This window comes from Syngnathoides biaculeatus, chromosome 12 (assembly GCF_019802595.1).
Source record: "Syngnathoides biaculeatus isolate LvHL_M chromosome 12, ASM1980259v1, whole genome shotgun sequence".
Classification (NCBI taxonomy): Eukaryota; Metazoa; Chordata; class Actinopteri; order Syngnathiformes; family Syngnathidae; genus Syngnathoides; species Syngnathoides biaculeatus.
In genome coordinates, this window is record NC_084651.1 from 1125961 (window position 1) to 1236749 (window position 110789).

At 44.1% G+C, this 110789-nt stretch overlaps 2 protein-coding genes and 2 long non-coding RNA genes across 5 annotated transcripts; 1 reads left to right on the forward strand and 3 right to left on the reverse strand.

The window, feature by feature from the left end:
* Positions 1-484: 484 nt before the first annotated feature.
* LOC133509490 (uncharacterized) lies at positions 485-1332 on the reverse strand. The gene is made up of 4 exons (XR_009797354.1): positions 1178-1332; positions 742-908; positions 625-650; positions 485-533 (listed from the first exon to the last, which is right to left on the reverse strand). It is a non-coding gene; the product is annotated as an uncharacterized LOC133509490 (long non-coding RNA).
* A 2299-nt stretch (positions 1333-3631) lies between these two features.
* LOC133509778 (uncharacterized) lies at positions 3632-22360 on the forward strand. The gene is made up of 5 exons (XM_061837127.1): positions 3632-3896; positions 5284-5723; positions 8611-8714; positions 18685-18841; positions 18917-22360. The coding sequence occupies exons 1-5, from the start codon at positions 3889-3891 to the stop codon at positions 18940-18942; spliced, it is 735 nt and encodes a 244-aa protein (XP_061693111.1). The 5' UTR covers positions 3632-3888; the 3' UTR covers positions 18943-22360.
* A 799-nt stretch (positions 22361-23159) lies between these two features.
* LOC133509694 (uncharacterized) lies at positions 23160-70137 on the reverse strand. Of its 2 annotated transcripts, none has more exons than XR_009797423.1 (5): positions 69842-70136; positions 63183-63235; positions 35290-35493; positions 28476-28559; positions 23160-23594 (listed from the first exon to the last, which is right to left on the reverse strand). It is a non-coding gene; the product is annotated as an uncharacterized LOC133509694 (long non-coding RNA). The 2 variants fall into 2 exon arrangements; XR_009797424.1 differs by lacking the exon at positions 23160-23594 and adding an exon at positions 24184-26043 and having other exon boundaries at positions 69842-70137.
* A 6272-nt stretch (positions 70138-76409) lies between these two features.
* On the reverse strand, positions 76410-109480 carry anapc1 (anaphase promoting complex subunit 1). The gene is made up of 53 exons (XM_061837294.1): positions 109302-109480; positions 108402-108641; positions 107735-107899; positions 107612-107654; positions 107125-107222; positions 106969-107051; positions 106787-106860; positions 106557-106702; positions 106321-106460; positions 105060-105191; positions 104778-104993; positions 104429-104533; positions 104240-104330; positions 102671-102736; positions 102450-102584; positions 102062-102205; positions 101006-101066; positions 98746-98801; positions 98033-98164; positions 97861-97935; positions 96375-96491; positions 96104-96273; positions 93511-93602; positions 93295-93443; positions 92750-92828; positions 92295-92325; positions 91190-91266; positions 90921-91099; positions 90749-90835; positions 90513-90652; positions 90319-90437; positions 89401-89531; positions 89165-89305; positions 88900-89052; positions 88038-88119; positions 87851-87942; positions 86994-87128; positions 86771-86853; positions 86033-86111; positions 85872-85946; positions 84959-85014; positions 84311-84458; positions 84046-84242; positions 81962-82048; positions 81409-81526; positions 80735-80812; positions 80577-80644; positions 80346-80484; positions 79497-79583; positions 78884-78979; positions 78622-78811; positions 77526-77657; positions 76410-77047 (listed from the first exon to the last, which is right to left on the reverse strand). Exons 2-53 carry the CDS (start codon positions 108615-108617, stop codon positions 76905-76907), a joined length of 5928 nt encoding a protein of 1975 aa, XP_061693278.1. The 5' UTR covers positions 108618-108641; positions 109302-109480; the 3' UTR covers positions 76410-76904.
* Positions 109481-110789: the final 1309 nt, after the last annotated feature.

Below are 110789 nucleotides of genomic sequence, written 5' to 3' on the forward strand. Positions count from 1 at the left end.
TCACACAAAAGGGCATTTGAGAGAATAAATTGTGTGGATTATGTCACTCAGGAATTTCACACCTGATAAGGGATGATTTATGACCCTCCTGTCAGGTTCTGCTTTGAAGTCAAGTGATTTATGACCCTTATAAGCAAAGATTTATGACACTGATGTCATAAATTACCCTTTGAAGTCAAGTGATTTATGACCCCTATTGCTTTTTATCTTCCTTTGAAGTAAATTGATTTATGACCCGAATAAGGAAGGATTTATGACTCTGACGTCATATTAGCCTTTGAAGTCAAGTGATTTATGACCTGTGTCACGCACCTGTTGCTTTTATGGTCTTGACATGTCTTTGATTTCCAAGAGGTGAAAGGCTTCCTGTTAACAATGAAGGAAAAACAATGATAGTAATAAATGTTTTATGACACCTATTGTTTTTTTTTTTTCATCTTCCTTTGAAGTCAAGTGATTTATGACCTTCTGTCACCCACCTGTTGTTTTTATGGTCTTGGCGCTTCTTTGATGTCCAAGAGTTGAAAGGCTTCCTGTTAACAGTGATAGTAATAAACATTTTATGACATTTATGGCTTTTTATCTTCCTTTGAAGTCAAGTGATTAATGACCTGTGTCACGCACTTGTTGTTTTTATGGTCTTGACACTTCTTTGATGTCCAAGAGATGAAAGGCATCCTGTTAACAATTCAGGATAACCAAGTGATAGTAATAAAATTGAATAAATGACCCCGAGGTGACCTCGTGTCACGCAGCGGGTGTTGGCGCCATTATGGGGTCGAAGCAATTTCCTGTTCGCCCGTAGGGTCAGCTGATGTTGACTCCGGTGAGGAGGAGGAGGGGGTCCCCGAGATCATCTCGCGTCACGGATCCGGAATTCCATATATGGTCACTCCTCGGTGGTGGGTCTGTCAAAAAAAAAAAAAAAAATGGACTATGAGATATTAAGGTTTATTAAAATTGATGGAAAGGCTCAGAGGTCATAGCGTGACAGGCAGCCGGCGTCCGCGTGTTTGCGGGGTCACGTGTGAGGCGGTCTCCGGTGAGGAGAAGAAGAAGAAGAAGAAGAAGTTGGCGTCGCATCCGTTGAAAAAAAAGTGAGTTGCTCATGTTCAGAGTTTATCTCCTTGTGAAAATATTCGCTCGAGAAAAAAAAAAAAAAAAAAAATGACCATACCTGTTGTATCCTGTCCCTCTCCCTTCTGCGGTTGAGCGGAAGGCCTGGTCACCCAGAAGTAGTTGTGAGTCCAGCCGTGACTATGAGGAGGAGGATGGGGGTGCCGTGACCCTGGATCGGGGGTGCCCCCTTTTGTTTTTCAAGCTTTTTGATCTTCTCCCATCGTCCAACTTCCTTGGAAAAGAGGTGTCAACGTCACGTAACTCGAAGAAAAAATTTCATCTGCGTGCATGTTCCAATCAAGGGCCGTTAAAAACGGCGTTCGAGACTCAGATTTAGACTTCCCAGCGAAACATTCACACCAAATTCCACACAGATGCCAGAGTCAGGAGTTGAAATGTAAGTATTTTCTCATACAGGGAAGAAAACAAGTGTAATGAAACAATCATAAACAAAAATGAACAAAACAATACTGCAAGTTCTCCCACTTAGAAATCAAATCTGAAATTGTCATCGCAGGTGCATGTCCGCTGTGAGAGAGATCATCTCAAAAGAAAAATCCAGAAATGACAATGTATGATTTTTTTTAATGATTTATTTGTGTGATACTGAGCTGCAAATAAGTATTTGAACACCCGTCTATCGTCTGGAATTCAATCTTGATGGCTTAAAGGAACAACATGGTAATGTTTTCGGACTTCATCTTTTTAGCTGTGATAGCATTGTTTTATCTAATCCAAAAAAATGTGTTTTCACTTTTGAGGAATCCTCTCGCCTTCACGGTCAACAAATCTACAATGAATGAAGGTTCTGTCTTGGTTTTAGTTCAAAACTTCATTTACATGACTAACTCTGAATGTTCGCATTTCACTTTTGCTGTGTTTATAATGGAAAACGATGATTTTCAATCTGATGCACTTCATACTGAATTATAAATGTACAATGGAAGAGTACGCGCAGCTCTTTCAAATACTGACTGAAAACGAGGGTCCGTTCCGGGCAATTCGACACGTGGACTACTTCAGCGTTGAGATCTTTACAACCTTCCCACAACAAAATGTTCCAAAGCCGCTCTGTGAATTATCACCGCCATCACGGTGTGGATCTGAAATTTCAAAACATTAGTAGTTCAAAAAAAGACATTTGTTATTGCAAATATCTCTTTTCGGGGGGATATGCAATTACGTAGTTGTCAAGTTACACGATTTTATTGGGTGGGGAGGGTGTTACGTTTGACCAGAATTGTCATTTAACTGATTGTAAAAGAAACATTTTTGCAACATGATTTTATTTTCTCCAAATAAATTCATTATTCTTTTGCTTGGCATTAAATTAAGAAAAACATTTTCTGATCATTTTTATGGATTTTTTTTTTTCAAAAGAAAGGATAACCAAGTGTGAATGAAGTTGTTATAAATAAATTCCTTTTACCATAAGAAATGATCTCATTTCATGTCCTTTGGTTCTCTCGGCTCGTTGATGTCAGGCAAACGTTTACGTTCACGTTGCGAGTTGAACAGTGTTTACTTTTGTTTTTGTGATGTTTTTTTTTTTTTTTTTTTCTAAAATGAAGTATTTCCCGGAATAACTTGATCTGAGGTGTGCATACGAAGAAGCGCCTTCCGAGACGCGTTCCAGAAAAGGTTCCCACACTGAGGAATTAATCAGTATTGAGCGCATGTAAATTTTATTGATGAACTCGCTCGGCCTTTTGTCTGCCTGCACGGCGTGTGTGTGTGTGTGTGTGTGTGTGGTGTGTGTGTGTGCGTCTGCTTTTCAACTTGCAATTTGTTCAAATTGTCGTACTGCACGAATCCGTTGTTAAAAACATCTTTCACGATGCAGTCACTCATTAGAAGAAAGATTTTGTTTGCCACGTTTTCATCACATCGGACTCACAAATCGAGCTCCGAAAATTTCCCAATCGTCGGCTCGGCTGATGTTGCCCAAAATTAGCAGCCAAAAAGTTCCGACGGGCTGACCCGAGTCGACGACCCCAAGTGGGCAAAAGCGAAACTACAAGTGGCTTCGGCTGCATGTGGAAGGCTCACTGAGCTGAAGTCTTGCGGGAGGTGACGCGCGATTGATGAGGTCATTGTTGTTGGAATTGTTGCTCGGTGAAAAAGACAAACGGTGGCCTACGGGGGACAAACGCGTTGAACTCGTAATGCCGCTGCGAGTCAGAAGGCTGAAAATGATTTGGAGGGTTTTCAGTTGCTTGCAAGATGATTTTTTTTTTTCACCATTGTCTTCATGCATTTATGAGGATGCCTTTTAATTCATAAATTAGAACATTAATTACCAAAGCCTGTCCTCAGAACTGCTGCGCCACCGTGCTGCCATGTTGGGTGAGTTCGAAAACGCAGCAAAGGTCCAGGCGCTGCTTTTACCGCACTCGGCCTGCCAGGGGGCGCCAGGGCAGCGAGTACGGGAGTTTCCGCGAGGCCCCGCCCACCGGGGCCAGACCTTTAAAAGGGGCGCGAGGGCTCCGAAGCGCAAGACTCGACTGCAGAACTCAAAAAGGAAACCTTCGCTCTGACAAAAACACGCTGCTGGACTTTGTTTTGCTTCTTTTCAACGCGGATTGTTCGGGACCACTTTGAGGATTTATTTGGGGCCTCCCTCACTTCTTGGAAACTACTTTACTCGGACTCGCCAGTGGATTTTGTTGTTGTCGTTGGTTTTTTTTTGTTTTTTTGGGGTTTTTTTTTCATTTCAAGATTGATTTCGACTGTTGTTCTGCGAGCCGGCCGTCATGTGTCACCACTGACATGCGCAGGTGAGTCCCAACCGGCTCCCGTTGGCCCGTTTCTCCCCTTCCATCTGCTTATTCTAATTTTGTTGACGTTTTCGGGCCCCGACTGCCCCGACGGCCTCGGGGCTCGCCTCGCCGGCGAGTCAGCTGTCTCGCCGCGCGCTCCAAACGCGAGACGACGACAGGACTCAATAAGGAACTGCAAAAGTGCAAATTCATCCCACTTAGCTGCAATTCTTACTACGTTTGGCAAACAACAACAATTAAAAGTTTACGTGATGTAATGGTGCGTTCAAGGTCTTCAGGAAATGCTTCGAGTGGCACCTTTTAACAACAAATTTGATGATTTTATTTGGTGTAAAATTGCCTCATCTCACCGAGTTCAAGGGGTTCACATCCCCCCTCCCCCCCCGCTTTTTTTCTTCCGATTTGTGACGTCACATCGGAGACTGGTTCACCTGTATGTTTTTTCGGTGATAGGAATAAAAAACATCGAAGGAGTTTACAGGCTGACGCCGGTTTTCGGTACGGTGAGGGGGGCGGGGGGGGGGAAGTTGTGTGTGCGAGCATCAGCCTGCTGGGGGCGCGCACGACTTACTCTGCCTGTGCGAGCCGGGACGCGCGCACGCTCTAACAATAATAATAATAATAATGTCATGCAGCGTCAATAAAACAAGAAATAATAATAACGATGACGATGACAGGTTTACGATTGCGGATGCGTTCATTGAACACGTTTCACGTGTCCGCTGTTAAAATTGCGCCAAGCTGCTGTTTTGCCGGCGCAAGTTGGCAAAGTCCACAAAAAAGAAAGATATTAAAATGATCATTTTCAAGTGCGTTTAATGTCATTGTGGCCGCGCGCCGAGGAAACCGCTTCAGTCTGGACAAACAGGAAGAGATGCGCCCCCCGCGAGAGAGCGAGAAATAATGTCATTGAGTGGACCTTTCCGGTTACGGTTTGGCTCAAGCCGAAACGATGCAAAACAATCAATCGAAAGAGCGCCAACAGGTTGCCGGCGCGGCGGTGACCGTTAATAACGACGCGCGAGTGCTGCAGTAAAAGTTGTTTTTTCCGTGATCGGGTTGGCGTGTGACGCACTTTTTAAAGTTTGCTTCCTTCTCACGCGCCAGTCTCGACTTCATCCCGCAGGAAAACAAAACAAAACAAACCAAACCCACGGCAGCTTTTTTTTTTTTTTTTTTTGAAACGGCGCACCGGCGCCGGTTCGGACGAGGTGGGGCATCCCGGCTGGAATTCTGCACGGCGACAGCGAACGCGCTCGATTTCCATTCGGCGGGCGGTGAAAATAAATCCGATGGAGGGAGGGCGAGCCGGCGCACACGCCGCAGCCGAGGGAGAAGCGCGAGAAGCCGCGGTGCTTGGCTGACGGTGCCGTTGTGTTCGCAGGGCCCATGGAACCGCAGTGAGCACACAGGCCAGCCCAGGACGCCCGCGGCCGGAGCCGGAGCCGCAGTCGAACGACAGCCGCACGGAGGAGTCGGGCTCCGGAGCAGCCCGAGGAGGGGGCGCCCAGCGCTCGCCTCCCCGCCGCCGCCGCCGCCGCCGGAGCAGCAGCGGCGACAGCAGCAGCAGCAGCAGCGTCGTCACCCCCCTCCTCTCCCTGGAGCGCCGCGGCGTCTTCGAAACCAGAACCGTCTTCCACTTCCCGTACCGGCGCTCGTCCAGCGGCTACTTCTCCGGCGAGGGCGACTCGCAGCCGGGCTCGCCTGCGCCGCCGCGCGCCGTCGCCTGCACGCAGACGCCCAGCCCGTCCGCCCAGGCGCTGCTGCACGCATTGGGGCGCGTGGCCGAGGAGGCGCGTGACCGGGGAGCGCGCACGCTGCACGGTGAGCGCGCCGCCGCGCGACACTCTCACCACGTGAGCAGGCCGTCTGCGTGTGTAAACAATCTCCCGTGCGAGTGCAGCTGCGGCTTTGCGAGCGAATGACTCTCGCCGAAGGTCATCGCTGCGAGTGTGGGCACCGCAAATTGATTAAAAAAAAATAAATAAATACATACATATTACTTGGCGCAGAAAAGCAGCTGCCGCGTGCGGTGACGTTTCAACTGCAGTGTGGGTGTTCGACTCAAACACGAAAGTACAGCATGAGTCACTGCGGACGCCCGCCGGCTGCTTCGTTTATCTCGCTTCAAGGCGTCAAATCGTCGACTCGCAACGCAGAAAGGACAGGGAGAGATGGCAGGAACCGGACGGGCCCATACGGGTGGGGGTGGGGGTAATTTAATGAAGAAAAAAAAAATAATAATAATAAAAAACCGAAACAAAACAAGGAACATTGACTGAATTTTTTTAAAGCGGTGCTCGGTGTAAAATGCTTTACAAATTGTTTAAAGGCCACGATTGACAATGAGCTTAGCGCAAGCTGGAAGGGACAAAAATCCTGCCATTCTTATCAGAATTTGCAGGCGGTTTCCTGGGAAACTCGGAGCAGAGGCACCCTGTGCACCACACAGAAGAGGAACTTGATCACTCGTTGCTCGGCCCAATTTGCCTTCAAACTTTGATAAAAAAGCATTTTCATCATTACGATTTTGGCCAGCCGAAAGGTGTTGAAAATTGCTTGGGTTCTTTTTCTGGGTCATGTTTGGTGAAAAATTGCAGAGGGTTGGGAGAGCACAAAGAAATAATCTCAACATGGTCCACTGCAAAACATTTATGCATGATTAAAATGTTGCCGAGGATCGCAAAAGTCTTTTTTTTTTTTTTTTTTTTTATAGGCCGAAATTGTAGTTTTAAAAAATGGTGAGCTGACTGTATCAGTTGGTGTAAGCATGTCTAAATAGTTTCATTTGGTAAAGTTCAACAACCAAAACAGGTAAAAAAAAATAATAATCATCATTTTTTTTTATGCTGAACAGAACTTTGCTGTAGATTTGATAGTTTGTGCCAACGTCAGCTCTCGGCTATCTTCTCTAATATCGGCGCTAGACTTTTCCCAGAACTCCATTTCTCATCGTGATGCCCCCGTCTGCCGAAAGTTGCTTTCAGAGTCTTTTTTTTTTATCCTTTTCTCCGCTTTCTCCTCCAGCCATGGGACACAAAAGTGTTTGTTTTTCATTACGTAAGCGCCACTTTGAAACGATGTCGCCCAGTTTTAGCCACCGCACTGTTCCGAACGCTTGTTTTGCTAACAAACGACCAGCATCGCGGGACAAACCAAGCGCGGACGACCGGCGCTAATCCCCTCACAGTGTCGCTTCTGACGCATAAACAACAACGATGAGCTCGAGCCGCACAGAGTCCCATTTTGTCCTCAAATCTAATATTTTAGCTGACCTCATTTAGCCTCGTGGGATGGGAAACATGTTTGATGAGAGCAAACATTGCGTTAAATTCACATCTATTCTGCCAGGAGCAGTCACAATGAAGTACTGGAAAATTTGGGGAAGGTCATTTCAGAGTAAAAGGGGCGGATGCACAATGCTGCCATCTATAGGACTGGAGTGGAATTATAATGACTGAACCACAGAATTTTCAACAATATAACATTTATGACAATCCTGATATATATATTACAACTTTGCCAGCATATACATACATACATGGTTGACATTTAGCATTGCTAGAAAATGTACAACTAACAGGAGCTGAATTTTGTCTTGAACGTTAATGAGTAACACAGAAGTTGTACATTAGCCACTATGCTAGCTCAATTAGTGATTGTTGGAAAATTTGCAACTACCTTGAGCTGTTTTGTGTGTGTGTGTGTGTGTGTGTGTGTGTGTGTGTGTGTGTAAAATGTTTAATAATGCCAGGATTTGAAAATTGGACATATTACCGTATTGAACGAGCCGTTGAACTAGGTGTAAGTAATGTGGCACAATTCTGCTACTTTTGAGCAATGTCAAGTGCAATCAATGATGTTTTTGTTTTGTGTGTGTGTGTGTGTGTGTGTGTGTTTTGTAGCATTCACAATCATAAAGAGCTAGTTGTTTTGGAGTCCGCCTATATCTCGGGATAGTAAACTAGCTACTAAATTAGGAGGATATAATCTAACGGTACTAGCCACCACTGCCACCTACAGGACAGGAGTGGAGCAATGCAGAACTCAATTTAGGATCCTGAGCTGAGCTTTTGTCCTTTAGCATTTCTTCAAATCACGGATTTAAAATACATGTCGTGAGAGTCTGAAACTACACAGAGTGAGGAACGGAGCACTCCTCACCTGGCCTTGGAGGAGGTGTTTCGCAAAGCCAGATCGTTTGTATCGATTCAAATCGTACAGGTGTAGAGTCCAAATCTCAGCACTTGTGTCCTTCCACTCTGTATCAGCACAGGACAGCTTGTTGGAGTCTCAACAAGGTCCATTAAGAGCTGTGGGTTTTAACAGGCTTGATATTTGGTGTGCGTGTGGCAGTCAAAACAGTCGTGCTGGTCTTTTGTGAGGATATTCAGCGGCCACCATCAGATTGCACTCAAACCACAAAGTACTTCTAAAGATGGGTCGGCGGGTCGTCTGCGACTGGGTTAGGATCCGTTCGGCGCGACTTCCTTCCAGCCGGTCGGTCGGTCGGCTCCTCCTCGGCTTGCTTTGATTTAGGGAGACGACTTCAGTCGTGTAATTACTGGCCGGGGCCCGTCTGTCTTCCCCGCTTTTTTGATGAATGGCAGCGTCGTGGCGGGAAGGCACGGGGCTAAGCTCTCACGCTAATATTTCGCCAGCGCTTTTATGGTCGCATAAGGGGTGAAATGTTTTCTTCTTTTGGTCGCAGGAAGTTCTGCCGGAGCCGGAGACGTAGCCGAGGCCATGCAGGCCGTGGAGATCGGACAGGTGCTTCGACGCATCGGCGACGATTACAATGACTACATACTGAGGGTTAGTCTTCTTTTGCATTAATTCGACCTTTTAGCTACTCTGATTACATTCCAGACCGTAGGTGAAAATTACATTACATTCCACTCGTTTTGAATTTGATGCATGCAACACAGTCCAAAAAAGGTGCGACAGGAGCACCAAAAGATTGGGAAGGAGGCCAACAGGTTGAGTATCGTGATTGTGGACCAAAGGGGGCAACCCCGAAAGGCTCACTTGTAGACAAACGAGCATACTGGCGAGTTCACCACTTTGTCATCAATTGCGGGAGAAAAATGGGCCAGCAGTTTAAGAGCAACTTTTCTCAACATACTGGACATACAGTTCCAAGGAATTTCGGGATTTTGCTCCTCTATGCTCCAAAAGATCAGCAAAAGATTCAAAGAATGTAGAGAAATCGCTGCACGTAAATGGCAAGGCAAAAACCAGACCGAAAAAAAAAGAAAAAGGACGACTGGCGCTTGCACAGTTCTTAAAGTAAACCATGAAATTAGATTTAAGGAAACTGCCACTCTAACGCATGATGCCAAATGACGGGCCGACAGGAATTTGCGCAGATGTTATGGTAATTGTAAACCTTCAAATATTTGCTAAATTGACATAAACCGAGAAAATAGCAGGAACGCACACCCCCCCCAAAAAAAAAAAAAAAAACGTGCAACCAAACAATTTCACGACATCTATTGAAAGACCGCTAGCATAACATGGAATAGTTCAGCGTTATGGTAAAAAGCAACCTTCCAGCAATTGCTACTTTCCCCACAAAGAGCAGCAACACATAAAAAAACAGCACACACAACAGAACCGAGATAGCAGCGGAACACTGCAAAAAGTCTATTGCAGACTTTCTTGTAAAAGTCCCAATTTTGGCATCAATAAACCTGCAGACAGCCTGTTTGACCCCAGAGGACATTTTCGGACTGTAGGGTTATTTTTACCGACAGACGACGCAACATCTCATCAAGACATTGGATGGAGGGCAGCAGGAGAATGTTTTACGCGTGACTCCCGTTTCGGTTTTGGCATCATTTCTCTCCGTTGCATCATCGCCGCCGTTTAATCTCTTCCGTGTGTCACAAAGCTCCACTCGCCAGGCTCCTCCCGAGACGTTGCTTCTAAAGCCCGTCATTAGCGCAGCTTAGTAACACCCCCCCCCCCCCCCCCGGTCTTCACTGTTAGTCAATTACTGCGCTCGCGTGCGACCGCCGGTGCCTGCACATAAAAATGGATTTTAGCGATTAAAAGCAACATTTAGACGCGTTCAGATTGTGGACGGAACCGGGCCTCGCTCGCCGCAGAGGAAGCCGGCAGGAGGCCGGAGAAGAGTGCGATAATGTGATAAGTCGCCGCTGTGACTCAACACTTCTTCACGTGACTGGGGAAGTTACCGAGAGAAGAAGGTGTGTTGTGTGTCTTCGTAATCGCGAGCGCGGGCCTATAATTATTCCGAAAGCGTGCGTAGAACAATGAGCAGGCCCCGGAAAACAAAACAAAAACAAAGAAAAAAAAAAAAAGAGGAAGGCGGAGGCTGGTTCCTTCTTCTGGTGCCAGGCGGCACATGCAAGCAGTCAGGATTCCGATGACCTTCGCGACAGCAACAAGGGTCGCACGGAGAGCCGCTTTGGCCAATGAACCAGAAGTTGCTTTTCTTTTTAGGGTTAGACATACAAGGAAGACAACTTTTTTTTTCATTTTTTTTTTTTAAAGGAAAGTCCAATACCCACAGTTTTTCTCGTTTTTAGGAAAGTGTAAGTTCTTCTTTTAAGCACAAAACAACGACAAGTGTAACAAGTAACGTCTGAACTAGAACACTATTTTTGTTTGTTGGTTTTGGCAGCCACTACAGCCAACTTTCCATTCTAGCGTTTCTCTCTCTCTCTCTCTCTCTCTCTCTCAACTAAGCGCTAATCGCCACTTGTGAATATTCCTCAATTTAAGAACGTGACGGTCCCAATTCTCCATTTAGTCCCAGGCCCTCGTTAGCTTCCTTTGCCGGCCACTCGGACGACTGCGCTAATCACAGCTAACTTGTCCACAAATGCGCCAGCGATGCAAAAAAAAACAAAACGAGAAAAAAACTGTCGAGTGCGCTCGAACACATCAACACACGAGTCATCTGCACGTCTGCCCAGCGGTTATGTGGGATTGCTGCGTTGTGTGTTTGTTTTCCGTAAACGCTCTGCGGCGTCCGTGCGCGTGAGGGGCCGCTCTCCGTCGCCGTGTAGCTCGGTTATTTTTCACCCTGGCGGTCGAAGGGAACCTCGGTGAGCAAAGGCAAAAGGTCTAATTATCCTGCTGCAACACGCACAAACGCACGCTTCACTGCGTCGTCTTTGCGTGGGACAGAAATAACTCGGAGGAGCGTGTCAAAGACAAAAAGGGGCCGTTGCACAAAGTATTTGGCACCCTCACTAAACGCAAAGATGTACACTGCAACGTGGTACAGGATTGGTCTTAAATATTCACAGTTATTCAAATGCACACAAAGGAAGGCATTCGGGAAAAGTCATTTTTTCGGGATATTATCAAAGCCTTTTATGAGAAGAGTGAAGCTCCGGGGAGAGGAGACGGCGAGGGCGGACGACTTCAAACACAGTGCAACGGAGAGGGTGGCAAGGAAGTCAAGAAACGGGTCCAAGCGGGATGAAAGAGTTGGCGGAAGGTGTCTGGTGTTCTATGTGACCGAAGAGTCTCCGCTGGGATGAAGTGCAAAGTTTATAAAAGTTGGATGTTTTGGAGACAAGGTAAGAGAAAGAGGACTTTGACGGTTTGGACATGTCCAGAGGCGAGAGTGTCTGAGGATGTTGGTAGAAGGGTGCTGAGGATGGAGCAGCCGGGCAAAAGTGCGAGAGGAAGACCAAAGAGAAGGTTGATGGATGTTGTGAGGGAGGACATGAGGGCAGTCGGTGTTATCGAGGAAGATGCACGAGAAAAGATGACACGCTGTGCCGACCCCGTACGGGACAAGCCGAAAGGACGAGAAGACTTATGAGAGATATGCCCAACTGTATATGACATATTCTCATCATTGGTTCACAAAGGAAGCATAAGAGTACATGATCACTAAAGTATCGTTTTAAGAAGAGGATTCACGAGCTGGTCAAATACCCAAGGCAAAAAAATTCAAACGTTTGCCATAATACAGGGCGACCCAAAAAGATACGTACCCATGAAAATGTCAATTGTGGCTTTTGATTAAAAAGCTATTTCTTTCAAATTACAACCACACATTATTCAGTTTCTGGAAGGCCATTCGCCAGAGTTTCAGCTATTTCTGTCAATTTATGGCTTTCCCAAGATGTGTTCCAAATGTCCACCGTTTCGTTGCAAGCAAACGTGTACGCGTCTGGCAAAGTTTTGAATGACTTTTATACGCTCCTCTTTCGCAAACTAACAATCGTTGATTTTGATGGAAAGTTGCGACAATGGAAACGCTTCCGAAACTGAATCTGTACACGCTGGTATGATTTTGTCGCAAAATAGGTCTCCCTCCAGGGAGAATATCTTCCGCTGATTTGTCCAAGACATTTTCGGGGCAACTATAGCTGCAAATGATCATCCACAGGTTCACCTTTCACGTCCTGCGACAGAAAAGACATTCGTTAAAAAATGGATTTTTTTTTTTTTTTATCGAATGAAATATGGGTACGCATCTTTTTGGCTCACCCCGTATATAAGAATCAGGAATCACAAATAAATAATTATTAACCCTTTCCGGGCAGGGTTTGCAAATTTGCAACAGGGTTGATATAATCAAAAATTTGAAGTCCAGAGCATCATTTTCTGAAAGCGTCAGATTTTTCTCTCTGCAAAATTGGATTTGGTTCAGCCAAAGTGACCAACATGCAGATTAGGATACTGCATACTGTATCCTCACACCAACTGTTTACACACAAAAAAAAACATTGTAAACAAAAACATTTGCGTGCATGAAAAGCAACAATTCGCATGAAACGCAAGACTACAAAAGGGACATCAAAGTCTATCTAGACATTGATGCTCAGAAAGATTTAAACATTCCGTCACGATAGCGATAAAAAAATATGTGTGAACATCTTTTTTGGATTCTCATCATGATCATGCAGGTCTTGCTCATCTGCAAAAGGTTCAATCGAGGTAACGGGACTTTTCTCGCTTGGCGAATTTGTTGTTGTTTTGAAGACACTGAAATATGACTTGGGCAAATATGCCATTAGGATAACGATAACAAAAGCTGCGCCAGTTTGTGTTTGCCGTGCGTGTTGTTAAGTGTAGCCCTGTCGGAGGAGCTATTTTTGGGACGGCGGCATAGTAAGTCGCGGCGAGAAAACAAAATCACATGAGCTGCTCTGCAGCGGCTGACTGCGACCGTTGCAGCGAACGCGCAAAGAGGCAGAAAAACAAAAGATGCAATCGAAACTTCCAAGAGTTGAATGAACTGCTCGGTCGATATGAGCCGGAGGAGGGGAAAAAAAATGTACACACGAGGCGGGCGGCCAAGCTCACTCTTGTGTTTGCTTTGTCGATATCGACCAGTTTCTGCAGTTGCCCGTGAACGCAACGGCGCAATGTTTGATTTGCCCCCACCCGACCTCCGACCCCCGACCCCCGACCCCACACGCGCTGTGTGCGTCACCGTGATACCGTCCGGTTCAAGTTTGGACAGAGCCGATGAAAAACAAACACAATTGGCTCACTGGCCAATTGTTCACTCGCTTCATGGACCAGCAAAACAATCAAATTCAAATTTTGCATTTTGGCGAATGTCTTGGCTGACGTCACGGGTCAAATTTGATGACGCTAAATAATTTCACATTGCTTGATTAGCATTCAGCTTTGCTTTAACGTCCCACTCGTCAATTAAGGCACATGTGCATTTGATACACTTCCGAGGATTCATTACAATTGCAATATGACATCATTCATTCAAACGGAAACGATTCACTTCTTTAACAAAGCACTCAAATATGATTTATGACGTCATATTACGCTGTAAGTTGGTTGCCCCCAATTGCGATTCAAAAAGGTCCAATTACAAAGTCAAGTGACATGATTCACCCCAGTTGCGTTTTCTTATGACTGCAGTGGGACGATTCACTGCAATTACAACGTAACGATACAAAAGATTCCAATTATGATGTCGTACATTTCAATCCAATTACCAGAGAGAAACTGCGATGAGCTCCAGTTCCAATTCCCTCTGATAAAGGTACGATAAATGATTCACCTCAGAGTCGATCCAATGACGTTACGAAACATTTCACTCCATTTCCCGTCCAATGCAATATGCTTTAGTCCAATTATCATGCAAATCAATCCACGATCCAGATGAAGGCAACGCAGGCGCGACACAATTCATTCCAATTCCGATACGATTGCAGAGTTAATGATTCACTTGAATGATGATGCAAGTTTTGATTGGATCCCATTCAGCAGGTGAGCATGATGAGCAACAGCAATTGCAATACGATTCCCTCTAATTCTGATATGATATCATTTCACCCTCACTGCGATGCGTCGCATTCCAATTACGTTGCTACTTACGATAGGAGTCACCGCAATTCGGATCCAGTGTCATTTCGCATGTGAATAATGCAAATTATGATACAACTATGACGCAATTCCTGTTGCAGTGTGGTACGACTAGCCCCATAATCCTATTTTGATTCGATTCCGTTTTCCAGGAGATTCTGTCGGCTCCAATGACCATCATTTGATATAATATGAAATGGAATCAAATACGAGATTCGCCTTGACGGGATGTGGCCTTCGACAGCGCAAAGATGATTTGAAATGATCATAAATGACATTTTGCTATGTTTTTTTTTTTTTTTTTTTTAAGACAAAGGCTTTCTTTGCACGCGTGAACTCTTCCTAACCTTTGACCTAGTCGTCACGAGACAATTGAACGCTTTCCCCGGGTGTCAGAAAATTGCCGTGGCTTCTGACAGGAAAAGCCGGAAAAGCCTCTCGATTGTGGCGTCTGGCTTCTACGCTTGTGACTCAGGTCGTCAGCAGAATTACAAGACGATATGATTCATAACCGGGGAAACCAGTTTTTGCTCTCACCCGTTTCCTGTCCTGGCCTCGGCGGGCCCCGCGTGGGCTTCGGCTGACTTTTCCCTACGTCGCTTTGAATATCCTCCCTCTCTGGACGGTCTCGGTGCCACTCCGGCCGGGTCTTGTCGGTATTATACGAGCCATCCGGGCCAGGCCTCATGCGAAAGGCGTGAGGCCAAGGCAGGACGTCCTCCTGCCAACCCAAATAAAGCCTGATTTCCTACGCCGGGAAATAAGAGGTTGCAGACAGACTGCGACGGACGGCTCCGTCCTCAAACGTGCATTTAAGTCAGCGACTGGGGCGCAAGTTGAATGTCGCTGCAAAAAGTAAAGCGCAACGCCAAACGTTGTTGCTGCAAATGACGTCACCGTCCGATCAAGAGCGCGCATGTCCAATTTGGATGATTTATAGCAACAAGATGAAAAATAGATCATTAAAAAAGACATTTCAGCAAAGAAAAAATGGTAATGCTGCACACAAAGAGTGAAAATGGTGAAAATTTGTAGCTACTGCAACATGCTTTTCATCCACCGTCATTTTTGAATCACTAATTGACAGATTCTGTTGATTCATACATTTGTTGACTTAATAAGCTACTGTCATTATTGAAACTGGCTAAATGCGCTTGGTAGTGGCCAAAAAGTCAATTCTTCCTTAGCCGTTGGGTGTAACATCAGAGTTTTGACAAGAGTTGAGAAGCAGTTGGATTCCGGCCAAACGGTGAGTCCACGCTTATCACTGACAGCGTTATTAACGATTCGCTTTGGTTGCGCACGATTATATTTGTGGAGAAACCTCTCAAGTCCGCATGCATGTTGGCGCACCTTGCTGGAGTCCCGCCGGCGTTTTCTGGAGCGTATTTCCCCTCGACCGTCGCCAGCGTGAGGAAGGAATGACGACGCGGACGTGGGCCAAAGGAAAGAGCAGAGAGAAAAGCGAAAAAGTCAGGCCAGGCCAGAGCAAAACACGACACCTGCTCCGGTCGCAACCGCTGCCAAGTGGGTTAGACGCGCGGTCACGTTTGTCGGTCGTCAGGCCGAGGCCGAGGCCGAAAAATCCGCCTCGCTTTTGATGATATGGAGGTTTTGATATGCGCTGAAAGATTTTGGACCTCGCCGTGTCGGGATTTGGTTCCGGATTTTAGTAAATTGTGGCTGCGTAATGCAAAAACATGCATTGCCAATTTTCTTTTTTTTTTTAACAAATTTTAAAATATTTTTGTTATAAGTTGGATTCAAAGTAAAAATGATCTGGTTTCTTGAAGACATTTCACCGATGTCGATAAAAATGGCAAAATGTGGAGATAAATGCTTTTTATGGACAGCAATTATGAGAAGTGATCATTTGGGACCTTGAAAAAAATATAAGAACAAAATGTGTACATTTCTACGTACAGTATTTGCTACCTTTCAAATATGTAAAAATATTTTTCCAAAGTAGGTTGTCGTGTAAAAATGTACTTACAGTTTTCAATGTTACGTGCTTTTCGTTGGATGGTCATGATTTGCTATCTTACAAATACGTGAACAACTAAGAATAGTCCCTTTTTTGTTTGTGGGTTAAAGTAAAAGTTGAACATCTGGACATGCACGTTTTTTTTTTTTTTAATTTTTGGACACTTGCGAATTGTGTTACGGTGTAGATAGTGAGACCTGAAAAAGGCAGCACGTCACACCTGGAGAGACAAAAAAAAAAAAAAAAAAATCAAAAGAAATAGATGCTGATAAGTATACTTTACCTGCTTGCTTCCCGTGGACGTAAACATAGTGCAGCTCGCGTTTCCTCTTTGATTGGAACCCATCGTCAGTTGAGCAGCAGGCTAAAGTAGCAGCAACAGCATTTAATACTTTACATGAGCCTTTCCAAATCCGTGGAACAGTGGTTTTAATTTTCTACCACCAATTTTGAGCTAACATAACAAAAACCTGCATCTCTTGTCAAATAAAACTCCGGTTTAGCCAGAAAGCTGGGATTAGCAAGTGGCCTCTGGACAGACAGACAGACAGACAGACAGACAGACAGCATGCTATGATCACCGCAACAGGATTAAATTACTTTCTACCAGTGATTTTGACCTAAAGTAAGTAAAAACTGCTCAGTTTGTCAACAGGTCATGGCGCTAACAACACCTAAATCTAGCAGACTAAGATTAGCAAGTAGCACTTGGTTAACAGTAGCCGTCAGAAATGGTCATTATTCTGTAACGCCACAATGAATGTTTAACTAGCTTTCGAGGAGGATTTTTAACCCAACACGCGAGAAAAGACAGTTTGTCAGCAAAGTACTGTAGCTAACTAAGAAGCTAAGACTTGCAAGCAGTGTCCGGACAAAATCGACCATGGCCAGCACAAATAACAACAATTTTGCTTTAATAGCCATACTTTATGATTAACTAGCCTTCTACCAGCATTCCAAAGCGAAAACAAAAACCGTCTAAGCTTGAAAATCAGCGCCATACTATGTAGCTACCGTAACAACATTGATTTAAGGAGGAAGCTAAAAATATCAAGTAGCTTCTTGGCAAACTATAACAACTGTTGAAACAATCTTTACGAAATATTCAGAGCTCGTATTATTTACTTGTTTTCTATTAGCATTTCTAAACTAGTATGAATAGAAGGGGGGGGGCCTAAATTGTTAACTAACGGACATTAAACCGCTTTTGTTTAGGAAGCTAAGATTAGCATTTAGCCTCGAGCAGCTAGGTTTCCAGCGTGAATACTAATTATGCTATAATCACCGTGATGTATAATTTGCTCACTTTCTAACAGTATATACAAGGTGCCAAAAAAAAAAAAAAAAAAAAAAAAAAGCATGCCTACTTTGCCAATCATCTAATGGAGCCAACAAACACCTGATAGCTTGATATTCTAATGAACCAAGATTATTACCATCTTGCCACTTGAAACACTAATAATTTTCTGCAATCTCCAAATTCGATGATAAACCTACTTTGAGGTACCAATACAATATAAAAATCCCCAAACAACTTTCAAGGGAAGCTCGGAAGCTGAGATTAGCAAATGGCTTCTTGCCAAACTCAACAGTCGCTCGCTGGCAGAAACAGCAATTATGTTGTCATCGCAACAATGTATGGTTAACTTGCTTTCTATCAGCTATCTCAACCTAACAACAAACTTCCTAGTTTGTCAACCAGCTCCAGTGTCGTCACGAACACTTGTTATCTAAGACTCCAAGATTAGCACGTTGCAAGCAGTAACAGCAATGATTATGCTGACCGTGACAAAGTATGATTAACTTGCTCTATAAGATCCATTTTTAAGCCCAAATTTGGAAAGCTGCCTACTTTGTCAACTATTGTTGCAAACACACAAGCTAGGAATCTTAGATAAGCAAGTAGCGTCTTGTCAAACTCCTCAATCACCAGCAGAAACAGTAATTACGCGGTAAATACAGCAACGTATGATTATCTTGCTTTCAACCAACAATTCTGACCTGAAATAACGAAACACGCAGTCTGGTTTGTCAACAACTAATAGGGCGCTAACAACACCTGTTATCTCGGAGGCCAAGAATAGCGTTCACGCTACAGGGCAAAATCTTCACAAACAAGCAACAAGACATCTCTTCTGTCTTAAAACAAACGAGCGTCTGTCGAAAAAAAGAAGTAGAATGAGCAATTTGGTGGTACATAGCAACCGTCACCACAGTAAACTTCATTCCTGCAATGAAGCTAACACAAGCGTCGTTCTCCTGCGCCTGACATCATCACGCGCGGCGAATTGGGCCCTTCTATATTTGGATCCTTCGGTTTTACTTTATGCCTTTTTAATTATAGCAGTGAGTCTGGGATTTATTGTGTTATAAATTTGTGGCAGTAATTGTCATTTGTACTTGTTCCACAAACCTTTCCGTGCTCCCGTGCAGTGCCTTGAAATGCCTTGAAAACTTTGCCTTCTTGCGTTTATCCAGGGAGCCGAGCGCAGACGGGCGGCCGAGCGTCGCAACCAGCCGCCGCTGCCGCGCGTCCCCCAGGATCCCGCCTTCCTGATCTGCGTGGGCGTCCTGTTCGTGGTCCTCGTGTGGTACTTCGGCGCCGACCCCGACGGCCAGCCGGACCGCCCTCAGGGTTAGCGCACGGAGGGGGGAGCAAAAATAGAAACCCGGCAGACGTAGCATCCGACAAGTCTTCTTCTTATTTCAGGAATTGTGCCGCTTAAAACACTCTGATGGGGGACACTTTAAGGAACTCTAAAAATGTCCGGATCTCTGCTTTTTTTCTGAGCCTTTGCCGTGAAACCAAAGAGTTGGGAATTTGCACTCCCATCCGGAACACAATCGAGGCCCCCTCCCCGGAAGATGATGGATGCCTTTGGAAATCCAAGTGTGCCTTGTACATTCTCCTGTCAGTTCCTTCCCGTTTACTTGTGTGAGTTTTTTTCATTGTCGTTGTACAGAAATGTAACCGAGTCAACTCTGCGGACCCGGCCGGGGGTGTTAAATGACGTGCGGGTCGAATGAATTCCCAAGACCAAAGGGATCTTTTAAACGCCTTGTTGCAATCGCCGCGGTTTCTACGCCGTTCCTCCTCGGCTGATGTCCGTTTTCCCCCACCTTTGAAATGATCCAGATGATAATCTGTGTTGAACTATTGGTATTGTTTTTTTTTACTTCTAGGAACAGCCTTTCACATGGTTTGTTTGTTTGTTTGGTTTTTGAAAGTTGCCTTCCCCCTTGACGCCAACATGCCAAGCGTGTTGGTGCCACCCCATCAAGAAAGTCTGACAAAGTCTGACACTGCAGCTTTGCTGAAACCTTTTGGATCCCGTACCCCGGCTGAAAGGCTTCTCCGTCAAATCCATCCGCCCATTTTCTTCCTTTAATCCGAGGTTGGGTCGGGGGGTGGCGGTGGCAGTCGCTTTAGCAGCAAAGCCCAAACTTCCCTCTCCGGCTCTTCCGAGGAACGCCGAGAGACGGGGTCTCCCCGGCCTGTCCCGGAGCTCCCATGGGGTTTCCTCCCGGCGGGGGACGCTTCCAGCACCCTCCCAAAAAAAAACTTCTGAAATGCTTTTAGTGCATCATTTTCTACATTTCTCAAGCCATGACCAAATCAGTCCTGTAACAGCCTTTAAAAAAAAAAAAAAAAAAAGTTTTAAAGCAATTAGCACAGGCTTTCCCAAACATTTGAACTGTCAAATGTCAGTACAAGCGGTCGAAAAGTTCGTCACAATACCAGCACGTCAATAAAGTTGGTGCACCCCCTACACCCTTGGAAAAAAAAAAAAAAAACAGAATCGCCGTTCTACGCTGAACAAAGCAGGTCTTCCTTGGTGTGTCATTCTGAACTTCCCAATAAAGGATCTCAGCTCCTTTGCAAAACTCTATCACATCTCTGTGGGACGCCACGAGAACTGAATCAACAGACTACTTTTTGTTCCCGTTGGAGTCTGAGAGTGCTTTCTAGGACGCCACTTTCCTTCTCCGTTCTCGGTTTCAGCCTGTGGATGTAGCGTATCATCATCATCATCATCATCATCCGTTTGAAATCCGTCTCTATTTATTAGCGCGGCGGTTCACAGGTCTGCGCTTGCCCGCCGGCCGTTTAGGCGCTCCCAGAAGCACCAAATGAATGGTTAGCTAACACGCCTGCTAGCACGCTACACATACTGTACTTAGCTAAACAGTCGTAGTGAGAGTTCTTCTCAGATGCGCTTAACACATTTAAACGTAGCAAAACACACTTAGACCCACCGAAGAAGCACTTTTGAAAGTATTCCTTCGCACCTGTTCTCACTCTCCTGCTGTCATGATAAAAAGTCTAGCATCAATTTGCGGAAATGAAAAGAAGACCCGCTCACAAAGTTGTCCAAATAACTTGTTTGTCCCTCCTGATTGAAGTTTACCGCGTAACCGATGCCGTTATCAGTCGTGCGTACGAAGCAAAAGAGAATTAAATTAGCCAGCCAACGAAAAGGTCGCCGATTTAAAGCGATCGTATCACGGGAAACGCCATGGACGGGTTAACGGAATAGACACCTCCCTCGGTAATGGTAAACCTTCCAACATTTGTTGTTTTAACACACGGAGCAGCGACATACAAGCAGAGCGTACGGCAAAACTCCCGTTAATGAAGAGTTTTCTAAATAGCCAATCTTAAAAATACTCCATACATTCCAGCGTCATGTCAAACCAAACATACCTGCCATTTTCTCTTCCGTAAATCCCATTTTTTGGGAGGGGTGGGACTTTACTCTAATCATTTGAACGATCGAAAAGATGATAATGAACCCTAATAATCCTTAGTCATGGTTTCATAAGGGTTTGATCGCTACCCCCTCCCGTTCGGGTTTTTCAAACTCAGCTGAGTGTGTTTGTGCGGCGTCCGTGGGGGATGTTTGCACAGTTGTGTCAACACGCTCCGCATCACACATGAGGAGACTTTCACCACCGTCCCTGAACTCCCCGCCGTTATTTCACGATGTCGAGACCGGCTACAAGCGTTCGCGGGGACGAACGCGTGTGGGGTGAAATGTTTCATGTAGCCTGGAGGTATCGAAAACTTTTCTTCTCTTGGCTGACATTTATTTTGGACCAAGAGCCACGTCGCGCACTGCCCTTTGTGGAACATCACGGTACCAACCATCGATTCTACGCAATCAACAGAATACTTCAGGGCGAATAAAGCGATTGTTCTGCCAAACGTCCTCGGTCCAGAGTCGTGCGCGATTCAGTGAGAAAAGTTCACACACTGACCTTCCGTTTGGAGCCATACGAAAATCGACATCATTTGCATAACTTTCTAGCGACAAATTCATTCTTAAGGCTTCTTAATGATGGATTAAATGATTGTTATTTCTGTCCAGAATGGTGCGTTTTTCCATGAGAAATCCCTGTTTAACGGAATTCATATTAAAAAACGCAAAACGTATTTTCCAGGCTACGAGCAAACAATCGACAGAATTCTTAACGATGAATTGTTCTCCCTAAGTCACATGACCTCAGTCCAGAGTCATTCATTGGTCAGTGACAAAACATTCGTCGGCATGATTGGAAAACCTTTCAAATGAATAGCAAACGATGACCACAATTCTTAATCGTCAATAAAGTGATTGTTATGCGTCTCCCTCGTCAATTCGCTCGCACGTTTTTAACAAAATGCTAACCAAATTCGTTTTGTTTCTTTTCATCAAAAAGACCACCTAAAAAAATGCATTTTAGTATGCAACACCCCCCCCCAGGCAGGCCGCCCTAAAGGAAAACAGCAACAGCGCATAAACTTTGACTCTTTCCCGACTTCACAACCAACCGAGCAACTCAAAACTACGGCAGGAAGCAAAAAAAGCGCGTTTTGTGCGACTTTCAGGGTTTTGCTTTCAAAGTCAACGGCTGGGACATTTCTTCAAATGGGACTTTCATATGGGAAGGGGTGACTCGGAATGACCCAGTAAGACTGTAGCAGCAGCAGCACGTGTCTTCTTATTAATATTATTAATAGGCCTGTTTATACTGTTATGACACACTGAAGTTGTTGTAATTTTACTGTCTGTCTCTTTCAACCTGTAAATAAAACTTTTTTTTTTCCATCTTTCTACATGAACTCTTCAGCGTGGCTTGTTTGACAAACACACAAAATTGGACATTCATTTTCAAAAATGCATTGATGGAAATTTTTCTATATAAAAAAATCTACATAATACAATAAACTAAGCAATAATGGGAAAATAGACCTAAAAATGTTAAATATGCTTGAAAAAAAGCTTTTGCACCAATATTAAAAGTGCATTTTTTTTTTTGCAAATATACAATAGTAATCCAATAAAGAAAAGAAGAATATACAAATAAGACTTTTTAAAAAGATTTTTCTGCTTAGAAAAATTGAGAAATAAGGTAGAAAACGTGAGTGAAGTTTTTTTTAATTATTTAGAGAACGGCATACTTTGCAATAAATGTTTGCTAAAATTCAAGATAAAATATGTTAACTTAGTTTTTTGAGAAAGTAACTTCAGATTTTTTTATTGTATATTTTTTTCCATTTCTTTCGAGAAAGTTGTATTTCTCAACAATATATATAGTATTTGTTTCAAATATTTTTTTACATTATTTTAACCAAGATATATTTTTCCATTCAAAAAAATATTTGAAAAGAAAGTTTAAGAAATGTTTTTTTTCCAACATTGTTGAAAATGTCTTCTATGCTTTGAAAAATTCAATCAAATTGTATTGTTTGAGAAAAGAAAAATGTTTTTTTAAGCTATAAACATTTTGTATGACGCGCACGTCAACATTTGAGGATAAAAAGCGACACTGACTGAGCAATTTGTTCCAAACATTTTGGGTTGAAAATGATGATGAGTATAATGACAACTGGTATTGATGAGGAGAGAATAATAATCCTCCAAATGACATCTGAAAACATACACATTGTCAGAATGATGACTTTTTTGGAGCTTCTTTAATAGCATTTGTTACAAAAAAAAAAACCAGAACACATTGACCAGCGTGATTCGGGTCCAACGTTTGTTCATCAATATGAAATCCAATAAATAAAAACAATTAACAGCATGCATCACAGCAAACCAAAACGTCAGATGTCCGATTTTAAAAGTCACCCGCGAAAGGAAGCGGCTATAAAAGGGAAGCCGTAAAAACGACATTTCCAAAGCGGTTTGAGTCCGAGATGCTTTTCCGTCCGTTTAATCGTCGCACGTGTGTGTGTGTGTGTGTGAGAGTTGCGGCCTTGCTCATTTGCAGGAAAGTCCGCTGCCTGGCTTGCACCCTTGTGTCCAAATCACATGCCCCCCCCCCCCCCCCCCCGCATAATTGCATCTTTTTCCATTTGTGAGTCAGGTTGGCGGTCGAGCGGCATCGATTGCTCCATCCATCTGAGAAGAAAAGAGAGAAGTCGACGTTTAGCCATCTGCCTTTTTCGCAGAGAGCCTCACTCGCTCGCTCCCGAAGCTTCTCACAAAGAACAATTGCTCAACTTTTAGCTCTCTCTCTCTCTCTCTCTCTCTCTCTCTCTCGTCTTTCTCCCTCTCTTTTGCCGCGCTCATCACAACGCCGTGTCGCCGATCATTTCATTTGAAATACGAGTGCAGAGGAAAGGACCGTGCAAAAGCTCAAAATTCAGCGAGGGAGGTCAAGCGACCTCCACGAGGTCGAAAATGAATTGAAGAGAGAGAGAGAAAAAAACAACGAGAAGTTGCTCACATTGCAAGTAGTGTCAGTCCAGCGTCACCGCTTCTTTTTGCACTTGTGGCCTTCGTCGTTCCTTATTAAAGTTCAGGCAGTGGGTTTTTTTTTTTTTTTTGCCATAACAGAATTATTATTCTAGGGAGTTCCTCATATTGGTTCAAACTGACCTGGCAGTAGGACGTGAGGAAAATGACCTGGCCCTGACTTGCTACCTTGGGCTTCAGGAGCTTAGCTGGAAACTTATGGCGTCGTCATCATCCCAAAAAATGCAGCTGCAGAATTATTGGCCTTAAGTAAGTCACTCACTCTGTACTTTATTCAAATCTTGATATGATTTTTGAATAATGCAGTTTCTCCCTTTGTACACACGTAGGAGAGATTACGAATGTTCAGTGGTTACTAAAAACCATGTCGTTACATGAACACAATTTTTTTATGAAAGACGTGCTGGTGACCTTGGGAGTTCCATGCACTTTTTCATTTTACATTCATTTGAAGACCAAAGTGTGTACAGTCCAGAAGAGGTGGCTCGAAACGCGCTCCACTTAACTCAACAAGAAGCATTTGGAATAAATTGCAAAAAATTAAGTTTCAATACAGTATCGTATGGGCTTTTACTGGAGAATTTATGTTGAAAAGAAAAATGATTTTCACTCCCTTAAGATAACCGAAGTGCCGTATTTTGTGCGCGTTTCGATTCCAACTTCAACAAACGAACGCAGAGCGCAGTTTGCTCCAATCCCGTTTAAGCGCCCGTGACATTCAACTCCAGTTCACCAATCACACGACAGAAGGAAGTCACGTGACCAACACAACGGTTTCCCGGGCATCGGTATTAACGCCGCGTACGTCACCTCCGCTTACCGACGCGTCGGGTAGGTGTCGCCGCATATTAGCCCACATTAGCTCTATTTCATCACAGCTAAGTGGAAAAACATGCATCTGTTGAGCTACGTGGTAATCATATTCATACACACACACACACACGCAAAGATAAATCTCGCTCATACAGTGGTATTACACTGTAACGCGCATTTGTTTCTTTGTCTTCCACCCGCTCTGACTGCAATCGGGTGTGGACGCGATAGTCACGCCTGCGTAATTGGTGGCCCGCTCGCTAGTGGATGCCGCTCGCCGCCTTCCTTTACTTCCTGCTGAGTCACACGTCCGCCCACGCCGCGCCCGGCCTTCCAGTCACGTCCACTCCTTTCATCAGACGCTAAATGACCCGGGCTCGTAAAAAGCTTGGGGCTTTTTTGTTCTGTTCTGTTTTTAGCGACTGAGGCACACGAGCGCAGGGAAACCCCTCCGTGACCAGAACTGTTGAATTTGTCAATCCTACCGAGAGCCGTTCCTATTATTTTTTTTTTTTTTTTGGGCTACAAAGCTAACAGCGCGGTTGACCGCCGGTGCGTTTGCGTGTCTGGCTCAGAGTTTGCCGTCGGACGTTCCTGTGCGGCGTTTTGCATGTTCTCCTCACGCGTGTTTTTTTTTTTCAGATTTCCCGCCCACATTCTATAAACGGAAGTTTGGTTTTTTTTTTTTTGTTCTTGTTATTTGTTAATTGGAGACAAATGTGAGTGTGAACGCTCATGAGGTGTCCTGTGATTGACTAGAAATCTTTCCAGGGTGTGTTCCCCCCTTTGCCAGCACACCGTACTCGTGGTTAGGACATTCGCGTCGGCGTCAGGAGGTCCCGGTTTGAATCCATGTCCTCTCTGGCCTTCTCCGCGTGTATGTTTGAAACACATGCGTGTTGGCTTTATTCAAAACTCAAAATTGCCCATAAACGGGAACTCAAATGCCCCCCCCGCCTCCGGTTTGTGACCCGCTTTTATTCCGGCTATTGGGCTCGCTCCGAGGTTGGATGGGTTCCATGCGCAGTCGGGTGCGAAATGATGCAGTGTCGTTCTACAAGCACAATGAGAACAAGTGAGCGATTCTGCGGCGCAAACGCTGGGCGGGCGCAGGTGTCCCAAATGTTGCGTCTGGCGAGGCCGCCTGCAGCGCTTTGCACGTCTCTGCCTCAGAGTTGCATCATCCTGAGCCGCGCTGGCATGCAGCGCTGCACCCCCCCCCCCCCCGTCCCCCGCCCCCCACCCGTTTGCGCTGACTGACAGACGACACCTTTGGGCCCTGAAGAATAAAGAAAGAATCGAGGTCAAGGCCAAACTACTCGCGCTCGCTTGTGTGGCGGCCAGCAATGCAACGAAAGTGGTTTAGCCACTCAAAATAAGGAAAACGTCACAGATGACGGAAAAGTCAAATGAATAATTATGTGCAGTATTTGTTTACAACGACCGTAGTTGTTCCTTTGGGGTGCCTGTCCATCCTTTGAGTTTAACGTACAGTATTCATGAAAACACTCGAATGGTTAATCTTAGTCACATGAAAACATTTTTAAATGTTAGACATTTATACCATTTTACATAGCAATCTTTTTGATTGCTTACATAATCTTCTGTGGTAATCCTTCAACACAAAATCCATCACAAGGTATAAAGACGACATTGAACAACGTAAGAGGAAGCATCCAGCGCAAAATGCAGCAATCGACAAAGACAACAAGAACCGAGAAAATGGCCCCAAAACAAGATGGCTTCAAAATCGCCGTCACGCGCCTCTCAGGTCGAGTTGCTCAAGTTTCACAAACAAAGCCGAGCGGCTTTTTTTCCTGCCTCGTCACCCGCGGCGACCTGCGGGTCTGATCAAAGCGCTCGAAGGAGTCTTCGGTTCCGTTTCGATGCCTTTTGTGCCTTCGTCGATGCGTCGCATCGTGTATCGTTTTGTCTCGTTTAACTAGCGACTGGTCGCCGTTGTAAAACAAGCAAAGAAAAACTCTTGACTGGCTTACTTGGAGGAACAAAGTTTTAAAAGAAAAAGATCCTTTTGCTAAACACTATGTCACATTTGCTTCCTTTATTTATTCCTTTACTTGATGTGATGTTATTGGATGAAATGTTAGGTTATTTTGTTTGTTGTGTCTGGACTACGTTATTTTGTTTCTCTTTGTTCCATTAAATTGAAGTAGGTTTTTTTTTTTGTTTGTTTACTTAATTATTTAAAACCATAAAATACTTCCATGTGCAAAGTACAGAAAAAAAAAAAAAACAAGCTTCCACTAAAGAAGGTGAGCGAAATTTCCCCGGCGACTTCATTAGGGACAATTTTGCGTATCCATCGCAGAGCAATTTTACTTTCTTAAAATTAGAATGTCTATTACTGTATTACAGTATATCACACATGAATTTGATTACTGTGTATGTTTGCATGAAGAATGTAATGAGTCAGCGTGACTCAAAAGAGGAATTTTAACTTATGATCGAGAAAACTACACGCACATCGTTTCACAAAAGAAAAATCTGCCGTGTAAATTTTAGTGCGCCAAATTTGTGGTACATTCAGCTTTTAAAAACAATATTTTTCAATCGTATTATTTAGAAGTGGTGCTGATGCGTCGCTGGAATATGACTTTCACGATTTCCTTTTTACTGTGTTGGGTTCTTTGCCGATTGGCTGGGTCAGAATCACGTGGTTCCGCTTCGTTATTTGCCTTTTAGGAAATTGGAAATTGCTCCAGAAGGAACTGAAATGTTTTTAATATTAATGTATTTTGCAGAGCGCACTGATGATGATGATGATTGTGTGCTGTCGTGAGTTTATATTGGGATGAGAGACTTCTTTTTTTTTTTTAATACAATTTTGAGGAGAATGGGGGAAAAAAAAAAGAGAGAACCCCCCCCCTCCTCCTCCCCCTTCCCACAAAGTTCCAGTTCAGTTCCCAGAAACGAGAACCGCATCAAAGTTACAGGGAGGAAGTCGACGTTTATCCTCATGTCGGATGCTGTAAATCCAAAAACTTTGGTGGCTTTTTTGGTTTTTAACTTAAAATTCTCCTGAAGGCAACAAAAGGCAATCATCTTTCTTCAAATGGACACGACGAGATTGATGGCAAACGCTGACATCACCGCCGGAACTCTTTTTGAATTCAGAACCCGCCTGTTGGACCCCCCCCCCCCCCAATGGCGGCGATTGCTACATTCTAATTTTTTCCACACATGGATTTTAGGCAGGAGTCACCAACGGTGGAACACCCGCCTGCCTTCGAGGGATTCCCGCTCGCTGACGGTGTCGATACCTGCCCTGCTCAGACTGACCGGCGACCGGTTCAGGGCGTAGTCCGCCTTTCGCCCGAAGCTAGCTGGGATGGGCTCCCCCAACCCTTGTGAGGATAAGCAGCTTGGACAACGACATGGATTTTAGGCAGAGAATGCAATCTCCGTCGATTTTGCGCGTGGACGCCGACGACTTGAAGCCGAACGGAAACGCCGCGGAATCGTCGGACAAGAAATGTGTGGAAGGGCCGGCTCAAAACTGAAAGTGAAATATTTCAATTTGGGAGTGAAGATGAAAAGTACCAAAGTAAGGAATACTGCTCGTGATTGCAAAAGCAAACAATGGACCATCACAAATCTGCCCACTGGATGACTTTGTACATTTTCCGATGGCAATCAATTTCTGAACAATGAGCGATTGTCATTTTCACAGCCTCCAAAAGATATAATTACCCATGAGAAGGTGGTGGAGGGAGGGGCGGGGGCGGGGGCGCTCTCATCTCCTGTCAGCCTTCTCCTTGTTCAGCCCAAGTGCAGCTGTGAGGAGCGACAAAAGATGCGTCAGCAACTTTATCTGCCACAAGCTCAAACAGGCTCCGAAAAAAAAAAAAAAAAAAAAAAAAAGCGAAGCAGTCTTTCTAGATTTGCCACTGTCAAGCCAAATATTCTTTTGTCCAAACATTTGCTTTACTTCTTACCTTATAGATCGTGAACAATCATTAATGCTTTTAAAAATGGTGACTAATCTTTTCGAAAATGGAAAACTGGAATCCCTCAGGGATCAATTTTAGGACCATTATTCTTTTTAAATATATATGACTTGGGAGCTTGTCTCCAAATGGATGATACCTGCATGTATTTTGTTTTTATATAGTTTTGAAGGAGAACAATTCAAATTGAGTGAGATCTCAATCGCGAGTAAAAAACCTAAAAAGGTGAACGAAAGCATCCGTGTTTGTATGTTAGCGCTGGACAATCGCGATACAAAAACCAGACTATCAGTGTAATGAGCACTTCTTAGTCTGCGGCGATAAGAAATCATTTCACCTGGCTCAAAGTCCATATTTTCCACCTGTGGTGCCAAAAATAACAACAAAACAAAATCAACGCAAATGTTTAGGTACTTTCCACACGGCACACGTGACATCACGCCACATCTGAACAAGTCATCCCAACGTCAGCAATAAATGCAAAGAAAAGTCATTTTTCACGCCAACTCGTCCGCGTTTATCAATTGTCCTTGAGGCGAAAGTTGCGCTCAGCTTCTGCTTAAAAATAATAATAATAATTTTTTTAAAAAAGAGATTTGTTGCCTGTGAAGTTGTTTTTACAAGCTGTCAAAAAGAGCTCAAACGTGCGTCACGTTGGAAAGGTTTTTTTTTTTTTTTTTTTTTTTTCCCTCTTTCTCGTGAGCGCGGTGCAACGCCGTCGCTGAGGCTCAGCTGCTCTCTGGTTTGGGGGCTTTTTTTTTTTTGTTTGTTTGTTTGTTTCTTCCCACAAGAAGCGATGTCACCAGCTGCGAGGGTGGGGCCGACGTGACACATTCCCCCTGAAAAACCTCCGTGATGTCAGAGATGGGGGGGGGGGTTGTGTTTCCACTTTCTATACACATCAAGGATGCTTTAAAAGAGCAGACGCACCCCCAACAATTTCTTCAAAACTCACCAGATGAGAGAATTGCTTCACCCAAAACAAACAAAAAAAAATTGGTGTGGTATTTTTGGGAGATAATTTCATTTTTTAGATTACTTTTGATCATGAGAAAGTCTTAATTTATTTCAATTGGGGGGGGGTTATTTTCAAGGAAAAAAGTGAAATACAGCATTTCTTTTAAGTTTTTGAAGTCGTACATTTATGGGATTGACCTTTTAATTTTGTCAAGTTGAAAGTCCAACATGTCCAAATGAACCTGAAGTGCCCCCCGACCGGTTCCCACCCCCAGCCGAGACAATTCCAAAGTGCAGCCGCGGCCGTGATGTTGATAAAAGTTGAGTCAATTCCCGTTTTGGCCAAAAGTCTCGCCGAAAAAGAGAACCAACCAGTTTTTCAGATGCCAAACTTGATTAAACTTTTGCGCAGACGGGTTGATCACTTATCTACCGCGATATCATCTTCATGATCTCCGTCGCTACAGCATGTTATGATTATTGTTTTGTGAATCATCTAAATTATGAAATGAATCCAGATCTGCAATTCCCCGCGACTTCGGAGGAGGCGACAGTGAGGCAAAGTTGTGGGACTACAAGAAATCAAATGGAGTCTTTTTTTTTTCCTGCAGAGTAGGATTCCAGTTTAGGCATACTTTTATTTTATTTTATTTTTTTTAATAGAAAAAAAAAAAAAAAACGGCTTCATCAAGCCGTGCTCTCCAACGCTCACTGGAGCGGTTCGCAGCCGGGTGTGAAGCGGCTGGGATGAGAATCGGCACCTCCAAATCTGAGACCGTGGTCCTCAGTCGGAAAAGGGTGGCGTGCCCTCTCCGGGTCGGGGATGAGATCCTGCCCCAAGTGGAGGAGTTCAAGAATCGACAGGCGGATCGGTGCAGCGTCTGCAGCGATGCGGACTTTGTATGGGTCCGCTGTGGTAAAGAGCAAGCCAAGTCCAAAGGCCAAGTTCTCAATTTACCAGTCAATCTACGTTCCGAACCTCACCTACGGGCATGAGCTGTGGGTCGTGACGGGAAAAACAAGATCCCGGATCCAAGCGGCCCAAATGAGTTTCCTCCGCAGGGTGTCCGGGTTCTCCCTTAGAGAACGGCTGAGAAGCTCGGTCATCCGGGAGGGGCTCAGTGTTTTGGAACCCTCGTCCTCTGCATTGAGAGGATCCAGATGAGGTGGCTGGGGCATCTGATTCGGACGTCACCCTGGTGAGGTGTTCCGGGTCATCTCCCACGAGAAACAGACCCCGGGGACGACCCAGCGAGAGACTATGCCTCTCTTCGGGATCCCTCCGGAAGTGGCTGGGGGAAAGGGAAGACTGGGTATCCCCTGCTGAAGCTACTTCCCCCGCGACCCGATCCGGAGAAGCAGTAGAGGATGGATGGATGGATGGGAAAAAAGCATGTTTCAAAATTTCTTTTTTATGATTTAGAACAAGCATACAAAGTTTTGGGATAAAATATATATATATATATATATAAAATCACGTGACTAAGTTGAACGCATCCTGCGGTTGTTATTTATTTTTGGTTTGAATTCAGCGTAAACAATAGCTTGTTGGTTACAACAAGGCGGCGCTTGTTTGATGCAATTGCGACAACGGCTGTTAGCAATTAGTCACAACGGCGGCGCTCGCTGCATTGTGTGCGTTTGCCCTCTACAACTAACCCCCGACAACAAGACACCAGCCCCAACTTGTCGCGCCCGCTTTTGTTTTCATTGTCTCATCAAGTATCGAAAATGTCCAGGAGGCGTCGAAAGGGGACGTCACAGTGGGGGGGGGGGGGGATCAATATTTTGTGACACTGGTCAGACCTCAAAATAGGAAGAGCAAACTTTGGTCTCGTCATCACGCCACAGCTCACAAAATCATCATTTCTGACTTTTATGTGCGCTTTTAACAACACTCAAAGAAGCTTTGCAAACACACAGAATAAAAAAAAAAAATGAAAACAAAAATAAACAGATGAAACGGTTGATGGCTTCATGAAGTCGGGTTTGAACCGTTTATGTTTTTTGTTTTGTTTTTGAATGATTGTGCCGAGTCAGAAGCACAGATGTGCGGCTGCTGGAAAAAGTTCCGGAGAGCGGGGAGGGCGACGACGACGGCGACGGCGCGAGGGGCCCCGAGATGCCCCCCTCCCCACCCTCCCGGGGGGCACGGACGCCGCTTGTCAGTATTAATGTCGTAGGATTGATCATGAACATAACATGATGAAAACTGCGAGAGGACATTTTGGCAGACCGACGCGACGAGGATGCGCATTGGACAAGGTGACGCGTGCCACGTGTGGGCTTTTCAAACATGCCCGGACGTATTCCGAGCCCGTCTGCGGTGCGCAGCGCGACGAGAATGAAAATCGGGGGCAGTGAAGTCCAAGTGTGATCTCGCAGCCGCAACACAAAGAAAATCCCTTTGGAGCCATTTTGTGTTTGTCTCGATGATTTGTGCGCCAATGTGTCATTTCCCGTTTCTCTTTTGCCACGGATTCCCCAGACTCCCCCCCCCCCACCCCATTTTTGATTTTTATGTCTCTACTCGTGACAGTAGATGTTGCCATCATTGCTGTCATGTTGCCCAGTTCAACAAGCTTGAGGGGGCTAAATTGTCAAAATATTCAAATTTGTCTTTGAAGGACCCCCAGAAAATTGCCAAAATAACCCTGAAATTGCCACTTCGAAGCAAACTTGAAGACTTCCTGTCGGTGTTAGAATATTTGTTTGGGTGGTGGGGGAGGGGGGTGTTTATTTCAACTAACAAGTTGCAAAATGAAATTGGCTTCAGGGGGTGACTTCTTCTTGGAAGGACCCCTGAAAAGGGCAAAAATGGCCGCCTCAAGGCAAAATGGCAGACTGAGCGTTGGCTGGCTGCAGATTTTTGGCCGAGTCGACTTTTAATAGACACGTCTACCAAACTCCAGATCCCAGCGAGCTCAGCTTTCACACTTTTCCCGCCGTCGTGCACCGGAAAACCCGAAAGTTGTCACAGCCGCCACGGTTGTGTCGATTTATTCGTCGGGGGACATACAATTGGCTGAAATTGGACGGTTTATGTAAGCATGATGGAGATGGACGGAGACGAAAGCGAAAAATGAATTTTGGGATGGCGCAAGCAGATGGCAGCCGCACGTGAGTCGCGCCACGCATTTTTTTCCTCTTTGCCATTAATCTTTTTCATCATCATCTCGCCGTCGTCACATTGTCATGTAACAGTAAGTTGACCCGCGACTAACGCCCGTCTGGTTTCGACTTCCTTTCTACTTTCACACCTTCGCTTAGTCGGTGACACGTCGCGAGAAGTCCGATGAGGTTAATAATTAAACACGCTCGACGTAAACGTTTCGTTCCATAGCGAGCAGGAGACAAGACCGAATTATTCAAATGAGCACAACAAAAACAAAATGCACTTGAATGCCTTTTTTTTTTTTTTTTGGGTGGTGTCATAATTCAAAAGTATTTTAAATTCCTTTTTGTGCGTTTAGTCACTTTTGACTAATTGCACAAAATGAGATTTTTCAAAGTGACATCTTGTAAATAATATTTCCAGGTGATTCCCGGGCAGCTAGCTGCTAGCGTCTAACGCTGAGGAGCGAGCGGTGGATTCTATTATTTAATCAATTGCGGCCTCATAAAAGACTTTTTGGGGGTTAGTATATGATTGTAAGGTTTAAAAATAAATCAATCAATCAAAATAAAAGCCCAACAAGGCATTGATGTCCAATGCGTTGCCGGTGGCGCTTTTATTTTGACGGCAGACGTTATGAACAATCATTGTGGCGGCTGGCTTGACTGACTTTTTGGAACTTGTTGCAATATCGTCCCAACCACGGAGTTGCGCTACCTGTTGCATCACGCACGCCGAGCCCGACATCCTGATTTGCGGGTTGGGTCGCGTGACGTTCGCGAGGGCACAAATGTGACCTTGACGTCAGTGAACAGCAGAGGGCGACGTTGCCCGAAATGGCCGCACAGCGGAACAAGTGAAAATTGATGAATGAATCTGTTGACTTCGTATTGCACAAATCCATTTTCAGCAGAATATCACCGGGAGGCACGTGCAACATCTTTTTGGTCCCCAAAATGTTTCCCCTTCCGACTGAAACACAAACTCAAATCGAATCCCGCATATGTCCCGCGCAGTAGCTTTTGGCAGCTTTTGTTCGCGACTTTGTTGCGGCCGCCGGTCTTTTGGTTGCCAGTCGGAACTTGTGCCCGTTTCATGCTTGGCTTGGGCTTTACCGTCAACTTTAAAAAGGTGAACTTCAAGCTTCAAGTAGTAAACGCGACTCGTGGACTAACGGCTTGAACCTCTACTATGTCAACATGGCTGCCCGATGCCAGTAAACGGTAAACAGTAACATTAATGATAAACGTTGAAGAGGTCGCGTTTCCGTTTGTGACGTCAGTAATTTTACCCGGCCGTATTTTTCTTCTGTTCTTTATTTTCAAATGTTCCTAAATGATGGGCTGCAAATGCGCACAAGCGAGCGTACGCTAATACGGCGACGTTGAAATTAGCTGGAGATTTGCAGCCACTCGCTCACTTCTGCTAATGCGTCAAAACGAGAAGCGCGCTGAGCTTTATAGGCGGACAAATATAACTCAGCACCTTTCACACGCACACACTTTTTTTTTTTTTTTTTTACGACATTCCTACCCAACTGGTTGCGAAACAGCTGAAGTGCGTCAACATAATTAAATGGGGGGGGGGGGGCTCGAGAGTAATATCCCACATATTTTTTTCTTTGATAAATTTGTCTTTTTCATGTTTTTTCCATTTCATATGTAGACAATATGCGTTTTAATGTTAGAAATTGCATTTGTTTCCTTACCTTTCATCTACATTGTTAAATACTATGAAGTGTATAAAAAACAGTAAAACAGTAGTTACATTATGTCTGTTATGTGGATAAGAATATGACAACATATTTATTTTACAAATTGTGTTTTTACAGTTTTTATTTTAATGACATTATTGGATTATGTATGTGAAGTATATAAATGACAAAATGAAACTTTTACAATAACATAACAGGTGATGAAATGAAATGAATACATGTATTAAGTGTGATATTCATTTAAAATGTATACAAAGCAAATGAGTGCTTGTCAAAAGCAATAAATTCACAATCCGCAAGCTAGCTAATATAATATTTTGTCATCTGCAATTGGTTACTAGCATTCAAAGAATTTCACATTTCTATATTGTGTTATATTAATGTTTTAAATGTTTTAATTTTTTTCCACATTAAAGTGTGTTTTGGTTGTTGTTGTTGTGAAGATAAAAAGCCCTTAAAAAGTTGCCATTGTGCACACTTGAAGAGGCAAAGCAGATGTTCACATTTGGCTTTGCTCTCATGCGTTATTTTTAAAGCGGCCATCAAACGTCCACTCGCCCTCATCTGCCGGGCGGGTCATCGCACCATTTGCCGCAGAGGGGGGCGGAGGGCATTGCGCCACCGAGCCCGGAAAGAACGCGACTGAAACCTCAACACTTGCACGACCGCAACAGCAAATCTCCCTGCAGGTGTTTTACAGCCATGTGCTGCAATGTGGCAATATTTAACACCCCCCCCCCCCCCAAAAAAAAAAAAAAAAAACACACTCACTGCCCCTTCAAATGTCCTGGAGTGCTTGTTCCTTCCTTTTATGGCGGGAGAAAAGAGAGAGAGAGAGGGGTGGGGGCGGGGGGGCAGTGCCAAAAAGGAAGCCAAGCGGCAGCTGCAGAGCGTTTCCCGGGCCCGCGGCCGCGCCCTCCCTCCCTCCGCGTCGTCCCGTGATGCCGATGAAGTCATGAGTCTGACTCAGCACTCCTGCAGTACAAAAAGAAACGAAAATGCTTCAAAGTCACAATCTGCAAAACTTGTCGGACTCGCAAAAGACATTTGCCGATTTCTGGATGAAAATGAAGTGCGCTTAAAGCTTTCCTGCTGAATTGAAGGCCATTTTATTTATTTTTTTTTTTGGGGGGGGGACTATTGCTATTGTTCAACGTGAAGCCGGACGGCAAAACTTGCAACCGTTCCTTGTTTTGATCGATGAATCGTTGCAAAGTTGCCGACCGTTGCCGGCTGACGTTTTGGCCTCCTGGTGGCAAAACCTGAGCCGCATGTTGAAGACCGACTCGTCGTCGCGGCTCGTCATAGAAACGAGACCATTCGTGAATCCATGCGTGTCGGTGGATGGATGACTTTGGCAATTCTGTCACCACGTCAAACAACAACCATCAATGTTTGGTGTGACAGTGGGCCTCTTGGAAAACTCATTTTGGTCCTCCTTCACATTTGAGGACGACCGACACAGCAGACGATATTCAAAATTAAAGCCACGGTTCTTCGAGCGTTGCCTGGGCACTTCCGTTTAGCGTCAACGCGTGCTGATAACGACTCGGCCAAACATCTTCGAAGACAAACAGAAGAGTCCGCTCGCGATGCATTCACTGCCAAGGGAATGACAATATTCAAAAAGCCTCAAACACTTGGACAGTTAAAGAGGAAACGTCGCCCCATAGGTACATTTTGAAAGGATGAGATGCAATGATAAGATTCACCAACAGGTGGCAGACATCGTTTCCCATTGAAGAGCGGCGACGCCATGATGAAAATGAGCAAGACAAGAGAGTCACAGCACAATGGCGGAACGCGCCAGTAAGAGAAACCTCGACTGAAAAAAAAAAAAGTTGAAAATTGCGATCCGTGTGGCCATCGTTGAAGTTGTTTAACGCTGCTCTATTGTCGCGCTACGTGACAAGAAATGTGTAGAGAGACTCTCAGCCTCAGTAGGAGTTGCTGATTTGGTTAGCAACGAGTTTGAAAAGGGCTCAGCAGTCAACGCTGGCGTGTATTTGGTATTTTTGGGTGCGAAAAGCCCGGTGTCTACGGTCTAGATGTGGGCGGGGCTTCCGCTCGTCTTCTGAGCGCCGTTGCCAATAGTTGAAGCGATGAAATTGGTCTTCCTGTTCCAACACGCAGCAGCGCCAACTCATCTTCAACTCTTTTAGTCAGACGACTGCGTCACGTGCAGAAAATGCAAAAAGTCACACCGGCGAATGTCTTCAAACGTCAGGCCGGAATTTTCCAATGATTCTCCTCTGTACGGCAACGGACCACATTGACACCGATCGGTCAATATGGGTCAAGGTGTTTCTTCTGCCCCCACCCCCCAAAAAAAAAAAAAAAAAACTATTCCGGGCAAGTAATTCCTGACAACTGTGTCAGAGCACACTAAGAGAAATTAGCCAATTTTGCTTAATTGGTCCAGATTGCTCGAGACAAATGGGTGCCACTTAGTTGCAATGTCCCTCCCCCACCCCCCATAACAAAAATCAATCTCACAATTTAAAAACAAGAACACAAATTTCAAAAGTATCAAATTAAACAAGACAAGAATACGGGCCCAAGTATCGTTCTCTGTTGAACACCAAGGACCTGAAGAGCAAACGGGCTGGTCCGATGTGCCCCCGCAAGGTCATTTTGCAGTCTGGGACCAACGAAGCCCCCGCCCCCATCCGGGCTTCCGCTGAAGAGATTTGAAAACAAATGCGGTCGGATGCGCACAGCCAGCCGGCAGAGGCGAGCCGGAACGGAAGTTTTGTGTTCCAGTTTGAGGAGGCGGACTGGCTGACTCCAAAGAAAAGTGAGAGAGGCCGGCCGGAATTCAGCAGAGAGGCGATGAAAGAAAAGAGGAATTTGTTTCAAATTGCCGCTTCAAATGGCCGTTTCATTCAAAGGGAAACCTTCTCATTGGTGCAATTCCGAGTCAGCAGGAGCAATCTAGCTAACGACTGGCTAGTGATACGAAAACCTGCCTTTGGAGTTGAAATCCTCGTTTCCGCCGAGTTTATCAGGCGACGTGGAGGGCGGTCGGACAACGTCACCGACTAGCTTTCAACAGCCACGGCGGATTTTCGGACAGAAGAGGACACGCGCTTCATCTCGGAAGAAGATAAAGCGCCGAGTCATCCATCACGACCCCGACTTGATGGATTCACTTCGTCACGTCGAGTGTCCGCGGACTCGCTCGGCTTAAAAGCCCCTCTCTTTTTTTTTTCTTCTTCTTAATTTCTGTCGGTTTTGCTCAATGTCAACACGAAGTTTGCGCTCCGAACGGGTCGAAAGGAAGGCGGGACTGACAAGTGGCCCCGCCCCCGACGTATTAAAAAGCACAATGATTAACGACGTCACCCGGGGTGACGGATTGCGGGTTCTAAATGGGCGCCTGCCTGTATTTTATCTCCGCACACTTCTTACGAGGTCTTCTTTCGCGTTTTCATCACCGGATTGCAGTAGAGGCGTTTTTTTTTTTTTTGTTGTTGTTGTTGCACGTTGATTATTTCAGACTGTACACTCGTGTATACTGTACACCATTAGGAACGTGAATAAAAGTGCGGCTCAGCACTTACTTTACAATGATTTGAAGGCGATGCTTCATCTCGGTTGGAAATGAAGAAAATTCAGAACATTGACGAGCTTTTCTTTTGTGTAAAGACGTGGAAAATCAAACATGGCGGGGGGTAAATTCTCCCCCCCCCCCCCAAAAAAAAAAAGGATTCTCAAACTCATCACAAAATATGGTACGATAAAAAAATACATTTACTTTGCTTTTCCTTTTAGAAAAATATCATCTGAATTGTCTTCTTATGAGGAAAAGAATAATGCATAAAGATCATTTAGAATTGTCAATAATCGAAAGTCTAATCTGATCCACTCGAGTGTCCATTTGAACTGTTGTTGTGTTAATTAGTTGATTGATCGATGTCGATCGTTTAGGCTTTGTTGTCGTTGTGGCGAAAGGACATTTAGGGCGACATTTGTTTAAAAAAATGAAAAAAATGTGTGATCTAACTGGTGTTGTTTTGACACACCAAAAAAAAAAAAAAAAAAAAAAAAAAAACCTTCCACAGGAATCAGAACAAAGCAGCTTCTTGTCACATCTGACTTTTTATTTTTTGTTTCCCCCCCCCCCCCCATCCAGGGCATGAACGACACTGCGGGCAGAGAGGACGGCCTGAAAATAAATTAGGGATTGAGCGCACGGCACAAACAAGTCGAATCAGGTCAAACGCACCCACGTTGTCAGAACTGCGCTGACACACATTTCGGAAATTTCTTTGGACCCATCTTTCTGCTCCCTTACAAAGACGATAAATCCAATTCGCACGGCTCTCTATTGATCACGGGAGGACGGCAAATATCGGTCAGAGCTCCACTGGTGCACCCCCCAATAGGGGAAGTGCCCCCCTGTGTGGGGGCAAACATTTTTCATTTTCCATCTGCTGCTTCAGCACAACAAAGATGGCAGATTTCATTGATTTGGACACTTCAGGGAGCCTTCGATATTCTTTGCATTAGCGTTGCCTTTTTATCTTAAAATGGATTCATTTATTTTTATTTAAAATCATTGAAAAAAAAAGTTACCTTTAAAATGTCACTGTACATAAACTTGTTTATAATAAAGCAAAAATTATAAAATAAGGATGAATTCTTTCTCGACATTTTGGATTATGGTTGTTCTTTATTATCTTTTCTTTTTATGATTACAATAAAAGACTGCCCACCCCCAGAATAATAATAATTAAAAAAACGCTGTGGTGTTGATTTGATTGGCCGCTAAAGAACATTTGTGTGTGTGTGTGCGTGTGTGTAACCTGCCACACGGGGACAAACGAGTGAGTCACGGAGTTGAGTTTGGGGCCAGTTTGACGGATGAGGCCACCCCTTCAGACTACTTCACTTAACGGCCCCCACCCGGCGGCGGGTCGAAGGGCGAACGCCGCGAACGACGACTCTTCCCACGGGAGCTTATCTCCCTTTTTCTAACCTACGTCCCCGAGATGTTTATCAGGCTCACCTAGCGAGAACGGCGCCAACGCTGCGGGCAGGACTTTGCTCCCAGCTGTGTGTTTTTTTTTTTTTTTTTTTTTGTTACTTAACTGCAGATGTTTGTTTGTGAGATAATATTAAACAATGTTATCAACGTGCTGCACTTACTGTCAAGAGTGATGTTACTACCTGCTAAGTGTCACCCAGGCAAAAACAAACAAAAAAAAAAAAAACATTTTTTGAGCCAGCGAAATCATCAGATCTTTTGACGTAAGTATGAATTGTTATGTTTTCCAATGGCTTAAGTCGTGAAGGCCACCAGGCAAGTGAATTTTTAACCACATCCTGCCTGTGGGGTTCACCACATTAAAACAAAAAAACAAAAAGGGGGGAGCGAAAGACAGCTTGAGTTCCTCAATCGGTGCTGCTGTTTTGGTTAGCAACCAACTCGCAATGGGCTCAACGCTCTAATTGACCTCAATTTACGATTCCAAAACTATAGTTCATGAATTGATGAGGCGATTTGAGATTTTGATGGTTTCACGGTCGTAACTGCGTCGTAACACCCGTGCGATATAATGAAGATGGGGCGGGGGGGGGGGTGTCCTTTCAGGGTGAAAGTTGCGAGTGACGTCCTGAAAATGATTTGAATCTGTCAGTAAATGTGGAATTTGAAGGTATGATGGTGTCGACTGGCTGGCGACCAGTTCGGGGTGTAGTCTGCCTTCCGCCCCAATTTAGCTGGGATAGGCTCCTCCAGTTTTCTCCCCGGATAAATGCAGATGGGTTGCATCAGGAAGGCCAGCCGGGGTAAAAACTGTGCCAAATAAATAGGAGATGACACACTGTGGAGAGCCCTAACGGGACAAACCCAAAGAAATACATCCATGAGTCAAATTTCAATCTCCCTCAAAGGAGCAAATTTGCCCGCCTGTGGAAACGCCGGAATTTGTCATCCGTTGCCCCCCCCCCCCCCCCCCCGCCAGATGTCACGCTGTTTTACGTAGCCCGACGCAGCTAGCGGGCCCTCGCGCTAACACGCCCACGCCAGATGTGAACTCCCGCCCGCAAAGTTCAACGTTACGCTCAGGCAGCCATGTGGCTTTCATTACCTCCGTGCCATCGTTGGGGTTCAAACGAGGACAGAAAAAAAAAATACAAAATAATGTGCGGCATGAAACAATTAAGAGCGAGCGACGCGCGCACTCACTGGACCCTTCGGCCGCCGTCCCGGTTTTTCTTTTGTTGGCAAAACGGTTTCGTTTCACAGGAGATCTGCTGACTCATCGGGCGGACGTGCGGATAAAAGACGCACAAGGAGAGGTGGAACCTTCCATACGTGTATCTTTTTTTTGTAATTACTTCACCGTTCTCACATTAAAAAACCTCTTGAAACATCCAAATGGATTTGAACAACAATAACAACAACAAAAACTCACAAAAATATTGTTAGTCACGCGCACGTGCTTTTGCCTTTAAAAGGCGGGGCCTGAGGGGGTGGCATGCGAGCGTCTGCACGTGAGCTGTGGCCCACAGCAGCGCCGCCTCCAACGAAACACCGGAGCCGCGCGACCCGTGAGAAATGCAGCAAATCCTCACGGTTGAAACAAAGGAGCAAAAACGGACAGTATCACAGTATCTCATCTCAGCTTGTACAATGATTTCAAAATAAATACAGATTATTGTTTCCCGGGACAAAGAACAAACAAGTAGCGCACAGCAGTACCTTGAGATGCAAGTTAAGAGTCAAAACACGCATCTCAAATCAGCTCTTGCAATTGAGATGAACAGAAACGCCATTAATTCGTTTCATCGACTGCGCACACCGTCAGAACACCCCAATTTTTGTGTTTGTATATGGAAAATATCACTATGAGGTTGTGCTTTGTAAAAGCATGCCTAATGACATCATTAAATCACATGTAAAGAACTAAAGCACAAAAGTTGAGCTGCTCCTTCTGGCCACAAAAAAAAGTCTTTCACAGTTGACTCGGTAAGATGCATTAATGTTCATTTTTCACAAGAAAGGATCAACAACCCTCGTCCGTGTATTTTTATATCGTAATCGATTTAGGGAAGAATAATGTTCGCTGTCGTTTTCCGTCTTATCTCATTTGGAGGCGTCTTCGGCAGATTCTATTTGCATTGTGATCATTTAATACAGGTATGAAATTTAAGAATTGCAAAGATTAGCATGTAGTCCATGAGAAGAAATTGCGTGCAAAAGCTATCAAAGTTTTTTTTTTTTTTTTTTTGGTTCGGTCTTGTTGATAAGAGACGAGAAGTTGGCCTTTGGAAGCTCAGGCGTCATATTCACAAACACTTGCTGAGGTATATTTACATAAAGATGAAATAGTTGATGGTAAAATTACAAAAAAAAAAATAAGTATGAAGTGAAACGGACTTTAATGAGGTATAGCTGTGTGTCCACGTCCTTTTCCAAGTCGCGGATTTCAAATACACTGCTCATAATTTTTGGTTTTGTGCTTAGTTTGACTGTAAAATTCACCCTTCAAGCCGCTTTTTTTTTTCTTCTAAAGAGTTGCTCAATATTTGCTCAACGGCTGCTTGTCATGGAGAAAAGATGAGTTTGCTGCAACCATACGGCACGCTTATCTTCAATTTTTGCTCTGAAGTCAAAGAAAAAAAAAAAAATGAAAACCCCCCAAAACTCGGCAGAGGACAACTCGTATCGCTCGTAAGTCAAGGTCGTCTGCCATCGTGACAAAGACTTATTGATCCATCTATCATCATGATGGACGAACGTTCCCCACTTTAGTTAATCGGTCTTGAAAGGGGGATGACGTGATGGGGGGGTGAAAATAAAAGGAAGGAAAGAAGAAGAAGAGGAGGAAAGCCCCCCCCCCCCCCCCAAGAGCCGCAATGCTTTGAATGACTCAATTCTGCGCAGGGGAGAATTTTTTTAATTTTTTTTCCCATTGAGTCGCATTCCAAGTATCACAAATGTGTGACGTGCACACGTGAGCGACATCACGAGCAAAAGAAAAAAAAAAAAATCATTTCTTAGCTGCACTACCACGGACTAAACATTAGGTACCACCTCCCACTGAAAAAAAGTGCCATCAAAAAAGCAAAATGGAACAAACGGACTCATCCGAGTGCTCTGGGGGGAGTAGTTGTAGCACAGGTGGGGGTGGTAGTAGTTATGGTGGGAGGAAGAGGAAGATACGAGCTTATAATGTCGGTACTGTACTCATAAAAGGAAGTAGCAGCACCAGGAGCTGTACGAACAGTAGGACTAGTTAAAAAAAATGAAAAAAAAGTTGAGCCAGTAGTAGGAGGGACAATTAGGTAGTAATACTATTACTAGCAGAAATGTATTTGGCAGAGGAGTACGAGTCAGGCAGTAGGAGGAGAACTTGTAATGGAAAGATGAGTTGAAGTAGTACAAAGTGGAGGAGGAGGAGCACTCGATGGCGGTGAGCGCAGTAATTGTGCTCAGAGGAGTACAAGTAGGGAAAGTCGTCGTCCTCGTCGGAGGTGACGTGGAGGAGTTGCACAGTGGAAAGATGACACAACTAGTAATAGTACACGCAGGCCTCGCTCGACGACTCGGATCCGTTCCTTAAGTCGGATTCCGCCATTCAAGTCAGAATTGACATCAAATACGTGGAAATAAACAAGATGATGTGCTTGAGGTGGATGGAGGAGAAGAAGAAAGGGAGGCTGTGCTTTGCTATTGCCGAGGAACCCGGTCCTCAGTCCTAAGTCCTCAGTCCTAAGTCCTCAGTCCTCAGTCCTCAGTCCTCAGTCCTCTCCATCTCCATCTCCATCTACACAAGTATCAAAGAACCTTGTTTTGCGATTAATGCGTCCGACCTAGGAATGGAAGCCTTCACGTGCGATAAAATACGGGCTGATCTTGAGCTTTGTTTTCGTGGTCATGGATTTTCTTTTGGCCGCAGAAGCATCGCTAAAAGACTTTGGGGCCAAAATGTCGAAAAAGGAGGGCGAACATTGCAAAGATACAAACACGGACATTAGCCAGACAAAATGGCGGACGGGGCACGGGCGTTGTAAAGTCGCAACGTCTTAGGACGAGACCGTCTTAACCCGAGGACTCTCCTGGAGTTACAATTGAAGTATTAGGAGGAGGAAGAGGAGGGGAAGAACCCAGAGTTGGAGTAATGGTAGTGCGTAGTAGTCGTAGCAGAAAATGTTGTAGTGATTGGAGGTGGAGTAGTATTAGTAGCAGGGTTAGGTAGCATTCGGGTACTGCAGTAGCATTCATGTATAAGGACCGCGGTGAGAAAGTAGGAGGGAATAGTGGGAACAGTATTATCGCTGGAGGAGAAGAGATAAGTTGGAGAGAGTGGTAGACCTAAGGAAGATGAAAAGTAGTAGTACTGGTGGCAGTAGCATAAAGTTCATGATTGATTTTTGAGCAGTTTCAAAGATAACAATAACAATAACCTGCGAGTCCGTCACGTGAGATGCATTCTGACAAATGAAGCGCTAACGTATGCTCGAAGTACGCGCTCGAGCCGAGATTTCGGGAATGTTCCAAAAGTTCCTCCGGGTGCAGTAAGCCATGAGCAACGCTTGGCGAAACGCCGGGCGCGTCGGAGGGGGAAGTGAGACGTTCAAGTGCGCTGACTCACCGGTGGTGGTGAGGGGGGGGTGGTGGAGGGGGTGGGGGTTTGCAGACAACAGGGGAAAAGCCCGGCAGCAAAGTCCCAACAGGCGTGAGAACCCGGAGGAGACCGAGCCGGTTGCGGAAGGTCCCCCCGAGGTCAAGAAGCCGACGGCTGCGACCGGGAGGCCGGCGTGACATCACGTGAAGCCGGATGATGTCACGTGACGCTCACCGTTCGTGACTCGCAGAAACTTTGGATTACACAACTGCACTGACTCGCACACATTCCCCAGAAATAGATTCACAAATGCTGGAAATCAAAATGATTTTGGACAGTTGGACGTTTGATCGTGCTTCATACATCACCCCAAAAAAAAGTAGCATCACAAAGTGTTTTTAACCTGTTCATTAATCCTTTACAAGCTGTTTATGAGGGTCGCCGATGAAGCCTTTTGAAACGGTTCATTAGGTGATACCTACTTTTTAAATACTATTTTTAAAATATGTAAATTCCACATTATTTTACTTTAACAGTGTGTATAACCAATTTATTACCCATTTATTAAGTGCTTGAGAGCGCACTTATGACGGATTTACAAATTATGAATTGTTGTTGTTTTTTTTTTATTTTTAGCCAAGACTTTGTAAAGATGTCATACAATGTTTGAATGTAGCCAATTTTAGAACGTGCTTATAAACTCTTTATGAATCATTTTGAAAGTCTACGCGTAGGACTGTTGTAGTTTCAATACTTTTTTTTTTTTTTTAAAGACAAATCATACATTGCTGTTGAAGAGCTGTTTATAAAGTATTTATTAATTTAAGAATCTTAATTAGGGTAAGAGTTAATTAACAAATGATTACCTGTGTTTAAGTAGTTTTTTTTTTTTTTTTTTTACTTTCCACTTGTCGGTTGAAATTTTATAGTGATGCAAGTCGTGGGCATGTTTTTAAACAGCTAATTCAATACCAATGAAGAAAATGCTTAGTCGAGATGAATCACTTCCACCCACACACTTCCTTGACACCGATGACTGTGCCGCTTTCCTATTAGACCGGGATTTGGTCGCACCTGGTGGCATTTTAGTGTGTTTCAGAAACAGCAGTTACTGCTCATATTATATTTAGAAGTCATTTTTGTATTTCATCAAGAGCCGCTCTGCCTGCCAAAAGCAAAAAGTAGTTCCCCCAGCGGGCGGCGCCGCCCAAGCGAGTCGAGCGGCGTGGAGTGGGCGCCCATCTGGGGAGATTATCGGCGAGCGGGCATCCAAATTCATCTTCTCACTTGCCTCAGACGGCTTCATTTGAATGTGTAAATGTCAGACGGTCGCGCTCATGCAAATCAAAACCAGACTGAATACGGCAAGTACGCAAGCGTGCTTGCGCCGTATTATATGAAATCAATATTTGGATGTGGCACGTTAGCAGTCGGGCGTGGAAAGTTTTGCTGCAGACCTCGTGGGGTCAATACGTCGAGTTCAAATATTGTACACACGTGAAAGTATGATTCATTGCACACAGTGTTCGGAGAATATGTCCACATTTTCAGACTGGAACATGTCTAGTCACCCAAAAACATATTTTTGTTTAAAAGACATTTCAATGTCGAACACAGGAAGTACACATCAATTCTATGTTGTAACACAATTATTTGTAGCTCAAATTTAAATGCACAGTCACTTTGTATTATGTCATACAATTAAACCCAACGCGATTAAATGTCTATTCAAAGTAGTAAAGCATTAAATAATAGTAATTCATAAGATGGCTAATAACTGTGTTATGAATACATTATCAAGCATGAAAGATTTTCAACATGAGGTACATTTTAGCTCGACCACCCTATCTAAATCCTACCATGTGACAGTATATGGTTTCTTGATAAAACATTTAAAAACTACTTGAAATTTATGAAGCATTCTAGGGGCCTTAAACACATATTTATATATAAATATATAAATTTATATCTGACATATTACACGATACTCAGAACATGACATACATAAATCTGCACAGCTATGTTGTGTATACACACACACACACAAGCAGATGTCCAAAATATACTGTTAGTCATGTTAAAAAAAAAAAAAAATTGAAAAAAAAAAAAGTACATGTAACAAATTGCAGAAGTGTGCACGCACACACACGCACAAAAATAAACAACCGCCAGTACCATGGGAAGCGCTTTTATGTGTATGCTCTCACATTATGGAGTGGAATGATATTATCGATTTACATTTGAAAGCTGTTGCCACTCCAATTATAATTTTTATTTATGTATTTATTTTTAAATTGGTGTGTGTGTGTGTGTGTGTGAGTGATTACACCCACGATGAAACTTCATGTGCACGGGAGGCCCCGAGAGACTGAATATCACGTACGTGTACTGGAATTAAAATAATAAACCGGCGTGTGCACGCACCACAATGACGGGCTCACTTTGGACTTGAGAAATTGTAAAACTCCAAAGCGACGTACGTGATATCATCAATTTCATATTAGCTGCGTATTGTCAATATTGCACTCGGCTGTCATTTTGAAAGTGCGGCGAGTGCTAAAAGGAGCTTTTGCAGCAGTTTGGCGGGTTTGGACTGCTGCAAAAAGGTTCAAGTGAGTTGTTGTTTTGTTTTGTTTTGTTTTTTTTTTTTCTTCTTCTTCTTCTTCTTCTTCTTTCCAGTCGAAAGTGAGTGGGTTGTCGGAATAAAGAACCCCCCAGGAGGGAAATTTCCCCTGTTGTCGTTGCTCGCCCTGACGGCTCCTCGTCAACATCACGCACGCACTTTCACTTTGACTCGCGCGCGTTTATATTTATTGAGTGGAAAAACATCCCACGACGACCACTCGGGAGCAAAAATTGCTCGTTTGGAGCAAAAATTACTCGTTTGGAGGCCGCATTTTACATATATGGTCCTTTAAAAACAAACAAACAGGGGGAAAAAAAGCATGTAATGTGTTTTTTTTTTTTTTTTTAAGGATTGTGATTACAAATTGTTTTGTGTGCGTGTAAACTAATCAAGAAAAAGCAATTCTTGGCGAGCATTTGAATGATATCAGGCGTGTTAAATATTGATACATTCTAGAAATGCTCATTTTGACCTACAATTGAAGTTTTAGGGGAATACAAAGTGAGCTTTTTTGTCCACTGAAAGCAAAATGTTTTGCTGTTGCAATTATTAAGCATTTACTCATACACATGTCTGGAATTGTATACATTTCTAAAGTTTAAAATTATGAGAATTTTATTTTTTTTTTTTTTTTTTTTTTTGGGTGGTGGGGTAAAAGCAAAGCGTGTGTGAAAGCAGATGAAGTATCTTGTGGGCCGACGGCATTTCCAGCCTTTGTTCCTCTTCCAAAACAGCTTCATTTTTAAAACTAATTACTCACTCATTTTTCTAAAAGCAAAGTGTGGGAAATTACATTAAGCATCAAATGTCATTTATACATTTTATCAATATTTCTTGGGAGATTTAAAAAAAAATGGACTATTGTGTTTGGGAGCAACAATCACAGTTTTGTTTTCTTTTTTTAGAATTTTACCATCAAATGTGATTTGGACAATTATCCATTCACAATGGTTCATTCTCATGTAAAGATACATTTTATTGGATGTGAATTGAAATACAATCTAGAAAATGTATTATCAAATGTTTGGTGGCCATTTTTAATTTGTCCTAAAGATTTTTAAGTGGGATTTTTTTGCTCTGAGCATTTGTCTTAAATTGTAGATCAAATTTACACAAATGTTACATATGTTAAAAATGGATGAAACCATGAAAAGAAAAATGAAGAGAAAGACGAAAGACGTCCTTCCCCCAAGTCACGACCGAGGCTCCATTTTTGTAAGATCATCTTTCAGTCTGACTCATACTTTCAAGATTAGCGGGGGATTGTATTTTAATTTGATTCTTGTTGTCCTTTCGGCACAACAGCAGCAAACAAATGCAAGCATTTCAAGGACTTGTTTCTTTTTTTTTCATTTTGCTTTTTTGTTTTCCAGCGGCCGGCGGGACACTTTTTGTTTTTCACACGCACACACCACAAAATTAGTCACGTCGCAGCCGAGCGGGAAGACGAGACCAAACACGAGCACAGAAAGAAAAGTTTCATCGAGAGAGACGGATGGCAGGGAAGTGGCGAGGAGGATGCGGGAATCGTACCGGCGGGCGGCCGCTTCCACGCCAAAAAGGACCCGAAAAGGAGGATGCCGACGGCGTCGCCTTTCAGAAAGCTACAAAAAGGAAGCCCGCAAAGGCTCAGAGCGACTTTTTCCTTTTATCTCGCCCTTCATGGGGGAATAATGACTAAAAACAAAATATAATATGACACCTAATAAGGGACTGCCCTTATTAAAAACAGATGGAACCCAATTGAAACCTGCACAAAGACCGGAACACAATCTCACTGAAGCGTGTGATAAAAATGCTTTTCATGATATGACTTGTCAATATTCGCATTATTCAAATGACCCAAAAAAAAAAAAAACTGAAATGCCTTCAAAAAATGTCAACTTTATGAAATCTGGAAACTGTCATTTGAAAATGCAGCGTGACTTCATTTATGAATCCCTCGTGAATTTCTGAGTCTTGCCCAAGAATCGTACGCTCATCCCTTCTTGAAAATATTTCACAATTTTCATGAAATATGCACGCGTTGACGCCGCCGCGCACCCACGTGCCGTCTCGTGTGCGGTTTTGGAAATTAGCGCAAACGCTTTTTGAGTCACCCAAAAAAAGAAAAAACGGCTTTCATTACTTTCACATTAGACAGCGGAATACATTTTTTTTTTTTCCTGAAAGCGAAAAGAAGAAATTTTACTACTACGAGTAGGTAGAAAGGATGCGCAGGCTCGGATGGTCTTCACCCGTTGACATTCAAACGTGCACCAGGAACAAATTGTTACGACTTGTAAACGTTTTCAATGCGCTGCTGCGTCAAATTCTTCGTCATCCGGCAAATTCTAATTGTGTCCTTCAATGCGTCGGGACGTGACCACAATATCGCAATTCCGCCACCCCAAGGGAAAAAAAAAAAAAAAAAAAAAAAAGATATCCGCAGCCCGTTTAGGCAGCTAACTGGTCAGGCCCGAATCAATTGCGCCCCCTGCTGATCACCGAGGAGGTGGCGACAATATGAGGAAATTCCCTAAATATAAAGAGGCGATGCGTATTTCTCCCCCGAGAAGCGCCGCGGCCCATTTAGGCGGCAAACTCATCGAGAAGGATTCGATTGCCCGCGTGGCGCAAAACGCAAGAAAATGGAGGCCGCATTCGGCGTCGGTGCAACCTCGCGGCTCGGCTCGGCTCGTTTAGGCAGCTCGCAGATCGCGACCGCATGACTTTGGCACAGGAGAACCACCGAAAGGGCAAGACGGACGCTGGCCGTCGACATCTGCAGCCCGCGAAGGCAGAAAAAAATTGAACAAACTGCTTTCCGACTATGGCGGCGACATTCCGGCTCTCAACCAATACAAAAACGAGATGGCTGATTATTGACTCTGGTGCACTTTTCGCAGCCCTTTTCGGCAGCAAAGCGCTCGGGTCAATCTCATCCCCGTAAAACGACAACACCACCGACGAGCTCATCGCCGCCGCTGCGTGGCCTCAATTAAGCCAGCAGCGGCGTGAGCGCGTCAACCCGACGCTCGTGACGTTTGCCGCCTTTCAATGCGTGTGTTGTTTATTTTATGCTTTGAGGGGGGACGCTGGCAGGAAACTGTTTCCGGTTTGCGACCGGTCACACGACCGCAGCCACGTTCCTGAAAACCAAACAAAAGTCGTCGTGGAGGAAGCCCACAAATCATTGTGGCCTCTGAGCAACACAATTGTGCTGAAAAACAAACAATAAAACAAAATAAAATCTACTGGCAGATTATTTTGGAGGGGAATGAGTTGAGCAAACTAATTGGGGCATCATCATGACGGTTTATTTGAACACAAACGGTGGAACTACACCGACTGTCTGGAAATATGCGAATATTAGAGCGCCGGAGTTCATTTTGAAATGTGTCTCTGTGTACTTATACTGCCCCCACGTGGCCAAGGCATGCAAACCATAAGGAGCAAAACCATGTCCACTGAATTCATTCATCCATCCAGCCATTTTCTTAGCCGCTTATCCTCAGAAAAGGATGGCGGGAGCACCGGGAAACAATCCCGGCCATCATTGGGCAGGGTACGCCTTGAACTGGTCGCCAGCCAATCGCAGGCCACATCGAGACAAACAGCCGCACTCACAATCGCACCTAGGGGCAATTTAGAGTGTCCAATTAACGTTGCGTGTTTTTGGCATGTGGGAGGAAACCAGAGTGGCCACCCGCAGAAAACCCACAAAGGCACGCGGGAGAACATGCTAACTCCACACAGGCGAGGCCGGGATCGAACCCGGGTCCTCAGAAATGTGAGGCGAGCGCCTTACCAGCTGATCCACTGTTCCGCCTGTCCATCGAATTGAAGCAAAAACAACAAAAACAAAAAAAAAAACAAATATATATATATATACATATACACAGACACACGTTGATTTCCCTCCATAATTACAATATCATAGAACGCTAATGTTCGCAGTGAAAATTAAAGAGAATTTTTTTGGGTGGGTTGGAGTGGAATATTTATTTCTATATATATATATATTTCAATAGGGATACATCATTTGTCTCTTGAATGTTCTGTGCTCCCGTTTCCACGCCGATATTTATGAACAGCGCCTTTGGGGGTTGCCATCTTGTTGGTGGATGCAAACTAAGTAGTGTGCTTTTTTTTTTTTTTGGCTTGCTCAAAACTGGTCACATTGATGTCAAGAAAGAGGGGGTAAAAAAATTATTATTATGATTATTTAAAATTACACTGAACCAGGTTTGTCCATCTTCAGAATCTTTTGGGGGGTTTTTTTCCCCCCCCAACGCCGATCCTGAAACTTTTCTGACGCCGTTTTGGTCAATTCCATGGATCAAAGTGCAGCTAAAATTGTTGCCAGGAGCTTTTTTTTTTTTTTTTTTTTTTTTTTTTTTTGGTGCCAGTTGCCTCAGCGCCAAGTCACTACATTTGTAAATAATTTCAAAATACTATCATTGGGCATCCAGTTTGGTATTAAGCGCAAGTGTGTGTTTTTCCCCAATGTAAAATGACACACGTGTAACAAGTACGTCTCGTTAGTGTGGGAGGCGAACCAAGCGCCTTGTGTTTTTTTCTTTGGTTTTTTTGTGCGTGTGTGTGTGTGTGTGTGGTGTGTGTGTGTGTGTGTGGGAGTGTTGCAGCAAACAAGTACAATGTGGTCCTCCTCCACTCTCAGACTTTTAAAAGTATCGCATGAAGTCAACCTCGGATATCATGTAAACATAACATTAAAAAAAACAAAAAAAAAAAAACGCACTTGACAAATCGAGCGGTCGGCAACAGGTGACCCGACTTGAAAGTTGCCGTCTGTCTCACACAAAAAAAAAAAAAAAAGCGGTCAGGACGTGTTCTGACCCAACGGAGGCCGTCAACAGGAAACAAAGCAAAGTGGACAAAATCATGAAAGTCACACAGAGGATTGTTTTGTCTTGGCGTGCAGCTCGATTGTACTAAACAGGGGAAAAACATTTTTCTTTTTTTTTTTTTTGGGGTTGGGGGGGGAAATCCTGTCCAATTTTATTTCTTCAAATGGTTAAACCCCCAAAAAGATTTCCCCTGATTTTCTCATCATCAGGAGAAAAATGAGTTAGCTCGGAGGTAAGTAGGAGCATTTTTTTCCGCACGGACGGACATTAACTCAGAAGTGACTCGCTCACCAAAACGGCGGCACCTACTGAAGCAGTTCCCCAAAAGGGAATTTGGGTCTGCACGGAATGGCTTCTTGTATCGTGCTTTCGGGTTAGTGTTCGCGTTCAGGATTAGGATAAAAATTGGGGGGGGGGGGGGGTTAGTTGGGGTTAGGAAGATGGGACTTTAGGGTCAGGGTGGGAGTTAGAATCAGCCATTAGGTTCGGTTCAGAATTTAGGATTAGATTTGTAGGGTTGGGGTGGGGGCGAGGGTTGCGCGTTAGGGTGAGGGAGAAGGTAGGGTTAGGGTTAGGAGTGTTCAGGTTTGAGGTTAGGGATCCTAGGGGAAAGGTTATTGTTGTTAGGGTCCAGGGTTTTAACGCTTTGGATGGGGTTTTGACTGTCATTGGTTTAAGCGTCACGATTGAGCCTTCACTTGGTTTTGAAAGACGAGGTCAGGATTAGCGTTGCGCCGTTCACGTCACGTGAATATCATTTCAAAAATGTCTCTCAGCCCACCGTCCTGAGCTGCTGTTTAACGTAATTTAGTTAATGGCACATTCAGATCTGACATTGGGAATTATTAAAGCAACAAAAACTAAACGCGACACAACCGAGAATGCGAACTGATCTTCTCATTTGAACAAAATTGACCACATGCAGCAACTTGATGAGTCCGAATGTCGTGAGGAAGACGAGGATGTTGAGGAAGGGCAAAAAAAAAAAGCTTTTTGTGGCATTTTTGGGGGCGGGGTTGATGCACGATTTTGGCAGTCGCCGTCGGCGATGATGCAGCGGATGACGTGCGCGGCGTCCCGATGGAGCAGCTGCGCCTTCTTCTCGCCAACACTCGCAAACGTTGCCAAGGAATTTTTTTTTTTTTTGGGGGGGCAGGAAGTGCAAGCGGACCATCTTTAATTGGGACCAGCCTCCCCCCACCCCCCGTCACCTCATGATGCCTCAGACAACTTCTCTTCACGTTCAACAAAGCAAGCGAGGCGACGGTTACGTGACGCAACCGCGCGCGAGGTTCTAAGTTTATTTCCGACCTCGGCGCCGTCTTTTCCGCTAACGGTCAACGATCGTTTATCGTGGCGGACACGACCCAGACGAAACCGCAATAGGTGCACATTTGAGATATTGCAAGACCGTATTAAAAAAAAATATATATCTCCTGGTCGCACTTTTGTCAGAAATCGTCACTTCGAAGACGCGAAAAGAAAACCTCACGCTTACGCAGAACTCCATGTAAGAGGCAAAGTGTGTTTGCTTCAAGCTGTTTTTCTCCTTTCCAGCGAAACTGGAGAGAATGCAACGTCGTCGCATATTTAAAGACCAAAATGCTTCACTTAACCCAACAGAGGTCTGCTTGCTTCATGCAAAACATCAGACAGAAATTGGTTGAGCCGCTACAGGAATTCAAATCTTCACACAACTGCTACCTCGAAAACTTACACGGAGGAGCAACACATACAACTGAGCATTAAGCATTGTCGGTTTTTTTTTTGGTTTTGTTTTTAAACACCCAAACATTCAACAAAAGTCGCCAAGATGAATGTCAGCATACAACATGAAACGCCATAGGCGGGCTAACGGAAAATTAGCATAAATCTTCCGGTAATTCCGATCCAACAAACAACCGCTTCGTGGACAAACAAATTGACGGGCATAAATTCTCAAAAACGACGATGACGGGACCTTCTCTGCCGCTTGCATTCCGGTAGGCTTCAGCACCGCCCGGCCGGCCGCACCACGCTGAAGGTGCCTGGCTCTAAATTGCGACTTGCCTGGATTCGGTTTTAAAAAAAGAAATAAATAAAAATTTGGCTTACATAAAAAAAATAAATAAATAAATAAAACCCGACCTGCATGGTCTGCGCTCTCCTTTAAACTCCTCCGGGGCACACAACAAAAACGACTGATTAATGACTCATAAAAAAAGATGAGTCGCGCCAAGCCGCTCGCATTTGCGGCGGCCTTCTTTTGTCCGCACGACGTCAAGCGGAGTCGACGCCGCAGCCTGCTCTTCGAATCATCTTGGCGGAACGCAAATGGATCTGCACACAATTTCAATTTATACTTCTTCCTTGAATTGAGAAGAAGAAAAAGAGGGGTTTATATATATATATATATAAATTGTGCATAAGCACAATGCGCCGGGGTCAAAGTAGTAAAAATGATGTTTTCAAGAGATAAAACGTGGAGCTTTGAAGTCAATTTCAAATAGCAGCCCGTGTAAAGACCGCAATGAAAAAGAAAGAGTAGAAAAGCTCAACAGGAGAACGAGGAGAAAGTAAAACTGCTAAATGACCCGTTTGAGTCGTTCAAGACTCGCTGCAAAAGTTAGCTGGAGCTCACTTGCTTGGATGGCGGCGTCAACGTCACCTCGACGCTCGTTTTGATTCAGTCGCGGCGCAACAGGGACACGTTTGTGGTGAATTCAACGCAACATCATTTGAATTTCTTTAGTTTGCGCCACAAAAAAAAAAAAGGCAGGAGACCTAAAAATGACCGGCACCGTTCGAGGTGTGACAAGACCGTTTGAGTCCAGTAACGAATCCACACGCTACTTGTGGCAGGTTCAAGATTCCACCGTGCTTAAGAAAAAAAAAATAATTTAAAAATCCAGTTCTCATTGGAAACAAAGCCGCTTTTTGATCTGCAATGTTTTCATGTTGTGTATTTTGGGTCACTTTGAAAAAGTCATCAAATTTCAGGCTGATATATATATATATATATTATATATATTTTTTTTTGTTGTTTTGTTTTTTTTCCAGTCGCTGTCAAATATCAAAACAGTTCAGATTTGACCTGGAAATTATGCAATGTTGCTTAGCCAGGCCGTTTCGTGACTTTGAACCCAAACTTTTGCGCGTCACGCGCGCTCGTCAGCCCGAGTGCGTCGTTTGTCCATCGCCGTGGCAACCGCCGCAGCTGATATCGCTTATCTCCTCGATCAAAAGGTCATCGGAGCACAAACGCGCTAATCTGCAGGCGCTGCGCTAAAAATACATACGGCAAAGCGGATGATTTGGACGCAATTGAGGAAGGAGGAGACGTTCAAAAGGGATTTGAACAATCCCACAAAATACTCATTTGGATAACTTGGCACAGATGAAAAACTTTCACGTGTATACTCCTCGTACTAAGGGAAAAAAATGACTGAAGACGCTAAGAAAACAAAATTGTTTCCGTGGTTTTGCTACATTAGCTAATGAGAAGTGATGCAAAATGGAAAAGTCGGCATACACACACGCACACATACATCCGGCAATCCCGTACATGCACATACGGGATACTTCTACGTACATCTTTCGCAAAACGACTAAAAAACGGCAAAGGGGAGCGCTTAAAATCACCCGGAGGAACCTTAAACGTCTACAACGTCTTTTATAAACATCACGTTAGCACAGAAAACGCCGGCAAAAATGACGCCATTCACTCACGCTGCAGATCTCTTCACGCAACATCATATTTCTCGAGCTAAATCATATTTTCTCGGTCTTGAACTTTTCTCCAAAGACACCAGCCATAAAGAAAGCAACGTTCTTGCAGGTTCGGCTTTAAAAACAAAAAGAATCATGTCGCCAATCCTAATACTGCTGGTTAGCGTAGCGTGAAGAGCTAGCCGGATAGCCCGTGGCCCGCGCTACTCACGCGACGCTCAGCATGAAGCCGATTGGGCCCCCCCCCCCGACATATGACAACTTGCCCCAGTTAGGGGGGGGCAGGGGGGCGACACGGGAGATTTTGACTGAAGCGCGAAGCCAGAAAAGTAATAAAGTATTTGTTCATCCTCACTTGCCAGTGCAGTTAAAAACAAGGCGCGCTCGATGACGATCGCTGATTTGCATGGTGTCCCCCCCCGACTGACTGCGTCGCGGCTTCCCTGCCTCGCTTCTTTACGTCAGGCCCGCCGCCGTGTCTGCCAAAACAAGATGGAAATAGTCACCGACGCCTGGCCAATGTTCGCAAAGTCAGACAACGGCAAGACTCGAAATTTGGTTGTTGGTTTTTTTGTTTTTTTTTTTTTTTGGGCGGCCTTTGGCATTTGCAAATTTGCCCGTTTGCAGATTTTAAAGGGGACTTTCTGTTATTCCTTGAAAACACACCTATTTGCTGTTTTTGTGCTCAGGCCAAATCCAAGTCCAATAAAAAAAAAAAAAAAAAAGACATCCTTTTTGGTGGCATCTTGGAGCAAGGGAACTACATAGAAGTGAGGAGAAGAGCTTCATTCAGTGGAGATGTCCTTTCCTGCCATCTACAGGAAATAAGATACCCTTTTGGGTGGGCGTCACTTTGGCGATGTGCAGCAGGGCTCCGTCTTGAGCCCCCTTGTCATTCATGTACACGCTCAAATGAAGTCCATTCAAAGGACTTTTGGTTTGCCCCCCCCCAGTGGTGGCGAAACTGCGGGTGCTGAAGTGCGAGTATCAACAGGTCCGCTGTCATCAAATGTGGGCCAAAACACCTGCAGGCCATCAACAGAAACTGAGTCCTGCACCAACTGTCCAAAAACTCCCTTCAGTGTTTTTATACGTTGAGCTCTTTGCCTTTTTTGTGGCAACGGTGACGGGGGCCTAGTGATTATCCCACGTGGCTCACAGTTGTGATGTTCTGGGTTCAAAGCCGGGATCATTCCAGCCTTCCTGTGTGGAGTTTGACAGCTTTTGTCAGGGTCCTCCACTTTTTTTTTGTTTGTTTTGTTTGCCTTCATTCTGGACTTGAAGTTGTCCATAAGCGTAAAGGCGAGTGCAGCGACTGCTTCGGTTAAAAATGACAACAAATCGGATCCTGAACTGAACCAAAAATGTCTGGAATATTTGGAGGCCTCACAAACGCCACTCGACACGTCTTCGAAGGTGTGCAAAAAAATGTCTTCACTCGTGGAAATAAAAAAAATTGCAAATGATGCTAATTCAAATCATGACAGCTTTTTTTTTTTTTTTAACTTGATCGGTAAAATACGTCGTGAAATATGACATAATTTGCACTCAAACGCCATATTGCCACCTCTTTTTCATCTTGGAACGCTTTTTTTTTTTTTTTTTTACTTTCTACAGATAGTCACAATATGCATCTTTAATACTGAAGGTGTTTTTTTTTAATGAGTTACCATCATGAAATAAAACTTGTTTGGTATACGTTTGATTTTTTTCAAGACCTTCAAGCGCCATTTTTTTAACAAGCAGCAGCACATAAACTGTATTTATAAAAGCCAACAAAACATCCCAATTCGCTAAAATGTGTTAATTGCTAAAATAACCCCCCCCCCAAAAAAAAAAAAAAGAAAACGTTTTGCTTTTTTTTTAAGTTGACAACATTTTTTCTGTTAACATTTGTGGTCGATTTTAGCCATCTTTTATCATATTATCATAATGATGATGACGATCTATTTTGTTAAAAGTCGAATCGTAAAAGCTCATTTCAGAAATCTGCGCACACGCACACACACACACACACACACACACACACGGAAAAGTCGAAAAATTGACCAGCTCCGATAAGAATATTGCGTAAGCGTTCTTTATTCCATATATAATGTATGTATGCATGTATTTGTGACTTTTTTGGGACAGATGCGCTTCTTTACGTAGGGAGCAGCTTGCTTTTCTATCACTTCCGCACAAGTTCCAGGAACGCTGCCGGCACGGTCGGGTCGATATCGGATACCACGTGACGCCTGACGCACTTTGCAAATGCATAAATAATAATAATAATAATAATTGCAACTATCAAATATAATTCAAGTTAGTCTTCCTGACTCGACCTTATTAATGTTTGCTGAGGCTCTCAAAGAAAATGCCAAAATATGTCACGATTTGCACTTCAACGCAATTTCCACTTTTTTATTGCATCATGTTGGAACTTTTTTATTTCTAATTCTGTAGAGTAAAAATAAATTCGCGTTCATTTTAAAATAAAAATATAATCATGCGGATGCAACGTGTGTTTGGCAGCTATATGTTTGATTCTACCCTCTCACAAGTACCACATTTACGTTTTATTTGTTTTGAAGTAAATTTTAAAAAAAAATTAAAAAAGAAAAATTATATATATTGTAACAAGAAAAAACTTGTTGCTTTGAGGACTTTTTTCTGTCAGTTATGTTTCATAACCTGAAACTTTTTTTTAGCATTTGTAACACTAAACGTCTAAAATCTAAAGCTATAACTATATGAGAAGGCAAAAAAAAATAATACAGGAGAAAAAGTGAGGATGATGATGTTTGTGTTCTTTGCGTGCTGACTTAAACCGAAAAGCGAATATTAAAAGACATTTGAAAAGTCTCACATCATATTCATAATTGGATATGACGACACTCTCACAAGCTCCAACCTCGATAAGACCTTCTTTTTTTTTTTTTTTTGAAGTCCAACAAATATTTGAGCTGGAGTCGATATTATTGCTTATGTTGTGCAGTCAACGCCGTTTGAAAAAATTAATTGGAAGACGACATTTGGTGCTTGCTGCCTTTTAAAAGGAACTCCACGAGCAATCACGTGGGCGTGAATTAGAGGATACATATTTTCAAAAAGTTCCATTTAAAAAAAAAAAAAAAGAGAGAGAGAGAGAGAGAGAGAGAGAGAGAGAGAGGAGAGAGAGAGAGAGAGAGAGAGAAGAGAGAGAGAGAGAGAGAGAGAGAGAGAGCGAGAGAGCGAGAGAGAGAGAGAGAGAGAGAGAGAGAGAGAGAGAGAGAGAGAGAGAGAGAGGAGAGAGAGAGAGAGAGAGAGAGAGAGGAGAGAGAGAGAGAGAGAGATAGAGAGAGAGAGAGAGATAGAGAGAGAGAGAGAGAGAGAGAGAAGACAGCCCGTCCTTGTTTGTTTATTTGTTTTCCTGGATGAGAAAATGGAAAATTAAAGAGAATGTCGAAGCGGTTCCGTGAAATCGACATTGGCGGAAGTTTAGAACCTAGCACGTGACATTTTCTTGATGATGATGATGATGATGATGATGATGATGAAGGTTAACTTCTGGCTGTTTGTTACGAGAACAAATGGGCGATTTGCCGCTTGGGTTACACGTGTTTAATTTTTTTTTTAAACTCGTGATTATCACAAAAACACAAATATTTTTCAAAACACGATTTGTGAGCATTTCTAAAGCGATACTGTTAGTGAAAGGGTTTTTTTTTCATATTTTAAAACAGAAAATAACAGCGCAGGAGACTTAATTTAACGGCGTTACTAAATTGGCCTTTAAAAGGTTGGTTGTCACGTGGTTAAAGTGCAAAATGCAGTCGACGTCATCAATATTGAACTTTTTTCATTCGTTTCTGTGGAGATTTTTTTCACTATTTTTCTTGCGAATGCTTTTAAAAAAAGAGAAAAAAAGTCGGCCTACTTTTGTGTTAAAATGCAAGAGAAAAAAAAATACCGAAGTCATTTTGCTTCTTTTCCTGTCATGTGAGCATCCAAAAAATGGCGTTCATGAGCCAATCAAGTTCAATGAAATTACTTTTTATTTTAGATATTTTTCAGTTACACGCACCAAATGCACGTTATGGAACGTTTAAGATTTTCATTGGTTTGTAAATATAAATTTGCATTTCGACAGTCTTAAACGGTTTTTGAGCATTTATAATTTAAACCCGATTTCTTTGTGATGTTTTTTTTTTTTTTTATAAACATGCACAGCTGTTTTCTTTTACTTTCGGTACTTCACGTCTGATTTTTTTTTTGTGGTTGTTGTTAGATTTCTTTTTTTATTACTACTGATAAACATTTTCCATTTGTGTCTTATAATAACCACCGAGCATATTGGATTTTTTTTTCCCCCCTTTTATTTACCTTGCACTCTGAACATTTCAATTTGCTTGAAATAATTAATTTTGTTGCTGTTGTGGTTTCAAACGAGCTCACATTTTTCATTCGTGCGAGAAAGGAAAACAAGTTAAATAAATGATGGAATATAGAAACAACGGGGCGGGGGGGGGGGGGCAAATATACGCTGTAATGGCATCAATGAAGTTTTTAATCAAAGAAATGCTCGTAAAACACGGCCAATAAAGTTAGTACCTGAAATGAAAAAAAAAAAGTTGCAATCGTCCAATTATTTATATGAAAGCACATTTAAACCGAATTAATAAAACATTGGAAATAAATCATCTGCATCTGACCGAAAGGTGATTGATTCCTGTCAGGTGTTTCTTAATATTTAAAATATCTTTAAAACTCTCAGGAATTAATCATTTTTCGGTCAAATGAGTTGAGTTTTAACCACAAAAGCAAAGGGGGGGGGGGGTCATTGAAATGAAAATGGCCACCACTTGTACATGTAACATTTGAAAAAAAAAAAAAAAAAAAAAACCCTCTCAACTGGAGGACTGCCACAGTACGTGCTGAATTCTATGCTGGACGTCAAGTTGGGACGAGAAACTCGAGGGGGCGGCGGGGGGGGGGACTGGCTGTTGAAAACATGGGCGCGAGTCGCCATCTAGTGGAATGTGGAAGAACTACTACTACTACTGCTGCTCTGCAGTAACACACAAAAAACACACACGCGCGCCTAAAAGCACACACGCGCTTTCGTGACGTCACATTCCTGGCAGCCTCAGCGGCAGTTTTTTTTTTTTGGTTTGTTTTGTTTTTCCTCCTCCAAAACGAAACAAAATGTTGCTGCACCCAACAAACAAGCCTTAATTATCGTTTTTAATAACTTGATTGACGTCACGTGCTCACGTTTGTCATCAGCAAGGGCAACGGTCCCCCCCCCCCCCCCTTTGTGAGGACAACTTTGAATCACTCCAGTGGGGGCACTAGAAAATATTTAAGGGATACACAAATGCACAGCGCAATTAAAAAAAGAAAAAAAATCATGCATATTATATTGCTGGACAGAATCGGTAAGTAGGATTTTGTGCAAGTCATAATAATAGTACATACAGTTTTATATTTTCCGATATAAAAGTGGAGCATGACTTTCTATTAATTGGTGGAGAGCGGACAATCCCGAACGTGTGGGCTGCTGTTTTGGTGAGCAACAGAGTTGCAAGAGTTCAGAACATCACGTCAATTTTTTTTGCAATGAGGAAAATTGGAACAATGGCATTTTATTTCAGGAGATTATGAGTAATACTTTATGCCAGATTTGCTTTGTAACAAGTAATCTCTTTAGCGGATGAATCAAGTAATTTTTTTGTTTTTTTCATTTTTCTTGATGTTTCTCAAGGCGCTGTTGCCTCAGAAGTCAACGATGCAGGAAGCAGAAAAAAAGAAAAAAAGCAAAAAAAAAAAAAAAAAAAAAAAAAAAAAACAATTTGAACATCCAAAGGAACGCCGGTTAGCGCAAATTTGCAATACGTTCGGCATAGTCCACATTCCACGAAATTGTCACGTTCAATTTTAATTTGATAAAAAAAAAAAAACTTAAGAGGATAAACAGGAGCAGAGTTGCCCCCCCCCCAAAAAAAAAAAAAAAAAAAAAACAGTGATAAAGTTAGGTTTGCTTGAACAGCCTCAAGACATGACACAAAATTCATATTTGGTGCAAATATTTACCGGCCACCGACGCTGAAGGTTATTATTATCCATTCATTCATCCATTCATTCATCCATCCATCCAGTCATCCATTTTCTGAGCTGCTTATCCTCACAAGGGGGTCTACACCCTCAACCGGTTGTGACTCAGGTGAAAACTGCTGGTGAGGAGCGTTCAAGCGCCCTCGCGAGTATTTGGTCAAAATGTTGCGCGGGGGTGCGTTTGCTGCTGAAACCGCCCGCGACCTGCGGCAGGCCCGCTGAGTCATCCGGACCCGCCCACGCGCTGCTTTTCTCTTCTTTCTCTCTTAGAACCGACAGCAAACCACACCATCCGGACCCGCACAAAGTAGGAAAAAAAAACAACTATACAACAACAACAACAAAAAGATTTCAAACAGTTGTGCAAGTTCCTAGTCTGACCGATAGGGGGCGCCCTTACACCACACTCGACGTATTTCCCGGATGAACATTTGCACAATTTATAAGATTTAGTCAGAAAATTGCTGTGGATTAATTGGATACGTTTGCATATGAGTGAGTACATGATCTGTAAATAAACAATACTTGCATGAAAAGGATATCACTTCCAAACTATTTACACACTAAAAGGCCAAAGGTCAAAGATCACTTTTGTACTTCCGTGTGCGCCTTTTAAACATTGAAATAGCTTAAAATGATGTCATAAATTTCATATACATATTACGCGTATCGGGCAGAATGGTCACAAATGCGGATTATTTATCATCTTTCCTGAAATGTCGCTAGATTTGACGGCCGTTTGGACTTACGCCACAGCGGGGTTATCAAACTCAAAGCCCTGGGGCCAGATCCGGCCCACCGCATCACTTCACGTGGCCCGCAAGATCTAATTATGTCCATCTACTCTTTCATCGCTAAAAATCAGATCGAAAATTGGTTTCACTTTGGATCACGTTGAAATAAACAAAACACTTTTTAAAACTAAATCGAGCAATTGTTGAACGAATTGTTTTCCTTAACTTCGTACGTCAAAACCGCATTATGGATTTTAAAAAAAAAAAAAAAAAAAAAAATTGTGTATGGAATACAGCGATACATTTCTAAGGTTTCATATTCATAACGCCCCTCTCGGGGAAAGCAGAAGTACGGCAAGAAAACTGACTTTGACTAGCAGACACTGAAAAAAAAATACCTCACACGCGGAAGCAACATGAAAGATCTTATGAATCAGAGCAAAAGCACAAGTTTGATCACATGACATCCATCGACAAGCTAATGTCCTGCCCTAAAACTTGAAATCCTTCTCGTCCTGCAAAATGACAGAAAACCACACGAACTCTCACTGGTCCAAATATGGAATTGAAATATGAACACGAAACAGAACTGTGAACATAACGTTGAACAGGCGAGACGGGATTTAGAGTTATGCGCCTTCGGGTTGTAGTACCGCCTCGTGCCACAGTGGGCAGCACTGAGCTCTGCGGATCCAGATATATAAATAAAAGCAAGGACATGAAGAAAAATTTTGAAAATGCGCCTTTGTAGGTGTTGCAGCTCGGTGCGTGTAAAGTAGCGCATTGAAGATTTTAGAATTCCTGTTACATTGACGCATTTCGATAATTTTTAGCATTAGCATTAAGCTAGCTGACTTTCGACGTCAAAGGGCATCAAACAGCAGCCGTGATGATGTCACCAATCACGTGACTTCCCCCACCCCAAAAATGCAGTATCGCTTTTCTGTGTACATATTTCATAATCATCCTACCCCCCCCCCCCCCCAAAAAAAAATGCAAATGAGAACGCTGCAGCCGCTGCCAAACCGATCTGAGACGGACAAATTTGGCACAGAAAACAAAAATCATATCGGTGATGATTTTCACTCACCATTTGCGCCTCTTCATCGTCGGAGTCTTCAACGGCGGCTTCTCGCTTCATAACTGACGCAGTCGGAAAGACAAAAAGAGAAAAAGAATCTTTTAATCACGGCCCAGGGAGGGAAAAGGGAGGGGTGGCGTCTTCCCACGCGCGCACATATACAGGACATAAACACAGCGAGTCTCCCAGAGGATTGGAGTGCGTGGGAGTGGGAGTGGGGGGGGGGGTCAGATCGTGGCGAGAATGGAGAGAACCCGAAGATGAGAGGAGGAAAGAATGAAGCGAATGAGCAATGCGGTTCCAACTGAGTCATTTTTCAGTTTCCTCAGACGCTCTCCGCTTATGACTTGGGAGGGTGCGTGCGTGTCATGAGAACGAAAAGAAAAATGAAAAAGGACGAGCGCGTGACCGACTGCGCGAAGAGCGGGGAAAACGAGCGGCTTCCCTTTTCCCAGGCGTCCCGGGAGATTTTTTTTTTTTTTTTTTTTTTCATTTTGGTGAAATCTCTTGGGGTGAAGAGCGGCTTTCGGGGAGGGGAGACGACGCTTCTTTGCATTTCTCAACAGATGCAAAGAATCTCGTTCAGGGTGGCCAATCGCTGGCTCGGGGGTCGTTTGTGGCCCGCGGCAGGATTTTGTCGTAAAACAGTTCAAGAAAGAAAAATATTTGGAAGATGACACCACTTTTTATTTCAAAAAACGGAAACAGAATTTCTACATTTGTAAACATGGCTTTGACTTTAAAATTATTGAATGAAATCTGACAGTTTAATTAATTTTTTTTTTTTTACATAAAAAGGAGGAAGCACTGGGGATTTTTCCAAATATTTTAAGTTAAATGTTACAGCATATTGAACTGTTTTAAATGATGTTTTACTGTAAAAGCTGACAATCAAATTGTAAAGAAAATTCATGAGCTGTTGGATTTTATTTTCATTTTCTAGAATGTAAAAAGGGAATTTTTTCCACACTTTTTAACTGTACATAAAATGTAATGTGACAAAGATAAAGACAGCACACTTTTTAAACTACATTTTAAAAGTTAAAAAAAAAAAAAGACTTTTTTTTACATAAAATTGGAACCAAAATGAATGTTCTAAGATATCACTTTTCATTCAAAATAATTATTCGATGTCAATAAATTTTCAGGCACATTTTTTAGTTTTTAAATTTTAAGTTGTAAATAAAAATAAATGTGACTGTAAAGAGGAGTAATTGCATTAATCACAACATGTACTGTGTATTGCAAACGTGCTGCAAAAAAAAAAAAAAAAGGTTACCGTTTGTGCTTCATCAGAGGAACTTCAACCGGCAACCCACGCGAGCCGAGGCCCGTTGAAGAGGAGTTGAAATGTGAGCCGCTCGTTCTGAGCAAAAGCCACATGCCCGCTTCCAAAGGGGTGTGCACACTTGTGCAACCCTATTTTCTTTGCTATTTTTATATTTACACGTCCTGTTGAAAATCTTTAACTGAAAAAAAAAAAAAAAAAATGTTCACGAAATAGTGGCGGTCAGTCATTAATGGTGGAAGGGGTGTGTAGACTTTTCACAGCCACTGCACACTTTGATGCGTCCGTCCGTCGTTTTTCTTTTTTAAACGTGTGGATTCTTTCCCGCCATTGTGTTCATTTCTATTGTGCGAGGCGGTTGCTTGTCGTCGCAAATAACCGGTGTGACTTTCCATCCCATAATCATAAAACACATCCGCAGTGCAAAAATGGAGTCGGCCGGCCGCCGAGCGCTTTGTGGACTACTTTTGTTTTTTTCTTTTTAATTTCTACTGTCCATTTTTCTTTCTATTGTTCATGAAATCCCAGCTCACATCACGCCGGGTGTGTGTCAAATTAAAGCTGACGTTTTTTTTTTTTTTTTAAACGGGTACGCCGATTGATGACAGATTCTGACCGGGCCGAGTTCCGTCCGCCCGTTGCCGTTTTGCGCTGGCCGAGAAGAGGCCGACTCACCTCCTCGGCAGTCTAAACACTTTTTCGTCGTCGGCTTACTCGGAAACTGTTGTGCTCGTCGTTGGACCACACGCACGTACACGCGCTCGGGACTTTTGTCGTATTTGTGTGAGGTCCAACGGAATAACGTCTGAGCACTAAATTTACCGCTTTTGTCTTCTGATTCTGGCCACCAAGCCCGATGTTCAAAATCGAGAAATATTTTTGCGTGTTTTTTTTTTTTTTTTCCATATATATGTATATACACTACCAGGAAGTAGTCAGTAGTAATCTGTCATTTTTTTTGTTTGTTTGTTTTAATAAAAAGGAAGCGTTCAAAACTATGTCGCATTCCAAACTGCCGGGAAAGCTGAAATTCTTCCATCGGAGTTTAACATTCCGCACAAATGCCTTTTTTTTTTTTGTTTTGTTTTGTTTGTTCAAGCTTTAATTTTCCAGATAATGAATAAATGTTTTTTAAAAATGCTTTAAGATGATTAATGTCTCTCCTAGTTGAGGTTTTCTGTCAAAAAAAAAAAAAAAAAAAAAAAATTGGCTTGGGGTACGTTAGCCTAATGCACAATAGCATAAACGGGCTGGCGGACAGGATAAATGTGGTGGTGTTAAAATGTGATCGAACGGATATTTGAACACGGCATATATTCCTTATCCTCTGTGAAGAACGACTAGTGTTACTGCAGCCACCTGAGTCATAAGTAGGAGTAGTTCTAAAACTTGTTTCTCTTTGTGTCCGCATGACTGTGGTGCACTGCCCCCTGGTGGCCGTGTGACACACCAGAAGGAGCCACACAATGACTTGTTCACGGTGAACTTCTTTCCCTTTCGGCTTGTCCCGTGAGGGGTCGCCACAGCGTGTCAACTTGGACTGTTTCATTCGTGCTACATATGAGGTTTTATACAAAAAAAAAAAAAACAACATGCCATTTTAAATCTTAAAATAGCATGAAAAAAATGGTTGTTTTTTTTTCTTTTTTAGAGGAGGCTGGAATATGGATTTTGACGCGGAAAGGCAATTTGGGATACAAGAGCTCGAGTTACTTGTATCTCAAACCGCTGCTACATTTGTTTTACTTGTGAGCGGATGCAAATAAAAATTGTTTTCAAGGCAACCTGATGGGGACAAAAATCCCAATCAAAATGAGCCTGTTTGAGCTGTAATCCTATTAAAGTGTTGCGTAATAAAACGTTGAAAAACAAGCAGAAGCTGACAAATTGACTCAGCGACGGTGAACGCGCCGGTGACTTCTTCTGTTAAAGAGTCAACAAAGATGTGAACCCAACCCTGAAGAATTCTCACCGCTCGCGCATTTTCCCCACTTGACACATTTCAAGCAATCAATACGCGCGGCCGACGGCGCCCACCAATCAATGGCGACCGTTCCCAAAGGAGGGCAAGACTTCAAACGGTATCGGTCACGTGAGGTAAAAATAAAAATCCATACGATTGCAACTTTGCTCGGTCTCAATAAATGTTGTCCCATCGTCAACGGATATAAAATATAGAAATCACTTATACGAATGCACTCAATCGTAGTACAACTCTATCCATCCCTCCATTTGGCTTATCCTCACAAGGGTCACGGTAGTGCCATTTGTAACGATTTAATTTTTTTTATTTCATACATACGAGAGGGATGATCAAAATATAAGTGATGCTATATGACTTGATATGATCTGCTTCGATTTACGTGGATACAAAGTCTCGTTGAATGACATGTACTTCTCCACATTACCAGCAGACGGCGGCAGAGCTGCGCTGCAGTGTTCGGCTCCGCGAGGGTGTCATTTCTACTTTTGGACGCTGAGCGGTGCTACAGGACAGTTATGAAACCCGGAATGTCATTTCCTCCCACCGACATCGACGAAGGAAATAAGCGGTCACGTGTCATTTTCAACCCCTCACACTTACTATTGCATTCATTTTTGGAATATTATGTCAAAGGCTGACTTTTGAATGCAGGCGTGAAGTGGCATGCACGCATTAAAAAAAAAAAAAAAACAACGAGCTGTATCTAGGTGCAAATATTATACATCAGCGCAAACAGACTACCTTTGAAACATGATACGCGCGTGTGCTAAATGCAAATATTGACGCATGGCCTTTAGCATATCATGTCCTGTCCGGTGTCGTTTGACACGCCGAAGGCAAGATTGCACCCGTCAAATTGATGAAATCCCACCGGCTCGTCAACGCCGCGGTTAATTGTGGCCTCCTCGTTCCTAAATAAGTCAAGATGGCGAAGATAAGAAGTTACTGACACAAAGAAGTGCTTCCCGCTGGAACTCGCAAATTGTTCACTTTTGACTTCGCGGTTCGAGATGCAAAACAGTCGGCTGAGCTTCTCGAGGTGCTGAGTATCAGTTACAAACGGGGGGGGGGCAGAATACATACGTAGTGAGTTTGAATGGTGCGTCGCGGGGGGGGGGGGGGGCGCGCACACCTGCAGATTCTGCCTAGCAACAGGTGACATACACAAAAGAGGGCAAATGGCAGGTAACCAGGGTCGAATTATTAGGTACAGTCGACACAGACAGGAACAAGACATCAAGATCAAGTTCGAACTGGGTCGGGTCGCACAGCCGGGAAACTGCCGTCACACAATGACACGCGCGCGCGCACACAACACAATGCAATGTCAAACAACAATCCCGTTTAAATAAAGCCCATCTAAATAAAACATGAAAACACACCCATCTATTGTCCACGTATCTATGACACACACCTCACATCCTGCCACACACACGCACACTTTCCATCCGGCTGGCGTGTGCGCGTTGACCACATGAATGAAGCAAAGTGGGCCAGGGGAAGCCCACGTGACGCGTTGTGTCATTTTGAAAGCGCCGAGCGCTATGCTAACTTTTTTTTTTTTTTTATAGCCTGTCCGAAGGTTCGTGTTCGCTCGGAAACGGGAACCAACATAAAGAAATCAAACGTTCACCAGTCCCAGCTTCATTCCAAACACTTTGAACGCGTTTCGGGCAGCGAGGTGACGAACCCGTTTGGGATTAGCGTCGCGCAATGTCGCCAATGGGACTTAAATGTGTATTCAAAGCGCTTGCGAGGGGAGCTCCACAGATCACTTCAACCGTCCGCTTTCACACTCATGGACAATCTAGTCTTCAGTCAACCTAAGACTGTAAAGTATTCTTGTGTGCGGTGGGGGACCACTCGGAGAAAAGCCTCGAGGAATCCCAAATGCGAGGGAAGACGTGCAGTCCGACGCATCACTAACCGTCTGCCATTTCATTTTATTTTTTAAAAAGGAACATTTAATGGAATCGTTTGCTCAAGTTGTCACCGGACAGCTCTCTAACCGAAACCGCCTGTCTAAATCTGTGACACATCCTGCTTGGCTCAAGCGCAGGAAGCTCCGAAACTGGTTTTGCTTGCGAATAAAGAACAACATTCGTGCTGGGGTCGTCGCATTCCTCCGGGATTTTGGCACGCGAGAAAACAAACACCATGTCCTTGAAGAAAATCTTCTTCAAAGGGTCTCAAAAGCCCACATTGTCACAAAGTTTGTCCGAGCTCAAAGTGAAAATGAATAACGATACTTCAAGGAAAAATACGAATACGTTTCAATAGACGTTGATTTGGGGGGGAACAAAGTGCCTTTCAAACCACAACATAAGGAAAGTGTAGTTAACAAAAAAAAAAAAATAAGGGGGTACAACATGATCTACAATATTTTACTTGCATGTGTGATAGTCACGTAGGTGGGTGGAGGAGGGGCGGGGTCCAGAAAAAAATGATATATCCCATTAACTTTTTTTTGTTAAAAAATGTTACTTAAAGTGTATTCATTCAACTAATTAACTAGTTTATTGTAAATGTAGAAATAATGGGCAAATGCAGATTTCAGTTTAAACTTTTAAAAAGCTCAAAGTTTCATTGAAAAAAAAAAAAAAAACAATTGTTGAACTGAGAATACATCAATGCAACTGTATAAAAACCCACTACTTGAGTTTCACTTCCTTGAGAAAAAGTTTTCCCAGCAATGTATGATATGAATGTCATCGAAATGGACTCGCTGGCGAATCGTTCAATCTTATTTTCGAGCTCATCTGGCTCGCGTTCTCCGCGACTTCATCGACTTGTCGCTGGCCGTGGACCGGTTTTGGTTCTGCCATTTCGCACATTGCCTTCCCCCCAAAACACATTTGAGGACATTCCCTGCTAGCGTATTTCAACGAAACAAGTAGTCGTTCACTCGGATTGTGTAGTTTCCCCACAACGCCTGAACGCAGCAGAACTCGCAGCGACTTCCTGGCCGTGAAACTTTTTCCAACTTCTAAGTCGAACACTCCTGTTTTAACCACGCGCGAACCGAACCTCCCCACCGTGTATAAAAGTGGGCGCCAATAGCAAAAAAACAAAAAAAAAAAACCAAAACAAAAACAGACGCAAACAAAGAAAACATTCCCGGAATGTCACAAGATTCCAGAAGGTTTAGCGCAATGACGTCACTAAAAGAGCGGATCAGCTGTGGTGTCTTCACGGCTCATCCAGTTTACTCGGAAATGTGAACTTCGGTGAATTGAAACTTTCGAAGGGAGAAAAATGGAAAGAGGAAGGCTGTGCTCAGCTGTTTTACACGCACACACTTTCTTATTCTATCACACACAGGCGTGCGCGGGGTGGGTTGGGCGTGGGGGGGGGGGGGTCGCACATTCTTTGAATTAATTTAAAAGTTCAACTTACCCAACATGTGCAGCAGCAAAGTTTGGGCTCCTAACTTGATTTACTTTTCTTTCTATTTTAACCGCAACACATATTCGCAGCAAGGAACTTTTTTTTTTTTTTCCCTGAAAGAACAGGCCCATGCATTTCTATATATGGTATTTAAAAACAAACAAACAAATGAAAAAAAAAATGCCCAAAACATTTTGATCTTTTTCTCCCTGCAAAAACGTCCCCCGAGCCAGCCGAGCGCCATTCAAGTGAAGCCGCTGCACGATTCGCAAGAGTTCGACGATCAACTTCTGGTCGCACGCCCACAACCTCCTCCGCCCACCGTGAATGGAGGCGCGTCACCCATTGGACCAGGCGCAGTCACGTGAGCACGTCGACTTGAATTTCTGTGGATTTGCTTTACTTCTTAAAATATTGCAAGGGAATAATTCAGCAGAAGCTGCACGACATCCAGTTTTTACATATTTTTGTGTATAAAAAAAATATATTCAGGCGTAAAACATTTTCGAGTTTGACATTTTTAGTCCAAAAGAAGTCAAAAGTTAGTATTTCTCCTTTGAACATTTTTTTTTTTTTTTTAATGGGGCAAAGTACTCGATCGTGAGGTACAATCTGTGAATTGTGTGATTGGTGTTCGTGTTGTACTGAGCTCAGTAAATTGTTCTAAAACTATCACATGTAAAACAGTGATGCAACGATTTATGTTAACAACGATAAAATATATCCAATACAGCATTGTGCAAACGTAAAGGGAAAGATAACAAAAAAGTGGGGGCCCAAGTAGTGAACCCTGATGTACACCATCATAAGTCAGTCGAAATCTGTTCGATGTATTTTGTCGTCGTTCACCGGCTTTTAAGGGCGTTAACTAAAAACTACTGGCACGATATGAAGCTATCACGGCAACACAGTATGCACAAAAACCACCGTCGTGAAGTCGCAAACCATAAAGGTAGGCCATGACGACCCCCGTGAAACTGTTTTAATGCATCTTTTGAATGGGCAAACGGCAAAATACAGAAGCCATGTAAAATATCCTGTGCATGGGAAAATGGGAAACAAAAAAAAACCTTTTCAAAATGAGTCTCAGTAATGATGTCATAGTTGCACGAATGGAAAGGTACAAATTGGACCCCATCGCAAGGCAGAGTCAAACTTGCATCTGGGAGTGGGCGCCTGCGCGAGGGTGTGTGCTCATCTGGCTTCCTCTCCATATGCAGATAATATTAAAAGTCGCAGCCACCGGCAGGGCCCATTTTCAGAGTCACGGCGGAAGTCAAACGAGAAGCGGAGCCAGCAAGGACGCAAAAGTCGCGAATGCCTTCCACTTCTTCGCAAAAAAGCCCAGTCACACTTCTCCTTTCCGAGGCCGAATGTAAAAATTACCTGGTCGAAGTTGCCCGAGTTGACGGCGAGGTGAAGTAACTGCAAAGTGCGGTGACCTCCCGGTGGTGGGGGTGTGGGTGGGGTTGCCGACGTGATGACACCCTCCCTCGTAAAAGACACCAATGACACGAGTGTTGGGGTTTCATTTTGAAACTGGTTTACATTTGAAATATCCTGCTCGCAGAACTCAACTGTAAACTGTCAAAGAGGTCAATTTAACAACGCCGAACGATATTTTTCATTTGCACCGATAAGAACCGACCAGCTTTGCCTTTTGAAAAGTCCACTGACAAACGGCGCACGGCAGATGTGTCAAAACCCTTTCAGCGACGGGTATGTGAACTCAAAGGGTGGGGCAACACATGCAGACAAACACGACGGCAATACTTACAGGTCTGTACTCATTCACCTCTACGAATAGCGTGACTGCAGCGCACCGAGGAGGCGCGATCGTCTCCGCGTAGATTCGTGTTGGAATTAAGCCGACGTCGCACATCACGAGGAGTCGGACAATCACAAGGAATTCATGCTTTCATTTTTTTCATGTTATTTTCAACCAAGTATGTTCAAAGTAGGCGGCACGGCGGACCAGCTGGTAAAGCGTTGGCCACACAGTTCTGAGGTCCCGGGTTCGATCTCGGCCCCGCCTGTGTGGAGTTAGCATGTTCTCCCCGTGCCCTGTGTGGCTTTTCTCCGGGTGGGCACTGCGGTTTCCTCCCACATCCCAAAAACATGCAACATTAAATGTCTAAATTGGCCCTAGGTGTCATTGTGAGTGTGAATGGTTGTTTGTCTCGATGTGCCCTGCGATTGGCCGGCGACCAGTTCAGGGTGTGGCCCGCCTCCTGCCCGTTGACAGCTAGTTTAGCCTCCAGCACAGCCTGCGACCCTTGTGAGGATAAGCGGCTAAGAAAATGGATGGATGTACGGATGTTCAAAGTCCACGCAGAGGGCGTCGCCATTCATTTCAAAGGGGAAAGATGATTTGAATTTTCGAGCGCGGTCACCGAAACAAATTTAACTTGTGACGCGAGGCACCACAGGGCGTCTTTCGAAGTTCTGCTCATTTTCAGAGACGTTTCCCCCCCCCCCAAAAAAAAAAGTGTTCAAGTTGTCCAAATTATTTTTGTTATGGCTCAATTGTGCAGATCTACATCCAGCCGTCCGTTTTCTTGGCGACTTATCCTCACGAGGGCCGCGGGGAGTGCCGTAGCCTATCCCAGCTGTCAACGGGCAGGGCACACCCTGAACCGGTCGCCAGCCGATCACAGCGCACGTGGTGACAAACAGCCGCAATCACAATCACACCGACGGGGCAATTTCGAGTGTCCGATGAATGTTGCGTGTTTTTGGGACGCGGGAGGAAACCCGACCGGATCGAAGCCGGGACCTCAGAACTGTGAGGCCGCCGGCCCAGATCAGGTCAAAAGAAAAGCAGTGCGGCAAAGGCGCGGGCGGCCTTTTGTTCAGGTTCGCCGAGCACGCACAAGCTGACCGTGACAAAAGCTGACGGCGACACTCCCACGTCGATGAGAAACGTGACACAAACGCTCACAATCGCTTCAATGTCAGCACAAAGACAAAGCCGCCGTCATCGGAATGATTGCGATGATGATGATTATTATGGGCTGGTGTCCACAAGGGCGGAGGCCACCTCGTTGCTGTTGGTCGCATTCCTTTTTGGGCGCAAATATTTCCTCTTTCGGCAGAGGAGAAAAAAAATGCAATGGGGCGGCCGAAGGGTTGCACAAGCGCTCTTGCGTTTGGAACATCCAGACAGCGTGTGATGAAAGAACCTGAAGGGCGGCCCAACTGAGTCAGTACTGGAAGTTTTCTTCCTTCGTTTCAAACAACCTGCCACGCTTTTGTTTTGAAAAGCTATTTATACTTTCAAACAGCAACCGAGTGCAAGGCTGACAGATTTGGCGTCGCTCGCGTTGCCCTGACAAAAATAGGTTGTTGAAAATCGGTCAAAAGATGGCGTATACTTGCGGAAGATCCGTCCATCCATTTTCTTTCTGCTGCTTATCCTCATGAGGGTCGCGGGAAGTGCTGGAGCCTATCCCGGCTGTCAATGGGCAGGAGGCGGGCCACGCCCTGAACTGGTCGCCAGCCAATCGCAGCGCACACGGAGACAAACGGCCGCACTCACAATCGCGCCTACGGGCAATTTAGAGTGTCCAATTAATGCGTCCGCAGAAAATCCACGCAGGCATGCTGAGAACACGCAAACTCCACACAGGCGGGTCCGGGAATTGAACCGGGACCTCGGAACTGTGAGGCCAACGCTTTCCAGCTGCTACACCGACACCAAACAATGGTCGTGATTATTAATACTAAAGATGATTCTAAATTCTAATGAGTGGGTAACCATGGATAAATACATATTTACAAAAATCAAACAATGAACTGAGACTGACCTTCTTGAGATAAAGATAATGGTCTGACTAAATGAAGCTACTCCCCTCACTTCTACATAGTTGGTCACCAATTAGACATGGCTCAAACAGGTGAGTTTTTCAGCAACGAATGGGGGATAAAATCCCCCCCCCCCCACCCCCACCCAATCACAAGCAACAGCCAAACCATGAATATCATTTCATCGTAGTGCTTTTTTTCAAGATTGACACTGTCAGAAATTTGTCCATTTATCATGTTCTACGTTTGGTTCGGTGGTTATGACATTTTTCCCGTTCCCCATCACCGGCACCCTTCTGTGATCGCATTATTATTATCATTATCATTATCATTATTTGTCTACGGAAGTGTCAAAATGTTAAAACGGTTCTGGCCGAAATGAATCGCAGGGTTTATACGCGCAATAATAAACACATTTTTACATTTATATTAGGTAGGGTAACACTGTGAGAAAAAAAAAAAAAAAAAAGCCAGAGGCAAAGTGACGGGGTACCTCAGGGCTGACTACTTTGACCCGTTTCTTTGACTGCATTTTGCACGCTCATATCCATCCGTTTTCCATCTCGCTCGCCCTCGGAATAAGTGCAGGGAAGATGAAATCCACCCCAAAGTTGACTTTGGTCACGAGATACGGTCAATTGCAGGGGACGTGCACTACACCTATGGACAACTCAAGTCTTCATTGCACCTAACATACATTTAAGGGGTGTGGCAAGAAGTTTGAGAACCGTGAGGGGAGAAGTGCAAACCAGGAGGTCACCGTGCCGCCAGGCTGCATATGACGTACATTTTGATACTTCTCGATATTACGTAAAAAGGTCCTGAGAGAATGAAGTGCATGCGGTAAGACTTATCAATGGTGACTTGAAAAAGGAAGTCATAAAATAGGACGACATAGTCCTAAACGAGCTAAAGATTGTCGTCTTTGTGATCCGGTCGATAAATATGAGCACAGAAAAGGGAGGGGAGGGTTGAAAAACCGTCTGCAGGATGTTGCAGTCCGTCGTCTCGCGGTCTTGGCATGAGGACTCCACAACGTGGGCGGGGGAATGTTTAGAATTCACATGCTTGAAAGTCTCCAGAAGAGATTTTTCAGGAAGCAGAACCGGGAGACACTTTCAGACCCGGACGTCTTTTGATCGCTCGTGAGCGTTTCAAGACGAGATAAAATGACTTCCAGGAAACGGAAGACGCTGAACGCGCGGCGGGGGCCTGGCTATCTCGCGAGTCCGACGCGATAGCGCGGACAGACGCAACATAGAACGCGGTCGGTCGGGAGGGAGGGAGCGTGAGAGGAGACGGACGGCGTCGCCCGCTTGCGTGTTTCTTTCTCGTTTGCTCAGGAATGTTCTCACGGCTGCGGGCCAACTGGAGATTAGAAAACTTTGGGCGGCATAAATGCTGCTTGTCCACAACTTTCATGTTCGACAACCGCTGGTGGAATGTACACGCGCACGTACGCCCGAGGGAAAAACATCAAAACTAGGAATTTAAAAAAAAAAAAGAAAAAAGAAAAAAGAAGAAAGAGTCAGTGAAAAGTCAGTCGGCGATGATGGTTACGATACAAATAGTTGGGAGCCTCGAATGTCTGGCCAAACGTCAATTGTGAAATGTCATGCTTATCCTCACAAGTGTTGCAGGAAAGCCAGAGCCTGTCCCAGCTAGCTTTGGGGCCGACTACGCCCTGAACTCCCGGCCAGTCAGATATCGACACCCATCACTGAGCGGGAATCGACCCCACGCTGCCCACGCGAAGGCAGGCGTGTGTACCACTACGCCATCAATTGTAAAATGAAACCAATCAAATCAACCTTCCATGATCTGAAAATTCATTTGAGAGAGGGAGACGTTCTTCACCATCATGGCGCAGTCAGGCTAATTTGCACGATCATACGGCGTTTCTTTGCCCGTGATTTGGGAGCTGGGTTGGGAAAATATCCGGCGCCACCTTCAGGTGACAGCCAACCCCATCTGAAATGCTATCGTGCGAAAGCTGACAAGTCATTGGCCGGCGTTGACGCCGAATGGCACATGTTCAAGCATGGCTGGGGATGTTTCAGACTGGCCCGAAGTTGACAAAATACACGCACATGCGCATCCAATCGCAAGGAGACTTTTCAGCACGGGGGAGCGCTCAGACCGTCCCAGCGGCTTGCTTTTCGTCAGTCTCTCTTCTCGCAGGCCGACCAAACGTCACACACTGCACCGGGAAAATAACATTTCTATTTTTATTCATCTGTTCAAGGCGTTTGGTCACGAAAAAGCTTTTAAAAAGTACGCTCATTAGTCCTTTCTCTCTTTTTTTTTTTTTTTATGCGTGATATGCTTACTTTGCAAGTTTAAAAAGCCATTCGTGTATTACAATTGAAATATTTTGTCGCAATTCCAACTTTGCTGAGAAAAGTGAGTAAAAGGAAACCCAACATAACTAATACCGTCAAATGATATTAATTACTAAGTTACTACATCATAATTTGACAATTTGCATCCAACAGGAGTTTTGCTTTTTTGAGAATGAGAATTTAGAGTTAATGGGCCTTAAAGCACAGAAGGAGTTGACGCACACGTGTTTTTGCACATCTCTGCAAATGCATTGTGCCACAACTCAACAAATGCGCTGACACAAAAGACCATTGTTTGAGGTGCAGTTTTTTTTTTTTTTTATCCATATTTATGACACGAGACTCATTAGAAGTCAAACTTAGTTGAGTCGCTAATTTTGCATGTGAACACTGCGAGTCCGGTCATGTGACGCCTGTTTGTAATTTCTGACTCTGTTCTGAATGACTTTAATGAAACATTGTCAAACAATACATACACAAACTCAGCAAAAGTTGTGACAAATAGGTGTTTGTGTGAAATTTGAGGACGAGGCCCAAATGCACTAAAACCTTTCCGGTACTGAAACAATCAATTTCACGTGCATTTATGTTCAAGCTGACATTGTTATCTTCAAGCCCAACATCACGAAGAGCATTTTCCCCAGCATTCGGTGAACGTGAGCCGGAGCAAATAGAAAAATAAACTGCGTGGAGGCGCTTTTATCATCCACACAGACAACTTCCGTCTTTGCGCGAGTCGACAAACTGGCCAACAAGCTTCAACTTTACATAGAACCACATAGAAACACGATATTTACAAATGGGAGAAAACACAAAGTCTGCATTCCCAAACCTGGAACACACACACACACACACACACATGCAGAAAGGCCACCTTGTCCGCCTGTTGTTCGAATGTACTACAAAGCTACGAAAGAACTCGAGGTTCACCGTGCCGGCGTCAGGAAGCCAGGCGGCGTCCGGGGCTCGCCTGCCGCCTCCAGCAGGACCGGAGCGAGCCTCAGCAGGTCCCGGAGCGGGATTCCCAACCGGCGACTGCTGGTCAACAAGTCCCTGAGCGAAGTGCAGCCTAGAAGGGGAAAAGATGCAAAAGTTGCGAGAGAAAAATCACAGAAAACTCTTCCAGTGCATTTTTTCCCAAAATCAGACGGACCGTAATTTCCGGCCTACAAGCGATTAATTTTTTCAACCCCGCCGATTATGCGGTGATGCCGCGCTAGCGTTAGCGCACTTGGTTACACGGAAAGAGTTTAACGCTAGCGCCGTGCTAGCGTTAGCTCATAACAAGGTACCCTCTTGTAGGCTGGGAATTACGGTAGTCTGCGAGTATATGGAACGTGTGTTTGATCGCAAAGAGTTTTCACAACATTGTTTGCGTCTCAACTGTTAACAAATCAATCAATTAAATCGGGAGAGAATTCACGCTGGTAATGCGTCTGCGGGCCAGCGTTCTGTGGCAATGCAGGAGGAAATTGACATCAAAACGCCACAAAACCAAAACAAAAAGTTTTTACAACTCGGCAACGCATCCTTCCAGCTTTTCCTACCTCGAAGCTGCGCCAGTTTGTTCCTGAGGCAGGGGACGGAGCGATAGACCAGGAAGCAGGCCAACATGGGCGACCGGGCGCTGACATTGGGGGGCTCGCCGCCAACGTAAGACCTCAACGCTGAGCTGTTGTCTGGAGGAACGAGTACACGTTGAAGCTTTCAAGAATCCCGCTGATTTGCGATGATACATTCTTCTGTTTTTAAAAAGGAAATGTTGGAAGTGCTGATCTTAAAAGAGGCTTGAGATACTCTTCAGTTTGCTTGTGTGCAAAATAAATCAATAAAATACTCAAGTATAAGGACTCATTTTCAGGAATGTTCTGTGTGGAAAATATTTATTTTTTGTTGATTATAATAATATAAGGGTGATGGTTTTGCGTTACTTAGTCAGTAAACTAATCCAAAGGAGAGTTAAGTGAGATTTTTTTTTTTTTTAATAACATTCAAATCTCAAGTTTAGTACATCTTCTGAATGATGATTAATTTGTAAATTCGATCCAACTCCAAGTTGGTTTTTGTTTAAAATGCCCTGTTTTGGCAGCGAGACACCTGAACCAGAACCAGCCGTCATTTTATATTCAATTGTTCACCATTTAAAAGGTTCATTTATGAAGAACTGCACATGTTTTGACCAAAGTTTTTTTTTTGTTTTTTTTTAGCTAATAGAAAAAAATTACGTTCACCTGACATGTAAAGAAAAAAAAATGCATTTCTGGTGATTTTGATGCAAGTCAACACTGGGGGGAAAAAAACGTGGGAAAAAAAATGCCTCAAGGCTTGTTTGGTTGTCAGGAGAATTTGAGTAAATTCCAGAAGTGGGAAAAAAAGAAAGCAAAAATTGGTTTTAAATAGAATGTACCCCCCGCATACTCATGATTTACTATCCGCAAAATCAAATTTGTAGACTTTTGAGGAAACTATACTTTACTTGGTGAAAAATCCATTTGCTGTTTCTGCGTATTGATTTACTTTGTTTTTTTTTTTTTTTTTTTTTAACTCTTACTATAAACAAAGGGGCAACTTTTGTAAAATTCAAATTGGTAATTTAAGAGCAAAAGTACCACCGTGCATTTCCGACCCTAGTTGAGGTTTTACCTTTGAGCCATTGGTCCAGCGCCACGTCCACCTTGTTCTTCATGACGGGTAAGAACTCCGAGGACAGCAAAGCGTCGCGGCAGTTGGAGGGACGCCGCAGCACCCGACTGTCCCAAAGCTCCACCACCAGACGCATCTGCCACAGGGCGAAGCTGTGCCGCAGCTCGCCGCGACACAGGGCGCCGACCGCCTGAGGCGAGCAGACCCCGTGAGAGACGCGACGCCGGCCGAGTGGAACAACCGGGCCCGTCGACGCCGTTACCTGCTCGATGGCGACGTACGTGGGCAGCATCTCCGGACATTCCTGCGTCACACACTCGTACAACATGGCCGAGAACAGCGCCACCGTCTCCTCCCGCTGCAACGATGCTGGCGTCATTTCAAACATCTCGTGATTTACAGGAGAAATCAAAATATCCAGATATACAGTATATCATTCATCTCGATATGTACTGTAGTCGATATATATACACAGCCCAGGACCAAAATATTACTACAGGCAATTCTCATCACTTTTAGCAGCATGTCAATTGCTCAACGAAATTTGCAGTTCGGCCTCTTGATGATCAAAAGTGTGGCTTGAATTGATGAATTCACGATAGCATTAATTTAAGCAATCCATGTAGAACGACAAAACAATTTCTCCTGCGTTATGGTGACGGTGATCTTTAAGGGAGGAAGGCGGAGCAACCCAAACGCTCACTGCGCATCGTGTACTGAGACACGGTCCAACTAGAATCCCGTCAAATTATATTTCCACACGTTTGAGTGGCACACACTCGTGAAGCTCGGCGGACATTAACCAGCGCAGCGCCACCATGAGGATGGCACACAACCTTTCCAGATCCTGCTCGTGGGAAACGGCGTCTACTCACGTGCTTCATTCCGTCCGACGTCTTGCAGAAGAACTCGGCGAAGGAGAGCAGGGCGGGCTCGGAGGTGAAGGTGGAGATGGCCTCCAGCTGCACACACAAACGCCGGGCGATTAGTGGCATTTCGAATGTCTGAAAAAAAATTGCTCAACCAAAATTCTGTACTTTGGTTGAGCAAAGTTTTTTTGCCACCAAGTTTTGAGTCTAGCGTGAAACACATCCAGTAAATAGCAGAAGAGTTAAAAAGGTAGTTTTTATGCGTATCCATTGGCAAAAAAATGGCCTCAGGAGAGCCAAAAACCTGACTTGTACAGTGCACTGTATGTAAAGTTGGAAATTGAAAAATAATCCAAAAATCATTTCATTACATTTCCATTAACACTGCTAAAATGGTTAAAAATAAAAGGAGCAAAACACGAATAAATGGCCAGCACGGAAGGGAAAATTGCTGCCAAATGTTGCCAACCCTCGGTTAGGACGACAGCCTCAAACTGTCAGTACATGTTCAAAGGGGCGCAGGGAATTCATAAATCAAAGCATCGAGGGGCGGAAAGGGGATTTTTGAAAAAGAATGTTATGCAAATTACAGACATCTGGATGAAATTGTGGTTACATTTGGCTCGTCAAACTTCATAAAACCATGTGTATCCTGGTAGAATGTTTTCTTTTTGAACGGTCCCGAATGCCTAGACCCAAAACTCACTCAATGGCACCCCCTGGAAAGGTAGCAAGATCAGAACCAAACGCTGATGTGGCAGATGACGGAAATTTGGGTGAGCACGTCTAGCATAAGTCACACTGAAATTGTCTAGAAAGACAGCCGTTTGGGGCAGATTCCAGGGCTTGAGTTACCTTGAAGGCTCCGACTCCAGAGCTGCGCTGGTTGACAGCGGAGGCCAGGAGGCTCTTCCAGCCTTGAGGGTCGTCCTTGTAGGGCAACTGTCCAGCTCGGAGTTTCACGTACAACACGCCGTCCCTGGAGAGGATGGACCTGAGTGGCAAAACGGTTGTTTAAAATGTGCCCACCAAATGAGCAAACAAGATCAGCTCCCCCGTTTGAGGAAAGCGTCTTTGCTTTCTCACTTGAGATGCTGCACTTCCTTGATCAGGTCAATCGAAAGCTCCCAGTAACGAGGACCCTTCACTCGGACCTAGCAGGGGGAGAACATAAGGGAGCAATGCTAAACTGTCTTCACATTAGTCCAGATGGTGTGGTCAAGTTCTGTTTTTTTTTTTTTTACCCGCTTGAGGAGGTGCAGCTCAGGCAGCATCGTGGGGGCCATTAGCTCCACCGTGGTCTCGTCGTACCACTCGGTTTTCTGACAAGATCGGTGCATCACCGTGGAACCAAAGGAGTAGGATAATGCAGTGTAGGTGTAAAACATTGCAAACCACAATGAAACTAAACGTGTTATGTGAAGAAGCCAACAGTGTTAATTAAAAGTGAACATTATTATGTCTAAAAAGGCATTTTTTAATGTTGGATGTACAGCTAGAATATTAAACATGAGTTATTTCGAGTTTCAAAGCCCTACATTCACTAAAAAGAACCTGCTGTAAGTTAGTAACCCGATTACTTTGTGCGTGAGAAGTAGGACCCGAGCCAATAAGGGAAACGCAAGCCAAACAGTTTGAATGCACTGCAACTGGACCAAAAAAAAAAAAAAAAAAAAAAAAAAAAGCCCCCGTAGCAACAAAACAATTAAATGTCCGAGAGTGAGGCATTTTTTTCCAATGTCAACTGATAGAGGGCAAATTTTGTGGTAGTTTAGTGGATGAAGTGAAACTAGCGCATTTTGCAGATTACTCGCTCACCTTTGAGGAAGTCTCCCCGCGGACACACAACCGCAAAGAGGAAGTAGGCACAATGATGTGGTACAATTGACTCAAAGACTTCAACGGTTCTCCCCGTTACCTTGTAGGTGACCTCCAGGAGGGCGTAGCAGGGCTTGAGGGAGTCCACGTCCACCGGCACCAGCAGCCGGGTCTCGGCGGCCAACACGGTCAGGTGGCGCAGGGCCTGCAGGTGGTAGCTGCGCCGCAGAGACGTGACGACGTTTTCAAAGCGGAAGCTTTGCAAAATTGGTTTTAAAATTCATATCTGTGCGTCGGCAGGACATCTAGTAACTCATTCACAGTTGACCCCCCCAATAGGCTGGATCATAAAAATCTGCTGATAATTCTTGCCCATTATGAAGAGAAAACAAAACAATTATATGTATACACATATATATATATATGTATTTTTTTTTTAAGCCACAAAACCATCAAAAAATGTTATTTTTATTATTTTTTTTTTTAAATCTGTGAATAGGTGAATCAGCAAGGTGTCAAACTGTGAATATGTCCGCTTTTTGATATTTCAATTTTTTTTAAAACTCTGGATATAGCACCCCCTGAGTCGCCGGGCGATATTACAAGTGACAATTCGGCTTCTGTTGATTAAATTGTTGCTGCAATCGTCTCACCGGTTGTCAGTGCTGTGTGAAGGAAAGTGAGGGTAGAGGGCACACAGCAGAGCGGCAATGGCCGAGTTGGAGGTGCTCAAGCTGAACCTGGAGAGAAAAAAAAAAACAAAAAACATTACTATTATTATTACTGAACCATCAGTGCTTGCCAAAAATGTGAGACACGCAAAACAAACAAAAAAAAAAAAAAGCCACATGAAAGCGTCCACCTCCCATTTGGAGTAGGAGCACCGCTGTTTTGATAATAACGTTTGGCGTCACGAGCCACCATCCAGCCTCTCCAACATAATAGCTGGCGTTGTTTTAAGTGTGTACTTCGAATAAAGGAGCCATTATTATTATTAAAAGAAGAGACGGGGGAAAAAACAACAACGGGTTAGGCAATAAACGCCACTTGCGCACGTGAGGTGACTTCAGTGAGTGGCGTTTGTTAACAGTCACTTTGAGGCTTGTTGATATTAAAAGAGTGGCCTTGAGTGTTCAACTCTCAGTCACAATGGAAAGATAGCACGTCCGTGTGCACCACATCGTGAAAATGGCCTTTCCGCGTTACATACGGCCGTGCAACAAAATGATGAGACCGCTCTTGTTTCTTCACTTTTTTGGTCATTGCAATGAACCACTGAAGGTATATTGCCTGAAGAATATATTGAACATGATAAATATGCAGCTGATCCTACAATATTTCTGGTCAATTGCCATTTTCCTGACTAGGGTTGGAGTATTTTTAATCAACTCTTTGACAAAGAACACCAGAATGTGAATTCATTTTGGTTGGAAAAATGACGCTGAAAATGAGTTGGAGGTGTGACAGGTTAAAAGGTAAAGAGGAGGCGAAAAAGCAGTAGTGAGGAAACAAATGAGGGGAAAAATGAGTGACGGCGATCGAGTGATAAGAAAGCAAAAGTTAATACAACAATCACTGAAAGCGGGCAGAATGAAAATGAGTCAAATGCAACAAGGTCACACTTTTATTCACTCTCTCCCCTTGCGGGGGCCACAGCGATGCGTGACATTCACACTCAACTCCGAGCAATCGTCAGCTAAGCGGCTTTCAAATAAACGTGAGCAGGATTCAATGCGAAAGGTCGATCTGATGGCGGCTGTGGGGTTCGTTTAGCTCCACGGTGACTTTTGGTCAACCTTTTCAAAAAAAAACAACAAAAAAAATGTATGCTAAGTGAATGATAGCCAGCCTTCCTTCTATAAAAGAACAGAAACAAAATGGGGTAATTTAACCCATCCATGGGCAGGGTGGCAATTTTTTGCCTTATTGAGATAAAAGTCTCCTAACAGGCCACAATCAAGGAAATAACTCTTCTTTTTCATTTATGGTTAAGTTACATGATAACTTTACTGATTTATAACTCGTCCCAAAAATGGCACGCTGCCCGCCAGAGGGTACTCGGGTTTTCTCAGTAGATCGTCCCAAAAACCAGAATCAGAATCAGAATCAGATTAAAACACTTGAACATTTTGATATACTGAAGGATATAATGTGTGAAAATCATGATGTCCCAAAAATGGGACGCTGCCCACGAATGGGTTATTAAAGAAAGTATGTGAGGAAAATTTTCAGGCAACAAAAATGGTCCTTACGTTGTTCTTTTTCTCTAGCTTTTTGATCCCAAAAGACGGACAGTAAAAAAAAAAAAAAAAAAAAAATATTCATCGGAACCACCAGAGTTACAGTCAAGGTAGCGATTTTTAAATTGCTAACTTTGCGCTTAACTTCTTTTAAAGTGTGTAAAGTAATGTGAGGTCACCAGGGCTGTGACACCGCCGCATGATCGATGCTATTCGTTAGCCCATCCATGGCATTGTACGTTTGCTAGCGTTAAGCTAGCAGACCTTCTTACGGCAAAACTATGTGCTTGTTTTAAATACACACTTATGTTTAGCTTGACAGTAAAGTTCAACTGGGAGTGGCAACAAGCAACGTGTTTTTATTTGTAATTTTTTTTTTTTTTTGTTCCCTATCTGCCACAGCGCTGGTGACAAGAGTTCACTTCGGTCCCTACACCTCGCGAATATTGGGGGACTCATGTAACGGCAGTTTAAGCGTGCGCGTGTCGGCGTCTCACCTTCCCCCTCCCAGGAAGAGGATGCCGAGCGCCATGTGATGAGCCATGTGGAAGCCGTAGTTCATCTCGCCGCCAGTGCGGTAGTGCAAGAAGCGGCAGAGCTGCAGCACCTTCAGGTTGCCCGTGCCGGACATTACCATGGACATGGACAACAGAATCATGGACAGCGCCGTCTGCATGTTGTAGCAGCCCGGCTCCTGCGGGAAGCACAGCGGACGTTTGTGGACGAAAACGCGATGTGCCCATCCCGTCCGTAGAGACTTACCACAGCGGATGTACCGTAGAAGGACATGACCTTCATGAAGCTCTTGGCAAAGTCGTAGAGGCATTCAAAGGCGTCGGAGTTGGCGGAACCAGCGAAGCGCAGGCCCAGCGCCATGCAAGCTCCGGCTGTGATGTAGTCCTGCACTTGGCTGAGAGAAGAAGAAGAAGAAGAAAAAAAAAAAGCCCACGTATCAATGTGCAGAACAAAATGAACGAGGTATGCAGTCATCCCCTGAATATTATAACGAAGAAGAAAAAAAAAACCCACACAATGGTGCCAAAGCCTTGTTTAATAGTAAAGTAATAGATTGGTGTCAAGGAAATATGTTGAAGTGATACGTCTCAATTTATGTTAGTGGAAGTTACGGAGTGTAGTGAATATTTACAGTACATGCACACTTCAGGTGCATCGTTTTCGAGATTAAAACATTGTAAACAATTTTTTTTTTTTAAGAGTGTACATCATGCTGTAAAATGGCTTTGAAACATCACATTTTGAGATTATAATTTGGTATTTATTTCTGGTGAAAATAAAAACATTAACTTTTCTTTCTAATGAAGGGGAGGAGGCATAATTTACTCTTGTTGATTCTTTGTTCACGGCTGTAAATATAATGACAGTGATAGCAGAGTAAAGACGGCAACTCACATCCATGTTTCCATGTTAATGTTTTCTGGTGAGTCCAAATGAGTCCCCCTCATAATCTGCACAATAACAAACACACACACACACACACACACATTTAACAATGAATCAAAACAAACAATATACCTTCATTTCGCTACCTGTAGTATACACTTTTGAGCATAGAGCACCCCCCCAAAATTGACTAAAATCAGAAAACGCCTTCATCCTGTTGATAATGTGCACCTATGACTTTCCATCCATTGATGTTTTTCTATGCAATAAATGTTGGTGGTCTTTACTATTTAAGGGATTAGGAGACAAATTGGTTTAAAAGCGCATTTTGACAAATATACAACGGCAATAGGCACGCTTGGACCTCCTCCTACAGCAAGCTGCCATGATAAGGTCAACAATGTCATCGTTAAAAGATGGCGGCTCGCTGCCAGAAGCTTTCTCAGCGCGCCTCGCCCCGTTACATAGCTGTTAAAAATGCTGTTTCATTTCAGTTTGTTGCAATAATGTGACAGCTGTGTTGATTTACTACTTTTGTTGTTTTATTTTTTTTTTGCACCAGGAGTGAACATGTTATCCGGGCACGTGACCTCTCTGTGTCTTTTGCAGTACGTTGTGCAAACCAGCTGCCAACGGCCACCTGGGAGATGAAAAATACTTCCATAAAGCCGCAGTGTTAAAAACTAAACGAGAGGGTATATCCCGGGCCCAATACTTTCCCTACAGGAGGATGTGTTATAATATCCGGACCTTAAGTATGATGTAAACTTATAAAACTATTCATTTATGGCTAATCTAAAAGAGTGCCTACTCATAGACTGGGAAGGGAACTTCTAAGTTTTACTATAGCTACGAAATAGACCCACTAATGAATTTTGAACGAGAAATGTCGAGAAATCTTTGTATTTGTGAGATTTCTCACCTGAGGTACGTTACTTTTAACCCACTCACTATTGGGTAGGATTTCATCCCACATGATGATGCACCTGGCCAAGGTCTGGACGGAGCAAGGACAGGACAAATTGTTAGTGTGGTATTAAAAAAAAAAAAAATTCCTAAAATGATCTCTTCCGGCACACTAACCCTGAGCAGGAGAAACTCGGGCTTGATGAAATCCAGCAGGAACCAAGTGTCTGGAGGCTTCAGCCAATCAGCTATGGACCTGATCAAACAAGTATGAATATGCTTGCCTCCATTGCAACCTCTCCACCATTAATAATAGATTTGAATCTGCTTCATCAACGGAATAATTGATGGGAAGAAAGTGATTATGAATGTAATTCAATAGCGGCGCCCCAAGAATTAATTAATTCATGATAAGCAGAAGGGAACATCGATCCATCGATTATCTGAGCTGCTTATCCTCAGATGGGTCGCAGGAGTGCTGGAGCCTATCCCAGCTATCTTCCACGAATGAATTCATAATCAAGAATTGAGACTTTTGAAGCCTGCGCGGAAAGTTGGTGTGCGTGACAGCTTACCCAAAAAGGCGAGCATAGATATCCAAACGCCGAGTTGGGCTTTGGCAACCGGCATCAAAGTTACGGCGTTGCGAGACCTACTCAGTGCTGCCAAGTTAGCGAGTTTTCCAAACCCTCTCCTATGTTTCAAAAAAAAGCTGTAGTGATTTTTAAAAATGTTATAGAACGACCCCCCAGAGCAGGAGATGTTCACACCAGTGCATGCAGAATGTAATCTGTATGAATGGAATGAATATCGCTGATTTGACCATTTGTCTGTGACGGGCCAATTGTATCTGCTTGATCAAACACCCGGGAGAAGTCAGTGTGTAACCCCAATCGCGATGGTCAGTTTTCTCACCGGTTGTTGGTCTTTAAGTAGATCATGGCAAGAGCCAGCGTGGCCCCGGGAAACGTCACATCCACGTTGATTGTGTCGCCCTCCTGTAAAAACGATCATCAATGCACTTCTGCCGATATGCTAACTGCCGTTACCGCGTCCGAACCAGCAAGTGCGCTTCCTGCTCTAGCGATACGGTTCCAGGTATTTCTGCACCACAAAAGATGTAAACCGTTCAATGCACCTTGATCTGGTAGCTGGGAGACTTGTGTCTCTCTCTGCCGGCTCCAACCGGGGCCCTGCGGTGTCCCCCTACCATGTACTGATACAACTGCTCCGGGACATTCAGGTCGCTCATCCCGATCAGGTTGCTGCCTTGCTGCAGGGGAGGACAGGCAATAATGTAGCGGTCTGCATACTTTGTCAAAGCATGTTGGAAATTCTCCAACCAAGGTACCTGGTTCCAAGTTACAAATATTGCCTCGATAGGCAAAAGGGTTTCTATGTGGTATATCTATGTACTGTTGGTATTTTGGGGGTATACACTGTATGTAAAGATTCACTCTGCATATATTGTTATATGAATGTGTAAGCATGTGTGTATGTACACAGTATATCGCATTGCACTTCTTGATGATGGAGGTATTGGTGAGGGGGTTAGGATTTTCTTGTACTGCTTTCCAGACTGGCAGTATGAAATGTTTTAAGTCTTGCATATGAATAAGTAAAATTTCTCATTTCTTTATATTTTGAACTGCACGTCTGGGGAAAAAAAAGGGTAATAAAGATAATTTGTTGGACATGTTTATTAAGGATTGTGTTTAGATACGGTCTAAATTTTGAAGAGAAAAAAAAAAAGGGACAAATGTTGACGCAAGTTAATGTTGTTTGCAGTAATGCGGTACGATTTGGTATCAGATGAAATGGAGCAAAAGCCAGCCAGAGAAGCAAAACTTTTGATTCTTTTTCTGGGAGGAAAAATCTGTTAAAAATGGGAAGTCTGATTTCTGTGGGGGAGAGATAAAAAAATAAATAGTGGGATTTCATCCTCTTTCACTCTTCACCCTAAGAGTAACTCGTGTTTTTCCCAATGTGACGTACCCCGAGGCAGACCATGCCGAGCGCTAGGCCTGCAGCCAGGGAATAGGACTCCCGGTCCGTGCAGCATTCCATCTCCGGACCCGGAGGTCGCCCTGAGGTGAACACACGCACATACAGAAACACTTACTGTACGTAGGCAAGATTCAGTGAAGCGGAAAGACGATAAAAGCGCGGGTACTCTGCTCACCTATCTCTGACTGTAGAACTTCAGCAATGTGTCTGTGCCCCGTTCCCTGGTACACAAGCCCGATGCCTATTACAGACGCAACCTGAAAACAGAGCAAAAAAAAATGTGGTGCATTTAGAAACAAGTGACACGCTTTGAACCACGTACTTCATCCTCGAGCTTAACGCTCCTCAAGAATGCAAGACACACTTATAGCCCTGATCACCCAACAACCGATTTTTGAAATCAAACAATGCGGTGTCACATTCACACATTCGACGTAACCGTACTCTCATATATTCTTTATCCTCTCTGAGGATCCGCGCTGTCCATAGTCCACAGAGACCTTTTTGCAGTGTAATCTATCTGTCTGTCTGTCTGTCTACGTATCACTGCCACCAGGTGGCCAAGGCAGGTAGCAGCAAGCTGGCCATTCGATTCATGCAAAGTCTTTTTTTGTTCTTAACCTAACTACATTTATTCAGTGTTCCTGGCGACCGGTTAGGAGTGTACTCTGCCTTTCGCCTGAAGTCAGGTAGGATCGGTGTTGAAAATGGATGCATAGATAATTGTATTTCGTTATGTCATTCCTATGTGCCTTTTTCATTAGAAAAACACATTGCAAAATGTTATGTTGTTTGTTTTTGGGAGGCTGAAACGGATTACTGGCAATTCCATTAATTTCAATGGGGAAAGATGATCTGCGATAGAATTTACATGCATGGTCACAGAACGAATTAAAATCGTATCTCACGGCATCGCCGTTGATGTAAAGGTATAAACCAAATTTGTTGCAATATTGTACCAAGTCACTGCAAAATTCAGCCTCTAACACAAAATCTATATTACAAAACAGCATATTATTGATAAATGATGATCTTACCTGGATGTTATGTGGGACGTCCAGCTCAGTGGAGGTGGGAGGCAGCAGGGCGGGTATGTGTATGCTGAGCAGGCGGGTGGTGGACACGTCCATGGTCCCCAGTCGGGCCGCAGCCACGCCCAGTAGGAGCCCAATGCTGGTCATTTCGTGACCCTGTCAGAGACACGTCCTCGAGTTGATTTTATTTTGTTTTAAATAAGACTCGAACATAACCAAATGTGGAAAAAGTCAAGTGCTGTCAATGCTTGCCGGATGTCATTGGCACCTTATTGAGGTAGTCGTGTATGTTGAGTGTCCCCAGCTTCGTCAGATGCCCGTTGAGGCCCAGCGCCATGAGGAAGCCGGCGTGCTCGTTGGCCATCTCTTGGTTCTTGTTCTTGTTGTAAATGATCCAAGCCGAGTCCACCTGAACACACGAGCGGCGGATGACGGTTGAAGATTTTTTTTTTTTTTTTGCGGAGGACCACGATGACGCGTCGCAGCCCGCTCGCGGAGCCTCACCTGCGACGCGGGCGCGATCTTAAGTCCGGCGGCCACCCCGTTGTGGAAGCTGGGCCAGCTGGTCATGTTAGCGGGAACGTCAATGTTGCCGCTGTTCAGGTCAACCATGGTGTTCCTGGGCGGGGCACGACCTAGCCCGCGTTGGAAGCAGAATGTCAGAGTTCACCAGTACTTGGAATCGCTCGACTTCATTTGTTGACAAGGGTCCTGGCTCCAAAGGGGTTCTGTTCCTATGGCAATGACTTCACCCAAAGTTGTACCACACCTTAAATTAGTGCCAGTCTATGCTAACGCAGTAGTAAAGACATAATTACTCTATATAGTACAGTCAAATATTAAATCAAATAATATGCAACTATAAACCGCAACTTTTTAACACGCTTTCCACCCTGCGGCTTATGCGGTGATGCAACCAATTTGTGCATTTTTTCTAACAGCCGCAAAGGAGCAGTCGAGCGGAAAAGGTAAGAGCGAGACCGATGCAATACATGTGCCGAGGAAGTGACTTTTACCGGTATGTTTTTTTTAACCGTCCCTGTTAGTGCTGTGCTACTGTGTAGCTGCTGCAGTTGTTGTTGTTTTTTTTTTTTAACCAGTATGTTTTTTTTTTGTTGTTTTTTTTTTTTTGCTTTAAACTAGCCCTGTTCGTGCTACCGTGTTGTTGCTATGTTGAGTTAGCCTAAGGTATTAAAACTATTTCTGTGTACCATCTTCCTTTGTAAATATCTCCTGTTTCAATGTGGGCACGTGTGGCTTTTACACAGATGCGGTTTAGGTATGTACCAAATGGTATTTCCTTAACAAATGTACTGGGTGAGGCTTATAACCAGGCGCGCCCTGTGGGCCGGAAATTACGGTAAGTTTGAATAGACTTATTATTGTTACGTATATGTCAAGGGACCGATGTTATTTCATTACCTGTGAGGTTGAGTTTTGGTATGGGCAAAAGTTCGGTGGGTACAGGCTGGTAGGAGAAAAGAGTGAAGAGGCCCCTTCCCACCGGGAGGGACATCGTCCTTTGACACAGCTGAAGGAGTCTGGGAAAAGCATTCAAATGAATGAAATGAAGGATATTACTTCTTTTTCGAGGACACGGGCGAAGGGGCACTCACTTGTTTTCTTTCTCCTCTATGTACTCGTGGTCGGAGACCTCTGGGAGCTGGACGACGCTGACCCGGACTGGCTTGGAGCTCTGCAGCAGCCTTCGGACCTCCTGGATCCTCAGATCCTGACTCCAGATCAGCCCCGTGACCTACAGCATTGGGCGTGTGCGATAACGTCTGCTCAGACATCCAGGTTTTGGCCATCGTGAGGTTGGACGCGCTTTACGCTCAACGCTCCGGCGTACCTCCTGGATGATGTCCGACATTCCATCCTCCTCCTCGTCAGCCTCTGTGGCCGTGGGAGGATCCAAGGACAGACTGGAACCCACAGACTGGACACACACGCAACGGTACAATACAGTAACAAGATGATATATTGAGCCCATAATGACGACTTTCGAAAATCTTCACACTCACAGCTTTGCTCTTGGCCAGTGTCATCTTGTGGGCCTGTCTGGTGCGGTCCTGCCGGCCAATCAGCAGGCAAACCTCCTCGGACCAGTCGGCGCACGGCTGCTCCCGGCAGTGGTAGATGGCGTCGCGGATGGGCAGAGCCGCGCCGAACGGGACCGACTCCAGGTCCTTCAGGGTGAACCCTGAACCGCAGAAGGCAAAGCGACAATATTTCTCTCAAAAAAATAAAAGATTCATCAAACGTGTGATCAAAGCAACAGAAAGATGTTGACCTTGTGAGGTGAGCCAGACCACCAGTTGTTCAGCCAGAGTTTGACTGCAAGACGCGACTTGATTCACGCTCGATTGTCTGCAATTGAGACAAAAGCGGTGATTAATTAGAAGAGATTAAAATACACACACGGTATTTGTTTAATTTTACCACCCTTCCAGCTTTTAGAATCGAATGTTGTTGTTTTTTGGCTTCTTTTACTGTAAGTTTTTATTAGCTAATATGAGATCTAGTCATGAGTATAAACGATCCATTTGTTTTTATTTTTCTTAACCCTTCAAATTCAATTTTTGTTCAATTCACAGGTTGCGTTTGGAGCTGAAATGCAGAGTAATTAATGGCACCCAAAATAAAGGGATTATATTTACCTACAGATCCCACAGGAAGCTCGCAAATTCATGAAACTCCTCATCTCCCTTCAACGTAGTTACTTTGTCATCAAGATGGTGGAAAAGCACAACTTTGGTCTAAAAGAAGCTCCAACGATTCACTTTAACATAGTGCACATTGGCACCAAATACTTTTTACTGCTTTGGTATGAGCAGAGAAAATGCAAATTGTTGAGTACCGCTATGTTAGTATTATGTTCATTATTGTGGTTGTAAAGCATACAGACGGAATGAGAGAGAGAGAGAGAGAGAGAGAGAGAGAGAGAGAGAGTTTCTTTCGGCTTGTCCCTTTCGGGGTCGCCACAGCGTGTCATCTCAGATGAACGTACGTACATGTTTGGCACAATTTTTACGCCGGATGCCCTTCCCGACGCAACCCTTCTCGGGGAGTGGAGGCCCCAGTGGGATACGAGCCCACAACCCCTGGTTTACCCAACCAGAGCTGTTATTAAAATTTGGGATTGGAAAACGACAAGAAAAATCTTGTTGCTCATCACAGTAGTTTTTTTTAACTGGCATTTATTTATTCATGAGTATAGGTTCCGAGACTCCCCTGATGACCCTTGTGCGGATAAGCAGCATGGAAAACGAATGGCTGGATCAATATAACGAATAAATGACTTCTCGGTCATTTTTTTTTTTTTTTGTATGAGTGCTTGAGAACTTGTTCAATGCAATGGAGAAAAGACTTCTTCACAGCGCTGTGAGCTGGTTTACCTTCTGCACTGCGGCTCTGTGCTCTTCTGGCCTAGCGAAAGAAAAACAAAGTGTTCAGTCAACGAGTTTCAATAATTAGTGCCACCGCGGCTCTGGCGTATTGTTTGCATTCAGGGGGTGCAAATTGAAAACGGGTCCGTACGTTCGATGCTCGCTTGCTCCCACTTTTGGAGACGATGGCATTCGGGTAAACGCACAAAAATAAAGCCCAGCTTGCTGAAGTCAATGTCCAATATCCAGTCAACGGTTTTGAATACCACATCCAAGTACCAGCAGGGACTTGTTGTCACCGCAATCTCCTTTTCAAAGCACAATCACGTGACGGCTCATCCCGTTGTCACACGCCTTTATTTTCGCTTCCTGAGCCGCTGTGCAGGGCTTGACAGGTAATAAGGGCGACGCATTGATAAAACGCGCGCACAGCCACGGGGCTCGGCGGCGTGCACACTACTAACCTGCGGAAAGTTTCACCAGGTACTTGGACACGTTGGAGGTCGTGGCGTTGTCGTCACCGCTGATGTACAGAGCGTAACTCTGGCAGTAGACAAAAAGAAAAAAGAAATTAATGTACAAGGGATAGGAAAACCACAATTGTACATTCTAACGATCCACTTTTTGCCCAAAACATTCAATCGTATGTATTTATGTCACTGTATTACCTCCTTTATGGAGTAGTCACCACAAAATAAATGCATAAAAGCGAGACTACTTCTAACGACATTATAGATAACAAGGAAGCTTGTGTTCCTTGCTGGATGAATCAAAGGTTAAACCCATCCGCCGCATCGGAAAATTACACGATGTGCGCGTGTCCACAAATAAAAGGGCATAATTGCACTTCATCCAACACACACATGGGGAGAACTCTTTACCCTGACACACTCAAACCCAAGGGTCCACGTGCAAAAAACCATCACTCATTTACACCGACTGTTTTCTTTTTGGGGGGGTCGTTTTGAAGATGTTTAACGATTTTTAGGGTGTCCGAGAGCAGACGTACCAGAACCAGGAGCCGAATCCTGTGACAGATGCCGGGCAAGTAGGGGAAAGGTGGGACCTCCTCTCCTCGAAGGCAGCAACTAAGCCAGCTGAAGATGCAGGGAGGCTCGGCCCGCAGGAAGGACGGATGCTGCATCTGCTCCATCAGCGCTGACAAAATAGAGGAGGTGTGAAAAGAGGCATTTTCCGCACCCAGAATTGCAATCTGAAGGCTTACACTGGTCCAGGAGGCAGCTCTCCGGGAATCCACTCATTAACGACGGGTAGTCCCTCCAGTACAGATCCACATAGTCGTCCAACTGGAGGTCTCTGCAGAGAAAATTGACTTTACATCACGAGGGATCATGCAGAAAAATGGATTTCGATGGGCATATGACGCCGATGTAGGTTCTCCATATACTTGTATACCTGCCATCTTACTATGTGGAGTACTACCGCGTAATTCCCAGATTTGTTGTTTTTAAATTACATTTTCCATTTGACAGAGAAAGATGGAAAATTATAGGACAGATATATTCCAATTAAATGTATCACCTTTTACATTCCAAGATGGGAGGGCAAATATTTGAGCTCTTGCCCACATTCAATTTTTAAAATAAACCTGGGTCAGCTAACATTGTGTAAAACGGTTCATTTTAATGATAAAACAATAATTGATGGATGAGCAGGCTGCAGTGGATGTGTAGTGGGGAACATTCATCACAGTCTGGGGCTGCACAATATTTATTCTGGTGGCAAGACGCAAAATAGCGACGACATTGTGGAATAAACGCAGGACTCTGTGGGCAAAAGTCAGCTGTCACAGTGCCATTTCATAAAAACATCCGATATATATACTGTCAGCGCTAAATTGGAACGGTCTGAATCATGAAAGCATGCTCTCCTGTTTCCCTCTCATGAGGCCACTTTACCGACTCCTTGAGATGATGACGTGCATTCACCCTGTATTTGCTCGAAAAATGTGTGTTCAATGGCATCGCTGGACATGCGATATCAAGAACACTGCACATCGCGTCCCCCGGCACGATCCGTTTGCTACGCAAGGTAATCGTTGCGTCACTCTCCGCGCTTTCAATATTTTACCTGCCTTCCCTTCATCTTCATGCAACGAGTGCAAGAAGAGGAGGAGCAGGAGACCCGAGCGCTGCCAGAGGACAGACAGCCGACCTACAGGTTGATGATTGCAGCGGGCCGACAGACAACAACTGAAATAAACAGTAAGTAAGTGCCTGTGCGTGTTTAAAACCAGGGCACAAAAGAATTGCTTCGCCTCTCCCGTGACATTCAGGCTTGTCGTCGACTGCTAATTACATGCATTCTGAATCAGACGCGTAGGATTTTTTTTTTTTTTAACGTCCCAAAATCAATAGTTTGTAATTTTCCACAGAGCTTCAATCTACTCAGCTCAACGTGCCCATTTAGTCAAGCTGGGTGACTATAAAAGTGGACAATGAAGTTGAAAAAAAAAAAAAAATATGCGGTACGATGAAATCAAACATTTGAACAGAAGCAAAAAAAAAAAAAAAAACAGCTGAGAGACAGAACTCCGCCAGGGCTAAGACGTTTCTCAAAAATGAAAAGTTCAACAGCCTGTAAGTTTTGTCAAATGCAATGCAGCACGCACAAAGAGCGAGGGATCTTGGACTTTTGAGATGAACAGAAAAAGCACAAAAATTTCAATCATTTTTGGGTCACTCCTAGAACGATATCTAACTTTTTCTGCCCAGTGTAGAGGGATCGAAATAAAATCTCAACACAATACAAGATATCAAATGTGAAGTAAAAAAAAAAATAAATCACATTTTGTGGACTTGCGGTGGATATAAAAAGTATACACACACGCACACCCGATCAGATGCCAGGTGTGGGGCATATTAAAAACAATGATACCAAGATGAATCATTTTAAAAGCTTTCCCACAATTCAATTGACATTCAACCACTATAACATAATCTTTTGATAAGGGGAAGTACAAATAAATGACTGAAATAATGTGGTCGCCCAAGTGTGAACCCCCCTCTGAGAACTGGGACTTGGCCGCGTTCAGGATTGACCAAATACATTTGAACTCACGTCAAATGGGTGCGTCGGCGGCATACGTACACATGCCACCATCAAAAGCACAGGTCTCCATTATCTCAATTGGTAAATGTTACTTCCCATCTCAAAAAGATACTAAAAATGAATACGAGGAGTGGGACATGTTCTAGCCACATATCCACGGTGAAGAAAGTATTGAAGTAATTTATCTTGGCCTCATTTACTAAATATAACAAATAAACCTGGCATTTGAACGGGGGTGTGTCGACTTTTTCTGCTCATGGGTTGAAATGCCTGTCCCCGACTCCATCCCTGCTGAAGGCACGTCATTGTCCGGTGTACAATCAGCCCTCTTCAGCGTGACGAGAAACAAACTCGCAGAGGTCAATGACGGACAACGTGGAGTGGGAACGTGAAGGCCCCTTCAGCATAATTGCCCGGCGCCGGTCTTCACCACGTCAACATTAACAATCAAAACACCGTCGCATTTTGTAATAACACTTCATTTGACCACAATTTGGTGTGAAGTACATCAATGAAAGCATTCTGGGAATTTTTCTTTTTCCAAGCGTTGCCACATGCCGACTATAAAACCTGCCACCCGAGGCGCCGAGATCGCAGTACCAATCGGCCCGAGATGAGGCGCACTCATCAGTGAAAGGCGGCGTTCCGTAACGCTCCTTTAGAAGGAGCACGACAAAAACAGCAGCCTCCTTTGCGCAGAACCCAGCGGGGGAATGAAATTACACAAAGAGACGAGCGGCGGTTACCTGGCGAGCTGCTGCAGCAGACACACCAGAGACGAGGCCCTCTCCCGGTGGAGCTCGCTGAGCAGCAGCTCCTGGTACAGCAGGTGGAGGACGTAAAAGAGGGCCGGGATGTATGCGAAGAGGGCCGCCGTGTTGTCCAAGGTGGGCGGGGAGCTGGAGCCCAGCAACGACTGGGAATCAAACACGGGACGCAGGAAGCCAAGTCAACTATTCAGAATCCCGTCACGCTTGTCTTTGCCGTTTCTCGGCGGTTATCGGTTTGGTCGCGTACCGATGACGAGTCCGCCGCCACCGGAGAGACGCTCGCGCCGAAGCCACTGACGTCGGCTGGTCTGCCGACACCATCCATCTGGCGGTGGTAATGACATCCCAGCAAGTAGTCCCAGTCCTCGACGGGGAGCAGGCAACAAACATTACAGTAGTTCATGACACGGCATCGTTACAAGAGAAATGTTCAAGTGTTGTAGTCCTGCTCCAAGGCTTGATCTACACGCCACGGCTCAAGTGGCAGAATTCGCATTTGTACGACAAAATGTACGGAGAACATTGAACTCGACAGACTAACGAAACTAAAATAAATACAGTATAAACGAAACTTTGACCTCGTGTCTAACTGGAGTCTCAACGACTTCTCAGTGTGAACATTTGCAACTGATCTCCGAAGCAAAACACCCCCATGGCGGAAAATTCCTCGACCAGCAACGCGAAATTCTGATTAACGTGATGCGTGTCACACACACACACACACACACAGAGACAACAACAACATACTGTAGCTAGCAGAGCACAATCGGAGTCCCCATCTGACAAGAACACAAAGGCCACAAGAGAGAAATGGAAAGACGATGCTGATCGGCACCGTCAAAGAGACGAAGGGACGACAGGTTAGCACATGTGAGGCATTTGAAATGACTTCCCTTCAAATTGAAGTCTCGCGAGTGAGAATTATTTTGTGACAAGCAAACTTGTTCCCCATGAGTTGCGCTTGACGAGGAAATTACGTACGTGTCGTTTGTAGATTAGTCGAGCACGAAGGAAGCAAATATGCACCCACAAGATCAAGACACGCTTCTAAATAAAGGAAATGTATTGTTTACTTTGGAAGGAATGAAATGCGCTAAAATACTGTATCTCCACCACATCCATATTAAAGCGTTGCTGGGGAATCGTATCGACCCGCACTCAAAATTAAGTGTCTCAACTCGACTTGGAAAATCATTTCATCGGGACTACCTAATAAATAAAATAAAATAAACTGCAGACTTTACGGCCTATCCAGTTCGTAAAGGTTTCAAATTCACCCTTGGATGTTTCCTATTTAAATTTGATCTCAGTTGTATTGTCGTACAAATGCATTTTAGTGGATTACAATATGGGTTTAATGTTCATTCATTTTAATAGTGCAATGAAAAAAAATTGGGAAGTAAATGATTCCTTAAATAAGAAAATTCTGTTCAGATGACCAATTCGCCCTAATTTTCTACATATTAATACGAATTTATATGCGTCATTCTATAGGCTCCAGCACTCCTTGCGATCCTTGTGATGATAAGCGGCGAAGAAAATGGATGGATGGATTATTCTAATAGTGAATTTGGGTTTTTGTTTGCGATATCATCATCAAAAACAAAACCCCAAAAAATCTGAAACTATTTCACTGTGTAATCAATGGTGGTTTCTGAGGTGAAAGGAATATTTCAAAACGTATTGCGCTGCAACCGTATAACAGAGAGCTTCGCTTATTGTTAGTTACACACCTCATCGGAGCCTCCGTCACAGGGACGAGCTTTCTTGGCCGCAATCACCGGTGAGAGCGGCACTTCAAAATGAAGCTGGAGTAGAAGGGGGGAGGGACGCAGTCAGAATTAGCTCTTCTCTGTCTTAATTAGGTGGGGGGGGGGGGGGGGGGGGGGGGGAGATAACAACCACATTTTGCATCCAGGTCAGACGCTCCGTGTTGTAGCCCATCAGCGTCAGGAAACACGTGACAAAAAGGTTCCACTCGCCGTGGGGGCTGGTACCGCCTGGGGCGTTGTAGATGGTGTACCACTTCACCAAAACCTACGCCAAAAAGGAAAACAACATTATTCACAAGAGTTTATGTGAAACTTTATTTGTTAAATGGATGGACGGCACAAGCGAGTAAAATTGAATTACTGATTGCGGTTGTCTTTGGAGTGGCAAACAAACCAGTCAACTAGCGCCCAAAGCCCATCGGGCCCAAAGATCAGGGTGGCGGGGAGAGCAGTGGCTCATTTGCGTGAGACAGAACAACAAGACTATGTTCACTGTTCTATAATTCTCTCTTTTCTTTTGTGTATTTGAACCAAAGAATGTCAGAGACCTTACATTAACATCACAAAACATCGCTTTTCGTTTTTTTGTTTTTTTTTTGGAAGGGAGTCATTAGAGGGTGTGGGAAAGGTGGCAACACTGAAGTGCTGTAGCTTACTCGCAACGCCCTAGCTCGGACTCTGCTTGTCATTGGAACAAAAGCCCTACAAAGTAAAAAAGATGCTGTAATTTAAGTGTGTTTTTACCATAAAATGTCAGGAAGGAAACTGCAGAAGTTATTCATGAAAAACAAATTGGGCTCCGTTTTCTATCAAACAACCACGTCCGACGATCACGTGTCTACAAACCTTCATGGCAGCTTCCTTGGGCAGGATGAAGCGGATGGCCTGAAGACATTTCCTCACTGAACAAGAACAATCAAAAGAGAAAAGTGAAAAGGACGCTCTACAGAACAAGCTTGCTTCATTTCTAATCTTCAACCAAAGAAAATGAAGAGCCTTTGCCCAACATCTGACAGCTGCAAATGGAATAGTCGACCAGAATATTCCCATTTGGCATCCCGAATTGAAAAGGTCAGCGGCGAGGCAGACAAATGCCATTTGATTAGGCTCGGGTGAAAGCCTAATCTGTAAGATCGATAACGAAATAATGGGCACCGACGGGGGGGGGGGGGCTGACGTGGACAAGGTGCTTGTAATTAAGTGCAAATGTGGCGCCAAAGGTTTCCTTGTTCTCTGAGAGTTCCAGCTCCTCCCAGCTCCGATGGGGCGCCGAGGCCTCCACACGGGGATGAATCAGCGTCGATAATGAGGCCCGTGTGCGACGTCATTGTTTAATCGCAGGATCCGCTCCGCGTAAGGTACGTTTTGCGGGCCTGGGAAAAACACACGAGCCTCCCCCCTGATATTATTACACCAGGTGGCTCTTTATGAACTAGACAAAGACTCACAGGTTACACGTTGAAATCTTTTGTCTGCCATCAGGTTCTCTTAAATTCGAATCCATTCATTTGATCATATGATATAATGCGTGCGTGTGTCTTGAAATGGCATCCTCAATACGTCCAGGTAAGAATGGAGGGCACATCTCAAACCTAATTTCTAGGACCGACTGTTCTGACTCAGACAGAAGGTTTGAGTACATCAGCAAGCATCCAGTACGTGAGCCACCTCCCCTGAGGACATGATGGTGACGTCTCTCGTGTGTCCGGTTAACATGAACTACATGAGCTCTACGCATTGTATTGAATTAAGGCAGCAAGGATTCGGGATGCTGTGTTGTATGGCTAATATAAACAACATTTAAATAACTTTGGTTGGCAATTAAAAAGTTAATAACAGCTTCATTTTACGTCAGGACACAAACAAGCTGCGTTTGCATCTACAGTATTTAGTACATCTTCCCAACTGCGAGGAAAGACAAGGAGCAGGAGAAAGAAAAAAAAAAAAATCCAACGCTTGTCTGATTAATGTCCTATAAAGTAATACGTTGGCCGACAGGAGGAAAATGCACTGCAAATGGCCATATGCCGCAAATGAAGCCATGACACAAAACAAAAATGCGCAAACACATAAGACAACAGCAAAAGAAAAATGCTGCAATCACGGAATAACAATTGCAAAGGGAAAATGCTGCAATTTAAAAACGCTGCAATCACACACACGTAAAAAAAAAAAAAAAAAAAAAACAACCGCAAAGAAAACTTCTGCAATCACTGAAAACAACGACAACTTAACAATGCTCCAAACACAAAAACCAAAACATCCCAAAACAACGACAAGAAATAAATGTCGCAAGCTCACGCTACGCAATACAAGTCTGCCATGCCACAAGAGAGCGCGATCTCCAGGACGGACCAGTCAGTGCCGTAGAACCAGAAGGTTCTTTTCAGAGATAATCCATTCGCCAGAGCCTTGGAGAAGCCCAAACGAGCGACGTGCCGACATGGCGGCCATGTTGAGAAGGTCGTCATTCCCCCCGGGGGGCAACGGATGAATGTACGCACAAATTGGTTGTAACTTGCTTATTTCGCAACTGATTTTCATGTTTTTCCCGATGCCGAAATGTATATTATCGATATGCAAAATTTGATAAAACCCCCTCCAAAATATGTGAAACAAACTTCCAGTTCCTTTGTCATAATTGCACGCTGTTTGTACAGCGCAAAACAAACAGACAAAAAGACACTCAAAAGAGCTAAAACCACCCATCATAATTTCTTTACACTGAAATAATAACTTCAACACGGCAATACCACCGCCACTTGGACACTTGTTTGTAAAATTACAATTTCCTGGCGTTGCCTCATTTAAAATGCCACTTCATTTAATAACAAAAAGTCCACATCAAAGGTCGCAAGGATGTCCCTAATCAACGTTGATTTATTACCCAGTGACCCGATATTGAAAAGAGCTCATCTCGCAGAGGTGACTCGAGACCGCGGTTTGATAGATTCACATTTTATCCTCACTGACCACTTTGTAGTTCTACTTTTTTCACGCCATATTTCTTTGACCGTCCTTCTGTCCCTTGGAAAAGACCCTGCAGATCTCGCTCAGACTCTTTAAAGCGGCTCTACTTTTCCTGAACGCAAGGAAGAAAGCTTACCCAGCTCTGAGGTGGCAATGTCGGGGATGGAGATTCTCAGCATGGTGCCGTTGCTGAGCTCCTGGGGAAAGATGCAAATCATTTGGAAATTAAATGTCTTTCAATCCATTGTTTAGGCATCTTTTGTCAAATGATCCGTTCTGTTCGGATGAGCCGCATAGAGCATCACTGGTACCTCAACAAGGTCCTTATGTCACGCTTGGGACTGTGGTATACAAACCACATGTCACACAGCATTTGAACTACTGATAGTAAAACCCTTATTAATAAATAGTATTACATAACAAATAGCATGATAATAATTGGGAGGCAGGGATGTTGAATTTGTTGCAAATAATTCAGCAAATTGAGATTATTTCCAAATGAATGCAATGTTATTTTTTTCTAAATATATGTATTTTATTTTGCTAATTCCTACTGTATATGTTTTGTCTTTGCTATGCGCAGTCTTGGAATAGTTACAATAGTTCTGAGGTACTATTCAGTAGACAAAATTAATATGGCACGACTACAAGAATGTGACAAATTAAACTGCACTAAAATATTGTCGTGTGTGTGTGTTTGTCAATCATTGCATTTTAGTAAAGCGTCTCAACGCAGATATACATTTGGTGTATTGTCATTAAAGCTGATTCTGATATACCAATAACACGTTCGGGGGGCGCGAAAAATCATGCAGTCAGTCAAAATTGGAGCTATGTTCGCTAAAACTCTCAACTCCTTCCTCGACTTAACCATATTTATTCCACTATCCTGCATTTTTTTTTTTTTTTTTTTTTTTTAAAAAGCCGAAATCCAAGATGAGAAAATCAAGTCGCGGCCTGTCAAGGGAGCAGCAACAAGCCGGACAGAAAAACAATTAGCTTCCAGAGGGACCGGATGGCCAATCAATGAACGGAGGCAATACGTCAAAGTCTCCCAGAATGTGCATGTGCGGGAAACAGGCTTCTGTGCGGCTGCAGTTTGCAAATAATAATGAACCACGCAAAGTGGCTGGAAACACGCTCATTAGATGGCTTCAAGGCTCAAAGAAAGTGAAGAAAGACTTCAACCCACCAGAGTTACTCGGTTGCTGACGGGGTCCCGCAGGGCGTGGATGTAGGGCATGGCCTGCTGGAAGAGGTAATCCTCGAGAAAAGACCCCTCGTGGTGCTTCATGGTGGGAACGCTCAGCTCGGACACCGGGGAGGGCATGGCGGCCTGGCGGAGTTGGCGGATGATGAAATTAAAAGTGCACTCAACCCCCTTTTATATTTACGAAAAAACACTCTTTGAATCACTTTGTCAAGTGTATTTCAACACAACACGTAACTGCGACTATTTGCTACTTGCACATTTTTGCGACCCGCGGCAAAGATCAGGCCTGATTCGCATGTACAGAGAACTGAAGGAGGAACGTGCAGCGCATTCGTGGTCGCTTTTCCTGACGTTTTTAACAACACACCTCATCCAGTCTTTGCACGTGCCTGCTGTTGGCGCTAGCGGGCGTGCTAACTTTCTCCAGTGAGTAGAGGCCGACGCGATGGTTGTTCAGACTGAAGCCGGACGGCAGGAGGCCCGGCACAAACACTTTGCTGACCTGGAGGTGACAAAAACAAACAAATAGACACACAAAAAAAAAATTGCTGTCAGGTGTACGGGACGCAAAATGAACATCGGACTTACCCTGGTTATGCCCGTGTAGAGAACCAGGCTTCCGCAGGCTTCTAAAACCAGCATCGCGTTTATGTTCTGCAAGGAGGAAAAGTACCAGTAAAAGTCAAGTAAGTACCGGTACACTGAAAACGCCTGACATCACAGGTCATTTTTCACAACTCCTTACAATCACAGATTTTCTCTGCACTTTTTTTCCATGATACTTTACAGGCAAATCAAAATTTTGAATTGCGCGACTTAACTTTAGTAGCACATCGTGTCAAAACGTGCCGTGCGGGACTGAGCTCGACGAGAACAGTTGCGGCAAGAAGGGGACAATCCGACACCATGTTTGGGCATTTTGACCTTCAAACTGTGCAAATCTTTTCTTACCAATAACAAACTTACTATTGGTGTCCTAATACGTTGAAATTTGTTAAGAAAGATATATTACACGTGGTCTCTCTCTGCATTGTGAGTTTTCACCTATCGGGGGGTCGAGTTTGAACAGTCATGTGATTTGACTGAATGAAAAAAAAAAAAAAAAGAGACTGAAAAATAGTCAGGTGGGGGCTGCAAGCATGATCAAATTGTATTATGAATGAAATATATCTAGTGCATCTATAAATAAATGCTATTCTGTTTACAAAATGTACACAATATGATCGTTCATTATTTAGGTGCATGCTTTCATCCCCCAAAATGACAAATTCAAATACAAATTCAACTAAGTAAACTACTAATTTGAATTCAGATTTGCATCATGCCATGCAAGCGTGCTTTCATAAAATGTATATCGTAATCTTTTCTTTTTTTTAGTAAATGATTGAAACGCATGAATTTGACAACAATTATTAACGTCATGTTTCGTTATCAGTAAATAATACAGACATTTTTACAAGTTATTGACTAGCCTGTCTGCAACTGCCGTTGCTTGTTTCGGGGGATCTCGCCTCTCGATACCGGGAGTAGTGGAAGTAAACAAAGGATGAAGTCCGCAAGGTTTATTGGCCTTGGGTTGACATCTTAATGCAGCAGCGATGGAAACGTTTGTTTTCCTTGCTTCCAGTTGTTTGACGTGTTTTTGTCGTTTTTTTCTGTCGCTTAACAGAGCGGTGACGTCCTTCTTTCCAACGGTATCGACGATTTCTCCTTCCATCCAATCCCATCGAAACTTCTTTTTGACATTTCTCTCAATTTCTTTCACTCGCGAAGCGTCTTTCCTCTCGAGCGGCGCCATTGTGTTCGCTCGCAAATGGGCCCATGACCTGCCTGGTCCACATTCGGCCAATCAACAGACGCGTATCACATTTTACGCCTCGCTTGCAAAAGTCGGATCAGAAAATGAACGAGTGCGGATTCTGGCACGGGTTACGGTCAAAATATCGCAGAACAACTGATATTTTTATTTTTTTTTTTTAATGTACGCAATTCAAAAAGACGGAATTCCATCTATAAACGGAAAAAAATCTCACGTCTGTTTGAATTAAATCACCTGTGATAAACGTGGCTTTAATATACGTGTAATCTGTTCTTTTTCATTGAGATGCGTCCTTACAGACTCGAAAACGAGCCATATATGAAGGAAGAGGCGTTTACCTGCAGGGGCTCCGCATCTTTGGCGGCAATGCACGTGACAGTGGCGAAGATGAGCTGAGACGTGTCGTTGCTCTCCATGAATTTCACGCATCTGAGGGGTTGACAACGATAAGAGAAGAAGTCAGCCTGGAAAAGAAACTAAACGGAGGAGCTGACGTTTTCAGCTCGGGTTTTTTTTTTGACTCTGACCTGAGTTGCTGGTGCGACTCCACCAGGAAGCAGAGGTAGCGGTTCTCACAGAGGTCGGACGTCAGGAACACTTTGGAGGCCTGGCTGCTCAACTCTCTGCCCAGGCTGATAAACGACACAAATATCCACACTGGTGGGCGGAAACCTCCGGCATCCAAATTTGCACAAGTTCATATTTTTGACTAAAATCGATATTTGAAAAATCGAAAGTATTGAAAACGCCTAGCTTTCTTTGACGATGCAACGATAATGGCGCGACATTCAAGCCATTCTCCTGATTTCCTGAAAAATGACGCGGGATTCTGCACGTTAAAACAAATAATAACAAAATGAATTGTACGCTGCTAACCTGTGACACGTGGCCGTCTCGCTCCACAGCTGCTCCATGAAGAGGTCCGGGATGATGGGCTCCAGCTCGGGCACCACGACCGACTCGTTGACGGTGCTGTTGGGCGAGTTCAGAGCGCCGTGGTGGAGGCCCATGGGCGACAAGGCGTGGATGGTGGTGTTGAAGCGGGCCACGCCCGACAAGGATGGCGCGGCCATGCCTGGAGAGTGGTCGCGGCTAGCCGAGGAAAAAAGGAGCATGTTGACTGCGTTTGTGTGAGTAAAAAACAATAATCAAGTTTACCTGAGAGCAGCCATCTTGGAAATACCCGGGGAATGGACGCGGGAGTGTCCCGCGGGTGAAGACATGAGGATTCGGTTCTGGTGGCTGTGCAAAGTGCTGTAGTGAAGAGGCGAGTTGGTGGCCGCGGCGCCGCTAAAAACGGAAAATAAACAAGCACAGCATCAACGAGAGGAAAAACGGGAACTCGGCTGTCGTGGGACACACACTTAAATAAAGAATAAAACAAATTGACGACATCAATTCCAAGGTTGCTCAAGATCACCCCGTCCGTCCGTCCGTCCGTCCGTCCGTCTATGAATTAAATTTCCCCGTGCCTGCCCGAGGAAGCCCTGACGTGATGAAAACAGCAGTGCCGCATTTAAATGTAACTGCAGCACTTAAATTGCACCACTGTAATGATATACATATATATGAACAATAGAAAAAGCTTAAATCCACGAATGGCTTGATTTTTCTACAGCTAAGACACATCTGTGGAACACATTCCAGGTGAGGAGCTTGGACGTCTGCTGCAAAGGACGCACCGGAGAACATTTTATGAAATTGAAATTATTTGTCTGTGGCTGCGAAACAAACACCTTTCGTTGTCATTCTAAAATGTACAACAAAAGGAAACTTTTTGTTTTTTAACAGAAACGTTTAACTGATAAATAGAATTGCAATATCAAACACGATTCCTCCATTTTGAACTTGAGTTCCAGTAAATTATGATTCACTAAAAAGAAAACCAGGAAGTAATAAAGTAAGCGGATGTCAATACTTGAACACACAAAAGCTTTTTGTTTGAGCCAGCGGGGGGTGCTGCTTCGGCAACAGTACAACTTGTACTTCTGTCTCCACTTGGGCCAAGAAAATTCCTATCAAGACATTTTGGACAATTGGGTGTGGGAACAGTTACGCGGAGGCCTCCTTGAACGGGTTTGGCGTGGAAGGCCATTAGAAGACCTTTAGGACGGCTAAGACCGACCTCGAAATGGATCCCGCCTGACACTCAGAAATTGCCGAAGGTTTTCCAAAGAGAATGGAGGCTGCTGTAGCCATTATCTACTTTTTCTTCTATTTTGCACTCACTGTTGGTGAAAAGGCCACATGTCCCGATACTTTTGCCCACATTGCATAAGCAGAGGTGGCGCTTTTGATCTCTAAACTTGCCACCGCCAGACAAAGATGTCGCAGGGTCTCAAATTGTCTGCCCCGCTGCATTCTGACATCCACACGTGCAACTAAAGTACCACCAGACAAGAGAATCTAACACAGTTACCTTCCTCCAAGACCGGAATTAAACCTGGGCGAGTCCAGGCGAGAGTGGTTCCGCAGGTGCGACATCAGGAAGCCCGTTGCCAGGAAGCCCAAAGGTTCACCGAAGGGCTTAGAGAGACAACTGAGCACAGTGGAGCGCTCCTGGTGGAGATAACAGCCAGGGAATGACAGCGTGCAACGAGTGACTGCGTGAGTATCCGATTACGCACGTATGCCGGGAAGCGAATACTCGAGTACCTCCCGCGTGACCTTGCGTAGGCTCCACACCGAATGCGTCCCCTGCACGCTGTCGTAAGAGACGACGACGGAAGGCTGACAGCAGGTGAAGACGATCCTCGTACCGGGGTCGGACATGTACTCCACCCGAGAGCTTTCGAACGGTCCTGCGAGGCAAACGGTGAACACCAAAAGGTAGTACTCCGGTTCTGAGGGTCCGTTTTGGAGGCGAGAGACAAGACGGGTTCAACCTGAGGGTTTGCACACCACTGGCGCCACCTCGTCTATCGGATGCAGCATGCTGAACACGGTGGGGAGAGACTCGCTGTGGAGGAACACAAGCGTCACCAGCATCTTGTTTAAATATGATACACACACACACACACACACACAGATAGTCTGTGTGCCAATTTCCTTGCGCGTTGAAACGTACCCCTGGGGGCCGAGCTGTCCGTCGGTCGCTGTGATTTTACGCTCCAGCAAAAGTCCAAACTTGGTCGGCCAGACTTTGGACACCTGTCGGCGAACACGCACTTACTTTTGGCTTATTTGTAAAGTATCCCAGCGGGGTGCCGGGTGGGGGTCTCACCTGGAACGGCAGAGGCGAGAGGAAATCCTTGCCGGTCACAGTGTGAATGTTGACGCACCCGTTCTGCACGATGCACACGGTGTGCTCCACCTTTTCGTCTGTGGAACACAACCCCACCTGAACACTTGACGCAAGCGCTGACTTACGCAGCATTTACAAACCAATGCCTAATTCTGGTCCCATCAAAACGTTGAATTTATTTCACGGTCTGTGCTCTTCATTTCAAGCGTTTCACCTGGCCACACCGCTTGTGTGTGGATGTTAACTTTTTTTTTTAAATCTATAATTTTGCCGCCATGTGACTCTGATCTGCTCGGAGCCTTCAGAATCAGCAGTCCTGGCAGTGTAAAACTATCGTGGGACCAATCGGGTTTCAAATTCATTCCCCCCAGGTTCAGACCTCTGGCTCTTGATGATGTCAGCATTTTAGTTGACAAATAAAATAACGTTTCAAATATTTCCTAAAGGAACTTGGATGACGCGGTACCGTCTGTCTTGCCCTGAGGAACGGCAAAGTCGCACCACAAAGCCTGCACATAGAACCAAAAAATATAGATATAGTCGTCACGAAGCTTCAATTGAATTGTCTTAATAATACACAAGAACCAACCTGCTCTACCGGGCTGTCCACAGTGAAGGCCTTGTAAACGTTAGAACTCTGCGCCCGGCTGCCCTGGGTCCAGACCACCACGTTCCTGGCCGTGTAAAGCTCCTCTTCGAAGTCCACATCCTGCTCCTGTGCTTGCACGCAGCCCTTCCTCAGCTGCCAACTCTCCTGCCAATCAATTACAGCTAACAGTTATGAAAATTGACATGACACGGGTGAAAGTCTAGGGTTGGACTGATTATCGGCTGGGCCAATTGTCAGCACCGACATTTGGCGTTTACGCGCCAGCCTTTTTTCAAAAAGTAGACAACCGACAAGAGAACAATTTAAAACTGGCTAAACATCAGTGAACTATGTATTTACTTCCAGTATTGAAATTTTCTGTAAACTTTATGAGAGATGCTGGTGAGCTTGGGAAATCTCAGCAATTTTTTGAATTAGTTTGAACTTAAAAGAAAGATAACCGAAAGATTATGAGGACTGACACTTCAGGTATACTAAAATTTTGCAAATCTTTTTACTGTAGAAAATTTGAAGGAGCTATTTATTTGTTTAGGTTTTCATTTACCTTCATGGACGCTAATTGTATGATTAAACATTTGTACAAAAGCTTCCTTTTTTTCTGCGAAAGAATATCGGCCAGAGTATGAAAAATATTCCACGGTGTCACCTTCTCTCTCTCCTGCAGGCTGACCTCCTGCAGGGAGCCCGCCAGGCCGGCGGCGCAGTCCGACGACCAGAGCTCGGAGGCGGGCTGCAGCTCCCGCAGCTGCAGGTTGAAGGCATTGGGATGGTTCCTGCAGTGATCTCGGCCAAATGGGACAAACGACTGCAATTCCCCAGCGGCAATCATCGTGGCTGTCTCTTCATACACGACGTCCGACATGAGTCCCAGATATCAGCATTATTTCTACAGGCGGAAACGGAGTTTATCGATATATCACCAGTTCCGACATTTGCCAGGGCTGCGGTTGGTCCACAGCACCTTAGTGTGTCACGACGTACCATCAGGTGTGCTGCCAAAAGATTATTAATACTCATTTACTACTAATCATGTTCATTTACCAACGACCTGTAGTAAAAGGCAAAACAATGAAAGTATCTGGCACTAAATGCCATGAAGTAAAAATAACCTGTGCCATTCCTATCACAAGTCAGTGTTTACATTTGCTTGTATTAAAAGTTATAAACCTTAAATCTACCACATTTTGTATCAGCTTTGCGTTCAACTAAATGTGACCTGGTTTCAAGAAGATGCTTTACAAACGATATCTTTTTATGTGGCTTCACATTACAGCAGCCTCAGTACAACGTGCGCACAGCAATGCTTAAAATTGCTCTTTTTCATCGTGTCCAAAGTAGTTGACTCTAACAGGCGCTACATGCTAAAAAAAAAAAAAAAATGTATTTGGGATGTTTTGCAAAGTGACCACAGGCGTGTTGACAGGTGAGCACCGTACGCGTAAATAGCCGGTGATGCGTTCACGAACCACACTAGCATGCTAACTGGGCTAACAGCCACATCTCAGTCTTCTAATTACGCAAAAGGGAAAAACGACCATGCACCAACCTGATAATAACAAATATTCTGGCTCTTATTGTGGAGTCCTCGCCTGCTTATCGCGTCAAAGCAAAGTAAAAACATGCAAAAACAAACACATCGACGCCCCGGTGACCCAAAATTTAACCAGCGACAACTTTTCAATTGACCGCCGACATGTTTGCTGCCCCGGTCTGCTTCCGTTTTGCTTCCGCCTTTCCGCCAATCAGGAAAGGAATCTTGGTGACGTCGCGTGTTGCGTCATCGCTGTCGAATCCGACCGTCAAATGATAATAATCATTCATTCAGAAGTAATTATGACTATAATTCTTTACTTATAGCTCTTATAAGACTTATAGGTCCTTATAGAAATTTATCAATTGAAGCATTTCAGAAAAAGTAGTAGGACGATAGTAATTAAAAAAATACCAATGTATTTTGACTTGATAATGATTTTGATTTAGACATTATTTACTGTGTTGTTTTGCAAAATATTTTTTTGTATGGTATTATGAAATGATTGATCATATTTGACAGAATTAACACTAGTGTGTAATTGTATCGTTATTTGAGCCAAAATTATGCTATTATACGTCCCACCTAGCCTGCAGCACGCCCCGCTACCCTCATGAGGATAAGCGGCAAAGAAAATGGATGGATGGTTAATTGAGAGAAATATTGGACCAAAAAATGCTAAATTATAGTTTAAAATATACAACCCTCACAACAATACATCACACGGAAAAATAAAATGAGACAAATGGAATGATGCGTAACTATCCGAACATCTGAAATGTTACTTTGATGAAGGTAACTTTCTGATGCTTATATTTCACAAAGGTAAAGTCGACTGTACTGTACAATGTACATTTGCTCCTTTTTAAACTGTTGCATTGTGTATTTTTTTACAAATTTTACAATGGCGCCCTGGCCTGCATGGAAAATGCTGTTGCATAACATTTGAAAACTTGGATGCTCCTGAATTCACCTCACGCTGACATCCAGCACCCCCCCCCCCACCCGCAAAAAAAAAAAGCTGGTAAAATTGCTCTTTTTCATCTATGGAGGAGGGGAGGGGGGGGGGAGCATGGAAATGGACTTAGTTGCCTCCTAACTGTCATCCATTTTGCCCGAGGCCATTACGCGCGCACAATTTAGATTTTCATTATCGCGACGCTGCTTCGGTAACCTGCGATCCAGTAAAAACATCCCCAAAGGGGAGAAGCCAGGATGAAGTTAACCACATGCTGCTTCACCACGTCAAACAAAAACAAGGTAGCCTGTTTGGGTAAAAAAAAAAAAAAAAAAAAAAATCCCTGCACATTTTCTTAAACAATAAAATGTCCTCTATTTTCTCGTCAAAGATAATATCTCTCAAGATGTTATACTGTACAAGTTCCTCCTATGAATCGGAGCAGTATGAAGGTCTTGAAAAAAAATCAGAGGCAAAAACTTTTCTCCCAGCAACATTTCTGTCCTCGCAAGACATTTTGACATGTCACAGCAGAAAAGGCGCTA

Excerpts from the sequence above, each read along its gene's own strand:
- LOC133509778 (XM_061837127.1), top strand. Across the intron at positions 8,715-18,684 it reads ACAATGACTACATACTGAGG|GGAGCCGAGCGCAGACGGGC; the intron begins GTTAGTCTTCTT and ends GCGTTTATCCAG. Across the intron at positions 18,842-18,916 it reads CCAGCCGGACCGCCCTCAGG|GAATTGTGCCGCTTAAAACA; the intron begins GTTAGCGCACGG and ends TTCTTATTTCAG.
- anapc1 (XM_061837294.1), bottom strand. The coding sequence starts at position 108,617 with ATGTCGGACGTCGTGTATGAAGAGACAGCCACGATGATTGCCGCTGGG. Across the intron at positions 92,326-92,749 it reads CCTGGTGAAACTTTCCGCAG|GCCAGAAGAGCACAGAGCCG; the intron begins GTTAGTAGTGTG and ends TTCTTTCGCTAG. Across the intron at positions 86,854-86,993 it reads CTCCCAGCTACCAGATCAAG|GAGGGCGACACAATCAACGT; the intron begins GTGCATTGAACG and ends TCGTTTTTACAG.